This window comes from Equus caballus, chromosome 24, assembly GCF_041296265.1.
Source record: "Equus caballus isolate H_3958 breed thoroughbred chromosome 24, TB-T2T, whole genome shotgun sequence".
In the NCBI taxonomy this organism is placed as follows: Eukaryota; Metazoa; Chordata; class Mammalia; order Perissodactyla; family Equidae; genus Equus; species Equus caballus.
Genome location: NC_091707.1, coordinates 28,395,805 through 28,517,700, shown reverse-complemented (window position 1 = coordinate 28,517,700; position 121,896 = coordinate 28,395,805). Strand labels below are relative to the sequence as shown.

At 43.2% G+C, this 121,896-nt stretch overlaps 3 protein-coding genes and 1 long non-coding RNA gene across 5 annotated transcripts; 2 read left to right on the top strand and 2 right to left on the bottom strand.

The window, feature by feature from the left end:
• Window positions 1-233: 233 nt before the first annotated feature.
• Window positions 234-27,887, bottom strand: PLEKHD1 (pleckstrin homology and coiled-coil domain containing D1). Of its 2 annotated transcripts, XM_070249679.1 has the most exons (14): window positions 27,602-27,887; window positions 26,762-26,881; window positions 16,670-16,763; window positions 16,234-16,323; window positions 15,928-16,004; window positions 15,009-15,100; window positions 13,955-14,007; window positions 7,926-8,020; window positions 6,125-6,218; window positions 4,485-4,663; window positions 3,806-3,938; window positions 3,280-3,424; window positions 2,787-2,936; window positions 234-2,475 (listed from the first exon to the last, which is right to left on the bottom strand). In XM_070249679.1, exons 1-14 carry the CDS (start codon window positions 27,814-27,816, stop codon window positions 2,306-2,308), a joined length of 1,707 nt encoding a protein of 568 aa, XP_070105780.1. In that variant the 5' UTR covers window positions 27,817-27,887; the 3' UTR covers window positions 234-2,305. The 2 variants fall into 2 exon arrangements, with proteins under 2 accessions (XP_070105780.1, XP_023483758.1); XM_023627990.2 differs by lacking the exon at window positions 27,602-27,887 and having other exon boundaries at window positions 26,784-27,066.
• A 9-nt stretch (window positions 27,888-27,896) lies between these two features.
• LOC138920614 (uncharacterized) lies at window positions 27,897-31,804 on the top strand. Its single transcript, XR_011432073.1, has 4 exons — window positions 27,897-28,036; window positions 28,940-29,043; window positions 29,378-29,572; window positions 30,444-31,804. It is a non-coding gene; the product is annotated as an uncharacterized lncRNA (long non-coding RNA).
• A 5,389-nt stretch (window positions 31,805-37,193) lies between these two features.
• SLC39A9 (solute carrier family 39 member 9) lies at window positions 37,194-87,665 on the bottom strand. Its single transcript, XM_001500384.6, has 7 exons — window positions 86,592-87,665; window positions 68,072-68,180; window positions 51,511-51,708; window positions 44,754-44,822; window positions 43,706-43,791; window positions 43,056-43,190; window positions 37,194-41,197 (listed from the first exon to the last, which is right to left on the bottom strand). Exons 1-7 carry the CDS (start codon window positions 86,685-86,687, stop codon window positions 40,967-40,969), a joined length of 924 nt encoding a protein of 307 aa, XP_001500434.1. The 5' UTR covers window positions 86,688-87,665; the 3' UTR covers window positions 37,194-40,966.
• A 52-nt stretch (window positions 87,666-87,717) lies between these two features.
• On the top strand, window positions 87,718-106,160 carry ERH (ERH mRNA splicing and mitosis factor). The gene is made up of 4 exons (XM_003364036.5): window positions 87,718-87,847; window positions 91,399-91,486; window positions 97,383-97,503; window positions 105,669-106,160. The coding sequence occupies exons 1-4, from the start codon at window positions 87,845-87,847 to the stop codon at window positions 105,769-105,771; spliced, it is 315 nt and encodes a 104-aa protein (XP_003364084.1). The 5' UTR covers window positions 87,718-87,844; the 3' UTR covers window positions 105,772-106,160.
• The last annotated feature ends 15,736 nt before the right edge of the window (window positions 106,161-121,896 follow it).

Here is a 121,896-nt window from a genome sequence, read left to right as displayed (position 1 = left end):
AAATCCAGCTGATAGTCCTTGTCACATGGGGACAGCGAGGACCTCAGGGCCAGAACAGATTTTTCAGTTAATTATTAAGAAGCCGCTCCCAGGAGGGGCAGCAGCGGGGAGCGCTTCCTGGTGTGTAGAGAAAGGCAGGCGCACGTGAGAATACAGGCGGGCAATTCTGTAATTCCACGTTTTGCCTGCAGAGGGCAACATCTCTCTAGCAATGACCACACCACAAGCGAGACTGCAGGAAAGAGATTTAATTGGCCAAGAAACAAGGGTTTTGTTTAAAAAAAAAATCAGATCAATATATTTCCAGTAAGCAATTTCCACCCCTTCATTTTTATATAGAGATGTTGCTTTTTTCTATTTACAGTGTACATAGTGAGTTTTTAACAAATAAATACTTACAGATTGGTCAACTGGTTAAAGATAACCCGACTTGCCTGAGGCATGGAAAATACAGGATGAAATAGGAGAAAAGGAACCAGGGATTGGTGAATGCACATGGAAAAGCACTTTCCTTTCTGGTTAATAACTTGCTCAGGAAAAAAAAATGCATTTGAAAATTTCCAAAAGATCTTTCTCCAAGAGCAAACTATTATTAATCTAATTCTTTAAAAAGAAACAAAAAATAAAACAGTAATTGGTTTTATAAATCTTCCCCTTCATTTCAAAGTCCATCCTACACACATTAGATCAATGAGTTCCGGCTTTATGCAGATTTCTACATGTTTAAAGCTTTTAGATTTAGATTCATCCCTCTCAGATGCATTGATCCTGAGGCGCCTCACCCCTTGCCCCTCCTAGACTCCGCAGAGACTGGCTGAAGCCAGCAAAGTTCACCCACCACTGAGAAGGGACCGTGGAGATTAGTGTCACCAGGCAGCCCTGAGCCCACAGGCGGGCAGCCCTGCATGGTAGCTGGCCCCGCAGTAGACACGCACATGCTTTAAGTCAGCAACACTCCTCTTCCTGCAGAACAGGCGGCAGGCCCCCAGGGGCCTCTGCTGGGACTTGCCCTGCAGCCATCTGTCCAGCTCTCAGACTGGGCTCCTCGCTCAGCTTTCCAAGCAGCAGAGAATCAGCACCTTTAATACCACCAGTGTCCCTGAGCACCCTGATCCCAGGTAGACCCCTTTTCTGGGGAGACAAACAGACTCAGGCAGTTTCAGAGGGAGGAATTCAAGGGAGAAGAGCAGGGCTGTCTGTCTGTTCACAGGTGGGGAACACCCCCTTGCCCTCAGCCTCCCACAGGGTGGTCTTCCACACAAGCTGCACAGAGGCGTTTCAGCTTCCCCCTGAGGACATGGAGCCAACCAATGGCTACTGGTCTTGTCACAGGTCCAGGCCCCCATCTTCCAGGTTCATGGTCACACTGCCTCCCTGGGTAAAGCCTCTTCAGGGAGAGGGGGCAGCAAGGCAATGGAAGCAGGGGCAGCTGAGAGGGAGACATCTGTGAGCCCACGGACCAGCAGGGCCACTATAGCCAAAGGGAGCTGCCTTGCTGCCTAACCAGAGGATGATGCAGGAGCCAGGAGCACCTTCGTCCACTCCCTGACTTGCTACGTGTCCTCTGGGAGAGCCCTCAGCATCGCTGCTGGCCCCAGCTCCCATCCAGGGCCCTAGGTACATATGCAGGAGGGATGCGGGGTTGGGGGGGGTCACACCACCCCCATAGGGTGCTGAGGCTGCAGGTGGGTGAGCTCACCCGAGGAGGGGAGTGAGCAGGTGGTCCCACGCCAAGGCCCAACCTCAGGAAAGGTGGTACCCTGGTGAGTGTGGTGTGCAGAGAGCCCAGAAGCTGCTGTGCTAGTTCCCTTCTTCCCTGCCCCACGATGTGGTCAAGGTGAGGGGCCTTGGCTGAGGGATGTCCATGGGTCTCTGAAGCAAAGAGAGGGTTAGGAACCCCAGGGGATGCAGGGGTCAAGGTGGGGAGGGGAGGCCTTCACACATGAGGATGGGCAGTGTCAGAGTGACAGAGAGGTACAGTGGGCTCCGCTCCACAGAGGGCCGTGGACCCTGCCCATCCCACTTGCCAACCAGAAAAAGTCCCACATACAGCTAGGCCCCTTCCTCTCCTCACCATGACAACCAGGCAGCACCCAGCTTGGGCCGACACAGGCCCAGTGTAGACCCAAGGGTAGGGTCTGGGGTGGGGATGAGGGAGGTGGCCTCCCTGTCCTTTGAGGGTGAGGCTGGCCCCCAGGCGGCACTCTGGCCCAGAGGAGAGCGGAGAGGAGCCAGGTAAGAGTCAGGCCTGCCTCTCCCCGGCCCCCATGGTGGAAAGACTTTGGATGCAGGGGAGGAGAGCCCCTCACTTCCCGCCCCGGGGAAGCACTGAGGCTGGTCCAGGCTGCGTGGCCATGATATGGTAGATGGATTCCCGGAAGCGCTGGTCTCGGCTGAGCTGCTTGGCTACCTCCTTCAGCTCCTCTATGTTGTTGGCTTCCAGCTGGGAGGTCATGAAGGACTGGGACGGCTTCACTGGGGAGACAGTGGCCCCACTGGCCCATGAACAGCCGTCCCTCCACTAAGGCGTGGGCCTGTCCCCAACTCCAGCCCACCTCCCTCGCTCCCCCATCCTACATACTGCTGAGCTTCTCCCAGCCCCTTCCCATCCATGGGCTCCCGTAACTCAGGGAGAAGCCCAAGGCTGGTGGAGCCAGGTTCAAGGCCGCGCTGTGGGCCTCAGAGCTGGCCCAGCCCTTCCCACTCCCCACCCTGCCCTCTTCCTGCCTTGTCACCGATGGCCTGTGACCATCCCCACCCCCCAGGGCACGCGAACAGCCACTCACTGTCATTCCAGGAGGTGCTGGACCGGCGCCGGTGGAAGCGGCAGCTCTTGATGCGACGAGTGGCGGCCTTGTGGATGTACACGGAGTTCTTCATGATGACAGGCATCTTGGCCTCCAGCTCCGCGTTCCGGATGCACTCCTCGAAGAACCCTGCAGCCGAAGGTTGACTGCATCCTCCCCTCCAGCCCCTCGTGCCCGCCCCTCCCAAGGACGCTTGTAGGGTTGAGTGGGAAAGAGCTGAGCCCATCCCTCGGGAGAGCAGAGCCGCCTGCTGAAGGGGGCAGAACAACAGGCTTCCCCGCCACGCCCACCCCAGCTCAACAGCCAAAAGGAAGCCGCGCCAAGGAGATGCCTGCGGGCAGGAGTCTGGAGAAGAAACGCCATCTCGGCGGATCACCTATTGCACACCAGGCCCTGTGTGGGGCTCCAGAGCCTGGACCCCGGCAAGGCTGAGCTCCAGGGCTGAGGGCCAGGCACAGAGGGCAGGGCTTACTTTTCAGATGGCTCACATCAGCCCGCATCCTCTCCTCCTTCTCCTTGTTCCGCACCTTGGAGCTGAGCCCTTGTTCCAGGCTCCGCAAGGCGCCCTCTGCCTCCCGCAGACGCCTCTCCAGGCCCATGCGGACCTTTACCTCAGCCTGAGGAGAGAGGACAGGACAGGGACGTGGGTCCTGGGGTGCAGTTGCCATCTTCCCTGGAAACCTTCCCTGGTCACCCCTGGCTCGAGCGGGCTTTCTGGCCTCTAGACTTGGATGGAAGTTACCACATCCCGCCTCGTGTCTTATGCCCTCAACCAGATGGCCTGGACGCTGCCCCTGCACCGGGCAGGTGTCTAGCAATGATGCCCCACCAAAGTGGCAGGCAGTGAGCTTCCCCTTGTGGTGGCTCCATCGCCTGCACCTGGCTGGTCGGATTGGCAGAGATAATTCAGGTAGCTGCCCAGGAAAGTGCAGGGATGTGAGGGACGACTCCAGGTGAGGGGAGGTCCCTGAGCACAAGCTGCTTCCAGGAGCCAGCACCTTGAGCTCCCGCTCGGCCTGCTGCTTCTGCGCCGTCAGCTCCTGCAGCGAGTTCTGCAGCGCCTGGGACTGGCTGGAGTAGAACTCACGCTCCTCCTCCAGGGCCCGCGAGCGCTCCTCGTTCTCCTTCATCCTGCCCGGGCAGAAGAGGCCCTCACTCAGTGAGGGGATTTCCAGTGGGAGGGCAGCCCCTCGTAGAGACCTGGCTGGAGAAATCTGAGACCAGGCTTCAGGAGCCCCGGAACTTCCTGGGTCCTGGCATCCAGGTGATGAGAGGGGTGGTGTGGCCAGTGAGGGGAGCCCCAAGGTTACAGTCAGAAGACCAGACTCCTGGGCTCAGATCTTGCTAGTCCTGTGACTGCAGGAAAGCCCTGAAACCCATGCAAGGCTCAGTTTCCTTGTGTGTAAAGAGGGGCTAAGAGGACCTGCCCGTGTGCCAAAAGGCATTGTTAGATGGACCCAATGTCTGTACGGCTCACACCATTGCAAGAGAGGATTATCAAGTCAGCTTTGGGTAGTGAAAGTTCTCTTCCCGTTTGCCTAGTGAGGAAACTGAATCCTAGGCAAAAGGAAGTGAGTGACCTATCTGGTCAATGCCAACTCAAAACCAAGAGTCCAGTTCAAGGAAAGTGACCAAACCCCAAAGCCGATCATGGACTCAGGTCCCAGGCAACCTCACCGCTTCTCTGCCAGGAGCTTCTCCTCCAAGAGCTGCTGCATCTTCTCCTCGATCTGCTTCAGGTTGCTATGGAGACCCCCCCTGGGAGGGGGCTGCTCGTTCTGATTGGCCAGTGTCTGCAGCTGGTTCTCATTCTCCTCCAGCATTTCCAGAGTTTTCTTCTTCTCTATGGAGAGCTCCTGGCATAGAGAGAGGGAAAGAACGGAGAGAAGGAAGAAAAAGCCTAATTACTTCACCATGGCTGCCCTCACTTCCTTTCAGTTCTAGAAAATGATGCCCTCCTCTCCCAGTTCTCTATGAGGGACACCTGAAATGTCTGCATTCTTCCCTTGAGGTAAAAGGCCGACTAAGGTCTCCTTCCTCACAAGGAGGCAAGGTTACTCCTCCATCGAGGGAGTCAGGGAGGAGCCCAGCGCAGCTTCCAGTGGAGGTGGTACATATCACAACCGGAGCCCAAGGGCCCAGGGCACCATGACCTTCTGGGGTCCTTGTTCCTCCAGGGGTGAGTGAGGGAGTGTGTTGGGCTTGTGTGAAAAGCACCCAACAGGAAGCAGCCTGAGAGCAGATTCAGACATTCTCCCCACTTATCAGACTGGGATCTTGCACTACCCAGAAGCCCTGGAGTTGCAACTATCCATGAGAACCACCTCCCATGATGTGAGACAGGAAAAAAATAAACAAATAAAGGCACCAGGAACAAAGCGCCAGTCAGTCGAGGGAGAAGAGAGACCCTTGCAGTTTGCAAGGCAGCTCATGAATTCAGTAAGCATCACTCATCCCCCACGACGTGCCGGGCTGGCTATAGGTGCTGGGCTGGGAGAGACCTTAAGACAGTTTAGTGAAGTCCAGAGTGGAAACCACAACCTAGTGTGTTAAGTGCCAAACATACATAGAAAGTGCCACGGGAGCCCAGGGCTCAGAGCAAATCCTGCCTAGAAGAGTCAGGGAAGCTTGACCAAGGTGATGCTCGAGCTGTCTCAAAAGGATGGAAGTTCTCCAGGCAGAGAAGAGGAGGAAGGACATTCTGTGGAGAAGGAACAGCGTGGGTAAAGGCGCGGAGGAGAAAGAGCTTTGCTCCCTCGGCCTGTGAGCTCTGCGGTTGGAGGAGGGGTTGGGTGTCTGTGTCAGGACAGAGGGGCAGCAGAGGGTGAGAGGGTGCGAGGAGAGGAGAGGCTGGGGCCCGAGTTTGCCCTTGCCTGCCATACTAAGGGGTTTGCACTGTGTCCTGGACACACGCCACCTCCTCCTCCCCCTCGCAGTCTGGGTGGTTTCAAATGGAGGTGACCTGGAATTGATTTCCCCTCATGCTCAGTTTCAACCACAAGCAGCTAAGTGAATGAGCCACAGGAAGGACGTGGTAGGTGGCCCTGACTCCCCCAGTCAGTCTTCTATCTGGTGTAAAAATATAAGCACTGAAGAAGGTGGGTTTCCTGAGGCCAAAACTTGAATTTGCCCTTCTGGGTCCCTCATGTGTCGGCTGGAATTCCCAACGGTCCACAGAGAAGAGACCCTTCAGATCAGTGCCCCTTGGTGTCTCGTTCCCCTTCAGGTAACCTTCTGGGGAAACACTGCTGGAAAAAAGTGTCACGTGCCCCAACCAACCAGTGCCCCCGCCGACCAGCCCGCCAGCAGCCCCTCACCTCCAGCGTCTGCTGCAAGGACTCTGTGAGGTGCCTCAGCTCCTTTTTCTCTTGCTCTACACCCTTGAGGCATCTTGCAGTTAGTTCCAGCTCCCTGTGGGGACAGAGGGTTGGGTGTGGCAGTGCCCACCCCTCTCAGTCCCCTTTGAACACAGAATATCTTCTGCTTCGCCTCCTGATCTGGCTCAGAGGGGTCCAAAGAAGCCCAGCCCCACCACATGGCTGGGTCCTGACAGCAGCTCTAAGGGCCTGGGGCTGACAGAAGGAGATCCCGGCCAAGTGGGTTTGAAGTCACTTGCTCCAGGCACACATGCATCTGTCAGTCGGGATAAAGCCAGGATCCCCCCCAGGCAGAGAGAAGCACTGAAAAACAAAGGGGCCCAGGCCTCGCCCCATCTTCCCTGGACAGCCCCTGCTAGAACCCACACTCACTGACGAAGGCCACAGCTGAGGTCCTTCTCTGGGCTGACAGCCTCCATGCTGCATTCTCACCAAACCTGGGCCACCTCAGGACTTTACACTCGGTTTCCCCTCCTCCTGCCTTTCCCTTCTCCTGCCATTTCTTCCAACTCCTACCTATCCTTCAAGGCCCAGCTCAAGATAGCCTCTGTTCAAGCCCACAAGGATCACGCATATATCTTAACTCCTGTAACACAGGGAGTCTGCACTATGTCTCCTAGCATGTGATTATATGTTACTGTGTTGATGTTTCCTGGGTGTGAGTCCGGTTTTCCTCACCAGATCCTAAAGGGGAGGGCTTATCTTCTATTCCAGTCTCTGGCACAATTCTGGAAGTGAGCAGGAGCTTGGCTATTTACTTGGTAAGATCCACTGAGCTTCCCCTCCCCCAAAACACGTGTCTAATGACTTCCTTCTATAAGTTTCTTGCAAGAAAACTCTTTCTGGGCCATCACTAGTGATCAGTAGTGATGACGATGATGATGATGACGATGACAACCACCACTACCAGCAGTACACAGAGCGGTGGTCTCCAAATTCCCGGATAGGCTGTATCAGAATGTCCAGGGATGCTTTTTTTTTTTCTTAAAGATTGGCACCTGAGCTGACATCTGTTGCCAATCTTTTTTTTCTTCTTCTTCTTCTCCCCAAAGCCCCCCAGTACCTAGTTGTATATTCTAGTTGTAGGTCCTTCTGGCTCTGCTATGTGGGATGCCGCCTGAGCATGGTCTGACAAGCAATGCTAGGTCCACACCCAGGATCTGAACCAGCAAAACCCTGGGCCTCTGAAGTGCAGTGCATGAACCTAACTACCCGGCCACACGGCCGGCCCCAGAACTTTTTAAAATATAGATTTCTGGGCCCTACCTTCAGGAGATTTTAATTCTGTTAGATGAATATAATGTGCAACTGGGTTTGCAAACCATACATGGGACCAAAGGTCCCAAGGGACATCATTAGCCAGAGTGGGAAGAGCCTGTGCAGGAAAGACAGGGAATGTTGGGGGCTTGGCTAACGGCACCTGCCGAGCAGCTGGGTCCTGTCTGCCCAGGTAAGGAAGGTTTGATGGAGGCACGAGGTGCTTGCTGCTTGGGGGGATGTCTGGCTGCACCTGCCATGCCTTGTGCTCCAGTGGGCAGAAGTGGCCCATTTGTGTGGGGTCTACAGATTTTTCTGGGCAGACCCCAAGGCCTGGAGCATTGGGAAGATAGACCCAAACCAAGTCTTCAAGCAGTGAACATCTCCCGGGCAGAGGCCTCTCCAGACCTGACCCGGACTGTGGATGCTACTGCCCTAACTAGGTGACCTTTCTCACACTCCCCTCCCGGGGCACCACCACCACCTCTTGATCTGCTCCTGCTCCACTCTCAGCTCCTGCACGACCTCCTCGAACTGCTGCTTCTCAGCCTCCAGCACCTGGTTAAGGCGCTCAAGCTCCTGAAGAGAATCAGAGAGGAAGACAAGAGTCAAAGGCAGCAGAGGGTCCCTGAGGTCAGGAACTCCCACTCCAACCCAGGGGATCCTCTGGGATCGTCTGGAGCACACGCTGGACCAGACTTGGAATTAAATCCTGAGGAGCCCTGGCCCCAATGACACACAATCTCAACAAAACTGAAGTCTGTGATGAACTGGGCTCATTTAAAATACACTTATCAGGCTGAAGCCAAGACTTAGAATTGATCCTATTATTTCCTTCAGCTGGATGTGATGATAATTCTGAATGTCTACTCCGCTGGGTGACTCCAGTCCCTCATACCCTAAGGCGTGTTGGCTGGCCCTCAAGCCCTGGGGGAAAAAGTGGTGCGTGTGTATTTCCATTAAAGAGCCCTGGAGTGACATCTGTTAGAAGTGGCAAAGAAAAACCATTCCCAACCCCAAAGTCAGGGAGGACTCTTTGTTCTTAAGGCATCTGGGAAGCAAAGAACCACTGGCTGTAGCTTCCCCTGGGCTTGGCCCCAAGGGAACAGGAGATCCAGAAAAGCCAGGACGGGCTGGCCCAGGGGACCAGATCAGTCCCTTCAGGAATGCTGGCAAGCACAAATGTTTTCCCGGCAGGTATGTGACCTCCAGGGCTCCTGTTTGGGTTCAGTGGCAGCTGGTGTTGGGGGTACTCTTCAAGTGAAGCTTGGCTAGAAGCTTTTTGGTGACAACTGCTTTGTCCCTCCACATTTTATACTGGGGGAGGATATTATTTCTAGATCCACTTTCTTTCTCATCTTCTAGCTCCAAATTACACTCTCGTTTTTCACCCAGGGGCTTTGTTCTCAAGGATAATGGAAACCCTGCCAGGGAGCGGGGCTGCCTGTAGGGAGAAGTTGCCACTGGCTTTGAGGTGACACAGAGAAGGGATGAAACCCAAAGGAAACGAGAGTCTGGTTTCAAACCCCACACCCTCCATCCCTAAACTTCTTACCCCCAAAGCTGCTATCTCTTTTCCTTCTAATCCTTATTGGCACTTGTGGCGTGGCTCACTAACGGTCGCCACTAGCACTGTTGGCATTCTGATGCACCTCCTGGCACACGGTGTACCTGCGAAAGCTGGGTGGGCCCATGGGACTGGCTAAGGCCAATGGATTGTGAGCAGAAGGGTGTCACTTCCAGGCACACATCTTTAACAGACAGGGAGTGACATGTTACATCCCTTTCCCCTACCATGGCAGCCCGTGTTGCTGCGAACAGTGGAGGCCATGTCAGCCTGATCTCTGAGGAAGGAGACATGGAGCAGAGCCCCCAGCTGACCTATGTAGCTAAGGGACAAATAGACCTTTGCTGTTCAAAGTCACTAGTACTTTGGGGTTGTGTGTTATTGCAGTAGACATAGCAGTATGTAGACATAATATAAATATAATTAAAATTGTATTCTGGTAGACCTCCCCCTTCTTAATGAAAGAAAAGTTCAGAGCTTCAAAAAGTTTGAAAACCTCTATTTTAATACATTCTCAACATACGGTATTGCTGATGATGATAAACCTCTCTGTGGCCTCAGATTTGAGAAACCTGACTTATTTCCTCCCTCTGGTGGCCTCTGCCTGCTGTGGCAGGGCTGTTCAGGGGACTGGGGAATTAGGAGCTGCAGCCACCCCTGGGCTTAGATGTGAAAAATCACAAGGGCACCTGGCTCTTTAGGCACCTGGCTTCCGCTGCTTCAGAACAGATCACTCAAGACCCACTCGAGGACACCATCCCACAACCTTGGCTTCTCCACCCTGGAGAGCCCCTTTCTCCAACACTCCAACTTGCAAATATTTCCCTTTGCTTGCTGTTCCACTGGGATTATATTTTTGCAATTGAAAATGGGAGAAAGTAAATGACTAAACCCCTGGAAATGTCCATACGCTGCTGGTGGGAGTGTAAACAGGTAGGAACTTTCTGGAAAGCAATTTGGCAATAGGCATCAGGAGTCTTAAAAGTTCTTGACCTTTGAGTCAGTAATTCTGTGTACAGGAATCTATCCTACAGAAAAAATTAGAAAAGTAGCCCAAGATTTATGTAGCCCAAGATTTATGTACGAGGACATTCACTGTGGCATAATTTATAATAATGAAAACAGCCTAGATGTCCAAAAATAGAAAATTAGTTAAAGGAAACATCACATATGATGAATCAGTACATGGTCATTAAAACTGATGTTTTCGAAGAACATTGAATGACATGGAAAATTGCTGAAGGTACAATGTTAATGAAGGTATAATAAAAAAGGCTGTAAAACTGGATATCTGATACAATCCTATTAGGTTTATAATATATATAAGAATAATACATATTTTTTAAAGACTGAAAAGAAAAACACCACATAGTTGACAGTAGTTGTCCGTCAATTGTGGAATTAAGGACAAAGTTTGGTTTCTAGGTTTTCTACAAAGAGCATGATTTCTTCCATTAGTAAAAAGGTTATATATTAGAGGAAAAAGAAAGAGACTCTCTCTCCTCGTTGCTCACTTCTTTTCCTCCTTTCATTTCACCTGTGTGACTCTTAAATAGGCTGATGTCCAGGTGCAGCCTGAGAGTATGCATTAGAGTGGAATCCACAACCCATAAAGCTGGAGCAGCTAGAACCTTCTGTTCCTCCAGCCCAGGGTGGTATAAGCGTTTGTTAGCAACCCCGCCACAGACCGAGGTCAGCCCAGACCTGCTGCAGCTGAAGCCTTTCTCCGCCATAGGCGCTGGTCCTTCTGACTCTTGGACCATTGCGGGAGTATAAGGTTGGAAAGAAGTCACTAGAAGGCAAATTCCAGCTCAACAAAAGGGCTTTCAAATAATGGAGCAGTAACGCATAGGATACCTCTGGAGGGAGTGAGTGCCTATCCCAGAATCAGGATCAACGTCTGTCAGAGAGGTCAGCAAAGAGCCTCACCTCTAAGAGGAAGGTGCTTTCCAACTCCAGGCATCTGTGTTCTGACCAGGAGCACCCTAGGTGGCAAGGGTCCTGGCTGGCTGGCCCTGGGCGTTTCTGATTTCCCAAGTGCCTGGCCACATGCAAGGCTGAGCTGTCACAATTCAGCCAGAAAGGGAAAGGAAGGCAGGCTGTCCTCCTTCAGGGCATGAGAGAGCTGAGGCCCCAGGGAGCCAGGTATACCTGAGGGAGCTGCACCCAAGGACAGGAAGGGTCTGCTGGCACCAGGCAAATGAACCCAGGGTGGCTCTCCCTGAACTCTGCTTGTGCCCTAGGAGTCCCAGGCCCTTTCTGCCATATGGAGGACGTCAGGGCTGCACCCTCCCAGAGTGCATATCTGCATGGGCCTTGCCCATCCACAAACACTCCCCTGCATTCTATTTCAGTGAGCCTCACAGTGACCCAGGTGCTCAGCAGGCACAGCCGGTACTGTTATCAGAGCATCACAGATGGAGAAGCTGAAGCTCAAGAGGTTAACTCGCCCAAGGCCACACATCAGTGATTAGACTCCAGTGTGGGTCTCTGGGTCCCAGACCCCGAGTCTTCCTTTAGGCCAGGCTGCCTCTTAGGGAGCAGAGAATCTTCATCTTATTGCTGGGCCATTGCAGCAAGTGCCTTTCCAAGTGGCCCAAGGCACACCCAGACAATATCTGTGACCTGGGGTGAAGAGGGAAAAGGCGCAGGGAACATACAGACCCATACTATGGATGAGCAAGTTAAGGAAGGAGAAACCTGGACAGAATGACTCAGTGAGTTCTCTTCCTGATCTAGAGCAGGCAGCTGACACAGGAATGTGAACCCGGGCACCATCCTCTCCCTCCTGCCTGCCCAGAGCAGCCTTCGCCGCTGGTACCAACCGGGCCCGAGTGAGTCTCTCTCTCACATCTCGTACCAAAAAAACCAGGGAGTTCACAGCTGACAGGACTGCCCCTTCAACGTGCTACGGCTTTAAGCGAGGTCTCCTCTGTCCTCATTTCCTGGCTAAAGACCTAGATAGAGTGTCTAAATTTTCCTCCAGCTGACTGCTGCCCCAGATTTAGCCTCTCTGATGGATAAGTCTGTCTCTCTCCCTGCCTGTGGCGGTGTCTGTCACTCCATGCCATCCCCTGGCTTCCTGAATTATCCGTCTTTAAGTTGCTGACAACCCACCAGAAGTCTCACTTCTCAAAATGTACAGAACCATACGAAGAAAATGCCAAAACTCTACCGTGGGACCTAGAATTCTAGCCTGGAGTCACGGGGGCCCTACACGGCTGGGTGGAAGACGGCTCAGAGCTGGCATCATGCAAATCCTCAAATCCATGCAATCCTAATGCAAACCCTCAATAGGTTTTGGGTTTTGTTTTCTGTTTGTTTTGGTTTGGGATTTTTGTTGTTGTTAATTGACAAAATGATTCTGAAGTCCAGCTGGAAGAATAAATGGGCAAGAATATCTGATAACATTTTGGGAGAAGAAAAATGAGGGTGGATTGTCCTATTGGATTAAAATCAAAATGGGATATAAAATTACAAGAATCAAAAATGTTCGTTCGGGTCCAGCCCTATGGCCAAGTGGTTAAGTTCGTGTGGTCCACTTTGGAGGCCGGGGGTTTCACCGGTTCCAATTCTGCTCGTCAGGCCACGCTGAGGCGGCACCCCACACAGCACAGCCACAAAGACCTACAACTAGAATCTACAGCTATGTACTGGGGGGCTTTGGGGAGAACAAACAAACAAACGACTGGCAACAGATGTTAGCTCAGGGTCAATCTTTAAAAAAAAAATGTTCACTCCTTGAGTCCTTCCACAAACGTTTATCAAGCACTCCTTCTGGGCCAGGCACTGGGAATGTGGGGTACTACGGGCACACGCCGCTTTTTGACTGGAGGGCCTGTTTCAGAGCCCTGAGAGGGCGGTTGGGAGGGTGAGGAACTAGCAAGAGCCAAGTGGGAGAGGCTGGCTGAGGCAAGGCTGATGGGCCAGGCCTGCGCCTCACGGGGGAGAGGACAAGGAAAAGCAACTGGGCAGAGAGAAGGGGCCTCCCTCTGAGGGCACCTCTGGGCAAGCCACTCTGCAGCTTTGGGCCTCAGGCAGTTCACAGGCAGGATGGGTCCATAATCAATAACATGATGGTAATACTAACAAATGCAGATACTCATTAATCACGTGCTGTGTGCCAAGCACTTTCTATGTAACATCTCATTTAATCCTCACAATATCCCTAACAAGATGGGTTCTATTCTTATCCTCTTTGTTCATGTGAGACTATTGATGTTCAGAGAGGTTACGTAACTTGCCCAATGTCACACAGCTAGAAGTAGTGATGCTCCAATACAAACAGGCAACCTGGCTCCAGAGTCCATACCACTAACCCCTACCCTACCCTGCCCTTCAGGGGAGGTAATGACTCACAACAGGCAAGGTGCAAATGCTGCATGGAGATTCCAAATGAAGTAGACTGCAGAGGCTCCCCACCCTCAAATGAGGCACGGTCTCCTTTACCCCACGGGCTGCCTCAGGCCAAAGCTCGGCCCCCTTGGGACTTGTATTATTGGTATTTAGAGAATAAATGAACCCTGGAGATCATCCAACCCCATCACCCTTATGGATCAGAAGCCCCTCTGGGGATAATAGAGGCCATCACAGCCTCCTGTGAACTTCACCAGCGGCAAGCAGCTCATTGCCTACTGACACAGCTTCTAAGATTTTTGGATGGCTCGCTCTCTAGAAAGTGGTCACCTACCCCTTTTACTTTCCCCCCCAGGGACTGGCAAGGAGAAATACACTTCTTGCCAAGAAGCTACAGCAAGTCCTAAGTACTATCACCTCATTGGCCTGCATGCTCAGCCCATCTGATTTTCCAGCACATTCTCTGGGTGCCCGGCTTTCCTACATCATTCCCTAATGCCAGAAACACAAGCCAGTGCACCCTGGCTGTGAAGGGGCCCACAGCGCGGGGCTGGGGGACAGCAATTCTGAGCGGCCCCAGTGGCACCTACCTCTCTCTGCTCCCTCTGAAGGCAGAGTTCTTCGGTCTCTTCCATCAGTTTGTCTGCCAAAGCGAGCACACACACACTCTCTCACGAAAAGCTCTCTCCAGATCCAGTCCTGAGGGGGTTGGTGCCGCGGTAACTGCTGTCACCCTCAGCATCTCCCAAGGAAGAGGTCAGCACTGCCAGGCCCAGGCCATCCCCGGGCTTCCTGGGGATGGAAGCTGCCATGCTGGCCTGAGCTGCCACTCTCCTTTTCCAGCCCTGTCCCTGCTTTGTGCATTCACAAGGCAAAGACAGCCTCACCCTTGGGAGCTCAAGTGCATCTCTGCACCACCCAGGGGTGCTGGTAGCCTCTGCACTGGTCTGGCTAGTGTAGCAGGGGGCAGGTCCTGGGGGGAGCAAGGTGTCTGGAGCAGGTAGAGGGGAAACAGTTGTGGGTCCCCGAGTGTCTAAGGAGGCAGCAGGGAGAGGGTCCTGGCAAAACAACAGACCCCCAGACTCCCCTTCTTCTTTCCCACACAGCACATTTCCCGGCCAGTCAGGGGTCCAGGGGCCTGGAACCTTGTGGTCAGGTTTAAAGTGGACTGGGGGTGGTAGCTGGGGGCAAGTCCAAAATCTGGGGGCTCAGGGCAGGACAACAAGATCAACTCCATCTAAGGAACCCTTACTGCATGTCTGACACCAGTGCTGACATGCATTGTCTCATTTAACCTGGTCCCACACCACCTCTAAAAGCAGGGACTAGTTTTGGCTCCATTTTAAGGATGAAGAAATTGAGGCTTAGAGATGCCCAGCTGGGAGAAGACATAGGCAGCCGACAGGGAAGTGGCAAAGCTGGGTCAGAGCCCAGGCTGCTAACAACCAGGCTCTCCTGCCGCAGGTCGCACTGGCCCAAAGGACATTTATCATACCACAAAGCCCTCCGGGCTCCAAGCTGGTGTCTGGCTCTCGTAGCCTGGTAAGCCCAACCCGAGACACCCCCACCCGTGCTCCAACAAGCCCCTGGCCTGCCATGCTACCCTCAGGGAATCTCAGCCTCCAGCCCATCTCTCCTGCCAACCTAAGTACTCCTGCTTCTCCTTGGCCAACTGCAGCCCCTGGGCCTCCAGGCTTTTGATCATGGCTTCTCCCAGCTGGGCGTTCTTCCAGGTCCTGCGGAGGGAGGGCAGATGGGAAGAGGAGAGAAGAGGAAGAAACACAAAATCGTTAAAACAGAAGGGCAGAGGAGAAAGAAGGTGCATGTTTGGTACTCGCCATCCTTTCTCCTCCAGAATCCCAGCTTGCACTCGCTCTGGCACCCATGGCTCCGGGCACCCCACCAGCATCGCTCAGTTACAGCCCCTGGAGGCCAGCTCTGGCCACAAAGTGGGCCACCGTGGGCTGGGCCCACAGCGCTTTTGGAGCAGCGAAGAGACTGCTTCCCGGGCTGCTTTCTACACCACCGAATGCCCACCACCTGGCACAAGGCCTGGCTTGGGTCACGCATTCAGTGTTATTTGTTGAACTATAAGCACAACCCAGCTTGAATAGGCAGGCGCAGGGCCAGGGGTTTACGTGCAGGACTGTGTCGGGCTGGAGGTGTCTGTGATCGGGACCCTGACTTACAAAGCACTACTCTGGTCTGTGCTGGGATTAATTATGGGCCTGGGGAGGTGAGACGGGTGTCATCAGGCAGCCAAATCCTACTAGTGATGCTGGATTCACTCCCACAAGTTGGAGACAAATGGTGTCGACGTCTGCCACCTGTGACCCTAGGCAAGCGAAGCTCACTTAGGAGACCCCCCACAGATGCTCTAAACCTGGCCTATCTCCTCTTGCCCACCCTAACCGACTCCCCCCACCCCCGCCCCCACCTTTTCTTGGAGTCCTCAGTGCCCACCGGGCTTCCAGCAGAGGGGCAGGGAGAGCAGGGTTGGCCCAGCCCACACTCCGTTCCCCTCTGGACCCGCAGGCTGCCCCTCCTGCCTGTGGGCACTTACACCTTCCCAGACTCCTGCAGCATCTCCAGCCACTGGGTCTGCTCGAACTCCGACTCAGCAGCCAGCAAGATGTTCCCCTGCCAGGAAGAGGAGGCACGGGTGTACCTGAGGGGAGGCCACTTCAAGGATGACAGAGGCTGTCCCAGGCCTCTGCAGGCCCAGCTTTGCTCTCCCACCCCACATCCCTAAAGCACTGACACCCCTCCCAGGCCAGGCCACTGGAGGGGTTGCCCCCAGGGACCTGGGTGTCCCAGAGAAGCTAGTCTGCCCCTGCTGAGCCCAGGCTGAGGGGAGAGGCTTACTCACGTGGAAGTCCTGGTGGGAGATTTTCATGGCATAGGGCATGCTGGGCTCTTCTTTGGCCTCCACCAGGCAGCCCCCCAGAGGGATGACACCCTAAGAAAGAATCAGAATGGGCAGCCCCCACCCAACCCAGCCCAGGTTACTGAAGGCCTCTGGGAGCCCTCAGCCAAAGCCACGTCCTGCCAAGGGCCCCAGGCTGTAAGCCAGGCCAGAACGGACTCCCAGAGGGGAGAGGCAGGGCTGGGGCAGGACCTGCGGCCCAGGAGGATGGGCGCCCAGCCCAGAGGGGCAGGGGGTCTTGTGCCCCAAGAGGGACTTGTTCTCCAGATGCCCTTCTAGACCAGAGCAATAAGAGACGGCCCCCTGCCCTCACAGGATACCATCCCCCTTGTCCCCACTAGGCCCTTCCCCACTGTGGCCCCGGGAGAGGTCGCCTCACCTTAGGATGTATATTGAAGTATTTATTGGTTTCAAAGCTCTTTTTTTCACTCTCAGAGTAGTAAAGAAGAAAGCTCTCTTTGATGATGAAAAACCTACAGCAGGTGGTGGGGAAGGAGGGCAACCAGGAGAGAAGGGTTAGGCTTCTCAGGGCAACAAGAGGACCTGGGGGGGCCCTGCACTCACTGGGGAGCCCAAGGGGATGCCAGCTCAGACTCCTCACCAACACACATGCCACATCTGGGCAAAGGCCTCAGCTGGCCAGCTGCCAGGCAGCCCAACCCTCGCATGAGTGGGCAGCTGAAGTGGGAGGCCCACAAGTGGCTTCCAGGTCTGGCTGCCTCCATTGCCCTGAACTGCCACCCTCGGCCAAAAAGGGCATCTGTGGTCCTTCCCCACAGGTGTCTTCAGCCCCTCGAGCCATTATCTCCAGTCCATTAAAGTCTACGCCAGGAGGCATGGAAGCAGGGAAAGAAGACATGAGATTCCAAGATGGGACTTCTGACAAGTAATCACAAAGGCTAGTAACTGAGTGATATTTGGGTACCAGGCTGGTGAGGCCGGGCCTGCAGCCTGCATGTGACACCTGCATTCCCTTTTGTCTCAGACTGCCCCCAGCCTCCTTCTGGGACTCAGGTCTAACTTAGGATTTCTGGGACATTGGTACTTTCTGTTGGGGAGACGAAAGCCTTGATGCCAACATGTGGAACACCTGGACCCACCCTGGGGACCCTCACAGGACTAATGATTGGAGCTGACTAGGATATGACACCGGGTGCATCTCCAGGGGAAGAGCCAATTGGGCCTCAAAGCCCCAAGGCTCAGGGACACCCAGGGTGGCTGGCTCCTTCCTCCCAGTGCCCTGCTAATGCCACTGTCATAGCGATGGGACTGGGGGAGTGGAAGCAGTGGTGCGCTGGAGCTGACTCAGATGGGCTCACAGGAGCCCACAGTGTGACTCTCTCCTCTGCTCTGTATTCAGTGACCTCGTGTTGGTAACTTGATCAGTCGTAGTGGGAGTATTTACACCATGAAAAGCATCAAAGGCTGCAAAACACTGCTCCCCTCCTCACCAAGGGAGCCGGTTGTTAACCATTTACCAGCACGCCATTGGTTAGATGTGGCCTCTTGTAAGGGGCTTGAAAAGTTGTTGGTGGGCATCACAAAGTCAGTGAATCTCTGAAAGTTCCACAAGCCATGTGACATTTCCTGAGGCCACAGCTGCCGCGGGGAGGGTCCCAGCGACTGCTGACAGCTGCTGTCTCTCCCCAAGAAAGTGAAGCTCAGCTTTGTGTTTGGTGTGAGCCCCATGCCAACCCGCACTCTTCATTTGCACCCACCCTCTCGGCCCAGGTACGGAATGGAGCGGTGGACCTCACAGGTGACTTCCTGCTAATGCCACCTCTTCCCACAGGCCTTTCTGCCCCCCATGGAGGAAGAGCACATGAATACCACCTTCTACAGAACTGTGGGGACAGTCTGGGCCCCTGGCACTTGACCTCTGTCCACCTTCTCAGCTTTCCTGCCACCTCTGTCCTCCAGCCTCTCCGCTCCTGGTGAACACTGAGCTCCCTGCCTCCCACCTCACCACGTTTCCAGGATCCTGCAAAGGAGATGGTCTAGTTCTCCCTGGAAGGCCCTGCTCCTCGCTCCTCATCTGCCTGAACCCTTCTCGCATGGTGACCAGCCCAGCATACACTGCCCTCTGAGCCCCTCCTGCACTTGTTGACTGGGCCATGCACTCGGCACTTAGTGTCACTGCCACAGCCCATGGGCTTGTCTTGTCCCAAAGGGCTCCTAGGCTCCTGGGGGGTGGGGGGGAACAACCCCTTAGTCCTGTGGGCGAGGGAGATGTCCCCTACCTGTTTCAAGGGACCATCACAGAGTAGTTGAGAGCACAAGCTTTGGCATCAGAGAGGCCCACCATAACCCAGCTGGGGGGCCATGGGCAAGTAAGCTCACCTCTCTGAGCCTCGGTTTATTTGTCTGTAGAATGGGGGTGATAGCACCGACTTCACGGGGTCATTGGGAGGCTGAAATGAGATTGTGCTCATCCCTCCGCCAGTTTGCAGAGCACCAAGGACAGGGTGAGCAGTGCGGCCCCGTGGTCTGAGTACGACGCATCACCCCAGGAAACTGTGAGACGGGCTGCCTCCCGGGCCTCCTCCTCCTCTTCCAGTGGTTTCTGAGATCTGCTATGGACTGAACTGTGTCCCCCAAATTCATATGTTGAAGCCTTAACCCCCCCATGTAACTGTGTCTGGAGATAGGATCTTTAGGAAATAATTATAAGGTTAAATGAGGTCAAAAGAATGGGGCCCTAACCCAATAGGACTATGGCCTTGTAAGAAGAGGAAGCACTCTCTCGCGCTCTCTCTCTCACTCTCTCGTGCTCTCTCTCTCTGCCATGTGAGGACACAAGGAGAAGGCAGCTGTCTGCAAACCAGGCCGAGAGCCCTTGCCAGAACCTGACCACACCGGCACCCTGATCTCAGACTGCCAGCCTCCAGAACAGTGAGGAATGAATTTCCACTGTTTAAGCCACCCGGTTTGTGGCGCTTTGTCATGGGAGCCTGAGCTGACTCAGACAAACCCCTCCTTGCCTTCCTGACACCTCTGGAGGCCCCTCCCCATTCAGGGCAAAGCACTGTGCCCGGGCCTAGGGGTGGGGGGAGTCTGCCATTGACTCTGGGGTCAAACAACCCCTGCCTCAAGACACAGCCTCACGCGAGCTCCCAGCCTGGCTGAGCCTCCCTTGCCAAGCCCCTCTATAAAATGGGGGTGCAAATATCTGTCTCTGGGGGCTGCTGTGAGAATCCATTCACTGACTCCACAAATAATTGCTGCCCTTCTGGTCTGTGCCAGATCACGTTCTAGGTGCTGAGGACAGAGTGTGGACAGGAGACACAAATGCTATCCTCACAGAGCTTACACTCAAGTGAACCTGTGTACTGGGGAGGTGGATGGTAAATGAACACCATTTACCAGAGGCTGATCAATGCCATGGTAGGTGAGTGATGGGTGAGGGGCAGGTGGGGAGATTTTGATGTTAAACAGGGTGGCCATGGACAGTCTGATTAAGAAGTCGACAATTTGAGGAGACGGAAGGTGTTCCAGGCAGAGGAGGTGCAGGTGCAAAGGCCCTAGGGTGGGAAATGTGACTGGCTCTGGTGGCTGTGGCAGAGGGAACCAGGCAGAAAGCAGCTGGGCCAGGCTGTGGAAGGCCCTGTGGGATCCTGTAATAATAGTAATGATAAAGCTAATGTTTAGTTAGCACTTACCCCAACCCATGCCTTATTCCAAGCAGTTAATGCATTTAACACTCACAATTATCCTGTGAGGCAGGTGCTGTCTGCATTTTTTAAGGGCAGAAATGAAGCAGAAAGGTGACATGAGTGGCTGAAAGTCATACTGCTAGTTGACAGAGGCTGGTTTTTCTCTGAGTAAGAGAGACAGCTACTAGAGGGTTTTTAGCAGGAGCGACCTGATCTGACTCACATGGCAAAAGGCTCAGCTGGCTGCTGTGCTGAGAACAGACTGTCGGCGGCAAAGGCGGGGCATCCTTTAGGGGCTGTGACCACAAAACGGGGCAAGAGAAGATCTGGTGGGTCAAGGCATATAAAGTCCTCAGCACTTGTCTGGCACACGGATGTGTCCCCACATGTCACGCCCTTCCTCCTCTTGCCCTCTGAAGGAGGGCAGCCTTTGCTCCGTGCCGGCCAGGCTTCAGCAGCCCTCGGGGCCCTGTGGGCTGCAGGGATCCTGAGGTCCCACACGCCGTGCATGCCAAGACCGGCCCAGCTCCTGCTGTTCTCAGCTTGGTCTGGGCGGGGGTGGGGGTCCAGGGAGGGGAGCTGCACAGACCTGGAGGAGGAGAGCGACTCCCTAGGCTGGCAGGGACGAGCATCACCCCACAAAGGGCACACTTCTAGGACCCAGAAGGCCGGCGGTGCATAGGAATCTGTCTCGGGTACCTTCCACTGCTCCAGCTGACGATATCAGCTTCTCCACAGATGGGGGCCCAGGACCTGAGTGCCCCCACACAGAAGGTCACTTCCTCTTCCTGCCCCTTCCTGCAAAGTCCCCGTGCTCCCAGCAGCTCTCGTTCTGACTGCAGGTCAGGGGCCATCTCCTTCCGGGCCCTGCGGGGTTGGGCTGGCTGTGCAGGGGCTGGAGAGTCACGGTTTCCTTGGCTGTTCTTGGGTGTCGTGCTAAGTGCTCACCATGTATTAGAGTATTTGATCCATGTAGCTATCCTGGCAGGTAGGGCTTTCTGCTCCCATTTAAAGATGGGGAAACTGAGGCTTAGAGGGGAAGCAGTGTGTGCCAGGTCACACAGCTAGGGCAGAGATGGAGCTGGGATTAGGACCCATGGGCTTTGAAGAATGAATAGGAGAATCTTAGGAATCTGGGAGGAAGTGGAAGGGGGAGATGCATGCCAGAGAGAAGGAACAGGATATGCAAAGAATAGTGTGTTCAAGGCAAAGGGGCAAATTAGAGTTACTGGTGATAATAGAGTCATCGGTTATTGCTGATAAAAACCAGCAGGGCTTGCTGAATAATTAGACAAGGCAGGGGGAGCAGAGTCCAGGATGACATGAAGGCCAGGACTCCAGCTTAGGTGACAAGGTGGACACAGGTGCCATCCAACAGGAACTAGGGATGGGTTTTCCTACGCTTTGCCTGCACGTTTACGGCCCTCCTCAGAGCCCTGGAGGCAACAAGGGCTCCGCCAGAGCTTAAGGGTCAACACCGGCCTCACAATCGGTCCAGCTGGAAGGAAGGGAAAATGCTCCTGAACCCCACAGGAACCTTCTAAGGTGGGTGGGTCCTGTTAAAGAAAGGCGCATGCCCTCTGCTGAGCTCCTTCAGGTTTGGAGATGCAAAAGCCAAGTTTGGGAGTCAGGGCTGGAAAGGGCCTCGCATCAGAGTGAGAGAAATTTAGAGCTGGGGAAATCCTGGAGGGCAGTGGGGAGGAGGGGGTTGGGAGAGTGCAGAGGACAGAGGATCCAGGGAAGGTGCAAGAGTCTGGGTCCTACAGTGTCGAGACAGTGGTGAAGAATCCCACCCCTGGTGGTGGCAGGATGGGGTGCCTGGAAGGCGTGAGAAACGGAGGCCACACTTAGTTAGCAGGTGTTTGCACTTCTGGGATCTCAATGCCTCCTCCATGCTCCTCTTCGCCAAATCTTCCCTTCACACAGTCTACTAGACTCACAGATACCTTGCGTGAGAGGCTGCTATGTCTACGTGGCAGTGGGGAAGGGTCGGGAGGAGACAGGAACGAGCTGAGTTCCCTGTCTGGTTGTACAACAAGGACCGCCTACGGTGGACAGCAAGTTGATCCATCAACAAGGAAATAAGAGCGTAGAGCCTCTTGGGGATGAGGAGAAACCCTGGGGCAGGTTTCAGACTTCCTAGGGATGTGGGATTCGACCTTGGGCCAAACTTACCTCACTCTGAAGAGGGCATGAGGACCAGGGGGGACGTGGGAGCTACACACGGGTTACATTTCGTAGAAGGGTGGGACACCCAGCCTGGCTGCCTCTTCTTCCCCTGCACAAACCTCCCGAATAGGACCAGCACCTGGTCTCGCTGATCCCTGAGCCCCTCGGGTACTGAGAAGGGGGGTGGGGGCAAGTCCTGGAGCCAGGGAAGGACAGGCATCAGGAGTGGCTTTTTCAGAAGTGGCAGAAGGAAGGCAGAAATGACACAGCCCCCAGTGTGTCCCTTTCTGTGCATTCTGAGTGGTCTGATATGCTCAGGGAATGCTCATCCTGCCATTTGCCGCTTGTCTGGCATAACATCTGAGAGGGTCAGACCCCAGGAATCTGACCTGTGACGTGTAGGAGTGATGACAAGTTAGAGTTTATGCAGAGATCCTCAAGTCCAAAGGAGTGAAAAAAAATGTTAGAATTCTTCAAACAATATAGCAAAGATAAGCTGAATATGTAAAACAGATAAGAGTGCAGAGGCTCTGGATGAAGTGGGTGCCCCGCTGGGAGCCCCCCCACTCCCTAACCCTTCAGTAGAGTCAGGGCACCTCAAGAATCACCCATGGAACACGGTTTAAATACCACCATCTGATCACTCCTGCTTTGTAGGGGACACACTGCCAGTCAGTGAGATGAGACTGCCACGCCTGGCCTGGGTCCTGCAGCTGGTCAGTGGCAGAGCAGGATCAGAGAACTCAGAGCACCCGCCTCTAAGCCCAGGTCCACTTTCCACCACAGCCACAGCTGCTCTCAAAAGAAGCTGCTTTATTATTCCCGAGTCCTGGATAAAAGGAGGCTGAACCACCAGCAGGGGCTTTGCTTGAGGTGTGGTCCCCAGGAGGGGAGACTCGTTTTCAAACAGGACAGCAACAGCCGCCGAGGACAGTTCCCGGGGTGCTGGAAGAGTGGCTTGTTTGCACAATTAACTCACTCAACTTCAGCTGGTTGGTCCAGGTGACTCATCCTATGATCCCAGTGAAGCCTGCATTCCTGAGTGTTGTTTCATTGTATGGCTGTGATCCAGAGATTCTGGCCATGTCCTCAACCTCAGGACTCAGTGTAAGCTCGATGCCACCACCTCAGGAGGGGCAGGGGGTGATGGACAGAGGGATCTGGGGAGAACCCTCAGCTGCCACCCATCCACCACCCACCGGCAAATGCTGTCACTCTAAAAGAAGTTGGAGAACCAAGGTGATTATAAAAAGAGGCCTGCAGGCATCCGCCAGCAGTGATAAAGCAAGTAGCAACACTTATAAAGCAAGTAGCTACTTTCTACTTGCCGTGCTGGGGGCTCACATTACACAGCCAGCTGTGGGGAATGCTATGTGAGCCAGAAAGTGAGACCAAATCCCGGGGTCACCAGGTGAGGTGCCTGCAGGTGACATGCTAGGCTCTTCCCCTTGGCCCTCTAGGATAGCTGGATGTTGCAGTGTCACCTCTAGGAAATGGTGCTCAGGGCCAAAGATGAAACTCCCAGACCCAAATCCCTGGGGAAAGAAAGTCTCCCCGAATCTTTTTGGTAAGGTGGCCAGCAAACTACTCAGACCGTCTCTCCACACGGGCGCCGGTTGCAGCCTGAGACTTGGGAAATGCAGTCAGTCACTGTCTCCACGGCTCCCTGGCACTTAGTGGACACCGAATCTTATCTCCTTGATGCAGGGACCCACCGGTGTTCCATGAGAGTGAACTGCTGCTGGGCTGGGCTCAGGCCCCACTGGCCACCTTATGGGGGGTGGGACAAGGAGTGTAGAAGTCCCTGGCTGGGTGCCCCTCATCAGTGGCTCTGGCTTTGGGAGTTGTTCAGAAGGGACCTGGGAGAGGGACGAGAATGCTGGAGGAAGAATTAAACCCTGGGAAAGCGTTGGTCTGGCTGCCAGACCAGCCCCACCATGGGGCAGACACGGCTGAGGCTGACACTCTGCTCCTCGCCTCCTTGTCTCCAAGCTGCCCAGGTCTTTGCGCACAGCACCTGGGTCTCCACTGCTCACAGGCTCCAGGGAGGGTGGAGTCACCAACCTCACCCTCTAGACACCTCTCCCACATCCTCTCATCTCTGCCAAGTAATGTTTCTGATTTCTTTCCCCTTTTGTTGCCCCTGGAGAAAAAGCTGACCCTTTAAGCTCAAGGTCACCTTCCCGCCCCAGGACAGCAGGGTTAGAGGCGCACACTCTGAGACAGACCCCGAGTGGAAGAGGTTTTATAGAACCCCAGCGGCCACAGCCGGTTCCATCCTCCCATTCATCATTTATGCAGCTCAGGGCGTCTTTCCCGGCCCCTCCCCTAAGCACCCCGGCCAGGGCATCGATCGCACTAATGGCAAGGCTCCGCAGTGGCGGGCCTGAGCTGCCCCCTCCCCAAGCCTTCTTGGGGCCGCCAATTAGCTGAGGTCCAGAGACTGCATTTCACAAATGGCGAACTGGGGCCCAGGGGGCCTTGCTGGAAAGTGAGAGGAGGCTAAGCTTAGCATCTATGCCCCCCTAACCCCCAGACCCTCTCTGGCTGGCTTTGTCACTGACCCAAGGCTAAATCGTGTGTGTGTGTGTGTGTGTGTGTGTGTATTCCCAGAACTGAGAACATGGACAGTGGCCGAGAGTGGGCCAGTGGGACGTTAGTACTTTCCTGAGCCCAGGGGAGGGTGAGTCTTTGAACAGCGGCGGCTCCAGAATTCTTGTAAAGGAAGGGAACAGAGGTGACCCTTTCCTGGGAAGCAGGCTGTGTATTGCAGAGCATGTACACTGTTCTTAGATTGGATGTTGTTTTGAGTGGCTGCGGGGGCTACTGAGGGAGATTCTTGGGGTGGGGGGTGCTAGCTCTCCAAGCTCCCCCCACCAGCTCCACACCCACTGTGCTGTCCCCTGGGAGCCTTTGCCCCCGACACCTCCCAGCCTGGAATCAACTGTCCGTGCAGGGGCCAGGTCCTCACAACTGTGGGTGAGGAGGGCTAGGGGACAAACTCTGGGGGTCACAAGCCTGTCACATTTACTAGGGATGCAGTCAGGTGAAGAAGCCTGGCAGAAGTCTTGGATGACAAGACCCAGAGGCGATACCCAGGACAGCAGCAAGACCCAACAGAGAAGGAGCGTCTGCCTGGAGCAGTTAAGGCATAAGTGGTGGCGGGGGAAGAAGGACATCCTGCTAACGGCACTCAAACTTACAAGCAGCCTTCCCACCCTACTTGAGGGCCCTGGTAGAGCCGAGGCTGCTCCTGAGGCTGCAGTTCAGACAGCACCACCCTGGAAGCGCCTCGAAAGATGCTCTCCATACTGCCGTAGGCCTCCATCTAGGGGGTCAGAGATAAGCCTACCTTTGGAGGAAATCGAGGAACCTATATCCCATTAAATCCCAGAAAGAAACCAGGCAGAACTAAGAAAAATATGTGTTATGTCAACAGCTATGTAAAATGTGACACACCCTCCACAGCTCCATTTGTCCTGGGGCCTTGTAGAAATATTAAATTATTCATCAGAACACAACATCGGAACCAACCAGTACCACATCCCTGTGATCTGTGGTCTGGGAACATTTGAGGCCCCCTGCTCAGGGGCAGACTTACAGGGAGGGATGGGAGGGATGGGCAGGGGCGCCCCTCCGGGGAGAGAATGGATCAGGCTCTGAGTTCTACAGGCCATTCCAGTAGCAAATCTCAGAACCGAGTCTGGCTTAAAGGTGAAAATTGTCCAGAAGGTGGCCCATAGCACCCGAAACCAGCAATGGGAGCTTCCTGCAAGTTTCTGGTTTGAGTTCCCCCTTCCTCCAATAGATTCCAAGCCCATTTAGAGGCCAGAAGTGGCTACTGACATCTGGGGAGTTGCCTTTGAGTTGGGGACCAGGAAGTTGGTGCTGAAAGAGGGGCTCAGGCTGCTGTGACCCTCCCCACCAGCCCTTCCAACGGATCACTCCTGGGTCCAGACCATTTGTCCCCCTCCCCAACTGCCCTCAGTCTCTGCCCGGTCCCCACCCAGCTTAGTCCCTTCATTCCTTTCCGGCTTCTCTGCCTGAAGCACTTCTTCCGGCACAGATTTTTCTAAAAGTATTTCAAGGGACAGTTGGAGGAGTTGCCAACATCACTCTGCCAAGGTTGGGCACAGACCTTTCCTGGCCCTCCCTCCCCTGGCCTGAGCCTTTCAGGAGGGGGGGGGGGCGGGAGGTAGGACACCCGAGCCCTACCTCTAAGCCCGCTCCTCGTGGCCTGGGGGAGGGGGGGCTCGCGTAGACGATGGAATTGGCAATAGGGGTCCCAGGAGAACGTCTTTGGCTGGAGATGGGGCTTCTCCCCCCGCGGCAGTCCGGCCCAACCTGCCCCAGCTGGTCTCCCACCACGGCCACGATCTCTTCAGCCCACACCCAACCTCCTCACCGGGACTTAGGTCCATTTCCCAGAGTATTCACCACCACCCCTAGGCCAGTGGTCCCGCCCCAGCTCAACCAGCCCTCTGGCAGAGATGCCCCCAGCCCAGGATGGGATCCACATCTTCCAGAGGACGTCAGCGGAGAGTGAAATGGGGCGAGGCCAAGGTCACAAAGGAAGGCAGAGGCAGCACGGTGACTGAAGGGGTGGTAGGGGGTCCTTAGGCCCTGGGCTCCTTCCCTGGGGTCCTCACCCGGCGCGGGAGGCGCACTCACCGCCGCGACCACTTGGCGGACGGCCTCCCGAAGGGCCGCTTCCACAGCACGCCGTAGAGCTGCACTTTGGTGCTGATGTCCAGCGCGTCCGAGTCAGCCTGCTCCAGGGACGGCGAGGGCGACACTGAGTTGGACTTGGACGTGAACATCCTGCCTCAGCGGAGCTGCCCCCGGCCCGGCCCACCCGCCCCCCGGGGCCGGCACGGACGCGGGGCTCCGGGGGAGGCTGCGGGAGGCGGCGGCGGCTCGGGGCGCCGTCGGGGCGCGTCCCAGCCGGCGGAGACGCGGGGAGGCCGGGGCCGGGAGCGCGGCGCCGAGGGGGCGCGGGGCGCGCAGCCTGCGTCTCAGGCCGGGATTGAGGCGGGCCCGGGGGGAACTCGGCGGGGAGGGCGGCTCAGCCTGCAGCCGGCAGCATCTCCCCCACTCCCCGCGACAGCCCCAATTCTGGTGGCCCCGATTGGCTGGGAGGGGCAGGTGAGCCAGCGGAGGCCGGCCGCGAACGCCAATCAGTGCAGGCGCCGGCTGGAGGGCCGGGCTCCGTGCGTCCGGAAGGCCCCGGCGGGTCGCCCTGCCCCGGGTTGCGGCCACAGCACTTCCCCACCCCCACCCTCGCGTCCATCTCTCCCCCGGGTTCCCTCCCGCCTGCCGCGCCTACAGCGAAACTGGGGACACGTCTGCTTGTGATGGGCTTGGAGTCTCTCCTGCAGATCCCTTTGGGTGGGGGAGAGCAAGGAGCAAATGTTTGGTGTCAGACAGCCGGGCTTCGAGTCCCACCTCAGTCCTGACATAGCTCCATGAGGCTGCGGTGAGCCTCTCACCTGTCAAGCGGAGATGTCTGCACCTCCTTGGGCGAGGCGGTGGCCCGGTGAGACTTCGGTAAGTCCCGGAGCGCCCGCCCCGAGAGGAGGCTGCGCCGGGGCCGGCGGCCGCTGCCCGCCCCTCCCCGCCCCCTCAGGTGGGTTTCACTTTGCGCCGCCGCTGCCTCGCCCGGATCGGATTTCTTTCCCCAGAACTTGGCCGTCTGCGTCGGCATTTGGCGCTCGGTGCCAACCCCGAACTGTCAGCGCAGTGCGCGGCTGTGATTTATCTCGTGCTCCCTGGGGCCGGGCGCTCCATCCGCTTCCGCTCCTCTCGAAGGCTCCAGGTGACCCGCTCACTTCAGGCGGGAGCAGACGTCTGTCCAGCCCCTGGGGACCGCCCGCCGAAAGGCTCTTAGCACGGCTGCCCACCGGCACCGCTCCAAAGGCGAGAAAGTGAGTTGGCTCAGAAAGAGGCAGCCGGCTGGACCGGCCGCAGTCACCCTTTCCCAGGCTGAGGAGCCGCCGGGCATCCCCGGGCGGTCAGGGTTCAGCTGCGCCCCCGGGAAAACCGCTCTAACACAGCGTCTCTGATTCCTCACATGTAAGATGAAGTCGAATGGAAACAGTAGTTTGCAAATGGGTAGCCTGAGAACCAGATCAGTTTATATACCTCATTAACTTGCCCAAGTGAAAACATGAGGCGTAATTAATATATGATAAAATGCACAGATGTTAAGTATGTATTTATTTGGTGTTTATTTGATGAGTGTATACACAAGCAAGATGCAGAACGTTTCCATTGCCCCAGAGAGTTCCCTCATGCTCCTGTCTGGTCAGCTCTCCATCCCCATCTCTCCCAGACAACCACTTTCTAACTCTTCTCAGCATTTGCATGCCTTTTTAAAATTTTAAATTTTAATGCCGAAATGGCATTCTCCACAGAGTCACCTCACTCACTTACTACCTGCCTGGCTCCTCTTTGTAGGATTTGATCCTCACTAGATGCTTCCCCAGGCCTTCCCAGGTCTAACATTTTAGGAATCTAGGGGCCTCCCAAGGGGCTTTCAAACCCTGGCACACTTCCACTAAACGACTCTGGGCTTCCCAAATCCAGGCACATCTCCTCGGTACTCACTGCCCAAAGGGACCCATCTGAATTCCCTCGTGCTCCCCATGACTCACGTGCCCCTGCAGAACCTCTCAGGCCCAGCCTTCACACAGGGCCCAGGGTCCACCAGGTGGGAGGAGACAGGACTCGGAGGATGCACTCATGGGTAGAGTGCAAAGTGGACATTTCACTCATTGTTTGGTTATTTTTGGCATATGTTCTAATGCTTGGAAAATTTCCCACTTTAGGAGTCCTGTTTTTCCCAGATGGAAGCTAGAAAACTGGTGTTAGAAGCCTGTGATGTGGAGTTCACTGGTCAGGGGTACCAGGAAAGAGTTGCAGGTGACAACATGTAAGGAAAACGAGTGCACAGGCATCAGTTTCTCAAGGGAAGGTGGTGGTACCAAAGGCATCTGACGCGTTTTGGGGGGCAGCTGTGGCTGCGAGCTTGCGTTCCCAATGCTGCAAGCAGGGCTTGCATGGCTGCAGTGGCAGGAACAGGCAGATGGCTCCTGGCAGCACACAAATGGCAGCATTGAGTGCTCTGTGGCAGCAGCGCCCTCTCCAGGTCGCTTCTGCAGCCTGGTTTTGGATTGCATTCCTGGAAGCTTCATCTCGGGTCAGGCCTGGCTCTTTGGCCCTGCCAATATCCTTTTAATAAATTAATTCCTCTTTTGCTTAATCAGGTCAGTACCAGCTTTGGCTGCTTGTGATGAAGAACTAGTGATGAGCTAGCGAGCCAGAGGTGGGAGAAAGGCAGGGCACCTACAATAGTTTTTAAGGATGGCCTCGCCAAGGAGAAGGGCTGTGTGAGCCCAGATGGTTCCTGGGAAAAGTTCGGTGTCTTCACTGGAAGAAATACAGCTCACATTTTGTCAGTGGTAAGGAGTAACCAATCTTTGCCCATTCCCCCTGCATGCAGGACATCTGAACAGGCCTTAGCTAATGATGGCTAAGGCTGGGTGGAAAGACTGCCTTCAGACAACCAGCGTGAGTTTGATGGCTTTCTGGAGACCTAACTGGCTTCTGCTTCCCTCCACTAACCAGTCCAGATCATGCCAAGTCAGCCTTGGAGAAGCCGTTTCTGCTTCCATTGTGTTCTCTGCCTCAGCTGTTGGGAGTGCTGAATGCCTGGTAGACAGTTCTGCAGAAGACAAAAAAAGCTGGCTGCCGATCCAGTGCCCTAGACCGAGTGTGGGCCAGGGCCGCCCAGTCTTATCAGGAGTGAAGGGAGACCAGTCGGGGTGGAAACTCAAGGTCCTGAGGGCCCTACATGCTCAGACACAGAGCTGATATTCCAAATATCTAGTTTACATCTTATCTATTTCATTTCATGTTTGAGACAGCCCCAACGAGGTACATATTATTTTTAGTTTTCCAGATGAGGAAAATGAAGTTCAAAAAAGTTGTCTCCTTAAGATCACTCAGCCGGTCATTTCCTGGAACAGGATAGGCCCTCAAGTATGTGTTGAATGAGGGAAAGTGGCAGGATCGAGATACTTGATTTGATCTGATCCCTGAGCTCATACCCAGCACACTGCCAGGTGACGTGCAGTCTGGGAAAATGCAGATCTTTCTTTCAGTCTTTCCCTTTTTTTTTCTAGTAATTTCTCTCAATTGCCAACTCACCCAAGGCTCAAAGTCCCTACAGAACTGAAGATGCAATTCTACTTGCAATATAAAATTCCAGCCTCTCAGCTGTGTTCAGGAATACACTTCTAATAATGAGCATACATTTTCTTTTTCTTACAGTTTTTTTGAGGAAGATTAGCCCTGAGCTAACATCTGCTGCCAATCCTCCTCTTTTTGCTGAGGAAGACTGACCCTGAGCTAACATCCGTGCCCATCTTCCTCTACCTTATATATGGGATGCCTACCACAGCATGGCTTGACAAGTGGTGCCTAGGTCCACACCTGGGATCTGAACTGGCGAACCCAGGGCCGCTGAAGCAGAACATGCAAACAAACACTCCTCCACCAGGCCGGCCACCTTCTTCTTACAGTTTTTTTTTTCTCCAGCTTTATCGAGGTATGATTGACAAGTAAAAATTATATATATGTATTTAGGCTGTACAACATGTTTTTTTTAAGGTTACAGTGTGATGATTTAATATATGTACATTGGGAAATGCTTACCATAATCAAGCTGGTTACCACATCCATCACCTCACATAGTTTTTTTTGTCTGTTGTGAGAATACTTAAGATCTGCTCTCTTAGCAAATTTCAAGTGTACAATACAGTATTGTTAACTGTACATTAGATCCCCAGAAGTTATTCATCTTACAACTGAAAGTTTGTCCCCTTTGACCAGCATGTCCCCAATTCCCCCACCTCCCTGCCCCTGGGAACCACCATTCTACTTTCTGGTTCTATGAATTTGACTGTTTAGATTCCGCATTTATAAGTGAGATCATACAGTGTTTGTCTTTCTGTGTCTGGCTTATTTCACTTAGCACAATGTCCTCCAGGTTCATCCATGTTGTTGCGAATGGCAGAATTTCCTTCTTTTTTATGGTTAAATAATATTGCATTGTGTGTGTGTATATATATACAGCACATTTTCTTTATCCATTCATCCATCAATGGACACTTAGGTTGTTTCCATGTGTTAGCTATTGTAAATAATGCTGCAATGATCATAGGAGTGCATACATCTCTTCAAGATATTGGTTTCATTTCCTTTGGATAAATACCCAGAAGTGGAGTTGCTGAATCATATGGCAGTTCTACTTTTAATTTTTTGAGGAACCTCCATGCTGTTTTCCATAGTAGCTGCACCAATTTACATTCCCAACAGTGCACAAGGGCTCCCTTTGCTCCACATCCTTGTCAGCACTTATCTCTTGTCTTTGTCCTGATAGCCGTCCTAACAGGTGTGAAGTGATATTTCACTGTGGTTTTGATTTGCATTTCCCTGGTTAATGATGCCGAGCACCTTTTCATGTACCTGTTGGCCATTTGTATGTCGTCTTTGGAAATATGTCTGTTCAGGTCATTTGCCCATTTTCTAATCAGGTTACTTGTGTTTTTATTATTGAGTTGTATGAGTTCCTTATATATTTTGGATATTAACCCCTTATCAGATAAATGGTTTGCAAATATTTTCTCCCATTTTGTAGGACTTTTCATTTTGTTGATTGTTTCCTTTACTGTACAAAAGAACATACATTTCCATAATATTGCTTTTATCCATAGTCCACAGGCTCATGTGGTCACCATGGTCCCATGAAACAAGTATCAGCATGGCCATCTTATGACTAGCCTATGGTAGTCAAATGTGTGAGTAATGACCGGGGTCCAGCTCTCTGATCCTACACTTCAGCTAGAGTGAGCCAGACACAGAGTCTTACTTAACTCTCTCCTCTTCCTCAGCCAGGAATGGGCAGGAAGACATTCTTAGATAGGAAACAGTGACAAGGGTCTCCCTGGAGTCACACCCTGATTGGGCCTCAATAGCTCCCAGCAACCTGGACGAGAGTGGCTCTTCCCACAGTGCCATCTCCTCAGCCCCCAGCCCTCTCTGTCCCTGACCCCACTCTCAGGCAGGCTGGCCATGCTGGTGCCAAGTGAAGGAGCCAGGAACGCTCCTGCTGTAGGTTCCCTGAGCTGTCCTGACACCTGGATCAGTCTGGTGGCTGGGCCCAGCACATGTATCCCTATAGGGCCAAGCAGCAGAAGAGGCAGACAGATCTGGGCTCCAGGCCAGGCCATGCTGCAGCATCAAATCTCTTCCACAGAACCTCTCTCTCTCCTCCAACTCTAATTCCATCACTCAGACTCCAGGATTCCACAGGCTATGGTCCCAATTCAGCCGCAACTGCACACTCCTCTTCGTCCCTCTGGACATTTGCCATCCTTCCACTCTGGCACGTGTCTGCCTTGTTTGGAGTTTTTCTCTATGTGTTTATGTCCCTTCCAGACTGTGAGCTCCTTGAGGACGGACTCCAGGGCATACAGGAGGAGCTCGACAAATGCTCACTGTCTTGATGTGTCTTCACTCAGTTTCTTCTTTGAGTCTGACACTCAAACGGAGACTGACCTCCTAGGCCCTCAGCTTCCCCTCATCTATAAAACAGAATCTGGGGGCTGGCTGAGAATGTACGTGAAAGCAATCTTTAGAGGCGGACTTGTCACCCACTCTTTGTGTTAAGATGGCTTACGTCCAGGCTCTGCCATTAGCTGTGTGAACTAAGGACAATCACTGGACTTCTCTGGGCCTCCCAACTTGCTTCATGTAGTCCTCTCCCACTTGGACTATGCAGCAGCCTTTTTAGATGGCTCTCTCCGCCTACAGCAGGATCCCCCACAGAATCTCAACTTGCCACCATCACTCGTGTGACCTTTCCAAGGCCCAAAGCTGATTACGTGAGCTTCCTATTTCAAACCCTTGGTAGGGTCTCCATTCCTTTGACGCCAGTTCCCAACTCCTGACACTCTCCACAACCTGGTCCTGGATTTGACCGGGCCCACCCTGTTGCTTTCCCACACACTCTCTACTCAGCCACACTGGTTCTAATATTCTGAGAAGCCAGCAGGCTTTTTCATATCTTCTTTTTACTTGTTGCTCCCACAGTCTAGAATGCTTTCCTTCTTATCTTTCCAAAGTTCTTCAAGATTCAGTCAAATGACTCTTCTTTTGTGAAGCCTTTTCTGATGCCACTCCCTTCTCTTCTGAGGACTGAAACACTTACCTCTGTTTACTGAATGGTATTCCACTTTGACTGCATTTCCCAAGGCCAGGGGTGGGTCTTGGGCTCCTTTACCAGTTGCAGGGCTTGGCTGCCCCCAGGGAACCCGAGAAGGAAGGGAGGTGGAGTAGAGGGCACTGCAGGTAGGTTCAAAGCCAGTAGGCCAAAGGACTATCGGGATGGGGGAGCCAAGGGAGAGCATGTGCTGGCACAGACCAACTGCCCTGTCTCAGGCAGTCCCACATTTGAGATGTCCTGAGACAGGGAGTCCCTTGCACTAGACTAGATAATTCTGTTACCAGCACCGTCAACCTCTTGCTAGGCTTCTGCTCTCTCTCTGCCCAATAACTGCTTACACCCAAGGTTGCCAATGGAGAAGTGTTTCTGGGGGTGGCCCAAGGACCTTGCTGCCCTGCCAGCCTGCCAGCCGCTTCACAGCACTAACACGGGCTCTTGGCATCCAAGGGCATCGCTGTGGGCAGCACACTGCTCAGAAATACTGAAGGTGTTCGGTGCTCCCCCTTGTGGGTGATGTGTGGATTAAAATGTAGACACCAATTTGGCTTCTAAGAGCCAGTATAATATTTCATTGGGGGCAGGGGGTTGTGCTCAGTCTAGCCAACAAGCCCATAGCGATTTGTTGTTACAATCTCACACACTCTCCTAGAACATCTGAGTGACAGACACGGTGCTGGTTTCTCATCTAGAACAGAATTAGCAATTCATTGGACCAGGTGCTAGGGGCTCCGGCTTTACTCAATGAAAAGATGTTGGGCAAGTTACTTTGAAACCCTTGTGGCTTCATATATTAAAAAGGGTCCCTCCTAACTCCCAGCATCAAGATATCCTTGGAGTATTTTATCCAGATCCAACAGCATGTTCTTTTCTGGTTTATCAAAACACGGAAGGCAGGGACAGAAGAAAACATATCATAGGTTCTACTCACATTCCTGCCTGCCCCACCCCTCACCCTCTGCACAGGGGAAGACCCAATTCACACAGGGACTGGAGGGTTGGAAGGAAACAAGAGGTGGAGGGTGGAGGTTTTGGTGAGACAGTGATAATAGAGGTCTGAGCACACTGAGGAAGACAGAGAACGGGGACACTTCCTGTTCCAGGGCATGTCCCCTTAAATAAACCAGAAAGCAGAGGGTACAGGAGTGTTGGGGAGGGAGAACCAAAGGATAGAAGGAAGACTGGGCATCCCTCCCAGGCCAGGTCAGGTGCTCTGTATGTAACTGTAACACAGATGTTCAGAAGAGGAAAGAAGGGTGTCCTTGGGCCCCAGCCAGGAAGCGGGGGAGACAAGCAGGGATGAGGGAGGGAGGAAGTCACCAAGCTCCACCTTGAGGTGCGAGAGGAGCCACTAGAGTGCAAGGATGTGGAAACTGCAGACTGTCACATGCATGAGTCATCGTGTGATAACAGGAACTCAGAGGCCAGGCCAGGACTACACCTGGGAAGGGACCTTGGTTGAGGCAAGGCCAAATTCTCTGTAGAATTTTAAATCTGGAAACTTAGACGTCATCTAGGGAACCAAAATGTCTTGCACATCACCTGTTGCCTCCCCTCTCCTTCAGCCAGTGGCACCTTCTGTGCAGAGTTCATTCTCTTGTGGTCCACCAAGCCTTTGCCCACATAGGTCCTTCTGCTCAGAGAACCCTTCCCACCTTCTTCACTAGCTCATTCTGCTCAGCCTTTGAATTCAGTGCAGGTCCCATCTCCTTCTAGATGCTCTCCCTGAGCCCTGCTCTGCATCCTTGCCCCTGAGTGTTTTCTAAGCACCCTGCACTTGTCTCCCAGTATTTTCCTCACTACTGGCAATTGTGTTTTCTTGTTTGCATCCCTCACTGAACCACAAGCTCTTTAAGGACTGGAATTGACCCTTACTCCCTTGTACACTCAGCACCTAGGAGTACCAGGTCCATAGGCAGAGCTCAGCTGCTGAATGAAGAGATGAGTGGAGAAGCGGGGCTCAGCTTACTTCCAGTTCCCCCCTCTGGAGAACATAGGATCTATACTGTCCTGCACCAGACAGCCCTTTAAGTATCTGATGATGGTTATCAATTCTGCCCCCAAGAGCATCCCAGACATAGATAAACAACCCAGTGCCTTCCAAGCATCCTCAAATGCCCTGGCTTCCCATCCCTCTCCACCGGGCTCCCTCCTCTGCTGGCTCTTGAATGTCACGATCCCTTATAAAGGAGGCAATCAGAGGGGGACATGTGCTTTCACTCACATTCCTATCCCAAATTGATAGAACGGGGCAATGGCCAACACTGCAAAGGAAATGGGGCCCAGACTTTCAGATCCCTACATCAGTCTCATAGTACCTTACTACTGTTAGTTAGTCCTGGATTAGTAACCTGAACCCAGTTAACTTCCCATCTGCACACTTAGTCCCATGCCCAGACTCCCAACCTCTTCGTTGACTCCCAAGCAGCCCTCACCTCAGGGTGAGACAAAGGTGGAGCCACACAAAGGTAGCAGCTGGTTCTGCCAGGGATCAGGGCAGCCACTGGGGACAGTGCAGATGAGAAAAAAGAGCCCCTTCAGGGCAGACCAATTCCTTTAACATATATTTATTGAGGACCTTGCTTCCTGGAGCTTATATTTTATCAGGGAAGAGGGAAAAAGTAAAGACATCTATTATAAAGCAGATGAAAACGTGATCAGTGTACAGAAAGAGAAAGAGAACAGGGTAACAAGCATTGGGGTGGGGGTGGGGCGGATTACAATTTTAAATGAGGTGATCACAAGAGGCCTAGTTGAAGGAGACCGGACCAGACCTGAAGGAAGGGAGGAAACTGGGAGAAGGGCATTCTAGACCCAAGGACAAGACACAAGGTTGCATATTTCTCACATTATAAAAACTACACTGTAGGATGCAGCTCTAGTGTATAAGAATCAGAAACAAAACTAAACAGAATAAGGATTACTGGCTTTTTTGGTTAAACCTACTTATCCACATTTTGATTTATATGCATTTTGATCTCAGGGCAGCAGGATGAAAGGGCTGTTAATACCGCTGGCTTCCTAAGACTTCACAGTCCACTGCTCAAGGCAAAGGAGGGAGGAGGCGCTCACCAGAAGGCTTGTGTAAGAGGTGCAGGATCATAAACACCATGTCCTTTTGGCCTATTTTCTTCTTTACGAGAGAGGTTTTCAGGAAACATGTAACACTCCAGGCACAATCTCTGTAACTGGCTATATCCCATGTGATACACATTGAAAACCAGCACAAAGTGGACCAGGAATAAATAATGAAATCTAATGACTAAACATACAAACTATACATTTAAGTGATACACCACAGTATATAACACTTAACTGCAGAGAAGTCAAAAATGGGCTCCAGTACTAAAGTTCACAGAGGGTGAAAACATTCATTAAATTTAGATTGCATTTCTATTGAAATCTCTATTCCAGGGTCAGTTGTTTATAACCTCTATATACTCATAGAGCAGTTCTACCCTTTGAAATGAATCCACTGTGATTGGGATCTGTTGCCTGCTCGCCTCTTTTCTGGGAGCAGAGCGACCTTCACAAATAACATTTGCTAACAATGGCAACGCAAAAATCCCATCAATGAATTGGTATCCTTTGGGGCAGACGGTGTATGAGTCCTGAGTCTCCCCTGCTCCTTTCCTTCCCTCCTTCCCTAAAGGATGTGCATACAGTGGGTACATCGTTCCTCTGCCCTTCAAAGCTTTTCCTTACCTTTTCTGATATTCAAATGTGGGTCAAGTCTGGTCGTCTAACAGAAGAATGAACTGCCGAGAGGGTAAGTAATGAGCCACCAACACAAGGTATGCACTAATAAAAATTTAATATCAGAAAACAAATCAGAGAACAGCAAAAACATTTTTTAACCGTTCACAATTAAAGTGGAAAGAGACAAAATTATAAGGCAGCCATCCATGGAATGATTTCATGTGTTTACAAAGGATCCAGGAAAAGAGACATTTAAAATCACTGTTCAGGCTACTGAACCAGGGGAACTGCAGTGTTATCCCACAAAACTTCCAACTTGCTAGAAGATGCTATCAGAAAAAAAATCAAAGCCAATCTCCTTCTGCTAGGCTGGGCCTATCTAGAGAATTCCTTATGGTTGTCTTGTCCTTTCCTACGAGTCACAAATTTCTCTCAGGTCTCCTGAGGTGAATTGAGATGTCTCAGGTACAAAGGGGTTCCATCATTGGTCTTAATTTCACAGCATCTCCGACAGTGCTCTTTGGGTGATGTGGACCACTTTGTATCAGCAGAAATTTTCTAATGCAAGGAAGGTTCCCCTGTGGAACACCTACAGAGGTTCTCACTTCGCCCTGCAGCAGTTCTGGGATGAATCTGGTCATTATTCTTAGTCCCCCAAGAGGCCCAGGGGCCCCACAGGCAGGAACATTCTTTGAGGGCTTGTGCCCTTGACAATACAGTTCCCATGTTCAGTTCCTAGCTACCATGTGTCTGAGGGGCTTAATACACTCCAATGCTGGTGTGTCCTCCTAGTTCTAATCCTTGAAAAAGAGAAAAACCAGGCAGCGACACTTAGAAATAGGCTGGTAAGAACAGACAATTACCTTTCCTCCTTTCTACAAAGAACTGACCACTCAACACGGCCACCTCTCTCTTTTTTCTTATGATTCAAAATACAGGAACAGGGCCAATGGGGTTGTTTTGAATAGGAAAATAAAAAGGTGAGGGAAGAGAAAACACATGGCCTCTACAGGTGGCACCTTTTCCAACTTGCTCCACTCCAGTGCAGAACCTTTGCCAAAGAAAGAAATTTGGCAGCAGCACACCCAGAAAAGCCATCGGATCTGGAACATGGCTGCTTCAGGGAAATGGGGACTGATAAGCAATGTGCTGGAGAATGTGAGGGCAATGGATCAGGAGTTTTTTTCAACTTAATTTGCCACTTAAGAGAATACTCAGACTCTGAAGAAAGTCTATCCCTACCAAGGAAAGAGAGTCAAATTGCAATTAAGATTAACTTTGGTTATGAGGAAGGAAGGACCATGCTTTTCATCATCAACTGCATCTCTTTGGTAGCCAATAATTCCATTTGTAATCACGGCAGCAACTTAAGTATTGCCAATGTTTTCAAAGGTGTGAGAGCATTAAGGCATCCACATCTAAGAAGGTGCTTTTAAACAAGAGGAAAAGGGAACTGAACTGTGTCAGTAACTGACCACCAATGTGGCCTGTCCTGGAACACTGCCCACCATGCCCAAGCTCTTCCCCCATGAAGGAGGCCTCTGCCATGCTGCTCGGGTCCCTCCTGCCTGAGGATGCATTTGAGCCCTATGAGATTAGATGAGTATGGCTATTTCTGCCTGCTGACCAGGAGAGGAGTGAGTAGTTCCTGAGGCAGCAGTTTTAAAATCAGGGAAAGCCCACAGTTTCGGAGAGCTGATAGGTCTTGAAAGTTTTGCTTGTTAATGTGAGGTTGAGAGGGGAAGGCAAATTTGGAAATTAGATGGTTCAATCCTCGCCAGAGTTCAAGGCCCTACCCAGCAAGATATTCTAGCCAAACTCTTAAGGGATGGCAAGGCACTGCTGAAAGAGGCTTTGGCCAGTAGGACAAATGTCTGATCACTGCACACACGATATGATAGAAAGTGCTACTATCCAAACTAAACCAGACACTAAGATGTGCTGTTTATTTAACAAAGTCAATTTCCAGGGAGAATCAAGGCAATCCTGTCATTCTGAAGGACCAGATGAAACCTCATGACTCTCCTCAGGGCTGTTAATGGGAAAGTCACTTAGACTTTCCACCCTGTACCTTCCCTTGGTCTTCCTATTGTATGCCGTGGGTGCCAGCCACTACACAAAACCGTGCCCTATTGATGCTACTTTGGTCTACAGCCAGCAGAGGGCTTGTGAGTTCTACTTCCATAGCTGCTGACCTGGTGACAAATCTAGGAAGGAAATAAATCGTAGGCATGCTGGCTTATGTGTCACATGAAACCTTTTACAAACTCCTAAATGCTCTGCTCTGAAGAAAATAGTCTTGGTTCCCTCTTTATGTAACGTGTTTTGAAATGGTACAGAAAATCAAAATAAATTAATAATACAATATTACACGCATTTGACAACACAAAGTTTACGGGGATTTTGGCAAATATGGAAAAATTATCTTAGTTTGTTTAACACTTTTACTATCTCAATTGTTTAAATTACCAGAATATTAGTGATTGTGTCATCTCACACATGAGGAAGTGATGTTTTAAGGGCTGAACAAAGCTGCATTTGACACAAAGATAACTTCATTGAAGGGAATAAAGAATAGAGACAATATCATCTTCACCATCACAGTTCAAGAAGTGGTTGTCCTGATGAGAATTCAACTCACACAAATATTAACATCGCCCCCAGCAGTAAGCAGCAAATTGTAGGGAGGTGGGGCTAGAGGGAAAAGTTAGGAGATAAGTATGGAAAAGAAAAGATGAAGACACGAGACATGATTTCAATAAGCTTTAAATCAGCAGGCAAACACTTCCCATTTGTGATATATCTTGAGTTTCTTTACTGCTACAGGTGCTTACGTGACGCTGACCTAGCACTCCCCAACGGACACCACATATTTTGCCAGAGGGACTGCTGATCTGCTAAGATAAATACTTAAAAAGAAAAAAAGGACAACATAGGTTTTGGTAATCTTACCTTCAAAAATGTTACTACAAAGATGGCATTAACTATCGAAATTCATTTAAAATTTAACACCCTTTAATTTCCAAAGATACTTTGGGATTTGACTGTTCTGGAAGGAAAGCCTAGGCCTGAACCTACTAGAACTTGGCTCCACTGTAAGAATGTGTTGGAGGCAGGTATTCTGCCAAGGAAAACTTAAAAAGAAATGCTACAAAATACCAGTCACCTCTTTAGAAGCTAGTCTCCCTCTGTGGCTCCATGTGATGGAATTGCAGGCTCCCTTTAGAGAGGTGCATACAGAAGGAGGTGTTTAAGTCTCTCGAGACACGCCTCGTCAATGGATATCTCACTCGAGTATAAAGTCAGTTTTCAATGTGTCTTGCCGTCATTTTCTTGACTCTAGCCCCAAATTTACCACAATTATCTTTAGCATCTAAGATAGTAGGCATTATGACCTTCTATCAAGGGATGTGGCATAGATGCTAAAGCACCGGTCTTACATGGTGAGAACCACGTTAAAATCAAGAAAGAAAGTGGCAAAGCCTCTAAACTACGAAAGAGATTGAGCTTAATAACAGAACACTGTATTTTCATAATTACTATTTCATTGTGAGTATGAAGTTCTCCACTTTTCCTTAAACTAAATTCCATCTTCCCTGAGAATAGGGTTAAGAGAAACATCAAAACTCAAAATGCCAAGGGCCTTTTAAAAGACAATACAACGGAATGTCTGTATGCAATCTCAACGTGTTGCTTCTACTCTAAAAGCTTTCCATTACTCCAGGTTTTAATCTCACCTCCCTCCGGACTCCAGGAATACAGGTGAGATGGGCAAGGCGAGCCAAGAGACTGAGGATGTGAGCAGCTATCATGTGCCAGCTGTTCTCACTGGATGGCAAACGGCCATGGACTGAGGCTGGAACCTGAACGTTTAATGCTGGTGTCCTACTGACAGGATGAGTGGGATGAGGCAACCCAGAACCAGAGCTGCCACCTCCAGGCGGCTGAGGCCTCTCCCTCCAGTGGCGTCGGGTTTGTGGCTGTGCCCGATTCCGCCCACCTCAGGGAGGACGTGTACTGTGGCAACATAAAGAAATGTCCCGGCAGAGAAAAGCATGGCCACTCCAGTGGCATTGACCTCTGAAAGCGCTTCTTTACTGCTCTGTGAATTAAGAGAGAGAGAGAGAGAAAGAAAGAAGAAAAATTAAGTCAAGTAAAATTCAGGGTCAGGAAGAAGTCCCAATAAAAACCACTCGATATTCACAACTGGAGCCATCTGGGACACTAGGGACATCTTGAAATCAGAGCAATTTTGTTATTCATGGGAAGTTTCCAAATAAGTTTCAGGCTATTGGTGATGTACACAATTGCTTTTTCAAACAAACTTCGAGTCTGGTTTAACAGGTTTGGTCTGTATTATTCTTAAGATGGAATCAACAGCATTATTAACGCAGGTATTAAATTTCACACATTCATTTATTTAGTCTACTAATATTTAACAAACATTGTCTAAGTACTAGGCTCTAAGCCAGTGCTTGAGATACATGGTAATGATGATGCAGTACCTGCCCTCACAGAGCTTAGAAATATCTCATAAGCTAATCTTTAAACAACTAATTTCAACTTTTTCTATTTAAAAAGTGGACCTATGGACTAACACAATTAGTTAATATTTGAAGAAAAGAATATGCCATAAATGTACCATGTAACTGTATGCCTCCAGAATTATCATGCCTTCCTGCTAAAAGTTCTAAAAACTTACACTGATCCATGGAGTGCTAAATAGAGTAATACTTAAAAAGGACTACATAGTGCTCACTGACTGAAAGAAGATAAGGCTTTTCAGGTGAACAGAAAGGGTTTTATAACACCCCATTTGTTAGCAATCCAGATCAACACACCCTTGACGGAAAGGAGCTTAACCATTAACCATGTCATTTCTCATCTGTTCCTTTAAATACAAGTCTTACTAGATCAAATATGAATCGAATGACACTCAGAAGAATCAATGACCTTGAGAGAGGGTATGGGGGAAAGCAGTTCCCACAAACTAGCCCTGAAACAGAGGGGTTCTAAGATTTTCCTCCTGTCACCTGTCAGTTGACATTTAAGTACAACGGGGATGGTTGTTGCCAGGAGCTGCAGCCCTAATAGACAGAATTGCAAGGCAGGGAATGGTCCAGCATGAAGAACAGGGAAGAATGCCCAGGTTCTGAGCTGACAGATGACACTGCTGTCTCAGGTGTGAAGCCATGTTCGGTGCAATGATAAAGAACTGGACATTTAATGTTCAGTGATATGACAGCTGGGAGCAGAATCTGAGTCTGAGCTGAATACAGACACCTCTGCTCATCCTTTACTCCTCTCAAAGCTGCTGCATGCTTGTCACCCATGCTGCATGTGCCTATTTAAACATTACAGACGTATTGTTATGACTTAGTATGCATCTGTCAAAATTAGCATGTCTGGTTAGGTTTAAGTTATATTATTTTAAAGATCACATATTTGTGGAAATATTTTTGGAACTGATGGGGAAGTTCTTGAATTAAATGAATAACGAAATGCTTTAAATATATGAAGGGAATTGATCTGGAACTAAGACATTTACCTTGTGATGGGTTTTTACTCCAAATTTTATTTTGAGTTTTGTTTTTCTCTGAAGGGCAAGATTCAGCCTGAGCTAACATCCGTTGCCAGTCTTCCTCTTTTTTTTTCCTTCCCCAAAGCCCCAGTGCATGGTTGTACATCCTAGTTGTAAGTCTTTCTAGTTCTTCTACGTGAGCCACCGCCATAGCACGGCAACTGACAGACAGGTGGTGTGGTTCTGCAATGGTGAAGTGAACCTGGGCCGCCGAAGTAGTAAGCAGTGAACTTTAACCACTAGGCCATCAGGGCTGGCTCTTGAGTTCGAGGGCGTAATTTAATTGAAAAATTCAACACAAGAAGCCATAAGATGCAGGAGATCACAAAAGAATGAGTGAGACATTTGTCTAGATAAGCTAGGAATGAGTCAGACTTACCTTACTTAGTCCTAAGTATGTCACCATGGACATAACTGGTGCTGCCAGGGCAAAGACCAGTAAGTGCTTTCTGATTCGATTCCGCTCCAGGCCAGCATGCATTAAGAAGGAAACCAGCCCAAAAGCAGCTGGTGCCTGGAAAAGAAAAATTAGCCCTTATTATTACTCCAGAAGTATGGATTGCTTCTATACTACGAAGTACATATCATTTGACTGAATTCTTATATAAAAAAGCCAGGCATAGTACCCAGACTGAGTTCTGCCTTTTAGGAATTGATGTTCTAAGCTAAGAAAATATCCTACTTGTATGTGTGTGTTTTTTGGATAGTAGGAAAAGAAAAGTAGACAAGAAAAGAGTGTAAGAAAAGAGAAATGTTTATGAACAAAAATTCCTATGAAATAGAGAAATCTGTAGAGAATTTAACAGTTTGAGTATATGACCATAAAAAAATAAAACCTCTTCAAGTAAAAGTTTAAGAAAATGGTAGCAAAAAACCCAGCTATGAACAGATTTATTCAACTGTCTAAAATGAAGAGCAATTATGATAATAACTAAAAAAATTTTCCCATTCTAGAAAAATGTTAATGACCAGGGCAATTTTAATTATGAATATATTCAGTATCAAATCTTACACGGAAATTTTGCTTACCTTATGTAGCATTATTGCTACAAACACAATTAACTGGACGCTGGTCTGTGAAGTAGAAGCTGCTGCTCCCAAAGCAACACCGTCAGCTAAATTTGGAAAAAGAGAAACATGAGACTATAAATAATAACAACTATAACTGTAGTGGTGGAGTGCATGTGCTTTAAAGTCGGGTGGAGCTGGATTTGACTTTGGGAAGGTTATTTGACCTCTCTGAACCTTGGCCTTCTCATCTCTAAAATGGGTTCAATAAAGCATGTATTCTTAGGGTTTTCATGAAGGTTAAATGAGATAACGTATGTAAAGAGTTTATCACCTGGCCCAGAATATTCAATATGTCAAATATTATTGTTGTTGTTGGTACTGGAAAAAGTATGATGCTCAAAAATCCACTGATTAATCAAATTATAACAACAGAAATATCAAAGAATTTCCAAGGAAACATCTCTGAATCTTGCAGATGAAAAAACAAAATCAGGACACCAGGACCCTGTGTAACCGGGTTATGATCTAAGGCATGCCCAATCAGCAATGAGGAGACTCCCGCTGTCTGCCACCTACCTCTGCACTTGGAGCGCACACTGGGCACCAGGGCTCCTCCAGATGGAGCTCCAGGGCAGAGGTGAGCAAACTGCTTCTTAAAGGGCCAGATAGGAAATATTTTAGGCTTTGCAGGCCATTTGGTCTCTTGCAACTACTCAACTCTGCCATTATTGTGCAAAAGCAGCCACGGATAATAGTTAAACAAGTGGGCATGGCTGTGTTCCAGTAAAACTTAATGGATGCTGAAATTTGAATTTCATGTAATTTTCATGTGCCACAACACAGCCTTTTTTTTCCATCCATTAACAAATACAAAAATCATTCTTAGCTTGCAAACCCATGATACTGAGTAGGCCAGGGCTTATACTTGTGCCAGAGCACTTCATTAAGCAAGCCTTTCCCCCAGGCTGGCCTGAGAGCATTTCATCTGGATGGTCCCTGTGATGTGAACACTAAGCCTCCCACTGTGCGACAGAAAAGAAAGGGTTCCACTGCCATACAACCCTACCTGCAGCATGGACGACCAGACCCAGCGTGGTGGTGATTTTGGAATTGCTAGGCCTTGCTGTTTCTGGATCTGAAGTGAAAATAAGCAAGTCAGCCATTAAGTAATGTGAAACAGAAACTGTTAGAGCACTGACCTGGAGGGGGAAGAATTCTTTGAAAGCTCTCAAAGGAGCAGATTATTATTTTCCTCCCTATTGTCTTTTTTTTCTTCTGCTTCAAACACTTAGAAGATTCCCCTGTCCTGAAGAGTGGGCAAGAGGGAACTCCTCATTTGACCCAGCCTTCCCTGAACAGACAATATGTAACCCCAACTGCCTCAGAGCCCTTAACTCTCGACCTCTCCATGGAAAGTGCTCTGTGGCCTCTGATCCCTTCTCTCCAGACCAATCTAATTGTCATTGCCTACCTGCTCCTCTTCCCCAGCATCCTGCAACTTTATCTTTAGTCTAACATCAAAATGTCGGTCACGTTTGCCCTTCTCCATTTTATCGCCACCTTTCTAACCCACATTTTCATCAACTCAAACCTTAATTAGCAATTGGCTCACAACTCCTTTCCCTTTACTCTCTTTTCTCCCTACTCTAACTCACCTTTCATGGCCTTGTCTCAGTCATCTTTCTGAACTGCCACCCTTCTGTTGTGTCAGTTAACTAGTTAAGAATCTGCTGCTTTTCAAATTCAGTCCAAACTGCTCTATTCGGTAGGTTCCTAAGTGCCTTATCAACTGGTATCATCATTTTTCTCACTAGCCAATCCAGTTAAACTAGTTTCTTTAACATCCTCTAACAAAACATTCTCACTCTCCTCACCCCTAAATCTTGGCATGTACTGAACTCCTCAGCTCATCAATCCAAAACCTAGACATTTTGTTCAAAGTCTAATTCTAGGATCACTCCTCTCAAGAAAGAATCAAAGATTAATTCCAGGTCAAAACAATTCTTCCCTTGGCAAGAAACGAAGAGCTCTCTGTGCAGCCTCTACATGCTGCTTCAAGCTTTCTTCTGCAGCACCACTTTACAGAGATAAAACTCTTTTCACTTAAACGTCTTATACCTCCCGATTGACTATAAACTATACAGAATTACATTTTCTACTTCTACTCGTTTTTCACATGTCTTACAGAATGTAGCACAGCACTGGGCACCCTAATAGTTGCTTAATAAATTCTTGTCAGAGAGTGAAAAAAGCTATTATTTGTTTGTATTATATGACTGTTACAGCTATTAGAGGAAATACACAAGCAATAAATAACGTCCAAACAATGTAAAGTTAAAAGATGTGGACATCAAAATGCCAGGTGAAATGACAGATGGACGTCAGTCAAGTAAATTCTGAAGGATTTCATCTTCTTGAGGAGCCCAGAACACAGAAGGAATGGTTTACAATGGAAAAAGCATATACAAGTAAAGTAACATTATCTTTTTACTAATAAAATTTATCTTCTACTTAAAACACTGCAAGGAAGGGACGCTAAAGCCCCTAAGTGCGCTGAGACAACAAATATTTCAGTATCACCCCAAACTGGGAAGAACAATCCTATTACACTGTGTGACAAGCTCATTTTGGCTTTTCTGCATACACAGCCTTGTGGTCTAGTTACAAGTAGCACCTTAAGTAAAAATTAGAGGTTTTAAAATTAAAGTACAGTTTTTATAAATGTATAGGAAAAGATTATACTTTGGAATAAATTTAATAAATGAATTAACTTTACTGATATTTAATAATACATAAAAACCTGCAGATAACAGGTAAAGCCAGGTCATCCGATACATGAAAGTCAGCAAAAACAGTGACCTCAGAGACAAAAGAGGAGTAAGAATAAAGGAACACATGCTACATTTAAGTCTTTGTATAGGATTACAGGACACTAATGGGCCTATAAATGCATTTTAAATGGAAACTGAGAAGAATCGCAAGAAAAATGTCATCGAGGCCACTGTGGGCAACTATGTAATGCAGCTGTAGTCAGATACCATCCAACAGAGAGTGCTTCTTATTCGCTATTTGGAATAAAGCACAAAAATTGAAACTTTTACTTCTAAATCAGTTTTCTAAGATAAGACTTTGTTAGTAAAAACAAAAACTGTCTACGGAAAAAAATGGAAAAGAAATAGTAAATGAAAGGAGATTAAAAACCTTTCTAGACCAAGGGTATTTTTTGTTTTGTTTAAGCTTAATTCCACGATTTTTAAAAAACCTTTTATTTGGAAGGAATTTCAAATTTTCAGAAAAGTTGCAAGAATAGTTCAAAAAACATTCATATACCCTTTTCTCAGAATGATCTAGTGTATATAACATTTTGCCCCATTTGCTTTATCATTTGTACTCACGTTCTCTCCTTCTCCATCCACACCACACAAACGCACATACATACTTTTTCCCATACTAAGAAGAAATTGCCTACGTCATAATTCTTTATCCCTAGATACTTCAGTGTGTATTTCCTATGAGAAAGGATATTTCCCTACATAATCACACTATAGTTATCAACTTCAGTAAATTTGACACCGATGCTTTTTTTCTAATCTCTCTTGCATATTCTAATTTTCTCAATGGCCAAGAATGTCTTTCAGAGCAGTCTTCCTATCCAGCAAGGATCCAGTCTAGGATCCTATATTCCACTTAGTTGTACCTCTTCAGTCTCCTTTAATCTGGAACGTTTTCTCTGCCTTTGACTTTTGTGACATTGGGATCTCTGAAGAACATATCGCTCTCCCTGCGCCTTTCTTGTCTTTTAATAGAATGATCCTTCCTTTTGGGTTTGTCTGATGTGTTGCGTTCTTAGACGGAATATCACACAGGCGATGCCTCTCAGATCTCACATCCAGGAGGCACAGCATGCACATCTGCTGCTCACTAGTAGTGTGAATTTTGGATTATATCCTGGACACTGTGAATGTTATCTTACATATACTCTGGATTCTATTATATTCCTCCAAAGAGTGGTGATTTTTTGTTTTGCTTTAAGTAACTTGGTTCGGCTTAAATGGGAAACTCCGTTTTTTGGGCAGCTGCTCAAATCTCTTTGGTTCTTTTATCTTTAGCTGAGCTGCCTGGAGCCTGCCCACGAAAGCATGGTTTGGGACTCAGCCAGAGACGTCTGCAGTTTATACACAGAATTTGGGGCTGAGTCTTCCTGCCTCTCTCCTTTCTAAGATTCTCCCTTCACTTTCCAGTAGTTACTCTGAACTCTGTCTTCTGGTTCCTCAGGCCAGAAAGACTGGGTTTTCTATCAGAGTTTTTGCTACTCCACAGGCCACTGACTGCTAAAAGCAGTAACAATAGGAAACTCATCCTGTTCCATGTATTGACTCCCCTCCAGAATTTGCCTGCTTTAGGCCACTCTCCAGTATCTTTAGGTAGTGGTTTTTAAATTTTGTCCAGAGTTTATAGTTATCTGTAAGGAGGTTGGTCTGACAGGAACTTACTTTCCCACACCAAAAGTTGAAGGCCAATGACATTAATTTTGACCAAGGTACTGTCTAATTTCTTCGTTTAGTTACTTCTCTTCCTTTGCAACTAACAAGCAAATAAAATTTACCCCTAGATTTAACATTCATTGATCATTCTTGCCTGAGCCAATTTTTACTATGAATGTTGCTAAAATGATTTTCCAACTCCAGAATTCTTTCCACATTTGCCAGCCGGCATGTAGCATTCTACTGTAAGCAAGTGCCCTCCTGTTTTCTTTTATCTTTCTCTCTCTCTCATATGGATGTGCTCATTGATTCCCATTTTTTCAATGGTTTACACTTCATTACTATTCCTAATTATTTTGGTGCTCAAATTGTCCTAGACCTGGTCAGTGGGAACCCCTTCAAGCTGGTTCTTGTATCCTGTGACATGTTTCCATCTTCTTCCTTCCTTCCTACTTTTTTTTGAGCACTAGATGTTCCAAGCTCATTTTGTACTTACCCTGCCCCTGTCCTGGAATCAGCCGTCTCTCTGAAGAGCCCTGGTATGATCATTGCTAATGGGGTGTCTTTGCTTCTAGACCCTTTCTGCAGACAGAGCTAGGACATACATACACAGATACATAAACACATATGTACACATATACATTTTAGAAATCATGTGTCCAATAGCTCCAATTCCAAACCATCCCTACCAGGGATCTTTCTTGTCCTCTCCCATTCCATATCTGCATGTCCCTCATTCCACAGTGAGAACTGTGGTCCTACCAACATCAACACACTGACTCACTGCTCAATCCTACAGTACATCTAAAAATCTAAAAAAGAATTGCTCTGCCCATACCAGTACAAAAAGCAAAGCCTGCTATAAAGAGCTCAGTATTTGTTTATTCTTCCACAATCCCACCCAAGACTAAAGGTACACAGTCAAATAATACATTCATAAGTTACTTGAATTAGTTGTTTTTATAAATCCCCTTCAGTGTGATTGTGTTATATTTTTGAAATATAGTTCTTCTGTTTTAGCTATTTCCCCCATTCTTGTCTATTTCATTTTATTTTTTGATTATGGAGAAGATTAACGTGTTTCCAGAAGTCAAAGCTATATCATCAAAAAGGCATCCCAGGAAGTGTCATGCCGTCCTAAAACCCTTCTGCCCTATCATACCCTCAGCTCTCCCCCACTGCTTACAGGTAACCAATTTTTTTTTCCAGCTGATCCTTCTTATGTTTCTTTTTTGTAAAGATAAGCAGTATACACACACACACACACGTTTTCTTATTTCTCCTTCTTTCTTACACAAAATATAGTATACGACAGATGCTTATTTATATTTTTGCTTTTTCACCTAACAATATCTCCTGAACATCTCTCCCTCTCAGTTCACAGAGATGTGAATCCTGATTCTTTTTCATAGCCACATAGAACTCCACTATATGTACACACTACAGTTCATTCAAGCAATCTCCATGACTGGACATTTAAGTGGTTTTACAATGATAAATAATGCTGCACTGAAAAATCTTGTGCATACGTATTTTCATGTTGGAGCCATATTATCAGAATACATTCCTAGAAGTGGGATTTTTGGGTCAAAGGGTAAACACATATGTAGTTTTGTCAGCTATTATCAAATTCTCCTCCACAGGGGCTCTACCATTTTGCATTCCCAGAGCAATATAAGAGAGTGTCTGGTTCACCACAGCTTTGCCAATAGAAGGTATTGTCAAGCTTTTGAATTTTTGCCTATCTGACAGGTGAGAAATGGCATCTCAGAGGAATTTTGATTGGCATTCTTCTTATTTTAAATGCAAGTGAACATCTTTTCATAAGTTTAAGGACCATTTTTATATCTTTTTATGAACTATCTGTTCATGTCTTTTGACTACTTTTCTACAGATTTTTTTCTGAACATCAAGGATTCCTAATCTGGGGTCCACCAGGAGAACACAGGTAGAGAGCAGGGGTATGTAACCTTAACTTGAACAAAAAATGCATTTTTATTTTTACTAACCTCTAGCTGAAATTTAGCATTTCCTTTAATTATGAATGCAGACAATAAACCACAGGTAATATTAGCACAACCTATACTTTACTGCTGATAGAAACCAGAAAATTTCATATTATTTTACAGTTGTTATGGCTATCTTGAGAGAGAGAGATTATTGCTGTCACTCATCACTACTTTAAATTAAGGGCTTACAGAACCGCTGCCAAACTGCATGATTAGTTTTCCTGTCTGTAGATTCTCATCTGATGGAGTTGGGAAACTATCAGGCAACTCTGCACCTCACAATCATTCAGCCACCAAACAGTATAAGTCATGGGATCTCCCACTGGGACCAAGATATCTATGCTGTTTTCCAGTAGTTCCTATCTGCAAAATTCTCTGACAATGTATTTGAAAAGAGACACCTACAAACCCCTACGTCTAGTAGAAATCTTTAAAATTTGTTTCTATCACAATGACATCAAAGTTATATCATGGATCAGAATCCTTTTTTATTTACCATAAACCATATCAAAGATGTTAATTAACCTGGGCAAAGATGAATTCATCGATCTGAAGACAAAAAAGTTACTATGACTAGAGTTAAATTCAAAAAGTCTTGGAGAATTCTAGTTCTCCTTGGGAGAAGCTTATCTTTCCTTGGAAAACAAGCCATGAATGTGTTTAAGTATACTTGTAAGAAAATATCTTTGTGAATCAGAATTTTCTACACTAGTTACCATCAAAACAAAAATCCAAATCAACCGAATGTTCAACTTGACCCTCTGTTACCTTGTTAAAGCCAATTTACTATTTAATATTCTTAGCAGTCAAGCTAAGCAACAACAGCTGTCATAGTGATGTCCTAAAAAATAAAATTTAACTCTACCTTGCTTATGATTTAAAAATATTATCTCATTATTTAATTCACTGATAAAGAAGATATACACTACTATATCACAACTTTGTTTTAATGTTTTGGTAACTCTCTTTCATAACTGGTATTCTCTGTAATCGTAAATACTATGCGTTACTTATTTAAAAACATTATTCCAATAAAAGGTCCATAGGCTACCTACCTAAGGGCTCCATGGCACAAACAGGGTTAAGAACTTCTGCTCTAGGCTCTCAATCAAATGCTAACAGCTTTAAGATAACCGGGCAATAACCCAATTAACATTCTCTTGTGCCACATGTCACTAGTTCCCCCAACAGAACAGAATGTCAGAACCTGAGAAAGACAAGAGTTGTAGCACTAAATAAGGCCATTGATAAATACTGAATTATTTAATCATTTGTGACTTTATAAACTGCAAATTTATTGTACTGCCCAGAAAGGCTTGGAACCACTTACCATCAGTAGAATGCACATGGGAGCTGCCAATCTGGTCCACCAGCAACATGAAAACGAAGCCCAGTACGAGGGAAACACCGATGTAGGCATGCAGTTGTGTGTGGTCATGGCTGTGCTCAAGTTCATGGGAAACTGGTATTTCTGCTACTTTCTCTGATGCAATCACTTTCTGTGTTTCACTTGCTTGGTGATGTTTTCCTAGAGTAGAATGAACCATAAAGAGAAAATGTGCTTTCCCCCTTAAAACATCTTCATGTAGAAGCTTCCATTCCTTTGTATTGCAAGCTCTATTCACTTCACTGCAAAATCATCCACTTCATATATTGTAATCCAGTCAATCATAAACTCCTTTAACTTAAAGTTCACGATGGAAAAATTCCCAAGTGCCTTCTAGTTTTGGCATGAAGACCTTTTAACTGCCTGTTATTCCCAAAACCTAGGAAGTGGAAGCAAATCACCAAGCAAGTCATATTCCCAGGGGATATTATTCCCAGATCCCCCTTTCTATATAGAAATTGCAAATAAAGAGCAAACTGAGTATAAAATTGTTAGTTTTAAAAAATACCAGGGGGCAATCACTAACTAGAAACCAAAAGGGTAGTGCAGTTTAAAAGAGGCATATCCTTCAGTCTAAATTCAGTTCTAGAAATATCATGACTGTTGGGAAATTCTGAATAACAGTAAACGATACCTGGCCAGGTAATACTACTAGTTTATATTCACATATTTGACACTCAAAGCGTAAATGCTTCAAGGCCAGAATTCTTATCTTTGCTGTGTTTCATGAATAATGTACTACACATTTAACATTTATAATTAGATTAAGCTATTTTTTTAAAAAAACCTTTGACCAAAGAAATTGCACAAGCCTGTTGTAATATTGTAGACTCTGCCTTAAGTCTTTAAAAGTCATCTTTGAGGGGCACAAAGCACATGCCATCTGAAGATAATAACAACTCATATATTTTTCTAATTGCTGAAAGATTTTTTTGGTTTGTTTCCATAGCTTTTTTTTTAAAACCTATTTTTAACGTGGCAAAATATACATAAAATTCACCTACCATTTTAACCATTTTAAGTGTATGGTTCTGTGGCATTAAGTACTTTCACATTGTTCTGCAACCATCACCACCATTCATCTCCAGAATTTTTCATCATCCCAAAGGAATTTGTTAATCTGAAGATTTTTTTCTAATAGTGATTTCACTTGTTTTTTTAGCTAAATGTCTAAATCGCTCTTTAAAAAAAAACAACTTTATTGAGGTATAATTTACATACAATAAAACACAATGAGTTTTCACAAATGTAAAAACTCTAGTAAATACCACTAAGGTCAAGATATAGTATATTTAAATATTCCAGAAAAGTTCTCCTGGGTTCCTCTGAAGTCAACATGTCACTCCTGGTCCCAGGCAAGCACTGATGTGCTTTTTGTCCCCAGAAACTTTTCCTTCGTCTAAGATTTCGTATAAATGGAACCATACAGTACAGACTCTTTTGTGTCAGGCTTCTTTTGCTCAGCATAATGTTCTGAGATATCTATGCTTTGCATGTACCAGTAGTTTGTTCCTCTTTTTTGCTGAGGAGTGTTCCATTGTATGGACATATTACAATTTGTTTATCCTTTCATCTGCTGATGGACATTTGGGTTATTTCCAATTTTGGTCTATTATAAATAAAGCTGCTGGGAACATTTAGGTCCATGTCTTTCTGTGGATATACGTTTTCTTTTCCCTCAGGTAAATAAATATCTAGGATCAGAGTTGATGAGTTGTGTATATGTGCAACTTTATAAAAAACTCTCAAACTGTTTTCCAAAGTGGTTGTACCATTTTACATATCCAACAGCAATGTATGAGAGTGCCGGGTGCTCCATACCATTGTCAACATTTGATATTATGAGGCTTTTAAATTTTAACCATTTTTACATACTTGATCGTGTCATCTGTAAACAGTTTTATTTCTTTCCAATCTTTATGCCTTTTCTTTCTTTTTCTGGCCTTACTGCAGGCTGGAATCTGGCTGGGGACCCCAAGGGCGATGGTAACTACAAGAGGCTGAGAGGAGACAGACAGGCTTTTTTCCCAAGGTTAGGCATCTTACCTGTAGGTTTTTCAAATATGCCCTTTCTCAGAATGGAAGTTTCCTTCTTTCCTAATTTGCTGAGAATTTTTTAATGAATGGGAATTCAATTTCGTCGAATGCTTTTCTGTACCTGCTAAGGATGATAAAATGGTTTTTCTACTTTATTTGATCAATCCAATAAATTAAATTGGGTTTTGGATATTAATCCAACCCCTGCTTTGCACTTCTGGGATATGCCATTTGGTCAAAATGTATTATCCTTTTTACGTATTGCTGGATTCAATTTGCTAACATTTGGTAAAGAACTGTTATATCTACATTCATGAGGGATATGTGCCTATAACTTTTTTCTCGTAATATCTCTGAGTTACACCGGCATCTTAAAATGAGATGGAGTGCTCCTCCAAGAGATAGACAGAAAAGACCTCCTCTAGCCAATTAATTTTCATTTTATTAATTTAAACAAGGTCTATGAATATCAGCAGTTATTTTGATGTTAATGGTAATATAAGTAGTTTATGAAATTGCTGAAATGAGATTTATGACAATGTTTTTTAAACTTTTAAAACCATGACTCATAGTAAAAAAATAAATTTTATATGATGATCTAGTAAACACACATACATATGAAAAACTAAATTAAAAATTTCACAAAATAGTCCTTGACCTTACAACGGTTACAATGCACTCTTCTATTTCTTTCTCTCTTTCCCCCTCCCTCGCACTCTTTTTAAATGCTGGTCACAAGTCCAACTCACTACATTTATTTCAAGACCCACTGAGTTGCTACCTCCAATGTGAGAGCACTACTGGAGGTAAAGAGAGACTCAGAGGAAGAAATGGATGATTTTGGAATAAGGGGCATATTCTGGAGCCTAGGCTGCAGTGGTCAACTGAAGAGAGGTGAATGCTAGACAGGCCAAGGAGAAAAAAGTGGGCAGGTTGTATGTGCCCACCCTGTCCCGCATGCAAGCAAAATTGTCAGCAGTAAGGATTTACAGCCAAAGAACTGAGTGAAAGCTCAGAGATGAAAAATAATTGTTTAAGAGAGAAGCAGTCTAAGAATCTTGAATCAGTAATGTTGGACAATTAAAATGTAACCTCACGGTACCATGAATGTGTTTATAGTTTGGAAAAATCATTGAGCTATACACTGCCAATATATGTACTTTTCTGTGTGTATGACATATACTTTCAATAAAAATCAATAAACTCAAAATGCAGTACTCTGATGCTCAATACTGAGATGGTAGAACTCATCATTTTTCCAGTAGGTCTTCTTTGTGCACTGGGAGAAGAGTTTAGCATAGCCTTAAGAATATGAAATAAATGAAGTAAAATATGTGATTTTCTCTAGAGAAAAGGCAATTTTGGGTGTGCTTCCATAATATACAGAACCACAATTTAATTTTTCATATTTATAGATGTTAAGAAGCTATCCATGTGAAGTAAATCAGAATTTTGGTAGCTACAATTTTCAACACTATTGAGAAAGATGCTACTGGAGAGGATTTGAATCATTACCTTTTCATAAGGTACCCCCTTAACATTTAACAAACTGGGCTCCTGTCTCTGCCTCTGCCTACACTCAGTATGAGTTAATGAATCCATGGGCCTTCCATGCTGCTTCTCCTGGATAACACCTTGTCCTTCGAGACTCAGCTCATAAGTCCCCTCCTCCTTGAGATTTTCTGTGCCCTCATCCCCTCATGCATACACAGCACATGGGATGTTTCTCTATCATAGGTCTTATCTCTCTACATTATAATTCAGACATCAGAAAACAACAATACATGGGTCGGTGGCTGCTTTTGTAAATAAAAGCTGCATGGGAACACAGCCATGCTCATCTGTTCATGGACTGTCTATGGCTGCTTTCATGCTACAGAGTCGAGTAATTGCAACAGAAACCATACTGCCCACAAAGCCTAAAATATTTACTATCTGGCCCTTTACAGAAAAAAATTGCCAACCCTTGCTGTCATTGATTGTCAATTTATTCATTTTCCATTGGCTGTGAATTCTTGAAGGCAGGGGCTATATCTTAGATCTCTGAACTGCTAAAAATCAATATTAATACACCCACTCTTCCTTCTACTCTGGACATAAAACTCAACCTAGCAAAAACTAGGATCTCAAAAACCAGCTATTTAATTAAAATATATTAAGTTGTGCATGCATGTATGTTACTCATGCACGATAGAGCTTTCAGGTTATTAGGGCTGTTTCACTCAGGGCACTGGTTGGTAATTCACCAGCTGAGACATGTTCCATGTCACACTCCCTGCTGCAAAGCACACAAACCAGTGATGTTATCATTGGACATCGCACATCAGACATATATTTCTCACACCACTAACAGAGTGTTCAGATCATCATTATGAACTTGATGCTTTCCCTAGACAGTCATACAGGAGTCTTTCCAGTAAGTTCTATCAGTATGGTAGGTGGCCTTCCTGTCACAGACACATATGTTAAATTAAATGAAACAGAATCAGTTTACCCCTTGAAGAGATTCTTTGGAGCTCTTCCTTCAGATAAACACATACTTCTATAAAGGAATCAAACCTTCAGGTAATCTGACTTTGTTTTGAGGTGATCTTCCAGCTTTGATTTTTATGTTTTTGGCTTTTGTTGATTGTTTTTAATTTCTTAACTTCTACTCAAAGCTTATAACCTTTATAGCTCTCTATCATATACTTTTTTTTTTCTGGCAAAGACTAACAGTTCTTTACACTTGACGTGTGTTTTCAGTAATAATTATGAAAACTTCTACTTAATTATGATATATTCTGTTTCTCACATAAAAAAGAAAACTTGATCATAGTCAAATGTACAAAGCTGACATTTTGAAGAAATGTTAACAAATCTTTGATCAAAATATTACTGTGTTTCTGAAAGAAAAAAATCTATTATAAGTTAGGAAACTAGATTTCTTTAGCAGATAAACAGTGCGTTGGTGATGTTAAATTCCTGACAGTGTACACCATGTAGCAGAGTCTCATTAAGAGGGTAGCTTCAGAATAAGACTGCCTGTGTTCAAACTCTGGTCCTGACACACTGGCTGAGTACCTTGGACAAGTTATTCAACCTCTTTGTGGCTCAATTTCCTCATGGACAAAATGGTGCCTGCCTCAGAAGGTTGTTGTGATGATTAGAGAACATATGTGAAGAGTTTCACGTAATACCTGGTATATGGTAAGTGCTCACCAAATGTTCAAGAACATAGTTATATATTAAATAGAATTAACCTGGTAGATCCATTTTCAAACCTCTTACGTTAAATATTTGACCTGACTATCTGGTCAGATACAATACTGAGCAATAAAACAATGCTGGGAGAAAGGGAGAGGAGGGAGCAGGGAAAAAGCAGAGACCAGACATTTTAGCAGACAAAATAAGTAGAAGAGATAGGCCTTACTAGTCCACGATTGTTCATGTTTCAGAATCCTGAGAATAAAGTATAACAAGAGTTTTAAAAAGCTCTGCTTTTATTAATGAATGACAGGACAAGTGTTAAAAATAACAGCAGATTTAACCCTCTCCTTTTACTTAGATGTAGAGCAAAAAATGAGAGAGAAAGACGTAAGATTCTTCTCTAAAGAATCTGATACATGGCATTCTCGGACAAATTAGTAGGATAATCTATATTGAATCATTCCTGATGACAGTTTTGATGATTACCCCAACAGATATGAATATATCACATTTATATTTAGGTCTTTGACCCAATAGCCTGCCTTCCTAAACATACCAATTCTCATGTTCCAGAGAATTATGGTGCTTTCAAATTTTAGTTCCATGGTAAACAAGGACTGTAGTACTCAATAAACTATGTTCTTAAAACTTGTTTCTATAGAAAGACAGTTTTCTCATATGAATGCTGATAATCATCTAATTCCAGTGATTTTAGAACTATAATTAAGGAGAGTATGTGAGAGGTTCCCTTTTACATGAATTAGTATTTAATAACGCTCATTAAAGTGTCAGGGCACTCACCATGGTATACTGAGCTCTAAAAAAATATCTGTTAATTATCATAATTATAAAGTCCATAGAAGAACTAAAACATAGGCTGTAACATGTAAACAAACTCCTTTCTTGAAGTTTAGAGAAAAGTTGGCATGATTTACAATAAAGAAAGGGAGGGAAAGGGTGAGGGGAGAAAAAGATAACGTAGCAGAAACTAAAGGGAAGTGTCTAAGCTCACTGGTAGGAAGAGAGATGTGGAAAATCTAGAGACAGCTTAGTTTAAAGCTAATATCACGGCTGAGCTACCTCAAAAAATTTTTAATAAAGTGGGTATTAACACTTTACTTTATAAAAAGAATAATGGGACTTCTGGTGCTGGCCAAGATGGAGTAAACCCACTATAGCCTCAATCACACACTAATTACAACAAGAACTCTGGAGGAAACACACAAAGAACCACCACCTGAGGATACAAAGAGTAAACAATAGCAAAAGGAGAGAGGGCAGCAAAAACTTCAAAAGAAAGCCTGTCCTTCTGGCCAGAAGACCAGGAAGAGGGCTGCTGAGAGGTGTTGGTACAGAAGGAAGCTTCCTCTTTTTTCTTTTTCTTTCCTGCTCTTTTTTCTTTCCCAGCCCTGCCTTGAAGGCAGTCTCAGTTGCAGAACAACACAGGCAGTTAAAATCCCAAGAGAAACTCCATCTTTCTGGCCAGAGTAACTGGAAAATGGGCCCCAGTGGTCTGAAAAGTATGACGGGAACTGAGGATATTCTGTTCTTTTCTCCTGTCACTTTGCCCTCAAGGCAGCCCAAGTTACACAGAACTATGCAGTGACAGCACAGGCAGATAAAACTCCTAGAGAAACTCCACCTTTCTGGCCAGTGGACCAGGTAAAGGGTCCCCTGGAAGCCAGAGAGTGTGAGAGGAATACTGGAGAGGAAAGAGCCAAGTGGGGTTCCCCTAATCTTGTGTATCAATGGCACAAGTCCCAGATTCATCCCTGAACTCTACAGGGACAGGACATACCCAAAGCAGCATTGCAGAGGCTTTGAAAACTAAACTAAAATTGGAACCATCACCCAAAAAAGGCAACACAGAATTGTCAGTCTGAACCCAACCTGGTTAACTGCCTGCTAAAACAAAACAAATAAACATTCTCCAGAGGATTTTGAGAGGACCCAAAGTCCCAAATTATAACACTAAAAATACCCAATAAACAATTCAAAATTACTTGCCACACAAAGAAACAGGAAAACCTGACCAACTATCAAGAGAAAAGACAATCAACCCAAACCCAAGAAAACTCAGATACTGGAATACTCAAAAGACTTTCAAGCAGCTATTATAACTATGTTCTCTGGAGTAAAGGTAAATACACTTGAAATGAATGGATGTCATCTGAAGAAGCAGAAACTATAAAAAGGAACCAAGTGGAAATTTTAGAACTGAAAAATATAATATCTGAAACAGTAAGTTCACTGGATGGGCTCAATAGCAGAATAAAGATGACAGAGGAAAGAAACAATGAACTTAGTTACAATGGCAGAGTTGAACAGTACCAACAGAGATCACATGGCTCACAAAGTCTAAAATATTTAGTATCTGACTCTTTACGGAAAATGTTTGCTGACCCCTGGTCTAAACATACCAATTAGAAGACAGATCAGATTTTAAAAACATGATCTAATCGTAGGCTGTTTACAAGAAATCCATATTAAATGTAACAAATGACATACGTAGGTTAAAAGTAAATGGATGGAAAAAGATATACCATGTAAACACTGATCAAAAGAAAACTGGTGTGGCTATGTGAATATGAGATAAAGAAGACTTGGGAACAAGGAACGTTACCAGGGATAAAGAGAGACATTATACAATGATGAAAAGGATCTGTTCATCAACACGACACAGCAATCCTAAATGTGTAGGCAACTAGCCAAAGAGCTTCAATATGCATAAAGCAAAAGAGAAATCAATGAAATAGAAAGGAGAAAAATCAATAGAAAAAAAGTCAATGAAATCAAACATGGTTCTTTGAAAAAAATAAAAAGGCATTGCTACAAACATTAAACGGATAATAAAAGTTTACTAGGAACAAACTTATGCCCTATCAGGCTTTCAGTGGATTTCTCAGCAGAAACCTTACAGGCTAGGAGAGAGTGGAATGATACATTCAAAATTCTCAAAGATAAAAACTTTCAGCCAAGAATACTCTATCCAGTGACAATATCCTTCAGATACGATGGAGAAATAAAAACTTTCCCAGATAAACAAAAGCTGAGGGAGTTCATCACCACAAGATTCCCCAGCCCTCACAAGAAGTGATTAAGATGGTTTTCATACCTGAAAAAAAAGAGAAAGGGTTTACACCACCTTGATCAAGGAGATAAATAGGCAGACAAAATCAGAAAATTGCAGCTCTCTATCAGAATAGGTGAGCAAACAATTATAACATTAAAGATAAAGGGAAGGAAAATATAAAAAATAAATATAATCTCATCATTTTAACCACAAATTCACAACACAAGATGAAATAAGTTGTGATAACAACAACGTAGAAGGGGAAGAGGAAAGGGAGGGAAACTGTTTAGGCTAAGGAGATAAGAGGCTATCAGAAAATGGACTATCTCCTCTACGAGATTTTTTATATAAACCTCATGGTAACCACCAAACAAATAATCAGAACAGATACACAAATGATAAATAAAGAGAAAACTGAGAAAACCATCACAGAGAACTACCAAACTGAATTGGTAGTCCAAAATACATGGGACGAGAAACAAAGGGAAATACAGAACAACCAAAAATCGAGTCATAAAACGGCAGCATTAAGCCCTCATATATCAATGATCACTCTAAATGTAAATGGATTGGATTCTCCAACCAAAAGACATAGAGCAGCAGGATGGATTAAAAAACAAGACCCAACAATACGCTGCCTCCAGGAAACACATCTCAGCTCTAAAGACAAACACAGGCTCAGAGTTAAGTGATGGAAGATGATACTCCAAGCTAATAGCAAAGAAGAGAAAACAGGTGTTGCTATACTTATATCAGGCAAAGCAGATTTCAAGATAGAACAGGCAATCAGAGATAAAGAGAGGCAGTATATAATGATAAAAGGGACACTCCACCAAGAAGACATAACACTTATAAACATATATGCACCCAACACAGGAGCACCAAAGTACATAAAGCACCTATTAACAAACCTAAAAGGAGATATGAGCAACAACACAATAACAGTAGTGGATCTTAACATTCCACTTAAGTCAATGGATAGATCAACCAGACAGAAAGTCAACAAGGAAATAGTGGATTTAAATGAAAACCTAGACCAGGTGAACTTAATAGATATATACAGAAACACTCCATCCAAAAAGAGCATAATACACATTCTTCTCAAGTGCACGTGGAACATTCTGAAGGATAGAGCATAGGATGGGAAACAAGGCAAGCCTCAATAAGTTTAAGAAGATTGAAATCCTATCAAGCATCTTTTCCGATCATAATGCTATGAAACTGGAAATCAACTACAAGAAAACAGCTGGGAAAGTGACAAATACAGGAGACTAAACAACATGCTACTGAACAAGCAATGGATCATAGAAGAAATTAAAGGAGAAATCAAAAAATATCTGGAGACAAATGAAAATGAAAATACATCATACCAACTCATATGGGATGCAGTAAAGCAGTCCTAAGAGGGAAATTCATAGCAATACAGGCCCACCTTAAAAAACAAGAAAAATCTCAAATAAGCAATCTTAAACTACACCTAACAGAATTAGAAAAAGAACAAAGCCCAAAGACAGCAGAAGGAGGGAAATAATAAAAATTAGAGCAGAAAAAAATGAAATTGAAACAAAGAAAAAAAAAAACAATAGAAAGGGTCAATGAAACTAAGAGTTGGTTCTCTGAGAATATAAACAAACTTGACAAATCCTTAGCCAGACTAAGAAAAAGAGAGAGAAGACTCAAATAAGTAAAATTAGAAATGAAAGAGGAGAACTTACAACAGATACCACAGAAACATAAAGGATTATAAGAGAATACAGTGAAAAACTATATGCCAACAAATTGGACAATCTAGAAGAAATGGATAAATTCTTAGACCCATACAACCTCATAAAACTGAATCAAGAAGAAATAGAGAATCTGAATAGACCAATCAGAAGTAAAGAGATTGAAACAGTAATCAAAAACTTCCCCAAAAATAAAAGTCCAGGACCAGATGGCTTCTCTGGAGAATTCTACCAAACATTTAAAGAAGTTATTTTAATATCTACCCTTCTCAAACTATTCCAAAAAACTGAGGAAGGCAGAACACTTCCTAACACATTCTATGAGGTCAACATCATCCTGATCCCAAAGCCAGACAAGGACAACACAAGGAAAATTACAGGCCAATACCACAGAAGAACATAGATGCAAAAATCCTCAAGAAAATATTGGCAAACCAAACACAGCAATACACTAAAAAGATCACACATCATGATCAATGGGATTTATACCAGGGACACAGGGATGGTTCAACACCAGCAAATCAATCAATGTGATACACCACATTAACAAAAGGATGAATAAAAACCACATGATTATCTCAATAGATGCAGAGAAAGCATTTGACAGGATCCAACACCCATTTATGATAAAAACTCTTAATAAAATGGGTAAAGAAGGAAAGTACCTCAACATAATAAAGGCCATATATGACAAACCCACAGCCAACATCATACTCAATGAGGGAAAACTGAAAGCCATCCCTCTGAGAACAGGAACAAGACAAGGGTGTTCACTCTCGTCACTCTTATTCAACATAGTACTGGAGGTTTTGGCCAGAGCATTAGGCCAGAAAAAGAAATAAAAGGAATCCAAATAGGCAATCAAGAAGTGAAACTCTCGCTGTTTGCAGACAACATGATCTTATATATAGAAAACCCTAAAGAACCCATCGGAAAACTATTAGAAATAATCAACAAATACGGCAAAGTGGCAGGGTACGAAATCAACTAACAAAAGTCAACTGCATTTCTATGCTCTAATAATGAACTAAAAGAAAGAGAACTCAAGAATACAATCCCATTTACAACCACAACAAAAAGAATATAATATCTAGGAATAAATTTAACCAAGGAAGTGACAGACCTATACAATGAAAACTATAAGACATTATTGAAAGAAATGGATGATGACCTATGGAAAGATATTCCACGCACATAGATCAGAAGAATAAATATAGTTAAAATGTCCATATTACATAAAGCAATCTACAGATTCAGTGCAATCCTAATCAGAATCCCAATGACATTCTTCACAGAAATAGAACAAAAATGCTAAAATTCATAATGGGGAAATGAAAGACCCTGAATAGCTAAAACAATCCTGAGAAAAAAGAACAAAGCTGGAGGCATCACAATCCCTGACTTCAAAATATATTACAAAGCTATAGTAATCAAAACAGTATGGTACCGGTACAAAAACAGACACAGAGATCAATGGAACAGAACTGAAAGCCCAGAAATAAGACCACACATCTATGGACAGCTAATCTTTGACAAAGGAGCTAAGAACATACAATGGAGAAAGGAAAGTCTCTTCAATAAACGGTGTTTGGGAAACTGGACAGCCACATGCAACAGAATGAAAGTACACCATTATCTTTCGCCATACACAAAAGTTAACTCAAAATGGACCAAAGAGTTGAAGGTAAGACCTGAAACCATAACACTCCTAGAAGAAAATATAGGCAATACACTCTTTGACATCAGTCTTAGAAGGATCTTTTCAAATATCATGTCTACTTAGATGAGGAAAATAAAAGAAAAAATAAACAAGTGGGAGTTCATCAGACTAAAGAGCTTCCAAAAGGCAAAGAAAACCAGGACAAAATGAAAAGACAACCAACCAACCGGGAGAAAATATTTGTAAAATCATACATCCGACAAATAATTTCCAAAATATATAAAGAACTCAAGTCAACAACAAAAAAACAAACTATATGATAAAAAAACGGGCAGACGATATGAGTAGACATTTTTCTAAAGAAGATATGCAGATGGCCAATAGGCACATGAAAAGATGCTCAACATCACTAATCATCAGGGAAATGCAAATCGAAACTATCCTGAGATATCACTGTACATCTGTTAGAATGGCTATAATCACCAAGACAAAAACTAAATGTTGGAGAGGATGTGGAGAAAAGGGAACCCTCATACACTGCTGGTGGAAATGCAAACTGGTGCAGCCACTGTGGAAAACAGTATGGAGATTTCCCAAAAAATTAAAAATAGAAACACCATACGACCCAGCTATCCCACTACTGGGTATTTATCCAAAGAACCTGAAATCAACAATTCAAAGAGACTTATACACTGCTTTGTTTATTGCAGCATTATTCACAATAGCCAAGACGTGGAAACAACCCAAGTGCCCATCGACTGGTGAATGGATAAAGAAGATGTGGTATATATATAAAATGGAATACTACTCAGCCATAAACAAGGACAAAATCATCCCATTTGCAATAACATGGATGGACTTTGAGGGCATTATGTTAAGCAAAATAAGCGAGACAGAAAAAGACAAATATCATATGATTTCACTCATATGTGGAAGATAACACATGGATAAAGAGAACAGTTCAGTGGTTACCAGAAGGGAAGGGGGTTGAGTGGTGGGCATAGGGGTAAAGGGGCACATATATATGGTGATTGACAAATAATGATGTACAACTGTAATTTCACAATGTTATAAACTATTATGATCTCAATAAAAAAAAAAAAAAAAGGCAGACGTGAAATAGAGAATAAAAGCCCAGTGATGGTAAACAAGAAGTTACAAAACTTAAATTACCTTAATACCAGGAGTTAGAAAACTTCTAATACAGGATAAAGAAGTGCACTTAAAATTATTTGACTTAAGATACTTGAAAGCTGCGAGAATCCATCTCAAAAACATGAACAGTATTGTACTATCTGGAATTTTATGTTTTACTTCATGTTACTTTATGTAAAAGAAACTTTTAGAAATTACAATTTAATAAAATGTGAAAAAAAATTAAAAACTACTCTGTGAAAGACACTGTTAAGAGAATAAAAAGACAAGCCACAGACTAGACGAAAATATTTGCAGGTCACATATCTGATAAAGGACTTGTATCCAGAATATATAAAGAACTCTCCAAACTCAATAATAAGAAAACTCAATTTAAAAAATGGGTAGGGGCCGGTCCCGTGGCCGAGTGGTTAAGTTTTCGTGCTCTACTTCGGCGGCCCAGGGTTTTGCTGGTTCGGATCCTGTGTGCGGATATGGCACCGCTCATTAGGCCATGCTGAAGCAGCGTCCCACGTACCACAACTAGAAGGACCCACAACTAAAAACATACAACTATGTACCGAGGGGTTTAGGGACAAAAAGCAGGGAAAAAAAAAGAAAGAAGATTGGCAACAGTTGTTAGCTCAGATGCCAATCTTTAAAAAAAAAAAGGGGGTAAAATATCTGGTTTCACCAAACAACATGCAACAATGGCAGTCAAATGCAGGAAAAGATGTTCAACATCATTAGCCATTAGGAAACTGCAAATTAAAACCACACTGAGATACCACTACTCACCTATTAGAATGACTGAAATAAAAAACTAGCAAAACAGACAACACCAAGTGCTGTCTCAAGGAAGAGAAATCAACTAGAATTCTCATATATTACTAATGGGAATGCAAAATGGTACAGCCAGTATGCAAACAAGTTTGGCAATCTCTTATGAAGTGAAACACACACTTACCTATATGACCTAGCAATTCTACTTACAGGTATGCAAAAGAAATAAAAACTCATGTTCACACAAAAACCTGTACACAAATGTTTCTAGTAACTTTATTCATAACCACCAAAACTGGAAACAACCCATACATTTTTTTAACTAGTGAAGGAATAAAGAAACTGTGGTTCATCCAAACAAGGGAAGACTACTCAGAGCTATAAAGGTACAAACCATTGACACACAGAACCATATGATTACTCTCAAATGCATCATGCTAAGCGAAGAAGCCAGACCCAAAGGCTACAAGATTACATTTACATGACATTCAGAAAAGGCAAAACTATGGGGACAGAGAAGAGACCAGTGGTTGACAAAGGCTGGAGTGGAGGAAACGTCTGACTACAAAGGGGCAGCATGAGGGAATGTTTTTGGTGTGACGGAACTGTTCTGTATTTGGATTGCAGTGGTGATAACATGACTATGCATTTGTCAAAACCTGCAGATGTGTATACCAAAAAGAGTTAGTGTAAGATATATACATGAAAATAATAAAAAATTTAAATAATGGCTTACAACTGGAGACTAATCTATGATGAAAGGTTAAAGAGACTGTAACGCTTATTTTTAGAAAAGCAGGTTGTTGTTGTTTTTTCTGCTTTATCTCCCCAAACCCCCCCTGTACACAGTTGTATATCTTAGTTGCATGTCCTTCTAGTTGTGGGATGTGGGACGCCATCTCAACGTGGCCTGATGAGCCGTGCTATGTCCGCACCCAGGATCTGAACCCTGGGCCGCCGCAGCAGAGCGCGCGAACTTAACCACTCAGCCACGGAGCCGGCCCCGAAAAGCAAGTTTATAAAGCACACTGTATCTGTTTTCAAATGAGTCTGCAAAATTATTCTGGGCCAAAACCAAGAAAACTGAAAATAAAGGAACGCAATCCAACATACAGTAGCTAAATTTAACCTTAAAATTATACCTGAGATATGTTATGTGAATTATATCTCAGTAAAACTTATTAAAAGAAAAAACAAAACAATACTTGAAGCACTTCTTCCTTCTACCTCAGTGTTTCTCAAACTTGTCTGATAAGCATCGTTTGACAACTTGTTGAAAATAGATACTCCCAGGCCTCTTCCCCGAGACTCTGATTCCAGTAGTCTAGGTTGGGAGCCAGGAAATTATACTTTTAAAATGCACCCCGCCCTCAAGGAACTTTTATTATCAGACAAGTTTAGAAAACAATTGCTACCCATAGTTCTTTCTTAGCTACAATGCCAAGAAAACAATTTTAATTGTCTATTTAGTCTCGGTGTGAATGTTTTCTAGTATACCAGGATAGTGATCTCTACAGTGGAATAATCACACCCAAAAAAATTCAGGACAATCCACCGAGATCTGAAAGAAAATACTAACCTATATACGTTTACGTTAAATCTCATAATTCAAAAGTTTCTATTTTAGGAGTGTGTTTTATAATATACACAGTAAACCAGTACAATAGTGCATGTATGTCTTTTTTCCCCCAACAGGATGTGTGATCAAAAAAGAGTGGAAACTATTGCTTTAAAGGATCCTGATTTATTATTTTTTCCCATTAAAGCTGATCAATCCTCAGCCTCTGTCCTATTTTGCAATGAGACCCTGACAATCCTCAAATATAACATCTGCCACCACTCTCTGCCTACCAAACTCCATTATGCTCATATTCACACCCAAGCATAGGCGCATCATCACTCTGGATAAAGGACACAGTTCCTTTCCCCTACTGAGATCTGAAAATCTATTTACAGCCATGTGTCGCTTGACGAGGACAAGTCCCGAGAAATGCATCATTAGGCAATTTCGTCATTGTGTGTACACCACAGAGGGTACTTACATAAACCTAGACGGTATAGCCTACTACACACCTAGGCTGTATGGTACTAATCCTATAGGACCACCTCTATACGCAGTCCTTCGCTAACAGAAATGTTCTTATGCAGCACATGACTGTATTACATTGTAGCTAGTAAGAAATTTGGAAAGTGCCTACCTCTTTATACTATTCTTAAAGTCCAGTAGACTCTTGGCATTTGAAGATTCAGCTCACCAATGTAAGAGCTGTGGTTTCAATCCTTCACAGGTATCTGTGAAGTTTCATGAGAAGGAATAATCTGATTTTGCTGAGTCACAAATTTGAATCAAGTATGCTTTTAAGCTGGTGTGAAGGATCAAATTATTTCACAGGTGAGTGAACCAAGCTGATAGCCCAGCATCTACCCTCACACAGCTACACTGTTCTCCACTTGTTTTTATTAGGGTCAGGAGAGGCCTCTTTAATTTTTTAGTTATCCTTTACTGTAGGGGTCCTCACAAAGTTTACTATAAAGAGTCCTTGAATCCATATGTATCTATCTATTTTTTCAATTAAACAATACTAAAAACATAATCACTATAGTGTAGGATCTGGGCAGTTTTTGAGTGGGCATCAAAAAAGGACTATCATACATAGAAAGACTGGAATTCACGCATTATTGCAAATAAATCTTAAGTTGTATTCACGACTTGGGGCATTCAATTCACAAACTGCTAAGGATGTGTTCAATGTCAAAGATGCCAAGAGATATGTTTTAAGAACTTTTCTCTGGGTAGAATTCTATGGCAAACATAAGCCGTGTTCAGAAAAAACACCACCAAGTTTGTCCTTTCAACCCTCCATGTCAATAACATATCTCAAAGAAGGCCCTTCTCTCTCTCACCCTCGAGAATATCTTCATAAAGTGCATGTACTCCTTCCGGCACGATGACAGCCAGTGCAGTTCCACAGAGAAGGCCGGCACCCAAAACAGTCACCAGCTTTAGTCGCTCCTGGAATGAAAACATAAGAAGCTGTTGAGAAAATTGATGAATGAATGGGAAAAAGTTTCTGAAGTATCTGTAATCAAGATTGTGAGCTGCATCATTTGTGAAACCAAAATCTACAATGGCCAGTGAAGTTGAAAAAGGGTCAGCTTCATGAATAATTAATGCCAATTAAAAAGAGGAGATGCCATTTTTAAATTTACCAGATTGGCAATGATGTGGGAAAACTTGTCTCCTATGCATGATAGGGAAGAAATGAGCACACTTGTCTAACACTGGAAGGAATGTGAGTTGTTGCAACCTATCGGGACCACAATTTGGCAATTTAGATTTAAAGCCTCAAAAATGTGAATTCTTTGATCCAGCAATTTCACTTGTAGAAATTCATCCTAAGAAAAAAAGAAAGAACTATGCAAAGATGACCACTGCATTTATTAAGAGTGCAAACCTGAAAATAACCTAAAGGTCCAAGAAAGGGGATTGGCTAAATAACTTATAATACTTCATCACAGTACCACAACTCTCAGCCATTAAAAATTATGATATAGGTCTATTCATGGATTTAGAAAGCCATGATGTATTGCTATGAGGAAAAAGCTGGTGGTAAACAATATATATTGATAGTCTCATATTTGTAATAAAAACTATACACATAAGTAGAAGTATAAATTAAACATTATCAAATTTTGTACTTTATAAATTATAAACATAATTTGTAATATGTAATTTATAACAATTTATAAAACACTTAAAACTGATCTACAATGAACATGTATTACTTATACAATTTGAAAAAAGCAACATGTTGAGTTCACTAGTAAAATGTTCTACGAGGTTCTTTTAAACCGCTTTATTGAGGCAGGTTGACATCCAAAAAGCTGAAGATAGTTAATGTATACAACTTGATGTGTTTGGAGATAAGTATACATCTGTGAAACCATCATCACAATCGGTGCCATAAATGATCTGTAGTTTTAATCTAACTTCATCTCAATTACTTATTTTTACCCAGACTTCTTTGAGAGATTGCCTCCTGACATATAAGATATAAAAGATTATGTTTGAAAATGTCTTGAAGCAGTGGTGTACTCTATCTATATGGCTTCCTGGAGTCTTAGCAGTATGAAAAATGATCTTAAAAACTACAAGGGGGTAATTATGTATGTTGCTTATCAAAAAGTTTCAATAATTTAATGGTGTATCATGTACTTCAGTTTTCTGTTTTACTTTCTTTTATGAGGTTAGCAAAAATAATAGTGGCTATATTACCTCTGATATACTACTGAAAGTATGACTGTGAGGCTGGAGGGATATATATATATATATACTGTCTCTATAGGAAATGGGTTCTTAGCTGAAAGGCTGGTTGAAACTTTACCCTTTCCTTGTTTGGGAGGAAGGAAGCGATCTCTGCCTCAGTGTCTCTCTAGTGCAAACGGGGAACTACAGCGGCAACATCAGCACCTCATACTTGCTGTATATCAAGAGGGGGGTTCCCCTCACCCCTAGCACACAGGTCAGGTCAGCCCTTCAGACATTCAGGATGGCCATTATTAGCTACTCACAAACTGAGTATTCTGAAAGCAGCCAGTGGTTGGGGAACTGGCTCGGGAGACAGAACTGACTCCATGTCCAAACTGGTTAACAACTCAGTACCTCAACTTTTCTTCTGTAAAATAAAACTATTGCTATATATCTTGTGAGTATAAATAGGAGGTAATAGGAGAAAGTGATTGAAGCACTTCAGAAAAATGACACCAAACAACTGACGTTACTATTTTAATATTTAATACTGAGCTATTCTAAGAGTCTTTGTCTTTTCCAAGTTACTAAGCTCACTAAAGCACTGCTAATCACAGCACTCATTTGAGACAAACTGTCAGAGCACGGAGAACACAAAGGGAAACTGCTCTACTCTGTGTAAGGTGACACGGTAATTAATTATCTTTTCATCATTCTCTCTAGCCAATTCATAAAAGTCACCTTTGATTTTTTAAAATAATTCATAAATGTTAAGTTTTTCTCCTGAAGAAGGACAAAAATAACAGTAAAACTGAACTAGAGTGGGCACACCATTTCATTTTAGGGATTTGGTTTCAAAACTCCATAATTCAAACTACTGAATAAATTGCTAGGGAAGAAAATTGTCCTGTCAGCATTTTGACTATGTTCTACTCTGGGAAATGGAAATGAAAGATGCCCCTGCTTTGCTAATTAGGGGAAGATTAGAAGTGATGAAGGGATGTACCTCAAGGAGAAAGAGCTGATTGCCCTCAAGAATTATATGGGTGGTAGCTCACATCATACACAAAAATTAATTCCTGATGGATTATACACCTAAATATAAAACCTAAAACTCAAAAGCTTCTAGAAGAAAATGTAGTATATCTTTGCAAGGCTGGGGTTGGCAAAATTTCCCAGTGAGGACACAAAAACACAAACCATAAGAGAAAAAAACTTCAACATGAGAATTTAAAACGTTTGCTGATCCATTAAGAAAATGAATAGACGTGCTGCAAACTGGAAGAAAATATCTACAATACATGTATCTGTGGAGGATGCTGTGGCAACACTGTCCACATCAGCCCCCTTTAGGTCAGGGACACCTGTTCCCCCAGCAGCTGGGAGTGTTGCCTTCTGATGACTCACAGCTGAGTCCCTCTGAGGACTAGACCGTGGGCCAAAGGGAAATGACTAACCTAAGGTTATATTCGCTCTCCCAGGGCAGTCCACACCCAATGACTAATCCACTAGGTTGTGTGGATGGAGGTACAAAGCCCAATCCTCTTGCCTCAATTCAAGATATCTCTGAAGGGCAATCCAGTTTCAGAGCCTGCTGTGGGGTAAGCTGAGGCCTCTATTGCAACTGAATTACAGTTCAACTTCTCCATCTGCTTAATCCTGCTCATTCTTTCACAGCGTTATTCCCAAGAGCACTCTTCAATAAACCTTCTGCATGCAAACCTCCTTCTCAGAGTCTTTTTTCTGGGGAACCCAACCTAAGACACTGACAAAGGGCCTGTATTTGAAATATAAAAGAACTTCTGCAACTCAAAGAGAGACACACACATACACACACACACACACAAAAAATAAAAAATGGATAAAACATTAAACAGATACTTCACAAAAGATATATGAATGGCCAATAATCCATGAATAGGTGTTCAACATCATTTAATGAAAAGGAAAATGCAAATTTAAACTATGATGAGATACCTCATCACACCCACTAGAATAGCTCAAATTAAAAAGATTGACAACACTAAGTGATGGCAAGGATATAGAGCAACTGAAACTCTCATGCATTCCTGGTGGGAGCATAAAATGGTACAACCACATTGGAAAACTGGCAGTCAATCATAAAGTTAAACCAGAGATTCCACTTTTGGGTATTTACCAAGAGAAATGAAAATGTATGTCCACAAAAAAACTTGCACAAGAATGTTCACAGAAGCTTTATGAATAATAGCCACCATCTGGATCAGATGCCCATCAACAAGAGAATGGATAAACAATGTCCATCAACAAGAGAATGGATAAACAAATTGTCGTATACTTATACAATGGAATACTACTCAGTAACAAAAAAGAATAAACTACTGCTACATTCCGCAACACGAATGAATTTCAAAAACATTATCCTGGTGTTTGAATGAAAGAACCCTCACACAAAAAGAGTACGTAGTGTATGAATCCATTTATGTAAGTTTAAAAGCAGGCCAAACTAATCTCTGGCAATAGAAATCAGAAGAGTGGCTGTCTCTGGCAGGAAGAGTTAGCGGGGGGATGCAGTGGCAGGGGTGATTAACTGGAAAATGGTATCAGGTTATTTTTTAGGATGATGGAAATGTTCTAAATCTAGATTGGGATGTCAGTTACATTTGTATACATTTGTCAAAATTCATCAAACTGTATTAAGATCTGTACTTTTACTCTTTAAAATTACATATTTATAAAAAAGTTACCTAGGCAGTAATTTACTCAGCCAGGTCCTTTGAAAAGATTCATTTTAGAACTATTCAATTTTAACAAAGCTTTTTCATGGCAGCCCTTTGAAACCAAGGTCAGAGGTCTATGTAAAATACTAAACGGCATTTCTAAAATTTTTCTTAAATTATCTCTTCTATCATTCAGATATTCCTTAAAAATCAATCATCACAATTTTATGTCAATAATTGCATGGAGAAACCAGTGGTGTTCACAATTCTGGATCAATCAACAAATTCACTAGGCATTTACCAAGTGCTTTATAATATTCTACACTGGAGTCACATGAGGCACTACACTGAGACAAGTTTTAAAGGCAGGAGCAGAGGTGAGTTTTTGAGGCTGGTATACCACAAAATTAAGACAAAGGTGAAGTAGCAGCATTTAAGATAACTGAGGGATGCAGACCATCCACAATAACTTAGACATCTATGGGTACTTCAATCAAAAACTTCAAATCCATAAAGAAAGTAAAAAATAATTCTCCTAAACGCTGCCTTTTAAAATTTAATTAATTGTTAAAAATCTAATATTTTTAGACAGTCTTGCTTCCAAATGAAATTAACTATAATTCCATTCACTTACTTACATGGACCAATGAATATTATCTATTGCAATAAATTTTACAAGAATTTCCCAAAGGCTCTAGCAAGCTAGGAAACAGCTGACTCTCCATGTGCAGCTAATGCCATTGCAAAGAGATCATGGTAAGTCTTTAAAGTATAGTCAGGAAATTCCATCTCTTTGTTAATCATGTATGAACAATTAAATGCTCTTAGCTGAAACAAGAATAGGAGCTTGGTCCAAATTTTTAGAAGGACACAGTAAAAATTTTTATTGATCTTTAGACACATACTGTAACAAGGATACTAGCTACCAAGGTTATCAACAGAGAATCCAAGTGTAAGAACTGCAAGGGGCTCACCCAGTGGCGCAGTGGTTAAGTTAATGCACTCCTCTTTGGCAGCCCAGGGTTCACAGGTTCAGATCCCAGGCATGGACCTACACACTGCTTATCAAGCCATGCTCTGGCAGCATCCCACACACAAAATAGAAGAAGACTGGCAGAGACGTTAGCTCAGGGCCAATCTTCCTAAAAAAAAAACTGGAAGAAAATGTAAAAAATGATCCTCTCTCAATATAGATGGAGAATCAAAGGCCAAAGATGAGAAATGATTTGCCCAAGATCACACGGCTAGGCTAGTTAGTGGCAGAAGCATGATTAAACCTGACATTGCAGTCTGCTACCCTGCACATTCCAAGACAATGTCCATCACATGACACAATACATACAATCCATCATATAAAATTTACTTCTGAAAAAAAGATAACAGTCATACATCCTCTTTAAATAGTGTGAGTCAACAGAATTCCTCAGCAACATCAAGAGGAAAACCAAAATTTACGATTACTTATAATTGTTCTCTATTGATAATTTCTAAAGGTCAGATGGCAAAATAAGAGAAATGACAATGTAATGAGCTTGCCTAAGGTTTTATTTCTTCAACGGAGAGGCCTATTCTTTATTCTGAGAATAAGTCCTACCTATGTCTTAGTCTTAAAATGTCCTTTCTTTTAAGAAAGTGTTGGTGATGATAGTTTTTGTTTTTATTTTTAGTGTCCTTACTTGGCAAAATTAAAAGCAGACAATCCTGTACCAATTCTCCCTAATTTCAAAAATATTACTGCCCTGTGAAACCCAAAAGCCTGGAAAACCCAGATCTACAGTGTAAGCGTGAGATCTGTACATGCCATTAAAAAATACAGAAACAAAGAATTTGAGAATTTGTAGGAAGAGATCATCAAGGTAAATCTGAGTGAGTCACCTAGCTGTGCAATATTTCCTTGGAGGAAAGGCAATGTGAGCTAAAATTACTATATGATGTTTTCAGGTCATTTCGAAATTAAGTAAAGCACATTTATTTACCAATGAAGTTAAACATCCGCAGAACACTATGTTTGCTTGTCCCTGTAACCTTCCTCCAAAACTAAGTTCTGTGAGGGCAAATTTTTGTTCTTAATTTATTGCTCAACCTTCAATTTACAGGACAGTATCTGTCACATAACAGATTCTCTCTAAATACTTACTGAAAGGATGAATTAAATGCCCGGCAATGCAAGACATGAGGGACTTGGTACCCACTGCTTCACTGGCCCTAACGTCAACAAATATACGAATGTAGTGGAAGCTCTTTAGAATACTTGTGCTGGGAAACAGACCTAACACATGCCTTATAAGTGTAACTAGATCAAGAATTTTCAGTGGTTAACTGATTTGGAATTTACGCTTTGGCTCAAGGGATGTTCAAGTACATATAATAAAGAACCATAACAGGATTCCATCATAGAAAATGTGAGGCAATGCTGTCATTTGTCTCATTAATGCAAATATCTTAAATCATACCTATATTTTTCCAAGAAGCTCAAAACCGTGTTCACCGTTTCAATCTCCAGCAAAGTGATATAAAGATTATTTATCCCAAATAACTTTTATCAGCTTGGTAAATGTCTCCTAACCTTCTCATGGTGACCAATACTACAGAGGCAACACTTCCGAGGAAAAGAAGACTCAGTAGTCAAAAAAATGAGCATCATTGCCATGGACTGTAGTTTCAATTTTTGCTTCTTAAAAATTTCTTAACTACCTAAATCATTTTAGACACAACCTGATTTATCTCAAGCACTAGAGATGTGTTATTTGTATAGCTGTATTCTTTCATACAACTTCACAACTTGGAATTCAATCTCAAAACTCTAAATGTCAAAGTTAAAATGCTGACAGGTTCTTTCCTTTGCTTATGGTAAATCACTTAAATGAAGAACTACAAATTCCAAGCGTAGTTCGAGATGAAAAGAGAGTTCCCACAGCAATAGTTTCTGTCAGAGAAATAAAATATCTGCTCAAGAGAGGCATGAACTGTGCAATGCCATTGGTTTTATGTTCTCTCATTTTACAGTTTCACAGCTGTAGCCTGACTGAGCCGAAAGATTGACCAGACGTATTAATTAAAACAACAGCTTGTACTCAATGCCATTAACTATCAAGCGCAAAGCTTTGAAGTCAGTTTAATTTTCTTGGCAGACACTAAGGTAGTTAAATGGTTTTTCTTTTCTTGCTCTTACAAACAGTCAATAAACGGTTTGGTTCAACTAAATATAAGCCACTAATTTTAAAAGCTTTTAATATTGAAAATAGTTTATTTCAATTCCCCTTGTATCATGCTTTCTTTAGTACTGAAAGCATCAACTATAGTTTCCTAAAAAATTAAAGATATATCTCTTGTTATAAGACTGATTCCTTCAAAGCTCTAGGAACCGAAGAGATGAAATATCGTCAGGCACAGAGGAATTCCTGTTCAGGCAACAAAGACTTTCTCCATCTTCTTATGAACAAACCTGCTTCAAGAAGGAGATACTTTTTTTTTCTTTTTTAAAGATTGGCACATGAGCTAACAACCGTTGCTAATCTTCTTTTTTTTTTTCCTGCTTTTTCTCTCCAAATCCCCCAGTACACAGTTGTATATTTTTAGTTGTGGGTCCTTCTAGTTGTGGCACGTGGGATGCCACCTCAGCATGTCCGCGCCCAGGATCTGAACCAGCAAAATCCCGGGCCGCCTGAAGCGGAGTGCATGAACTCAACCACTGGGCCACGAGGCCCGCCCCCCGAGATACTTCCTAATGTTATTTAACTACTACATTATCTACTGCTGAGTGTCAGTAACAGGTAATGAAGAAAATTTAAACAGGAACTTTGTTCTTGAAGTCCTTGCAACTGAGACAAGATGCTGAAAAGCCTCCTGCCTCTAAGTATCAGCTGTGCGACCCTGAGCAAGTTGAGTGTCCTCCTAAGAAGGGGCTGCGACAACTACTCCTGTTATCACGTAGCAGTACAATATTAGCACACTCAGCACAGAGTATTGTCGTTGTTAGTTATCCTCAACATCACCAGCAGCACGCAGAAATTGGTTCTAAGCCCTCCCCTGCAAAAACAACAAAACAAAACCCAGAGACTCGGGTAAAGTTTCAATGAACAGTGCTACGATTTTTGCCATTTTGCCAGGGGCATAAAGGCTTCCCCTTTCCCAATTCATTTGACACGGAGGTAACAACAAGCAATACCTTATGAACTCTACTTCCTCCAATCTTGGAAAACAAAACTAATTTGTTTTTCTTTTTGTATAAGTCTTTTCTCAACATAAAAGAATTGAACACCAGTGGAAATCCCACAGGATTGTTTGCTGTGACTACAAAACAAAAGCAAACAAAAACCTACTGGGAAAGAACCTAGAAAAGCACTGGCCATAAATATCATATTATTAATATATAAGAAGGTCAATTGAACTGAGAAAAATCACAATAATAAAAACACACTTTTCCCTATCAAATTAGCAAAGTTTTAAAAATTAACAATGATAGCATTCAATGTTTGTGAGAATACAGTGTCATTTGAATTTATTGGGAAAAAATGCATTAAGAAAACAGGTAATATAGATTGAGAACCTTCTTAAGAACATTTATGCCCTTTGATCCTGTCATTCTACCCATGAGGAAATAATCTGATATATATGGTCATAGCATTAGACACAAAAATATTCATTCAACACTATTACCATGACAAAAACTTAAAAACAAATTAAATGCATAAGAATTTCTGTACATAAAATAACTGAATGAAGACATTAAAACAATGCCAAGAACACGTTTTTAGTAACAAAAGAAGATGCTTATTTTATAGTATCAGGTCAAAGAAGAGAAAATGTAAAATTACACATATGCCACATAATCAACCATGTTAAAAATGCAAAGAAAAAACAGAACAGAAAGGAAAAAAATGTTGCTACTGATTCTCACTGGACAGAGGCATAAGAGATCATTTTATTTTCCTTTTATAAATCATTTTCTAAATTTTCTATATATTTTCTAAATTTTCCACAAAGAGCCTCTACTATTCGGCCAGGTTTTAAAAATTGCTTCTTCATTTAATTAGAGGCTACATAAATAGTGGCTTTGCACTTAAGTAAATGTTCAGGCTCAGTCTCCTCACCTATAAACAGGACAAGAATTCCTTTTTTTTTTCTGCTTTATCTCCCCCAGAAGCCCCCTGGTACATAGTTGTATATCTTAGGTGCACGTCCTTCTAGTTGTGTAAACAGGACAAGAATTCTTTCCTTTCAAGGTTACTGTTAAAATGAACACAGAACTTGACACATACGTTGACACTGTAGCTGTCATTATTCATTATTGTACTGTGGATGGATGAGAGAGCACAATGCCTTTAACATAAACATAGAGATGTTTTCCCCTTTATTAAGTGGTTCTAAACAACTGCACTTTGAGGTTTTCTAATAATTTGAAATGTTTTCCAGTCTCCCCCTTGTTGTCATGCTGTGACCTATTTCCTCTACTTGCTTCCCCTATCCCTTCTAGTTTGCTGTTTCTAGTTTTCAAAGAGCTTAGAAATCAGATAGTCCAGTCCAGAGGTTCTAGATTGGCAACTCACAAACATGGGCTGTTGACCCACACAGTAATGTACCAATATTTGAATTAGTAGCCAAAATGTAAAATTCAGAAGATTTCATATATAAACGCAGATTTCCAGCTTTTGAAAAGTAGGAAGATTTGGCAACACCAGGGCTGGTGTCATCAAACGGCACATGCTCTTCAGCCGCCCACAGTTCTCGTTGCTCCCGAATGACTCCCAGCACTGACACGGAAGGTCAGCTGCCCTGTATCAGGACACTTGAACTGTTTTATCTTACTCCAGGCCTGATGCACTGTTCAGCCTCAATAGTTATTTGATTTTATGAACCATTACCCAGTTGTATTAGTCAGGGTCCAATCAAGACAGAAAAATTATAAAATAATTTAAACAGGGAAAGTTTAATATAAAGAATAACAGGGTTGGGGTACAGCCACGTGCCGCATAATGTTTCAGTCAGTGATGGACCGCATATACTATGGTGGTCCCAGAAGATTAGTGCCATATAGCCTAGCTGTGTGGTAGGTGGGACCATCTAGGTTTGCGGAAGTATACTCTATGATGTTCGCACAATGAGAAACTTGCCTAATGACACATTTCTCAGAACTTATCCAATCGTTAACCATGCATGACTGTAATAAGAAAACAGCTAGTATGAGAGAACTCTAAATATAAAAGTAGCAGATAAAAGGGGCAGTGATTACCCTATGACCGAGATAAGAGTGCTCAAAGGTCCCACGAGGGCTGAGATCCAAATCCTGCTGGAGAGGGCATGGCTGAGGCTCAAGGAATGGCTGTAAAAAGTTCGGGGACCGGTTCTGACTTGGGCAGGGGTAGGCTCCTCACACCAAGCAAATGCTGGGACACCAGCTGGGCATCCTACAATTTAACTCAATTCTAACACTATCTACCTAGAGACAGTGTCCGATCCCACAGGTTAAGGGCTCAGTCCTACAAGAAGCCAGTGCTTCTGACCGACTTGCTAGATTGGAGGTTCCAATGACCCCCTTTTCTTGTGTTTAATTTGCTAAAGGGGCTCACAGGACTCAGAGAATCATTTTACTTACTAGATTACTGGGTTATTGTAAAAAGATATAACTCAGGAACAGACAGATGGAAGAGATGCATAGGGCAGTGTATGGGGAAAAGGCGCAGAGCTTCTATGTCCTCTCTGAGCTCGAAACTCTCCCAGCACGTCCACGTGCTCACCAACCCGGAAGCTCTCGGAACTCTGGCCTTTTGGTTTATGAAGGCTTCATTATATAGGCAAGATTGATTAAACCCTTGGACATTGGCGATTGATTTAACCTCCAGCTCCTCTCCCGTCCCTGGTGGGACTGAAAGTTTCAACCCTCCAATCACATGATTGGTTCTCCGGGCAACCAGCCCCCATCCTTAGGTTACCTAGGGGCATTCCAAAAGTCACCTCATTCACATAACAAAAAACACCTTTAGGGCTCTCAACACTTGGGAAATTCCAAGGGTTTTAGGACCTCCATGCCAGAAACGGGAATGAAGACCAAATATATATTTCTTATTATAAATCACAGTATCACAGCAGAGAGGTTTCTGTGGTGCCACACTGGTGGAACTTGCTGGAAATCCGCACTCTAGGGTGTCAGGGAAAGCTGCTCATGGCAGAGTCTTACTGGAGAGAGACTCCTATAAAACTGCCTTGGGGGTGCCAGTCGGAACTACTGACTGCTGGGTGCTGTTGTGTTCAGCAGGAGTCTGGGGCTTGAGAAGCTGCCTGTAGTGCAGGAGACAGGCACTGGAGTAGCCTCGCTGGAGGCTAGAGAAGCCACGCACGCTGCAGGAGGCTGCACCAGGGAAGCTGGACACTGGGGAGGCTGCCTGTGCTACAGGAATTCGTGCCAGAGAAGTCACCTAGGAGCCTGCTGAGCAAGCATACCAGAACCAAGAAGGAAAACCTCCTCCTCTTACAATTTCTCTCCAGTATCCTCTATTGACAAAACTCGACATCGTGCCAGCTGGCAACGGAAAAATATTTAAAGGGTCCACATCCATTTTTGCAGAGTAGTCAATGAAGAGTGAAGATTTGGAGCTGAGAGGCAACAAATTGATAACTGGCATACTAGCCTACTAGAATTACATAAAAAGGCACTGAGTGAGAGCCAGGACAATAGGGAGCAAGTAAAATGCTTGCTCTTCAGGCTATTTAGCTAATCAGACTTTTCTGGTCCTTTAGATTAATGAGGTTTCTGGATGGACAAGTTCTACACAAGAAAGGTGCTACCAATATTCTTCTCCTTCATCTCCCTTATTACTAATATTTATTAAGTACTTAATATGCCAAGCATGTTCTATTATAATCATGTTACAGATATTAACCCACCTAATCCTCACAACAACCCTATGAGGTAGGTACTTCTATTATCTCTACTTTACATACAACTCAGGTATAAAAAGTTCAAGTAATTTCCCTAGGCTCACATAGCAGCAAATGGCGGAGCCATGATCTAAACCCACACAGTCTAGGTCCAGAATCTATACTCTTAAGAATTATGCTACACTGCTTCTCTATAAAACCCATCTCATTGTTTCATTTTATGCTTTTAGCACCTGTTTTCTTCTGCCAATTTGCCTTTGTCAAATGCATAAAGAATTAATAAAAGGTACATACAACAAGGTGCAGAAGCCAGGGTACAATTTTTTGGCTAATAGAAAAATGACCCCCAGATAACTAATGGGTTTGCGATAGATACTTGATTCAATTATCTGGTAGTTAACCCCAAGACCCTATCACTTAAAAATCCGTATAATTGAGGTAGAAGAATTTCCAAACCAAGTGACACCTATTTCTATTTTATTTCAATAAAGTTAAGACATCGTGGGGCTGGCCCTGTCGCCGAGCGGTTAAGTTCGCGCGCTCCGCTGCAGGTGACCCAGTGTTTCGTTGGTTCGAATCCTGGGCGCGGACATGGCACTGCTCATCAAACCACGCTGAGGCAGCGTCCCACATGCCACAACTAGAAGGACCCACAATGAAGAATATACAACTATGTACCAGGGGGCTTTGGGGAGAAAAAGGAAAAAAACATAAAATAAAAATCTAAAGTTAAGACATCGAATATTAGAGCAGATTCAAGGAGGATTGAGATTTTCATAATCCCATGATAAATTTAAAGAAATACCTGTACTCAAACTTAGCATTACTATTTGTTACCTGGAGTTCCAAACTGAGCTACAGAGGATCTTAAACCTTGTTATCATTCAACAAAGACACATCTAAATTCTTCATTTAAAGGAGAAGTTAAGACTGTCACATACAAAAGCATTCTGAATCCATTTCAGGTCTTCTTCCCTCAAAAAGGATGTCAATTCTTCTTTTTTTTTTAAAGATTTTATTTTTTTTCCTTTTTCTCCTCAAAGCCCCATGGTACATAGTTGTATATTTTTAGTTGTGGGTCCTTCTAGTTGTGGCATGTGGGACACCGCCTCAGCATGGCTTGATGAGTGGCGCCATGTCCGTGCCCAGGATCCGAACCGGTGAAACCTTGGGCTGCAGAAGCGGAGGGCGTGAACTTAACCACTTGGCCATGGGGCCGGCCCCCAGGATGTCAATTCTTGAACAGGACAATTTATTATTGACTAAATTATGAAGATATCAAATGTGAAATTAATCTTGGATAATTAAAATAGCAACTGCTTCAGATTCCCATTTGGCAGGTGTTAATTTAAAGGGCATCTAAGACATAGTTCTTTCTTATAGGTTTCAATGGTATTTGGAAATTGATTACCTCTGTAGTTGCAATTCTGCTACACTGTCTAAGGCATGAGACGTACTGTGGAAGGGAAATGTTAGTGATGTTAAAGATATTCTATTCCTTACTTGGGGAGCTTAAGGGATAAAATGTTAGCGGTGTTAAGATGTTCCTAATTTGGGGAGCTAAAGGTGTCAATTTAGATTCATGATATTTTCATTTCTTTGTTACACAGTGTTCATCAGGAAAAGAAATATCTAATGGTCAAGTGCTTTAGACTGGTAATTAAACTGACTTAGTTTCAAATTCCACCTCTACCAGTATTTGTGACCTAAGCCTGAGAATGCTCATGTGTAAAGTGAGGTTTAACAGCATCCCCCTCACAGTGTTGTCCGGAGGATTTACTAAGATAATGCACATCAGGGCCTGAGACACAGAAGGCGCTCAATAAGCTTAACTATTATTAGTATTATTATACAAATAAGTCTCAATGATGTTTATCCACATAATACCCTACAGAAAAAAAAGTTTTTCAGGAAAATAATATTGAATCAGATTGTAATTGATCCAAATTTAGTTTTATCAAGCAAAGATACTTATGAGACAATAACCTTATCAGACAATAATCTAAGGAAAGACAAAATTACTGATTGCTTTCCATATATGGGTAAATTACAGAGAATGCAAAGTTTAAAATGTTAAAGTTTAGAAACGAAACTCCAAAGAGGTGTAAAATCTTTTGTATTATCATAAGAGAATAAAAGGTTAATATCCCAGACAATGCAGAAGTCCTAAAAAATGCAACTTTGTCAAATCTATTTCAAAAAGAACCAATTGTGGAAGAAACAGCATACTGATCAAATTTGTTCTTTAGATACAAACCTTTGATTTAGTCAAAGCCGCAAAGACATTTATTGTGAATGAGTCAGTTACAGACACAAAACAAAACTTTAACACATGAAAAACAAAGTAAAGCTTAAAATGAGAACAAGGATAACGAAGAAAAGAAAGTTAAATACTAAGAAAGATACTCTAAGGCAGAGAGACTAGAGGAAAAGCCCTGGCCTCTCCAAACGGTACACTCATGGCAAACAGCACTGCCAACCCCAAACAAGACCTTTCCGATTCCAAACAAACTACTGAGATGTTTTCGAGATTAGAGGGGGCGTAGGGGGAGGGGAGGAGTTTACCCATTATCAGAAGTCTGTTCCATAATAAAAAGTTTAAAAATTATAATTCAGAATAATGAAAGTGAAAATCTTAAAAAGTTTTAGTAATCAGTAGTGGAAATAACCCTCAACGTTTTCTAAGGTTCTCATTATGTTCTAGATACAGCATTAAGCCCTGTGCTTCTGTTATTTCATGACATCCTCACAAAGATCCTATAAGGTCATTTAACAGAAGAGACTTGGATGTTAAACAGCTCGCTCAAGTAGTGACACTGATTTTGAACTACACTACCTGCCTCAGACAGTTCCTTTGGAAATTAGCACATTACTCATTACCTTAAATTCTTTATGGAAGAGTAGTAGCACTACTTTCGTCTGCATACTTACGGATTTATACTGTTTTAACATATGAAAAAAAGTAGCATTATAATCCAAACTGGTCTGCGACAAGAAAAACACGAAACTGAGATTTTCAAAAAAATTTATAGCAATACAATTATTATAATTCTAGCCTGTTAAATCTAATAACACTACATTTCAGTTTGTATTTTGTGTATCTTTTTTCCACTTCATTTTCTTAGTATTTCATTTTCACAAATATATTGGTCTGCAATGGAATAGAAATTAAACAAAAAGAAAAAGTGGTCATTTACCAGATAGTGTGAGGAGCACCACCCTAGGGCTCTGGTGCAAACATAGCTTGCTCTCTGTTACCAGCTCTGTGACAAAGCGGAGACATGCTCAGGTAAACAACAATCCTCAGATAATCAATCTAAAACCTGACTTTGGCCACCGTTTATATCTTAACCCATTCATCAATCAGAGCACGTCTAAACTGGGTTTATACCAGGTAATGTCAACTTGTAGGCTCCTTACCTACTTATGTAACACTTTCATTTAGAGCCAAAGAAAACTGCTCATGAACAAGTGAATCTAAAAAACATAAGACGGTGCTAAACTAGTGTCCAACTGCTTTTCAGACAGGACCTCATTCGTGTAAACCAAGCTTTGGCCTCCCTTACAAGTTTACTTTTTCTCCTTCCCATATAGTGAAGAAGAGTGCATCTTGATTATCACAGTGGCTTAAAAATACATTTGAGAAACAGACTTTTTTCCTTTGTTTTAGAAATCATTTAGGCAGGAAGGTAGTTACCTGGTCACAGGGCAAGGAAGTTTCAAAAGCACCAAGAAAGCTGGTGTAGGGGCAATAAAAGATGGAGAAAGTGACAGAGAAATCAATGTCACATAAACTTCCTGAGGGTCAGATATGGCAGGTAGACACCACTGCCACAGCAATTTCAGACTACTCGATTTCAACTCATTTATAAATACCAATCCTGACATAATTAATGGCTTTATTGATCTTTTATTCCTGCTGTGAGAAATTCTGAAGAAAAAAGTGCTGAATGACAAAGCAGCAGCTAGATTAATAACATGAATAAAAAGCATCTTTTCACCTAAATAAAAATGAACCATAAGATAAATTAGGTTTATCAGTCCTTTTATTTACAGTAACTCCAGTTCCTAAGAAAAGCTAGACTTCCTTAAAAAGGAAAATTGTTTAGCCAATGTAGGAGTCTGGGGAGCTATTTCCTGAGGGAGAAACTGGGCTTCCCAGCCTCCAAGAATGAAGTTTATTTTTTACAAATGTATCATCTTAATAGTGGTACAATACATTGGTGTATAATAACAGTATAATGTCTCTAAAGAGAAACGCTTAATTCCTAGAAGATAGAAACCACGAGTTGAATTCTAAAATGTCTTTGACTAAATTATACATAACTTTCATTTTTATTCTAACATCTCAAAATGCATTGTTTCTGCTGGAGTAATAAACAGATACTATGAATACTGACTAATAGCATTTTAAGATTTACTGGAAAAGACCACTTGATCATGAATTTAGAAAGCCATAAATGACATGTCATACTAATTATCTTTATTAATGGCCTGGTTAATTACACCTCTCATTTCACTGAAGGGAAATGTACACATGGACAAAAAGAAAATAAGCATGCACTTGCATCACTTATTATTGAGTGATTGCAAAAATCACTCAAGATAGTTTGAGAAAATACTGAAATTGGAAGAGTTCTAAGCATTTTATAAAAATAAAAAGTTTTGACAGTTTCTTATTTGAATTAATTATAATTCTTGATAAATGTTCTCAATAAGTTTGTAAATACACAAACCAACTTAAACCTCACAAATGTCAGCCCTAACAATGTCAATAATTTTGATGTAGTTATAAGAAAATATGGTTTAGGGGCCTGCCTGGTGGCGCAGTGGTTAAGTTCCCGTGTTCTGCTTAGGCAGCCCTAGGTTTACCAGTTCGGATCCCAGGCCCAGACCTATGTACTGCTTATCAAGCCATGCTATGGCAGGCATCCCACATAAAATAGAGGAAGATGGGCACAGATGTTGGCTCAGAGCCAATCTTCCTGGAAGAGGGGAGAGGAGTATTGGTAGCGGATGTTAGCTCAGAGCTAATCTTCCTCAAAAGAAAGAAAGAAAGAAAGAAAATACAGTTTATGTCAGAGGACAGACAGCAGGCTCACAAGGTAATGGGAAGACAGGTGGCCCAGATGATGGAAGGAGGCTTCACAGCCAGGAGGACCGCGACAATCTACAGCTCTCAGCTCTAGCCAACTGATGCCCTGAGGGAATACAGATGACAAATAGTAACAATAATAAAACTAAACACTCTGCTAACCTCACAAAGCAAGTCTGTGGCCGAGATGTGCTACGTAGGCTACTAGTTTGCTACCTTTGCTACAATGGACAGAGGGCTAAGAAGTGCTCTAAATCGGAAAAACCTAGATTCAAAAAACAGCTGATTCTAACACATTTCATGAAGTTGTCCAGGTTACATAATCTGAGTCTCAGTTTCCTCATCTATACCTCACTGACTTTTAAAAATGAAGTTAGGTAATGTACATGCTCAATAAAACTTAGTTCCATGTTATCCTTAGATGCTGATGGGTACGGGTAAAAAAAGGAATCAGAAAGGGAGCAGCAAGAACTCAAGCCTCCCTTCCACCAGGTGGTGGCTTTACTATTTCTCAAACTCACAATACCTGGTCCCATCTTCTTTCCCACCCACAGGCTATTTTCTTTACCAGCGATGCCTCCTCTTGGCTCAGCTTTCCTCAAGGCCTCCCTCACACCTCACCCATACCTCCTTCCTACTTCAGGCCAATCTCCTCTCCCTCCTTCCTTTGAAAGCACTTGCAGGCCCGGCAGGACTACTTTACTGCTGAGCCCCAGGGCCTACTCATGAAGCCTGTTCCCTCTGAAAGCAGAACTTTTCTCCCAAATCTCTGAGCACTGTGCATGCTGTGAACTCTGTGTGACAACCTGAAGAAACTATTTGCATTTTCCTTGAGCAAGGCTTTCATCTATCTTTCTTCCCCATTAGTTTATGTTTGTTCAAGTAACGATAAATAACCAAATTAACTCAAATGTCAAAACATTAACAAAAATTCATTTCTAAGCAAGAATTGAAAACAACTTTGAATACCTACCCCAATGCTCTTTCTTTAAAAGGAAACATGAGTTAAGAACAACCTAATTTAGGTTTTCTTACCTTCATTCTAACACAGGTATCCAAAAAAACCACCTTTCCTCCAAAACACTATGCTTGATTTTCTCAAAAAGAGAAGTTATATTGATTTCAACTCATATGGACAAATAGCACTGTCCATTTATATTTCTTGATAGCAGCCTGGAACCTTGATTCCTTACAACTTCTGGGAATCAAAAGAATGTTATGGTGCCTCTTTCTAGGAAAACGCACAGAGCCCCAAATTTTTGTACGCAATTTCAGGGGGTTCACAGTTCTCCAGATCTTCAGTGGATCTACCCACCCCGTTAACTCCAGTACTGAATATGAGGTTTGTTTCTATTGTTAAACGTCATAGATGTTTTTAAAACATAGGCTTCCTTAATAAGATCTTTAGCTCTGAGATCAACTGGGGAAGCAGCTTCCCTCTACAACCGTCACTACTTCTTAGCAGCCATCCTGACAGCTGACAAAAAATGGAGAATTTCTTACCTCCGAGAAATTAACAGCCAAGGGAATGATTCCAGCCACGTAACATCCCATCAACATAGCCAGAGACAGCAGACTAATGGAGATGAAATCATCCATTCTGCCCTCCTTTATTCACCCACCACCACCAGTCTACAAAATTTCAATGGCTTCAAAGGACGCTTGGGTTCTTAAACGCGTGTGGTGATTCCAAGAGAACAAGCGGACTTTCCAGTTCTTTCGTCCTCCCCACTAGCAGCTGGGTTCACGAGACACCTTTGTCTTGAACGTTCCTGGGAACAGCCCCTTTTTGCTGATATTAGCACCAGAGAGAACTTTCAGTAATCTTAGGTCCCAGCCCCTGGGTTTTCAGATGCCTGTCACTGGATTCCCGTGGGTTAACAGAGATGGGAAAAGTCAATGGGGAAAATATGCGAATGAGCGATTTCCTCACTTGTCGGAATGAAGGTGGCCACAGTGGGCCCACTCTCTCCACAAACAACGTCGCGGGTGGCAGCAGGAAAATCCCAGCGAACTTGTTCGTTCTCCCGAAGCCCCTATCTCCCGGGGAGCCCCACACCAGCGATCCCCACCAAGGCTGGGACCAGCCCACCAGCCCCGACAAACTCTCCTCCGAGTCTAGAATGGGAAAAGGAGTCCTGCCGGTCTCTAACAATGGGTCTTAGCGGTTCAGCAGCGAAGCTGATACAAAGCTGTCTGCCCTATACCCGGTGCTGCCCATATTACTCCACTCCGCTGGGCCTTGACCCGGAGCCACCGATACTACAGCTGCCATGGCCGCCAAGTGGCACCTCTTCTTTACATCCACTTCCGGATTGCTTCACCACCCCCTCCTTTATAAGGGTACTTCCGGGTTACAACCGACCTATGGCCCGTGAGTCTTATACTACCGCCATTTTTGAGTAGGGCTAGTGAAAGATGACTCGTGTCGCTGCCTATGTCTGTGATCACCCTGGCCGTATGTCTAATAACGAGAGTACAGGAGGCAGCGTCTTGGAAAAAAACGATTCTTTTACAAGTTCCGAAACATACCCTGTGCGGCTCATCGCCCTTATCCAAGATGGCTGAGGCAGAGTCGGTAGCTGCTCTAGCTGCCGGAAATCTGTGCACCTCTATGATCCGAAAGGCTCTTTCGCGGTGCGCCTCTGACGACTTCCGGCGGCTGCTCTCGCGGGGATTGGCTGTTGGCGGCGTTGCGGCTCAGCTCGTGTGCGGCGGTGGTGTCGGCAGCGGCTGCAGCGAAAGAGTTTGGCGCGATGGTGAGAAAAGCCTGAGCGGCTCCCCGATCCCTTTGCCTCCCGGGCGATCCCGGCCCGTCCATCTTCTAGCCATCGCATCCAGCGCGAGCGTGCTGCTCCCCGGCCCTCCAGTTTGCGGGTCGACCCTTCCCCTTCCCGCCGCGGAAACGCTGGGCCTGGCGGTAGGCCCCGGAGCCCGGGTCCGCCCTCCGGCTGCGCGCCCGCGTGCTGGCCCGGGCTAGGCGCGCAGTGCGGAGGATGCTCTTTCTCCCGATGGCTGCTTGGGAGATGCGGGCGCGAGGATGCTACTCTTTCCCTCCAAAAGCTCTAGCCTGTACTGTAGGAACAATGGCCAGGGATGTCAGACAAACCTGTTCTCAAAGCTGACATTCGATTTACTGCATCCAGCGTGTGGGCCAGGAGGGGTCGTCTTTGCTTTGTAGTGTGCTTCCCTTTTGTTTTGCTCTGGTCAGTCTTTTTAATCATATGTAGGTGTAACGGTTTTTCTCTTTTCTAAGATCTCTAGAAGTCTGGTTTGGGATTTATCCTGTTCTTCAATCCTATTCTTACCCTTGTTTATATTCTTTTAGGGCTGGAGGCTGAAAAGATAGGCTCAGCTGAGGGTCCAGGTTCCTTAGAATCTGACCGGGGTGGTAGTGGAATGGGTGTTTTTTTTGTTGTTTTTTTTAATCCACAAAAAGGAGATGCTCTCAGGGATTATGGGGAATCATGGTTACTTTCACACTTCAACTTTCGTTTTCTGTTTGCGACAGTTATTATTAACAAATTAGGCAGCTGTTGTTAACAAGGAACTTTCTCAGGTTGTACTTTTCTGAAGTGAGATATTTCAATGTTTGACCTCACATAGTCTCCCAAAAGGACTAGGAATTAGAAGACTGGGTTTCCAGTTCCTGATTTGTCATAACTAGCAGTGTGACCTTAGGCAAGTCATTTTATCTGAATTTCCTTCTTTCTCTGACTTTTATGTCACTAGTTGGTATTGTGTTAAAATGCTTAGATTAAAATCTGAGAAGGTGACAGCAGTTAATATCAGCAACCCGTTCTCGTGGGACAAATGTCAGTGATAATTCCTTATCAGTCCAAGTAGTATTAAAAATTAGAAATTTAAAGCAAACAATTTATTGGCTCAAAAGTCTTAAGTACTTTTACTTTACTGGAGATAAGGCTTCAATTTCTTTCTTTTCTTTCCTTTTTTTACTAGTTTGGGGGAAGCATTTGAGGCTAATGGACAAATTCTATGTATTGGAATATTTCTGAAACAGTAGAATGACTATTCTTAGAGTTCGTGTTTGTGAGACTTTCACAAAGTTAAAGCCAGATTAAGTATTCATTAGGGTGAATCTCAGGTGCTTGGTAATCAGAATAAAGATTTTATTAAGGTAATTCTGCATAACTTTTTTTCCTAATTTAGGTTTCACAATCTTATTTTCCTCTTGTGGCAAATATAAACATATGTATATTTGCCTATATGTACTTATATTTTGAATTTATAGAGAGAGAGTCTCATCATTCCCCCAAGAAAGATGACCACAAGGAAGGCAAGGACCACATTTGTCCAGAAGAAGGAGAAAACTGTTAAGACAAATATATTTGGATTTTTAATAAAACCAAAGGATTTTGAAAATAGCTCCAATAAGAAAAAAGTGACAAAAACTGGTTTGGGAGGCATTGTGATCTTAAGCTGATAACAGAAAAGAACTGCCACTTAAAAATAACCATTTTGACTACAGTTTTGTAAATTTGGTCATTTTTTGGTTCTTAGTTTTTAATCCTTGTCTTTGGGCATAAGTATTGAAAATAGTGAACCTTGCCACAGGTTCACTTTAAGATTAGATATAAAAAGCAGCATACTGTATAGCCATTTCCATATGTTTACTCTCTTAAGTAAATTAGTCCTTAAATTTGCATTAGAATAAGAACAAAATTAATACAGTAGCAACTGGTATGACCAGTGTACAGGGCAAGCCCTATTGCAGGAATGCTAGTGTAGTTTCTGTAAAATCATTTTCTTCTCAATGTATGACCTGTTGAATCTACTTTTTTGAGTAGGTGGCTTACAAAAACTTTTATATGACAGATAATATAATGCTTTCTCTGGCTTTTAATCAATATTTAACAAAGACCTTGACTGTGTTTGGGTCACTATAGGTGAGAATTACCCTTCATTTCATGTCACTAAGTTTTATTTTTATCTCAGATCCTCTTAAACTTTTAATCAGAATGAGTCAGTTCTTGATGTGGAGGGAGGAGTGTGATAAATTCCTCTGCTTTTCATAGTGTGTTCAAAGTACTGCTTTTTGGTGCTTATTTAGAACTTCTAGGCATTAGCTATTTCAGTTCCAATTTGTTGATGGTTAAAAATTGTGATCGTTTCAAAACAGTTTGGGGATCTTGTCATTGAGAGACTTTTTTTTTTTGGTTTTGGACTCAAAAATAATAGTACAGCAAAAGAGTAGAAAAGAATGTGAATAGTTTGATTTAGAATTGGGTTTACAGTGAGGTTGCAACTTACTTGTATTTAATTAATCAACTTTACATGCTCAGCAGAAATTGGAAGGGGGCATAGTTTCAGTAAACCACTGTCTGGAAACCTTTTTGGTTGTCACAACTTTGCCTGGGAGGGACAGGGTGGGGGAGGTGTGGGTGCTACTGGTATTTAGTGGAAATAGGCCAGGGATGCTGTGAACATCCTACAATGGAGGCACAGGACAGCCTCCACGACAAGGAATCTTCTAGCCCAAAATGTAGTGGTGCTGAGGTTGAGAAGCCCTGAAATAGACACACTAGCAGAAAACATGCCCCCCTGGGGAGCGTGAGGTGAAAGACCCAGGTCTCTCTGCTGTTCTTCAGCATATTCACATTGCTTTTAGTGTGATTAGCTATTTTGTGTGATGCTAGTGTTTAAAAATGCATGGTTTTGGTATAGTATAGCTCCTTAGGATATCACCTTTGACTAGATAGTAGTTGAATGGATTTTCTAGGGTAATGTTAACTGTATATATTAATTTTATATCACCAATTTATCTTATGCCTTGATGTTTGAGTCTCACCCCTGGATAAGGTGTGACTCCACTGTTGTGCTAAGGCTGGAAAAAGAACGTAGATTGATATGGTGCTTGCAATCACTTTTTTCTCCTTTCATCAGCCCATATCTGAGTTTTTATTAGGGACTCAGAAAGGCTAGAGAGTGAAAGTGACCAATGGAGATTGACAACCTGAGCAGGTTTATCATCTAGTTAGGAAGAAAGATACAAAAGTAAAAACAGTACAGAGTAGTTTATGTTGAGTACTCAGTAAGTGTAAAAGGAGTTTGAGAAAGCAGCCGTTAAGGACTGGGAGACTAAGAGAGACCTTACAGACAAGTTGTGAATCCGGCTTCTATGACCACACTTGGGCAAGAGCATAGATGTTGTAGAAAGAGCACCCTAATTAACAGGGCTTTAATCACCAACTATCATTTGTGTCATGAATGGGGATTTTAATGTCATACTCTGAATTTCTCAGAAATGAGTCAGAAACTTACATTGAAATCACTTTTTTTCCCGCTGCAGTCTCACACCATTTTGCTGGTACAGCCTACCAAGAGGCCAGAAGGCCGCACTTATGCTGACTATGAGTCTGTGAATGAATGCATGGAAGGTGAGTTTAAACGCTAATCCACGGGTAGACATCTTGGAGTTATTTTTTTTCCTGACATCCACTATTAGCATATGTCTCATTTAGGAACTGGGTTTGTTTTTTACTCTAGATTTCTTGAAATTGTTAATTTGAGCAGAGAAAGTAGATATTTAGGACCATATTTGTTGAATATTTGGAATATTAATTATGTATACTGTCTTCCTACTGCGAATATTACTTTACTTTTTTTTATCAAGCTCATGTGTATAATGAATGGCTTTCCAAAGCCTCCCATTGTTATATGAATAACAATGGTTCTGGTTTTACTTATCATGTTATGTAAGTATTTTCAGGTGTCCTTATATATTCTGGTTAAACTCGAGCCTTGCAGCATTGTTAAGGCAGGCTCTAGGGCACCTTCAGAAACTAATGGTCTGCTCATTAAACAAACATTAAAAGCTGTTGAGGTTTAATTATAGTCCATCAGAGTATTGTTAGAAAATAAAAATTAGCTCAGAGAATAAAGGCAGATGGGACCAAATCAGTATAAATTTTTATGTATTTGATAAGCTGACACCACCGTGAAGGGGACTCTTAGCCCTTAATGTTTCTTACTAGGTAAACCATTAGATGAGAGCACATGGATTGGATTGTCACAAATTAGATTCATTCTTACATTTAATCATTACATCAAGTAAACCGATTATGCACATCCTGCACCCTTTCTAGGATGTTGTCCATTCTTTGCTTCTCCCTATAAAGATTTTATAGTCACTCTCTTTGCTGCTGGACATGTCCCTGAATTTGTTGATTATCCAAAGCTAACTGGGCTAAACTTAAAATCTGTCCATTTAAAACCAACAGTGAGTAAACCTGTGAAAAAAGCTGCTTGTACCAATTTAGAGACAGCTTCTAGGTAGCTGGCACCATGCCTTCCTGGTTGCCATCAAATTCTGCTGTAAGTTTTTTTTTTCCTTGGCTGAGGAAGTTTCGCCCTGAGCTAACATCCGGGCCAATCTTCCTGTATTTTTTAGTATGTGGGCCACCGGCACAGCAAGGCCGCTAACAGAGTGAGGTAGGTCTGCACCTGGGAACCAAACCCGGGCCACCGAAGTGGAGCATTTGGAACTTAACCACTAGGCCACCTGGGCTTGCCTTCTGCTCTAATTTTTAAAAACGAGCAAGGCTCGTGTTCTTTTTTTCTTTTCAGCTCCATTTCTCTGCTGACATCATTACTTGCCATTAAGATCAACTTTGTGTACACACTTCCTTAGCACATCGTTGCCTTACCTATATTGTCATGTTTGGTCTTTGATTTGCAATGCTGTTTACTAACCTTGCAGATTTTGGTGAAGCCTAATTTCTTTTTTTTTAATTAATACAGTTTATTTCTAGAGCAGTTTTAGGTTTACATAAAAATTGGAGAGAAATTACAGAGTTCCTGTATTCTCCTTCTCCCCACCACCACACAGTGTCCCCTATTAATAACACCTTGCATTGGTGTGGTATATTTGTTACAGTTGATGAACCAGCATTTATACATTGATACATTATTATTAACTACAGTCTCTAGTTTACCTTAGGGTTCGTTCTTTCTGTTGGACAGTTCTGTGGGTTTTGCCAAACGCATACTGTTATGAGTCCAACATTACAGTATCAGAGGGAATAGTTTCACCGCCCTAAAAATGCCCTGTTCCACCTATTCATCCCTGCCCCCTGACAACCATTGGTCATCTTGCTGCCTCCATAATTTTGCCTTTTTCCAGAACATCAGAGTTGAAATCATTACCATTTCAAATCATTACCTTTCAAACTGACTTCTTTTACTTAACAAGATGCATTAAGGTTCTTCCGTGTCCTTTTGTGGTTTGATAGCTCTTTTCTTTTTAAATTAGAAATGATGATTTATTTTCCATTTGAAAAGTTAAAGTTAAAATGGAAGTACTGAATCAGTTCTCACACAGTGGTTGCCAGATGGTAATTTTCTTATTTTTCTTGTAGTAGTTAATATTCCTCTGGAAAGCAGGGCTTTCCCTCCCTTCCTCCCCTTTTTTTAAATTAATAGGGTTAATTTTTTAGAGTAGTTTTAGGTTTCTAGGGAAATTGGTTAGAAAGTACAGTTCCATCATATCTCTTCTTCCTTCCCTGCCCGCTCCCAGTTTCCCCTATTACTTACCTGCTGTGTTAGTGTGATACATGTGTTACAATTGTGGAACCAATACTGATACATTGTTATTAACTAAAGTCTATAGTTTACATTAGTGTTCACTTTGCTTTGAACATTCTTTGGGGTTTTGACATATGCATGATGACATGTATCTATCATTTACTGCTCTAAGAACTCTTGTGCTCCACCTACTCCTCCCTCCCTCCCACCAAGCCTCTGGCAACCACTGAGCTTTTTAATGTCTCCATAGTTTTGCCTTTTCCAGAATGTCATATTTTTGGAATTATACAGTATGTAGCTTTTTCAGATTGACTCTTTCACCTAGCAGTATACTTTTAAGATTCCTCCATGTCTTTTCATTGCCTGCTAGCTCATTTCTTTTTATTGCTGAATGATATTCCATTGTATAGATGTACCGCAGTTTGTTTATCCATTCACCTGTTGGAGGATATCTCGGTTACTTTCAGGTTTTGGCAGTTATGAATACAGCTGCTATCAACTTTCATGTGCAGGTTTGTGTGTGGACCTAAGTTTCCAGCTCCTTTGGGTAAATACTGAGGTGTGTGATTGTTGGAACAAATGCTAAGACTATGTTTAGCTTTGTAAGAAACTGACAGACTGTCTTTAGACATGACTATCAGTTTGCACTCCCACTAGTGAAGAGTGACTTCCTGCTGCTCCACATGCTCGGCAGTACATGGTGCTGTCGGTGTTGTGGATTTTTGCCATTCTAATAGGTGTATAGTGATGCCTCATTGTTTTAATTTGCAGTTTCCTAATGACATGATGTTGGGCATCTTTTCATAATGCTTGTTTGCCATCTGTGTATCTTCTTTGGTGAGGTGTCTTTTCAGATCTTTTGCCCGCCTTTTAATTATTTTCTTAATTGTTGAGTTTTAGGAGTCCTTTGTATATCTTGGATAAGAGTCTTTTATCAGATATATGTTTTGCAAAGATATTCTCCCAGTCTGTGTCTGGTGTTGTCACTGTCTTGATAGTGTTCTTTCAAACACAAAAGGTTTCAATTTTGATGAAGTCCAGTTGATGTATTTTTTCTTCTGTTGCCTATGGTTTCAGTGTCATATTTAAGAAGCTTTTGCCTTACCCAAAGTCCTGAAGATTTGTGCCTATATTTTATTCCAAGGGTTTTATAGTTTTGGCTCTCATATTTAAGTCTCTAGGCCATTTTGAGTGAATGTTATATATGGTGTCAGATATGTGTCCAGCTTCAGTTTTTTGCCTGTGAATGTACAGTTCTCCCAGCACCGTTTGTGGAAAAGACTTTTCTTTCTCCATTAACTTGTCTCGTATCCTTGTAGGAAAGTGATTGACCATAAATGTGAGCTTTATTTGTGTACTCGTTTCTGTTCCATTGATTCATATGCCTATCCTTCTACAAAAGCAATACCACATTGTCTTGATTACTGTAGTTTTTTTTTCTACTTTTTCTCCCCAAATCCCCCAGTGCATAGTTGTATATTTTAGTTGTGGGTCCTTCTAGTTGTGGCATGGGGGATGCCGCCTCAGCATGGCCTGACGAGTGATGCCATGTCCACACCCAGGATCTGAACCAGTGAAACCCTGGGCCACCAAAGCAGAGCACAAGAACTTAACCACTCGGCCACGGGACCAGCCCCCTGATGACTGTAGTTTTGTAGTAAGTTTTGGAATCTGAAGTGTGAGTCTTTCAGCTTTGTTCTTTTTCAAGATTGTTTTGGCTCTCCTGGGTTTCTTGTATTTCCGTGTCAAATTTAGGATCAGCTTGTCAGTATCTGCAAAAGTAGCTCAGATTTTGATAGAGATTGTATTGAATCTATAGATCATTCTGAGGAATGTTACCATCTTAATATTAAGTCTCCCAATCCATGAACAAGAGATATTGTTCCATTTATTTAAATGTTTGCTTTCAGTGATGTTTGTAGTTTTCAGTGTACATTTTATGCTTCTTTTATTAAATTTATTTCTAAGAATTTTATTCTTTTTTTGATGTTATTGTACTCGAAGCTGTTTGCTTAATTTCATTTGCAGATTGTTTATTGTTGGGGTATAGAAATACAATTGAATATTGTATGTTGATCTTATGTCCTGCATCTTGTTGCACTCCTTTGTTAGTTCTAATAGTTCGTGTGTGGGGGGTTTCCTTAGGATGTTCTGTATACAAGATCCTGTCATCTGTGAATAGAGATAGTTGCACCTCTTCCTTTCCAATCTGAATGCCTACGATTTCTTTTTGTTGCCAAATCACCCTGGCTAGAACCTCCAGTACAGTGTTGACTGCAGGTGGCGGGAGCAGATGTGCCAGTGTTCTTCCTGGTCTGAGTGGGAAGGCGTCAAGTCTTTCACCATTAAGCATGATGGTAGCTGCGGGTCAAGGCCTTTTTAAGATAAACAATGAGGGGCCAGCCTGGTGGCACAGTCATTAAGTTCACATGTTCCGCCTCGGCAGCCTGGGGTTCGCCAGTTCTGATCCTGGGTGCAGACCTACACACCACTTGTCAAGCCATGCTGTGGCAGGCATCCCACATATAAAGTAGAGCAAGATGGGCATGTAGGTTGGCTCAGGGCCAGTCTTCCTCAGCAAAAAAAGAGGAGGATGGGCAGCAGATGTTACCTCAGGGCTAATCTTCTCAAAAAACAAAAAAGATAAACAATGAATTTATTTTCCTAGTTTTTATTTCCTTTTCATTTCTACCTTTCTATTCAGTAACTCGTGAGCAATATTCTCTGATCACAGTGTAGTGTACTAGTCCCAATCAAAAACCCTAAGATAGCTTTTCATAACTCTGTGTTTGAATATTACTTTTTACTAGGAAATTTATGAAGTCAATTTAGAGGTACCTGAAGAACCTGTGCATACAGGATGGGACATGTTTTTCCCAGATAACTAACTTTTATTCACTTGTCCATTCATCATAGTAGCTTAAAAGTATTTGATAGTGGGAATGGACTGAAAAGGTTACATTTCTGTTGTGGGAACAAGAGAGGAGTGTGTCACTGAATACAAATTAAATATTGTGCTCTTTAGATGATGAAAGGGTGGGCTTGCTATGAGTGGTTTTGCTCATTTTATTATCTTTTTTATTATATTTGAGTACTTATGCTTATTACATGTACTAATGCTTTATACGTGTTATTTCACATAATCTTCACAACAGCTCCATGAAGAGATACTGTTGTTATCCCTGACATATAGGGTTCAGGGGATGGAGTCATTAGTAAAGGACAGAGCTGGAGTTCAAGTCTCTGAATTCAGAGTTCAGGATCTTAAGTTCTCTGTTATGATAATCTCTTCCTCGTTGCCATTTTTATTTTTATTTTTTCTTTGCATTCTATCGAAATTTGAAAGCAGAATAGAAAAGCATGCATTTGTCATCCATCATTCCCAAGTGTGGTGTTTTTCTTTATTTACTCTGAGGCTTTAGGAATACTTATTTATTGAAAAACTGATAAGACCCACAACGTCAGTACTTGTTTGAACCAGCATATGACAAGTCTTTAAAGTCTTTTTAGATCCAATGGCTTGAAGTAATCATTTTATTCTTGGGGCACAAAATACTTACCAACATTCTGGTGAGTTTATAAAATTTTTAAAAATTTACTAATGGCCACAATTAAAACAAGCTATCAATTTACTGTGCCTTTTCCCAGCCCAACCTTATAAAAATAGATATTATGATATCAACATATAGCACTACTCATGTCTAAAGTTTATGCAATTGTAAGATTTTGGGTTTTTCTCCCCTCTTTTAGGCGTTTGTAAAATGTATGAAGAACATCTGAAGAGAATGAACCCCAACAGCCCCTCTATCACATACGATATCAGTCAGTTGTTTGATTTTATCGATGATCTGGCAGACCTCAGCTGCCTTGTGTAAGTATTAGCCACCATATCTCTTGAGTTGTATTTTTCTATTGTTTATCCGTCTGTTTGAGGCAATTAATGGTATTGGGAGTTCACTGTGTGCCTCACACTGATCTTTGCATTTTGATTACTATGTTGTAGTTAATATTTCATGTACATATGGCTCGTAAATTAAGTTGACAACATAAAGCTAAAGGCACAGGACAATCAAGAACTTTGCTAAATGATGCAGTTAGTAAGCAGATGGGATGTGTACTAAGATACTAGGAGGATCGTCACTAAGAGTTCAAAGTCGTGATTCCTTGTTCCTTAAATCAAATAATCTTTTCCTTAGTTTTTTTCCCTTATAGTCTTTGTCCTAAAGCAACTGACTGTGGAGTAAAACTAAGATTATTCTGGGGCTGGCCCAGTGGTATAGCAGTTAAGTTCCAGTGCTCTGCAGCACAGGTTTGCCGGTTCGGATCCCAGGCACAGACCTACACACCGCTTATCAAGCCATGCTGTGGTAGGCGTCCCACATGTAAAGTAGAGGAAGATGGGCACAGATGTTAGCTCAGGGCCAGTCTTCCTCAAAAAAAAAAGGTTATTCTGTTTTCATGACATTATTTTAAAATGTAAATATATGTAGGACTGAAATGGAATTTAATTTTAATTCCACCTAGTGTTAACCATGTATATTTTGGTATGCTAGAGTGAGACTTTTTTAGACCCTTCTGTTTTCTATTCTCCAAGATTTGTCAAATTAAAGTTTTTTTCCGAGGCCAGCCTGGTGGCACGGCAGTTAATTATGCACGTTCTGCTGCGGCAGCCCAGGGTTCACCAGTTTGGATCCTGGGTGTGGATGTGGCACCGCTTGGCAAGCTATGCTGCGGCAGGCATCCCACATATAAAGTGGAGGAAGATGGGCATGAATGTTAGCTCAGGGCCAGTCTTCCTCAGCAAAAAGAGGAGGATTGGCAGCAGATGTTAGCTCAGGGCTAATCTTCCTTAAAAAAAAAATTTTTTTTCTAACATATTATGTTTGTTATAATAATTTGTATTGATAATCTACTTATCATCGCTATTACCAAGGAGCAAATAAGTCTTTAATACTTCCCAATATTTTGGAGCAAGAGAACAAGTAATGTATAGCTGATTTTACAGAGGAAAATGGAAGCACCTTATAATGAGATGATCTTCAGTCATCAGCTACTTGAGTATTTGTTACATGCCAGACACTGTGCTAGAAGTAAGTACGCTTTTCAGTGGTGGAAAACAGTCCTACTCACACCCCTTCCTGGGTGACCACTGGAGCCAGGCCTGCACTTGCCATCTCGCAAAGGTTCCTGGTGAAGACAAGCATGGTTTGGAATTTTTTAAGTTCTATTTTCTTCACCTCTTCATTGTGTTTCCATTATAGCCGTTTCAGTTCGCTCACTCAAAACATTCAGGTGGTCCAGTTCTGGTCTTTAATGAAATGTATTAATAGGAAAGTTTTTATTATAATTTTTTTAATGTAAAAAGCTCAAAACTATAAGAGGCCAACAGAGCTGCAGGTATTATGCTGTGTTGGTTTGTAATGTCTATAGTTGATCTGCTTATAGTCTGACACACATGCAGAAAGACTCACGCATAGATATTCATTTAGCAAATATTTATCGAGTGCTGGCTATGTACCATGTGTGTTCTAGACACTGGGAATTGAGCAGTGAGTAAAACAGGTTGAAAGTAAGCCTGTGAAGCTGCAGAGGAGTGGGTGCATGAGGGGCAGAGTAGGAGGAGATGAAACTGGAGGCACAGGGAGCGTTGATACCCTAGAAGCCAATTCAAAAGTAGTTCATGTTATTGATAAGTCAGATAAATGTGGATTCAGAATTGACCCCTGGGTTAGCACTGTGGAAGTCTTTGGTGACTTCCAAAGCAGTTTTGGTAGAGTGACAGGGGTAGTAAAATCTTCATAGATTTCAGTGAATCTAATGTAATGAGAAGAGGAATTGTAGACAGACAACGTTTTTGAATAATTTAGCTGGAAAAGAGAACAGAGAAGTGGGGTTATAGCTGGAGGAAGAAAGAGCTTTTTTCTTTTTCTTTTTTTTTTAATTTTATTTTTTAAGGTGAAAGAAGTAATGGTAAATTTGCAGGCTCATGAGATCATCTAGCAGAGAGGGAGAAATTGATGGCTTTACATAGGATCTTGGACAGTTCACTAATAGTAAAGGAAGGAAAGCAGGAAGATGTGGTGGAAGCTTGGAGAAACTACTTTCTGATTGTTTCAGTTATCTCAGAAAAATGGGAGGAAGGACACCATTTGAAATTAAAGGTGAGGGAGGAGGTATCGGAAGTTTGTGAAGAGAGGTGAATAATCTAGGAGGGTGAAGGGATTAGGGAAATGGGTGATTTATGAGGTACCTGGTAATGAATTTATAATGAAATTAGTTGTCGTGGTGATGGTTTTTTGCCCTTACTCTTACCTGGGTGGTTACAGTTGAGTCTACAGGTAGAGAATTAGCAAAGATTTTGCTAAAAATTGAGGATGTATGCAGGGTAGTGTTGTGCAGGGCACTGAATCGCCTGAAATGTAAGTGGGGGGTAGTGGTGGGGTGGAGACAGAGGTAGGATCAATTAATTAATAAGTCCTAGTAGGGTCAAAGGATTGTTGAAGTTGTGGTATTAGGAATTAGTGATCAAAGAATGAGATGCTTGAGATTGGGAGATTGAAGTTGCTGGTGATGCTAAGGGATAGGGATCTGGCCAAGGAAGCGCAGGAGACGAGCTCATTGGAGGAGAGGGGTCCAGGAACTGAGCGGCCCAGCTGTTGGCAGAATCATCTACTCAATTTGAAATCACCAATAATGTGTATATTTACTTTCTAGAATCTAATCTGAGAACAGGGAGCTCTGTTTTTGTTCACTGCTGGATCCCAAGTGCCTAGAATAGCTTTTGGCACGTAATTGATACAGAGTAAATGTTGGTTGTACAGATGCATGTCACTCATAGGATGTGATTCCAGGCATAGCTTTTTAAAATTATTGGTAATCTTTTCCTTTGTTTATATTACAGAGCTATATTCTGAATTGATATGATCTATTTTTTTAAATATATTTTTGTAGTAAGTGTATTTGTTTTAAGAAGTTTTCACACTTAAACACTAGATGGTTCAGTTGGAACTTAAGATTTTTACAGAGCTCATATAGATACCCTCACTTCATTCTTTAAATGAATGATTGATTTTATTTTAAAAATTAATGACTGCCTTTCTGATTTTATAAAAATCACTTACTGAGACATCAGGTATCTAATCCTGATGCTTTGGGATGTGGCACTCATTCTCAACAGCTGGGGCGTTAGTTTCTTAAAGCCGAGGCTCATGTTTTACTAACGACACAGGCTGGTTAAGAGCTGACTGGAGGTGCAGAATTAGACGTAGCTGAGTTTGAATCCTGGCTCTGTCATTTGCTAACTCCTTTGGGCAAATTAGGTAAATATGGGTAAACCTCAGTTTGCTCATTTGTAAAATTTAGATAAACCTGCCTCGCAGGACCCCTTGTGAGGAGCCTGTGCTTGATGAGCACAGCAGTATCGGGGGGATAGCAGGGACTCCACGTTCAACTAGATTGACAGAGTCAGGGCAGGGTTTATTTTTATTTACAATGTGTGGTTGGTTCTTTAAAATTTGCCGTATCATATCAAGTAGAATGATATGAATTTTAAATTCGACGAGTGAGTTCAGTTGTACTGTTAACTAATAAAGGGATGTTTTGTTGACTTTTTGACAGTGAAAATTATGCAAAGTAGAATAGTGATTTTTTTTTTTTAAGGACATACTACAAGTATGTCATTAATGACAGAACATAACATTTCTAACCTTGTGCCATTAAATATAACCAGAAACTACATCTAGTGTGCTAAAATGATTTCTAATATTTGCATTATTAAAGCAAAATAGAGGAAAGACTTCAGTTTTTTCCTAGGTAATTCTTTTCAGCTACAGTAGGTCAGGTAGAATAGAAGAGAGAGTAATGGTAATGTCTACTTTTTAATTGTCTGGAAAACTGTAAACTGTAGCTCTTTATGTTTCTATCTCTAATGCTGAAACTTTTTTGGTCTCTGAAAACTTTCAGAATCAAATGTAGGATTTAGAACCATTTTGCCCATGTGACTTTGTTATGTCCCTTTTGTTATTTGAATATTCAGGAGAAATAAGGTATTGTTTCCAAAGAGGTCGCCCATTGCCATGGCATTTCCTGTAACCGCACATCCTGCTCCTCTCTGGGGCTGGCCCTGTGGCTGAGTGGTTGGGATCGTGCGCTCCGCTGCAGGCGGCCCAGTGTTTTGTTGGTTCGGATCCTGGGTGCGGACATGGCGCCGCTTGTCGGGCCACGCTGAGGCGGCGTCCCGCGTGCCACAACTAGAAGGACCCACAACTAAAAATATACAACTATGTACCAGGGGACTTTGGGGAGAAAAAGGAAAAGAATAAAATCTTTAAAAAAAAAAAAAAAGAATCGTGACTTGGGCTGTTACTCCTCAGACCAAGACTTGACTCCATTTTTGGTTTGTGAATTGTTGTGTACTCATTGCTTCTGTTAAATTTACACGACAGTGATACAGGACATTAAAAAAAATTTTTTTTAACCAATATAGGAGAAAATGGAATAAGTAAGATTATACTTTGTGACATAATTAAGCCCAGGGCAAACCAACCATGCTTTAATAGTAAGATTCAGGCACAGAGGATTTGTATTTCATATATTTGAAGTCAGAATACAGATTTCTTCACTATTCTCTGATCTGTAAGGTTTTTTTTTAATAAGCTTTTTATGAGATTAAGATAACAGTCTTTTGAATATGCAAGCTTTCTTGGTTTACGTAGAGACAAAAGGGACATTTTCCTCCTTGGTTATTGTTATGAGGGGGTACTTTTTTTTTTCTTTCTGCTTTTTCTCCCCAAATCCCCCTGGTACATAGTTGTATATTTTAGTTGTGGGTCCTTCTGGTTGTGGCAAGTGGGACGCCGCCTCAGCGTGACCTCATGAGCCGTGCCATGTCCGCGCCCAGGATCCAAACCAGTGAAACCCTGGGTCACCAAAGCGGTGTGCGCTGAACTTAACCGCTCGGCCACGGGGCCGGCCCTAGGAGGTACCCCTAATCAGGAAGACAACTTGGTACCAGTGAAGACACTGGCTGATTTCACTGCTCATACCCAAGCTTCTGTTCTTGTACCAACCTATAGTGACCATAACACTAGGCTAACAGATTAATCTGTGCCAACAGCTAGGGGTTTTATTAACATACTTAACATTTAATTGTCTCGTTTTCAATTGCCAGTTAACAGCCATCAACACACAACTTTCCATAAAGAAGGCATTGTTATTATTCCTCGTGTTGGAAAACAGCATACAAGTTGATGGATTCCTGCATGTTCACAAACCCAAGTGATCTTATTGGGGGGAATGGTCTAAATAAGGCTGTCCCATCCAGATATTATAGTTCTAAAAAATTCTCTTGTTTTTTTAGTTCTTTTCCAGTGTTAATATAAATATTGTCTATTCTGTTATACCCTGAAGTAGACTAAATTAGCGCTTATTTAATAGGAAGTATGAACAGAGGATAGTCAAAGAAAATTGTTTTATTTTTTAGAGTATTTCTCATTGTAACAGAAGTACATTAGTGGGGCTGGCCTGGTGACGTAGTGGTTAAGTTCACACATTCCACTTCGGTGGCCTGGGGTTCACAGATTCAGATCCCAGGCCTGGACCTGGCACCACTCATCAGGCCACGCTGTAGTGGCATCCCACACAAAATAGACGAAGATTGGTACAGATGTTAGCTCAGGGCCAGTCTTATTAGGACACACAAACTCTCTACTTTTTTTTTTTCTTTTGAGGAAGATTAATCCTGAGCTAACATCTTCTGCCAATCCTCCTCTTTTTGCGAGGAAGACTGGCCCTGAGCTAACATTCATGCCCATCTTCCTCCACTTTATATGTGGGATGCCTGCCACAGCATGGCTGCCAAGCAGTGCCATGTCCGCACCCGGGATCCGAACTGGCAAACCCCGGGCCGCCAAAGCGGAATGTGCGCACTTAACCGCTGCGCCACCAGGCCAGCCCCAACAAACTCTCTACTTTTGTAAAACGCTTAACAAAAAAAAAAGAATTTGGCTTTTCACTAATGTTCTTTTTATTTTTTTGGTGAGGAACACTGGCGTTGAGCTAACATCCATGCCCGTCTTCCCCTGCTTTATACGTGGGATGCCTGCCACAGTATGGCCTGACAGGCGGTGCATAAATCCACACCTGGAATCCGAAGCGGCGAACCCTGGGCTGCCAAAGCAGAGCGTGTGAACTTAACTGCTGTGCCACTGGGCGGGCCCCGAGAGAGAGAGTGTGTGTGTTTTTAATAAACCAGGTTCTGACGTTACCATTCCGGGGAAGAATATGATAATGGTCTAAAGCATTCCTACTCTGGAGTTGATTTCTCTTGCCAAAAATTGGAGTGTAGGTTTCTAGCTTAGTATTTAACAGTGAGGACTCTGGTCAGGGGTGTTTACTCCTCTACCACTTGCCCAAAGTCAGTTAGCTAATAAGTTGCTGTCCTTTGAGCCTTGGTTTCTTCCTTTATAAAAAAGAGATTATAATTGTTACCTACTGACAGGGTGGTAAAAAGGATTGAGTTGATTGATTGAGATAAAGCACTTAAAGCAATACCTAGCAGTTGGTAACTTCTTAATAGGTATTTATTATTATCATTTGTATTTATATGTATTTTTTTTTGCTGAAAGGTTAAAAAATGAAACAATAATTGATAAATTGCATATTTTGTTTTTCTAGGGTATCCCTAAGGTAATTTTTTTCTTTAGACAAACTGCATTTTTGCCTCTCTTGGATGCTGAGCAGTGTTTTCACCACATGGTGCACATGGCTTTGAAACACTGTGATGTGCTTTGTATTTGTGCAGTCTCTGATTACGTATTGTCTGGGTTTTTTTTATACTATAGCTTTACTTTTTTTACTCAAAAATTGAGTTTAGTGTTTAACCAGCTAGATTTCACTGGTAGGTCAGCTGGAATGTTTCTTTTTTCTTTTTTCTTTTTTTTTTGGTGAGGAAGATTGTCTCTGAGGTAACGTCTTTGCCAATGTTTCTCTATTTTGTATGTGGGACCCGCCACAGCATGGTTTGATGAGCGGTGTGTAGATCCACACCCAGGATCCAAACTCACACACTCTGGGCTGCCAGAAGCGGAGTACGCAAACTTAACCACTACACTACTGGCCCAGCCCCTGTAATGTTTCTGTTTTTTGAATCCTCTAAAGATACCTTGTGTGGTTGGCTATTAAATGATACCTTGGACTCTAAAAACCCTCGAATTTCATTGCTAATGCTGGTCCTTGTACTCCTGACCCTTCTCTTCTGACAAGGGCCATTTTGGAGCCCATTATGTCTTCTAATAATTCTCCATCAGCCTCTAGCATTATTTATTTTAAAAAGCAATTTCTAAAATATAGGTTTAAAGATTTCCTCCTGTGGGCTGGCCCCGTGGCCAAGTGGTTAAGCTCACGTGCTCTGCTGTGGTGGCCCAGGGTTTCACCAGTTCGGATCCTGGGCACAGACATGGCACCGCTCATCAAGCCATGCTGAGGTAGCATCCCACATGCCACAACTAGAAGGACCCGCAACTAAAAATACACAACTATGTACCAGGGGGCTTTGGGGAGAAAAAGGAAAAATAGAATCTTTAAAAAAAAGATTTCTTCCTATTAATACTTTTCAGGAAAGAAATCTTTATGACAGTAACATATTTTTAAAGATTAATTAAATTAATTCAAAATAAATTTAGCAAATTTGAAGTTTGTACTAGTGTTTGGTTTTTTTCTTTAATCACTAAAGAAACCATAAAAATAGTAACTGTGTAGGAGAAAACAGTTTCTGGTCATACTGTGTCGAGAAGTACACGTGTAACACATTGAGCATTTAACTTAAGGTCTCTAGGCCTTGGTTTCTTTTTCTGCTGTAAGATTTTACTACGTGATCTAAAATTCAACAATTATGTAATCAGAACTTTTACGTTTTCGTTAAGTTCATGTACGAACATGTGCATATCTGTGCCACCATTGGGCAGTTGTAATTTGGGGTTTTAAAAATATGACAGTAACTGACCATTATAACTTTGCTTATTGCTTTCTGTTCCTCAGTTACCGAGCTGATACCCAGACATACCAGCCTTATAACAAAGACTGGATTAAAGAGAAGATCTACGTGCTCCTTCGTCGGCAGGCCCAACAGGCCGGGAAATAGTTGAGTTGGAAGCATCAGGGGGATGGGGGTGGGCTTGGAACACAGATGTGTACAGCGTGCGGTAGTGGAAGTTTGTATTATAGTAATCCTGTTTCCATTTTGGTACACTCTAGCCAGGATTGAATGTATTAGATGAAATGTGAGGATCTTGTTCAATCTGAAACCCCCATTCCCCCCTTTTTTTACTTAAACATTTTTATGATGATTTAGATGGAAGTTGTTCTTTGTCAGTTAATGTTGGTTCCAGTCCTTCAAACTGTTCCTATCTGCTTTCTAACATTCACTGTACTAACCCTTCTTCAAGTTGGGGTGGGGGGTGGTGACACAATTTAGTTATGTCCTCAAGATAAAGTCTTAGTGAAAAACAAAATAAATGTTCTTTAGTTATATTTTCCCCCTGAGTGATTTTTTTTTTTTTTTTTGGTCTCTGAACGTTGAATTTTCTTGCAAAGCCTTATCATTTTCAAAACCAGTAGGCTGCTACACAAAGAAGTTGAAGAAAGCTTATCTATGTGCTGAATACATTTTGCTGTGGTTTCTGTGAAGCTAACAAGATTTTACCTCATTTTTCCAGTAAGTGACTCTCAATTGCAGCTCCAAAGTTTGTACCTACTGTTGGCGCAGACATTATGACAGACTTTCTGGGGACACAGCTTGTCTGCAGCAGCAGCCAGGTTAGTTCCTTAGCTTTGGTCACGTACGTTCTCTGGGAGGTCCTTGTGCCCTCCGCACAGCCTTCAGCAGTTGAATGCAAGTGGTCACATTGTGACTTGACCATCACACTGTCTTGTACCTCCAGTTATCAAGTGTGTGGGTGTTGCTTGATTCTGCCCTTATCACACTTTACCAGTAGCCAGTAATATCTTTACACACTGTAAGATTGGCAGGTTTTTTGGAGCCTCAGGACTGGCCATATGTTCCCCTTGTCCCTGCCCCCATTTTCACATTAGGGCCTTAAATATTTTTCTTGTTTTATGCAGAACCAAATTCTGAGTATTCGTATGTGCTCACTTTTTCTATAGAATAATAATTATTGTAATTAAATGATTAGAATAATTAATTACTATAATTAAATAATTAGAATTATTATTAATTATTCTAATTATAGAATAATTATACTATTGATGGCATCACTCTGTCAAAGGATTATTAAAATTAGAGGGCCTTGCCAAAATTATGTATGGCTGTAGTTTGACTGTGAATCGGCCAAATTTTAAAGCTAAAATGTTCTCACAGAAAAAGAAATAGATCCAAAAGTAAGTCAGGTTGCCCTGCTTTTCACTTGGCCTGTCCTGCTGATACAGTTTTATTTCTCTAACAGATATGACCTTGGCTTCATTTTTTGGAAAATCCTCTAGAACACATCTGGAGGGAATGGGATCCCTTGAGTCTCAGATATAATGCAGTTTCTGACGTTGGGCTCCCTGGGGAAAATAAGATTTTCTAAGGAATGTGAGAAAACATCTGGGTCCTAGATGTTGGTGGTGAGAGCAAAAGGAACGGAGTAGTATTTTAAATCATATTTTAGAAGGCTTAAGGAAGCATGGGACAGAATAAATATGGAGAAATATACACTTAACTATGTCCGGTATTACACAGAAGAGGAGCAGAAGTAGCGTTTTCATTGTTCAGGCGAAGTCTGTGATGAAACTCTCTTAGTGGTTTGGCCGAGTTACAGCCCCTGACCCTGTGTTGTTAGAGAGTTGGAGTATTGATTGTGTGGCCTTTCCTCAACCACAGTGCAACAGGTTAGATTTCTGCTTATGAAGTGATATTTTATGCTGCTACCTAAAGGTGAAACCTGCCAGACAAATTACAAAATTCCTGATTCTCTAATCCACCTTGTTCTGTGTACCTGAGAGTTTTGAAAATATTTCTTAACAGTGCTGCTTCTGTCTTCTAGTGTTTGATCTAAGAGCTCCCAGGAGTATGAAAGGAAGATTTTAACTATCTCACCTCACTTACAGTTCTCAGGCTTAAAATATTTCCAGCAGCTCACTAAATGCCTTGGGCATTGTTTGGACAAGTTATGTATCTCACTCCTGTTGTTGGGGTGGGAATGAGGGTGAACTGTTTTACTTCCAGCAAGGGATGAGCAGACAAGTTTTTACTGACCTAGAAACAGACTAGACTTTGAGTTGGAGGAAAGAGGGTAGGATAGTTCTTAGAGTGACATCAGCTTCATATCAGTATGGCCCCCTCCTTGATAAATTGTTTTACTAATTTTCTGAAGATTGGATGAAAATCAGTTTTGATCTATGAACTGTTTAATAAATATTATTATACTTGTAGGGATGCTTTTTAGAAAAAGGAATATTAATTTATGTGTTAGAATAATGATACTAGTATTACCACTTAGGCCGTAGCATTTACTGTTTAGGAAACATTTTTACATATATCTTACTTAATCATCACAGCAACCCCTTTAAGGTAGGAAATAATTATTCGTCTATTAATGGTGACAAAATAGGTTCAGATTGTTCAAGTTACTCACCTAGATCACACAGCAATACCATAAAGACTTTGCTAGATGAAAAAGACATGGTCCTAACCTCAAAGATCTTGAATGGGGGAGGGAGTCCTACAGAATGAGTAGCTGTGAGCTAAATAATGAACCTCTGATGCCTATCAAAGGGGCCTTTTTATAGACTCAAATATTTGGGTTCTCAAGACCTGAATAGGTCACATTTGTCACCAGTTCACTCAAAAGCATATAGGATACACAAAACAGTTTGCCAACCCAGCATCATCAAGTGTTCCTCTTGCATGGGAGTGAGTAGTCCTCATGGCAGTTCACACAGCCATCCAAGAATTATTCTCTGCACACACAAACAAATGATAACTCAGGTGCAAGAGGTCAGACAGGAAGTGCAAGAGCTACCCTGGCTTAGAAGCTTCATGTACGACAGGAGCCACTATCTCTCTTAATAACTCCGTAGACATGGCTTCTAGGTCACTGTAAGAGACGTGCCCAGTTACGAGAGTCACTGCTTTCAGAGAAGCACAAAGCTGTATCTTCCCACCAGGTGGTTATAGTTTTCACCCAGTCTAGGTATAAATTGCCAATCAGAGGTAATTTTTAGCATAAACAATCTTTAGAGCAGAAGGAGTTTTGTTAATCCTTTATCCACAGATGTTTTAGAAGTGTGAGGTGGCACATCTAGCTGGCTTCACAAAGGAGGTAACCTTTGAGCTGGGCCTTGAAGAATGGCTAAACTTTGAAAACAGAAAAATAGGACAGAAGTAATAAGGAGGTTCTAAAGCACTGGGAGTGTTTGAGGAACAGCAAGTAAGCCATCGTGGCCGGAGTAAGGTCAATATTTAGGAGAGAATGGTGATATAAAGCCGGGAAAGCTAGTATTGGAGTGCCCTGAACATGAAGCTACAGAGTTTTAATTTCATAGGCTGTGGATAGTCTTTAAAGATTTTTAAGGCATGACCCGTCAAATCTTTGCATTAGGAGGATTAAGCCCACTGCTTTGTGTAGACTGGATTGGAAAAGTGGAGAGTATAATGTCCCAGAAGCCAAGTCAAGAGAATTTTTCAGTGAGACAGGTAAGATGAGGAATTATAGACAGGCTTTGGATTTGGGGTTTAGGAAGTCTTTTCAATAGTCTAATATTAAGACAAAAATTAAATTTGTAGGTAAAGAGTAAGGGAAATGGTGAGGTATAGACAGAGAAGGCAAAGTTTATTGGAAACTTGAAAGAAAAGTGGTAATACAGAAGGCTAAATTAGAAGGACAGATTTTCTTTTAATAAAGGCAATTTTTTCACATGTATGAGTAGAGGAAGAGTCTAAGATACAAAACGTATCACAATTAGATATTTGATGGTGAAAGATTGCAGTGCCAGTTGAAGATCCATGTTTAGGTGTGCTGATGGAGTGATTAAGCTCAGAAGAGAAAGTGAGATGGAAAGTTGAGAGGGTTTGTGTCAGAAGCTCTCAATCCACTAAATGGGTGAAAGAGGTCAAAATCTTGGAGAAAAGGAAGAGTTAAATCTATCAGGGGCCTGGAAGATGGTGGGGAAAGTTCGGAACAGATGGGGTGGGAAATGTGGGAAGGTTAACACATTTTTAGTGGAACTAATAAGGACAATATATGACTTTCACTTGAAGCATTCAACCAGTGAGAGAAAGGAGAGAGTTAGGTATTGAGTGCTTTTTGTTCAGTCAGAAAAAACCCATTTATGGTGGCCTATGCTATACTACACATAGGTACTTTTCCTGAATACCTTATCTCTCATTTTCATTCCTGCATATCAATTGTTATCATTTTATAACTGTAGAAATGGAGACTTAAGGCGGTTATCTAAGGTCAAGAAGTAAAACCCAGGTCTTTCTGGCTCTAAAGATCACATTCTTTCCACCACAGTAATGTCTTCCAAGTACTGGGTAACCAACTGGTTTGAGGTGGCTATCATACAATCACTTTGGGAGCTTTTTAAAAATCTGGTTCCCAGACACTTCCTCTGGATGAGGGGTCAGCAAACAGTTTCTATAAAGGGCCAATAGTAAATATTTTAGACTTCATGGGCCACATGTAGTCTCTGTTGCACATTATTCTTTGTATTTTTTTTTTACAACCCATCAAAGATGTAAAAACCATTTTTAGCTTGCCAGCCATACAAAAATAGACTATTGGCTGGATTTGGCCTCCGGGCTGTAGTTTGCCACCCCATGCTCTGGGGAATTTGATTTAGCCAGTCTGGATTAGGACCTGGGAAAATGAGAATTTTTTAAAAGCTGCCCAGGACTTCCACTTGTAGCCATAATAGAGTAAAGGGCAGACTTAACTGGAAAACAGGACAAAATAAGTGAAGGGGCTGTTTTTCAGACATTGGACAACAGGTAGCACAGGACTGTGAACCCAGAGAGAAGGAAAACAAAAGAGTTGAGCCCTACACTCATGCCGGGATTCTGCCTGGAGGCATTTTTCGGGATGGAAGGGCAACCCAAACAGGGACCAGCTGCCTTGCAGAACTGAGGAGACAGATTGGAGTTTGAGGGAGCCTGAGACAGCTGGGAGTTGCAGGGCAAAGTTCTGGAAAGCAGGAAGCTACACAAAAATAACTCCAGAAATCTGCATGTGGGTCCCCTGACGTCTTTGCTGAGTACCAGGCAGGGCATAGAATGACTGGAGAGGCAGAAGAACAATCTCGCAGGATGGAGAGAGAGAGAAGTTTTGACCAGTCAGAGTAGAGTCCTGGGTGATCACACAGGGCATTCACCGAAGACCCCAGACGTGTTACACTTTAGTAATGAGATACACTGTCTTTCAAGTGAAGCCTACTCTAGATCTACCCTGGCAAACTTTAAAAACAGGTCTTGAAGGGGTAAACTGATAAACACACAATTGTGTGCCAAAATAAAGCCCAACACTCATTAAAGGAAGGTAACAATAACCAAATACTAAACAAAGTAACATTCACAGTTGTCCTGCATTCAAATAAATTAGATGTGAGAGATCCAGTCCTGATGGCCTAGTGGTTAAAGTTGGGCACTCACTGCATCGGGTCTGGGTTCGTTTCCCAGTCACAGAACCACACTACCCATCTGTCAGTTGCCATGCTGTGGAAGCTGCTCACGTAGAAGGAGTAGAATGACTTACAGCTAGGACATACAACCATGCACTGGGGCTTTGGGGAGGGGGGAAACAAAAAAAAGAGGAAAATTGGCAACAGATGTTAGCTCAGGGTGAATCTTTCCCTGCGACAGCAACAAAAAATCATTAGACATGAGAAGAAGAAGGAAAATATGATTAATAACCAGAGACTAAAATCAATCAATAGAAACTAACTCAGAAATGACGGAGATGATAAACCCACCAGACAAGGACATTAAAACAGCTATTATAATAAATATGTAGAGATAAAAAGGAAACGAATATATTAGGAGAGAAATAGAAGAGATTTAAAAAATAAATGGAATTTCTAGAGATGAAAAATACAATATCTGAAATGAAAAATTCACTGGATGGGATTAACAGCAGATTAGACATTGCAGAAGAAAAGTGCAGTGAACTGGAAGATAGAGCAGTAGAAACTATCAAAAACTGAAGCATAGAAAGAAGGTTGAAAAAAATGGAGAGCTTCAGTGACCTGTAGGATAATAGCAAGAATAATTGAGAGTCTCAAGAAAAAGGAGGATGTGGAGAGGAAAAAAGAATGTTGAAGAAATAATGCCAAAAATTTTCAAATTTGATGGAAACTATACACTCACATCTACAAAGCCAAACTAACCCTAAGTATGATAAATAAAACACACATATATCATAATTAAATTGGTAAAAACCGTGGTAGGAGAAAATCTTAGTAGCCAGAGGAAGAACACACATTACAGATGAAGAAACATAAGAAGGACAGCAAACTTCATCTGAAACTATACAAGCCAAAAGAATGGAATGACATTTAAATGTTGAAGGAGAAAGGTGTCAGCCTAAAATTCCATATCCATTGAACGTATCATTAAAACATAAAGGCAAAATAAAAGATTCTTCAGACAAACACAATCTGAGATAATTGGTTGCTAGCGTACTTGCACAACAAGAAATGTTAAAAGAAGTTCCTCAGGCAAAAGGAAAATAAAAACGGATGGGGCCAGCCCCGTGGCCAAGTGTTTGAGTTCACGTGACCTGCTTCAGCGGCCCAGGGTTTCACCAGTTTGGATCCTGGGTGCGGACATGGCGCTGTTCATCAAGCCATGCTGAGGCAGCGTCCCGCATGTCACACCTAGAAGGACCCACAGCTAAAAACGCACAACTATGTACCAGGGGACTTTGGGGAGAAAAAGGAAGAATAAAATCTTTAAAAAAAAAAAAAACAGATGGAAACTTGCATCTACACAAATATATGAGAAGCACCAAAAATGATAAATATGAAGGCAAATACAAAAGACTTCTTTCTCATTTTTAAATTTCTTTAATAGATAATTTACTGTTTAAAAATGTACTGTGTGGTTTATAACATCTAGAATTAAATGTATGACAGCAATCGTGCAAAGAACGGTAGGGGGAAATGGAAATATATGCTTGAAATGTTTTTATCAATGACTTGAAGTGGTATATCATTTGAAGGTGAACTGTGAAAAGTTAAAAACACCTATTTGTAAACCTGAGAGCAATCACTTTAAAAAACAAAAAAAAAATCTCAATCCAAATGAAGGCAGGATAATAGAGAAGCCTGGGGTTGGAGGGGTTGCCATGGTAATGCTAATTCCCACCTTCACCCACAACAGGCGTTTGTTGTGGAGTATCTACTCTGTTCCAGGACTCCCAGAACAAAGAAGAGGTGGGCAAATAGATAAATAGCAAAATGGTAGATTTAGACCTCATCATATTACTAATTATATTAAATGGAATGGTCTAAACACTCCAATTAAAAGACCAGATTGTCAGACTGGATTGATAAAACCAGACACAGCTATATGCTAAACCCACTTTAAGTATAAAGACCTAGATAGATAGGTTAAAAGTAAAATGATGGGGCGGGGGCCGGTCTGGTGGTGCGGTGGTTAAGTGCGCACCTTCCACTTCGGCGGCCCAGGTTTCGCTGGTTCGGATCCCCTGTGCAGACATGGCACCGCTTAGCAGACCATGCTGTGGTAGGCGTCCCACATATCAAGTAGAGGAAGATGGGCACAGATGTTAGCTCAAGGCCAGCTTCCTCAGCAAAAAGAGGAGGATTGGCAGTAGTTAGCTCAGGGCTACTCTTCCTCAAAAAAATGAAATAGATGTAGATAAAAAAAAAAGTAAAATGATGGGGAAAAAAGCTCACGCTGTGCGAACACTATGCATAAGAAGCTGAGGTGGCTATGTTTAATATCAGGCAAAGGAGACTTGATAATGAGGAATGTTACTATGGATAAAGAGGGAAATTTTATAATCATGAAAGGGTAAATTTACCAAGAGAGAATCTTAAATGTATACGCACCCAATAACAGAACTTAAAAATACGTGAAATAAAAAACTTTTTGGGAGATCCTGATGTGCGTTATACCATTCCTTGTCATTCTGAATGTTGCATACCTAGGTTCTTGTTAAAATGCAGATTTGGGTCTGAAACGAACTCTGACATTCTGCATTTTTAACAAACTTCCAGGTGCCCACATTTTGAGTAGCAAGATATCCTACACCACACTGCTTTCCATGAAATAACAGAGAAAAGTGCCTGGTATGTATTAGATGTGCAGTAAATAGCAATTGAATCTGACGAAACACTGTAAGGTACATAATTGACTACACAAATGAACAAAAAATGATCTTAGGCAGTATGGATCTCACCATTTAGTAGAGGGAGAGAGAAGAGCATAACTTTAGTACAAGGAGCAATATAAAATTGTTATGGGAGGGAATGCTGGGGTGGGGGGAGTGTTAAGGTGGCAAGGAATCATAGGTAATAAGCATAATATTGAAAGGCTAACCAAGCTCTAGGCTAGACACAAAGGCAAGTGAGTTGTGGCCTAAGAGATAAGGAGGGGCTGAGAGACTGAAATCAGGACATTTGGGAGATGACGTAAGAAGCTAGATGATTGTCTAAGGGGAATTAGTGATAGAAACCTTAGAGGCAGGGAATTTCTTAGTGATTAACTTTCCCGTGTCCTCCAGTACGTAGTTCAACTTGTAAGTCTGTTCTAAGAAAGATATTTTACCTTTGAAGATGGTAGTAATCCCTTCAGCTACATATAGAGATCGTGTGTCAACTTACCTAGCACACTCCTTTTTCTTTTTTGTAATTGTATCCTTCAACTGAATGTTCAATTTGAAGAGTATTGTGAAGAACTCGGTGTAAAAGCCTCATGCCAAAGGTACTTTTCTTTATGCTTTTCAGGAGAGTAGGGAGAAGGCTAATGACATATTACATCACTTAACTGAGACAGGCCCTAGGTTCTTGTCAACAGGTGTTTGAATTTAAGGTCTCTGGACTGTAATCCAAGAGAAATGGGATAGATATGGTTTCTTCCTTGGAAGCCTGAAGCTGGAGGGGTTTCCATGGTAATGCTGACTCCTACCTTCACTTGCTGGTATTGGTTGTGGAGTACCTACTCTGTACCAGAGGCCCCCCCAGGTTTGGCCAACTGTATCGCCCCTCTAGTCTTTAAGAAAAATAGTATATTTGAGTCTTTTAGTACCTGCTCTAGGGTGAACAGTTTGAAGAGTACCCAACGATGCTTGGCCACTTTTCCCAGTGGCCCTAGCCATTCCAGAGATTGCTTTGTCCTTGACACTGTCATTGAGCCTAGATGCCTGTTAGAAGCATGGTCACCCACTTCCTTCCACCTACGATAAAATTCCAGGTTCTGGGGGGGCGGAGCAAAATGGCAGGGTGAGCTGACCCGGGATTCTCTCCCCTCCAAAATACAACAAAAGATTGGAAGAACTGAATTTCAGAGAACAAAAATAATGCCAGCTCATTAGAGACCTACAATACCAAGAAGGCAGAGATCATAAACTTTGCTTACACCTTCGGAGGCACTGGAACGGTAGGAGAGAACATCGCTCCCTCCCCTAGAGTCTGCGATCGCTGCGGAGTGGGTCGGGAAGGAGTGGGGGAGGGGCCACACGACCAGGGGATCATCCAGGACTCCTGCCGCTGATTCAGTGGAGACCCGCTGACGGGGGGAAAGCTTCGGTCCACGGGGACCCCATAAATCAAGGGCCTTGGGAGACCAGAGAACAGAACTGATCTGAACCCAGACCAGCGCGTGTGAGTAACAGCCCCTCCCCCCCGGCAAAGCCAGTGGGCGCAGCCATCTTGCCCCAAGGCGGAGAGCTCATAACACGCCGCTCTCGACCCCCATCTAGTGGCGACAGGCTGTAACTGCAACTGAATTCTACCACCATGAGAAAAAAACGCTCCTCTACCATCCAGCAATTTATAAAGGCCCCAGACCAGAAGGAAAACAATAAAAACAAAGAATTAAGTCCTGAGGACTTGGAATTAGGTAAACTAAGTGATAATGAATTCAGAGCAGCTATAATCAAAAAACTCAATGAGGTAGAGAGAAAGATAGAGAAACAAGCTGAGTTCTGGAGTTACTTCACGAAAGAGATTGAAATCATAAAGAAGAATCAAACAGAATTACTTGAGATGAAAAACACAATGGACCAGATAAAACAGAATACGGATTCCCTGAATGCCCATGTAGACAACATAGAGGAGCAAACTAGCATAATCGAGGACAGACAGGCTGAATGGCGCCAGACAGAGGAAGAAAGAGAACTAAGAATTTAAAAAAATGAGGAAAATCTCCGAGAGATCATGGATTCAATGAGGAGTAAGAACATAAGGATCATAGGAATTCCCGAGAATATGGAAAAGGAAAATGGAGCAGAAAGTGTGCTTAACGAAATTATTGAAGAGAACTTCCCAAATCTAGGGATCAACGGAGAAATGTATGTAGAGGAGGGTTTTAGATCTCCTAGATTTGTCAACGTAAAAAGACCTACTGCAAGGCACATAGTAGTAAAGTTGGCAAATAGGAATGATAAGGAGAGAATACTCAGGGAAGTAAGGAAAAAAAAGAGAATAACCTATAAAGGAGCCCCTATCAGACTGTCAGCGGATTTCTCTACAGAAACCCTACAAACTAGGAGAGAATGGAGTGATATATTCAAAGCTTTAAAGGATAAAAACCTTCAGCCAAGAATACTCTATCCAGCAAGAATTTCCTTCAGATATGAGGGAGAAATTAAATCTTTTCCAGACAAACAAAAGTTAAGGGAATTTGTAACTAAAAGCCCTCCATTACAAGAAATCCTCAAGAAGGCTCTCATACTTGAAAAAAGAAAAAAGGGAGAAAGGGGACACAATCCACAGACTAGGGAGACCGATGGATACAACCAGAACAGGATAGCAAATATTCAATTATAGCATTAGGGTAAAGGTAAGGAAACTACCAAAACAAGGACGATCTTAGCACTCTAACTACAAATGAATAAGACGAGTTGGAATAAAAAATGAAAATATTTAGGAGGGGAAGAGCAAAGGGTCTAAATCAGTATTGGTCAAGTAGGTAAGAGACCACCAGAGAATAGACTATATTATACACGAGATTCTAAATACAAACTTCAAGGTGGACACTAAAATAAAGTACAGAACAGAGTCACAAATCATAAATAAGGAAAAATCTAAGAAACCCAGCATAAGAAATTGCAGTATTAAATGGGTAGGATAAAGCACACAGGAAAAGAAACACAGGAAAACAAGATAATGAGCGACAGATTAACAGTATTAAGTCCACATGCATCAATAATCACTCTCAATGTGAATGGATTGAACTCTCCAATAAAAAGACACAGAGTGGCAAAATGGATTAAAGAACACGATCCAACAATTTGTTGCCTCCAGGAAACACACCTCAGCCCCAAGGACAAACACAGACTCAGGGTGAAGGGGTGGAGGACAATACTTCAAGCAAATAGCAAGGAAAAAAAGGCAGGTGTTGCAATTCTCATATCAGGCCAAGTGGATTTGAAAATAAGACAGGTAAAGAGAGACACAGAGGGACAATATGTAATGATCAAAGGGACACTTCATCAAGAAGAAATAACGCTTATAAATATCTATGCACCCAACACAGAAGCACCAAGATTCATTAAGCAACTATTAACAGACCTAAAGGAAGATGTTAAAAACAACACAATAATAGTAGGGGACCTCAACACCCCACTCACATCAATGGACAGATCATCCAGACAGAAAATCAACAAGGAAATAGTGGAGCTAAATGAAAAACTAAAACAATTGGACTTAATAGACAAATATAGATCACTCCACCCTGAAAGAGCTGAATACACATTCTTCTCAAGTGCACATGGAACATTCTCTAGGATAGACCATATGTTGGGAAACAAGGCAAGCCTCTACAAATTTAAAAAAATTGAAATAATAACAAGCATGTTCTCAGATCATAGTGCTATAAGGCTAGAAATTAATTACAAGAAAAAAGCTGAGAAAGGCACAAAGATGTGGAGACTAAACAACACACTACTGAACAAGCAATGGATCATTGAAGAAATTAAAGAAGAAATCAAAAAATACCTGGAAACAAATGAAAATGATAGCATGCCATACCAACTCATATGGGATACAGCAAAAGCTGTATTAAGAGGAAAATTCATTGCAATACAGGCACATCTTAACAAACAAGAAAAATCCCAAATAAGCAACCTTAAAGCACACCTAACTGAACTAGAGAAAAAAGAACAAATGAAGCCCAAAGTCAGCAGAAGGAGAGAAATAATAAAAATCAGAGCAGAAATAAATACTATTGAAACGAAAAAGGCAGTAGAAAGGATTAATGAGACAAAGAGCTGTTTTTTTGAGAAGATAAATAAAATTGACAAACCACTAGCCAGACTTACAAAGAGAAAAAGGGAGAAAGGTTAAATAAACAAAATCAGAAATGAGCGAAGAGAAATAACAAGACTCTGCAGAAATACAACAGATTATAAGAGAATACTACAAAAAACTATATGCCAACAGAATGGATAACCTAGAGGAAATGGATAAATTCTTGGACTCCTACAATCTCCCAAAGCTCACTCAAGAAGAGGCAGACAATTTGAACAGACCAATCACAAGGAAAGAGATTGAAACAGCAATCAAAAACATCCCAAAGAATAAAACCCCAGGACCAGATGGTTTTCCTGGGGAATTCTACCAAACTTTCAGAGAGGATTTAATACCTATCCTTTTCAAGCTATTCCAAAAAATTAGGGAAGATGGAACACTTCCTAACACATTCTATGAGGCCAACATCACGCTGATACCAAAACCTGACAAGGACTTCACGAAAAAAGAGAACTACAGGCCAATATCACTGATGAACATAGATGCAAAAATTCTAAACAAAATTTTGGCAACCAGAATTCAGCAATTCATGAAAAGAATCATACATCAGGATCAGGTGGGATTCATACCAGGGACACAGGGATGGTTCAACATCCACAAATCAATCAACGTGATACACCACATAACAAACTGAGGAATAAAAACCACATGATCATCTCAATAGATGCAGAGAAGGCATTTGACAAGATCCAACAGCCATTTATGATAAAAACTCTGAACAAAATGGGCATAGAAGGAAACTACCTCAACATAATAAAGGCCATATATGACAAACCCATAGCCAACATCATACTCAATGGGCAAAAACTGAACCCCATCCCCCTGAAAACAGGAACGAGACAAGGATGCCCTCTAGCACCACTCTTATTTAACATAGTACTGGAGGTCCTGGCCAGAGCAATCAGGCAAGAAAAAGGAATAAAAGGAATCCAAATAGAGAGGGAAGAAGTGAAACTCTCGCTGTTTGCAGACGACATGATCTTATATATAGAAAACCCCAAAGAATCCATTGGAAAACTCTTAGAAGTAATCAACAACTACAGCAAAGTTGCAGGGTATAAAATCAATTTGCATAAATCAGTAGCATTTCTATACTCCAGTAATGAACCAACAGAAAAAGAACTCAAGAATACAATACCATTCACAATCGCAACAAAAAGAATAAAATACCTTGGGGTAAATTTAACTAAGGAAGTGAAGGACCTATATAATGAAAATTACAAGGCCTTTCTGAGAGAATTGGATGACGACATAAGAAGATGGAAAGACATTCCATGTACATGGATTGGAAGAACAAACATAGTTAAAATGTCTGTTCTACCTAAAGCAATCTACAGATTCACCGCCATCCCAATCAGAATCCCAATGACATTCTTTACAGAATTAGAACAAAGAATCCTAAAATTCATATGGGGCAACAAAAGACCCCGAATTTCTAAGAAAAAAGAACAAAACGGGAGGCATCACAATCCCTGACTTCAAAACATACTACAAAGCTACAGTAATCAAAACAGCATGGTACTGGTACAAAAACAGGTGCACAGATCAATGGAACAGAATTGAAAGCCCAGAAATAAAACCACACATCTATGGACAGCTTATCTTTGACAAAGGAGCTGAGGGCATACAATGGAGAAAAGAAAGCCTTTTCAACAAATGGTGCTGGGAAAACTGGAAAGCCACATGTGAAAGAATGAAAATTGACCATTCTTTTTCACCATTCACCAAAATAACCTCAAAATGGATCAAAGACCTAAAGGTGAGACCTGAAACCATAAGGCTTCTGGAAGAAAACGTAGGCAGTACACTCTTTGACATCAGTATTAAAAGGATCTTTTCGGACACCATGCCTTCTCAGAGAAGGGAAACAATAGAAAGAATAAACAAATGGGACTTCATCAGATTAAAGAGCTTCTTCAAGGCAAATGAAAGCAGGATTGAAACAAAAAAACAACCCACTAACTGGGAAAAAATATTTGCAAGTCATATATATGACAAAGGCTTAATATCCATAATATATAAAGAACTCTCACAACTCAACAACAAAACATCAAACAACCCAATCAAAAAATGGGCTGGAGACATGAACAGACATTTCTCCAAAGAAGATATACTGATGGCCAATAGGCACATGAAAAGATGCTCATCATCGCTGATCATCAGGGAAATGCAAATCAAAACTACACTAAGATATCATCTTATACCCGTTAGAATGACAAAAATATCTAAAACTAATAGCAACAAATGTTGGAGAGGTTACGGAGAACAAGGAACCCTCATACACTGCTGGTGGGAATGGAAACTGGTGCAGCCACTATGGAAACCAGTATGGAGATTCCTCAAAAAATTAAAAATAGAACTACCATATGATCCAGCCATCCCACTACTGGGTATTTATCCAAAGAGCTTGAAGTCAGCAATCCCAAAAGTCCTATGCACCCCAATGTTTATTGCAGCACTGTTTACAATAGCCAAGACGTGGAAGCAACCTAAGTGTCCAGCAACAGACGAATGGATAAAGAAGGTGTGGTACATATATACAATGGAATACTACTCAGCTGCAAAACAGACAAAATCATTCCATTTGCAATAACATGGATGGACCTTGAGAGAATTATGTTAAGTGAAATAAGCCAGCGAGAGAAAGATAATCTGTGTATGACTCCACTCATATGAGGAATTTAAAATTATGGACTAAGAACAGTTTAGTGGATACCAGGGGAAAGGTGGGGTGGGAGGTGGGCACAAAGGGTGAAGTGGTGCACCTACAACATGACTGACAAACATTAATGTACAATTGAAATTTCACAAGATTGTAACCTATCAATAACTCAATAAAAAAAAATTCCAGGTTCCCAGTTATTACGCAAATCCCAATAGGAGGTTGCATTTATAGTGAGGGCAGGGGAGTTGTTAGCCTCAGACTCCCTTCAGAGGAATGTCGTGAAAGGATTCGAAGGTACAGGTACTAAAAGGCTTTCAGGGCAAATGCTCATCAGCATGAAGTCCTGATGCAGCTCTAAGGGATCCAGAAATGGAAAGCCTTGAAACCCCAATATTTCTTGGCTTCTCTGAGACAGGCCCTCTGGGTCTATTAAAGTATTTTTATTGAGAAATTGCACCTTCCTTCATGTAAATGGCTAATAATCATTATTAGACAATAGAGTATTTGAGGCCTATGTGACCTGTTATGTGAACAGTGACCATCTCTGTAATATCACCCAGTAATTTCTGCAACTGACCGGCCTAGATATTGGGATGGTACAGTTGGTATAAAATATTCTGTATCACCACTTCAGCAGACCACCCACCAGTGAGTCAGTGCTGGTGCTCATCATGGAGCATGCTCTCCTGAGAGCCTGTGAATAGGAGGCTCACTCAGGCTTCCCTACGCGGACAGCCCCTTCCCCACGCCTGGGCTCTGACGACCCCCACATAGACGTCTCTCCCTACTCAGCCTCTGACTCCTGCCCCAGGCCACTCCTCAGGAGTTTGCCCTTCTCATCCTGCTCATCCATAAAGATGATTTCACACGGTAAACATTTGTATGACCAGCTGCCCTAATAGCAGTTGTGCTGTTTATATCTCATTTTCAGTGTTTAACTTAATCCTCAGGACAAGTGTAGAGCTCAGTAAGTGATAATTATTACTACAAAACAAACTTTTAGAGTTTTGTGTACTTGTCTATATGTATGTTATACATCTATAAAATTTATTCCCCAGAAATATTTAATACAGTTATGAAAACAATACTACCAGAAAAAAGTCTAAA

Excerpts from the sequence above, each read along its gene's own strand:
- PLEKHD1 (XM_070249679.1), bottom strand. The coding sequence starts at position 27,816 with ATGCCGACGCAGACGGCCAAGTTCTGGGGAAAGAAATCCGATCCGGGC. Across the intron at positions 16,764-26,761 it reads GAGTGCGCCTCCCGCGCCGG|GTTTTTCATCATCAAAGAGA; the intron begins GTGAGGACCCCA and ends CACCTGCTGTAG. Across the intron at positions 3,425-3,805 it reads AGGCCGAGCGGGAGCTCAAG|GCTGAGGTAAAGGTCCGCAT; the intron begins GTGCTGGCTCCT and ends CTCTCTCCTCAG.
- SLC39A9 (XM_001500384.6), bottom strand. The coding sequence starts at position 86,687 with ATGGATGATTTCATCTCCATTAGTCTGCTGTCTCTGGCTATGTTGATG. Across the intron at positions 68,181-86,591 it reads TGGCTGTTAATTTCTCGGAG|GAGCGACTAAAGCTGGTGAC; the intron begins GTAAGAAATTCT and ends TTTTCATTCCAG. Across the intron at positions 43,191-43,705 it reads TAGCAATAATGCTACATAAG|GCACCAGCTGCTTTTGGGCT; the intron begins GTAAGCAAAATT and ends TTTCTTTTCCAG.
- ERH (XM_003364036.5), top strand. Across the intron at positions 91,487-97,382 it reads TGTGAATGAATGCATGGAAG|GCGTTTGTAAAATGTATGAA; the intron begins GTGAGTTTAAAC and ends CCCCTCTTTTAG. Across the intron at positions 97,504-105,668 it reads GCAGACCTCAGCTGCCTTGT|TTACCGAGCTGATACCCAGA; the intron begins GTAAGTATTAGC and ends TCTGTTCCTCAG.